The sequence below is a fragment of the Amphibalanus amphitrite genome, unplaced genomic scaffold, assembly GCF_019059575.1.
Source record: "Amphibalanus amphitrite isolate SeventyFive unplaced genomic scaffold, NRLGWU_Aamphi_draft 000147F_arrow, whole genome shotgun sequence".
NCBI lineage: Eukaryota > Metazoa > Arthropoda > Thecostraca > Balanomorpha > Balanidae > Amphibalanus > Amphibalanus amphitrite.
This window is the reverse complement of record NW_024881642.1, coordinates 8,326-151,626: the sequence shown is the minus strand read 5'-3', so window position 1 is coordinate 151,626 and position 143,301 is coordinate 8,326. Positions and strand designations below refer to the sequence as shown.

The 143,301-nt window shown below is 51.2% G+C and overlaps 4 protein-coding genes across 4 annotated transcripts; 2 read left to right on the top strand and 2 right to left on the bottom strand.

Moving 5' to 3' along the window:
• The first annotated feature begins 24,909 nt into the window (after positions 1–24,909).
• LOC122382816 (signal-induced proliferation-associated 1-like protein 3) lies at positions 24,910–106,080 on the top strand. The gene is made up of 20 exons (XM_043368634.1): positions 24,910–25,132; positions 43,384–44,275; positions 45,067–45,347; positions 58,749–58,894; positions 69,096–69,223; positions 76,148–76,229; positions 79,269–79,425; positions 81,395–81,498; positions 91,129–91,286; positions 91,938–92,044; positions 92,510–92,644; positions 92,989–93,110; positions 98,210–98,328; positions 100,496–100,619; positions 101,486–101,617; positions 102,014–102,586; positions 102,816–102,959; positions 103,508–104,688; positions 104,962–105,100; positions 105,470–106,080. The coding sequence occupies exons 2-20, from the start codon at positions 43,440–43,442 to the stop codon at positions 105,578–105,580; spliced, it is 4,779 nt and encodes a 1,592-aa protein (XP_043224569.1). The 5' UTR covers positions 24,910–25,132; positions 43,384–43,439; the 3' UTR covers positions 105,581–106,080.
• Positions 106,081–106,228: 148 nt separating this feature from the next.
• On the bottom strand, positions 106,229–111,593 carry LOC122382817. Its single transcript, XM_043368635.1, has 3 exons — positions 111,474–111,593; positions 108,724–108,991; positions 106,229–107,222 (listed from the first exon to the last, which is right to left on the bottom strand). Exons 1-3 carry the CDS (start codon positions 111,520–111,522, stop codon positions 106,421–106,423), a joined length of 1,119 nt encoding a protein of 372 aa, XP_043224570.1. The 5' UTR covers positions 111,523–111,593; the 3' UTR covers positions 106,229–106,420.
• Positions 111,594–122,384: 10,791 nt separating this feature from the next.
• Positions 122,385–126,315, bottom strand: LOC122382823. The gene is made up of 2 exons (XM_043368643.1): positions 126,048–126,315; positions 122,385–123,465 (listed from the first exon to the last, which is right to left on the bottom strand). Exons 1-2 carry the CDS (start codon positions 126,236–126,238, stop codon positions 122,568–122,570), a joined length of 1,089 nt encoding a protein of 362 aa, XP_043224578.1. The 5' UTR covers positions 126,239–126,315; the 3' UTR covers positions 122,385–122,567.
• Positions 126,316–133,969: 7,654 nt separating this feature from the next.
• On the top strand, positions 133,970–136,279 carry LOC122382822 (protein TonB-like). The gene is made up of 3 exons (XM_043368642.1): positions 133,970–134,215; positions 134,461–134,889; positions 135,130–136,279. Exons 1-3 carry the CDS (start codon positions 134,167–134,169, stop codon positions 135,441–135,443), a joined length of 792 nt encoding a protein of 263 aa, XP_043224577.1. The 5' UTR covers positions 133,970–134,166; the 3' UTR covers positions 135,444–136,279.
• Positions 136,280–143,301: the final 7,022 nt, after the last annotated feature.

Sequence of the window (143,301 nt, the reverse complement as noted above, 5' to 3'; positions counted from 1 at the left end):
TCACCAAAACTACTTCGTAAATGTTCAAATGGTTGCTAAATTCGAATTCAGCTCCAAAAACTAGCCTAGAAACATGTAAAACTCGAAAAAGTGACCCGAGGTCACCCGAGGTCACCAAAGGTCAATGACCTGACCTGACCTTCAGGTGACCTTGACACACACGGGAGTTACATCAAATCACATGTTTGAACGTTTGAAACCACGAAAAGCTTGCAAACACGCGGCTAGTGCCAGCCGACATACGCGAAATCGCGATTCCGGCCAAACATGGTCTCGGAAAAGAGGTCACAGGTCAAAGGTCATTTGGGTCAGGGTCATGAAATTTTCAGGGTAGGTGTAAAATTGATCAATGCGAGGGTACTGAAAGTTTCGTCGCGATCGGCCGCTTTTTACGCGAGTTATTCGCGAAAAACCATGGGGGGGGGTCCATCCGACCCCCCCCCCTACACATGCGAGGGTTAAGGACTACATATAGCCGGTACAATTGTGTTACCAGCGACCAAATGTCAAAGTGGACACTGGTCAGGTCACTCGGTAACTGGTGACTGGTGAGCCAGTTTGCTTTCTGTCGTATATTACGACTAATTCACCATCATCCTTGCTTGCACTTCTCCGTGTTCCGGATTAACGGTCCGCCTAGCAGACAACTGATGGAAGTCAGCTTCGGAGTGACCATTTCAACAAATGTATGCTCTAGTCTGTCCCGTTGTGACTTGCCGTCAAAACAGTATGTCCCGGCGCTGAAATGCCGTCCCAGCGGTACAGCGGACTAGTCGTCAGTGGTTGATTGAACCGATTGAGCCTTGGTTGATTGAACATTACATTGCCCTCTCCCTCTCGTGTTTTATCATCCCAGCATAGCCTGACTCAGAGCATTGCAGCCATTATGGTGTCTTTTGACTGAGACGCTGCGGCACACAGCCGGTGCCCGATGGTCGACTTTATTCTGATATTGCCCTCTCCCCGCTAATTCATTTATTCATCATACCACGGCCCTAAAATGTTCTCGAATAGACTAACCTATAGGCTCTAACCAAGCATAACGAACAAACCCACTTAGCAGTCTCCGAACGTCTGCTGTTAAAATTAGTAGCCAGTAGGTGAAACCGAAACCGACGAGTGGCCACGTCAAGCGGTCCCTCAGTGCCCCAAAGGTGGTCACTTTCGGGGTAGAACTTGTCACAACTCAGCCTATCCTACCGGACTGCCGTGGGCTCCTCTCTTACCGCGCGGCGAAGACGGTGAATATTGTGCGTTGGTAGTATTACATACAGCTCGCATCCCAAATAAATAGTTACTGCCGGCGAAGGCCCAACCATTCACCGTACTATGGTGCAGGTCCGGTGACTTTCCCGCCGCCCGTGTCACCGCGACCAACGGCGGCGACAGTGCCGTCACCGGTCCCCTCGAGACCCGGCGATGCCGTCTGTATTTGTTTGTCTGTTTGTTTTGTTGGGTTAGGCTCTTTCGGTCCGACAAGACCATTTCAGAGCCGGAAGGATGATAGGAATTAGGGGGTGACATTGGTCTGGGCAGGCACCCTAGTGAGTCGCCGGGGCTGAGCCCGTCCAGAGGACAGGCCACCCATCCCCAAAGTACTCACTGCACCCGGCTACGGGGTGCGCTCCCTCGGGAGCCGCGGTGCCGCTCCAAGGGAGCAGCCCGCATGAGATAAAGTTGCCTGTCCAGCCCGGAGGGGGTTTCGGCGTGGAGGAGAAGGATTTCAGTATCCTGAGGATGGAAGCACGGAACGGGTGCCGTCTGTACCGGAACAGCGCACTATCTGTACCCGAACAGGTGCGTCTATGTAGGTGGAATAGGCATACTACCAAACTGAACTGCCGCATGCGAGAGACGGCTACAGTCAACCAGGACTCGTGAGTCTGCGGTGTTTTAATACAGGATCACATGCAAGAGCCCGGTCACCGGCACAGATTGACTGTCAACCAGTCCGTGATATGACCCCTGCTGTAGCTAGCTCACGTTCGGGCCCTGCTCGGCGCACTTGCCGAGGCCAATGACGAGACCGACTTTTACGTCGGTCCTTCTCCGCCGCGCCAACCGAGTTAATAAAATACCTTTCACCATTGCTTTCATACATAATCCAGAATCCTATTATTTGACTCATGTGCCGAAGCAATGGCCATTTGTGACCCAGACAAACATACAGTGATCATAGAACAGGAGACATGAGAACAGCACGAAAACATAGCGTAGGAGAAAAGTGCATAGATGCGGTTTGATACTGTTAATGATAATGATACAGATATGGGCATTCAAAGTCCATTCAAGCCTTCCAACGCATGTAACGCTCTCCTATACACACCAAGGTATAAGATAGGTTTCGATCTGCCCCAGACAGAACAGGGCCTAGGCCGAGAGCCGAGAGCAAAACTAGGGCAAAATAGGCACATGTGTAGCTAAAACTCCACACTCCCTGTATGTTTTGTTATTTTATACTATGAAATATGTCAAAGGAACCTCTAACTGTCATTTGAAGTTGTTAAACTAGACGTCTGAAACAAATTATTATGGGCAATTAAGGAAAACAAACGCTATTAAGTGAGTAAGATCAGCATCAGACACCACAAACTGTGTTAAAACGCCATGCCGACGCTAGCGCCACCTACAATTCTAGATGTCGCTAGTAGGTTATCCCATAGGAGCCCGTGTTACGGCGAGATGGTCTTAAAGAAGTGGGCGCGGACCAGAGAATACTGACCGCAGGACACCGATTTTGTGTTTTTCTTACTTACAAATGTATAGCGCCACTTTATCTGACAGTTTCCTCTCAATCTGGAATAAAAACCCTCAAATCGATACACTCTACTGTGCATACGTAAAGTGCACAAGACACAATCACATACATAAGTACATGGCGCACCGTATTTCTGGTCATTCGATACCAACAACTCCCTGAATAAGGAAGCCTAACGCATTTTTTCCTGCCCTGCAAATTCGACGTCACACTTCCATAGCTTTATGAACTCGACTTCTTTGTCTTTTTTCTTTCGTCTATTTTAACAACCGTCGAAGAGCTAATACTTCTCTGTAGCCTCACCCAGCGTTCAAGAGCTCTTATGATAAAATACAGCACGGCTGACAATGAAAAACGCGCATCAAGTGCTCACCGATCAGGCGTTGGTTGTCCCCGCAGACCTGTCACCGACAGTCGCGTCCCGGTCTGTGCTCCCCACTCCCCACATTTACATAGACAGCGACCGCTCCGCCGGCTCCCGATCACCCTCAGCGGGCTCCGCAGGCCGCGCCGCAGCACCGAGCTCCAATGATCCTCCAGTTCACACTGATTCACACCCGCCCCCACCCTATCCGTCAGCGCCGTCACCGACCCCGTCACCGGCGGCGTCACCGCCGTCATCGCGCCGGGGTTCAGCCGGCAGATGATCGCACGGGATGAACATTCAATTTTTACGCCGCTTCAGCGCACTGGCGCCGGTGGGATGTCGTATGCAAATCATTGATTTATGCTAATGTGGCGGCAGAGCGGATCCGATTTCGGCGCTGGTAAAAATGGTTAGAATTATGTGGCGGTATGGTGATAGACGTGTTTGAGCACGGAACGTATTAGTGGAAACGGGACGATAAACGCAGAGGCTGAGCGGAGATTGTAACTGAATTGTGACAAAGTTTCTGTCAGGCAAAGGGGTGATTGTGCGTTTGAAGCCGCGATGAATAAATGTAGAAAGGTGGTGTTGATAAGGGTTGATCAGGATTGAATGTGTCTGCGCCCTCAGATAGCGAGTTTTTTGCATTTTGATATTTTATGTATACCATACGGGATTTTCGTTGTTGGATAATAATGGGAGATTTATAAATGATTCATTGTTTTCAATGATTCATTTACGTCATCAGGCGCTTAGATAAATTGATAGCAATAAGTTTACGGAAACTTTGAAGGAACATACAAATATCAACATTCATGAAATATATTCGCTTCGGTCAAGTAGCCTCACATCCCAATACTTGATTGAGGTAACATCTCTTGGGGCTTGTAGGTTACCAGACTCGCTGATTTTTTTCCTCCAAACTGTCTTGCAGCAATTCTTAGCGTTAGGCGCGTCCGAAACGGGCGGTTAAACCTTTATGGGGCAATCACATCTTGCATCGGCCCGGGTTACGAGGCCGTTTTTAATATTTTCACCGGGGAGTCGTGTTTATAGCCGGGGGCTCGGTTTTGTTACCCAACCAGGTGACGCTTGCCCCACACTATTTTGCTCGGTATTTTCTTTATCACTGATTTTTATACGTTTTGCCGGAGAAGACCTTCATTAGAGAGCAGAATCCCGTTGTGATTATTGATCGTAAAGTTGAATGTTCATCAGAAGCATGAAAATCAGCACAACTTCTCTATTGGATTTTTCATAAAGTGGTCTCGCTCCGTTGGGGTAGGTCCGGTGGCTCGGAAGGGTCCGCGGCCCGTGATCAGTTTCATTACCAATCTCTGATTCGGGGCGGTGGTGAGTGTCAATTCGCCGGGGTGTACCATTGTGCTCCGCCCGGACGGAGTGGGTCGGATCCGGGAGGGCGCGGCGACAACTGAAACCGCAACCGCACGCAGAGAATGATCGCGAATCAGACTTCATCCGATTATTCTCCAATTGAACCCGCAATTGGAGAAGTTTAAGCAGACATCACTGCCGAATTATTGCGCTTTTATTCATTGGAAATCAGCAACGGAAAATGAAAAGGCTTCCCTTGCGTCAATCAAAACCACAGATACTCGTATTTTTCCAAGAGGCAGTCGATGCCGCATTACCAAAACACGAAAAGAAGGAAGCAAAAATTAATTGAATCGGCACATCAAAAGTCAGCAAAGTAGCACTGTTTATTCAAGCCCAAATTTCATTAGCAGTTGTAATTACAATTTTTCGCTTGGGGTATGAAAGGACCTCGCACACGTCCGTGAGTTGCGAGTCCCGGGGCTGAGATTCATAGTCGGCCTGTATGGTTTCATCACCGTAGCTGGTTCGTTTATCTTGACGGCCTCTGGCAGCGGCCCGGCCAGATTCGGGCACCGTTTGTTCCGCAGATAACGCCCGTGTAAAATTGGTCGGCCGCCAGGGCCCGGCCGTCTTACCGCCACGACGGCTGTCATAAAGCTATACAGACAGACATAATGCTTCTCATTCATTAGCGATAAGCAAACAAGTGCGCTCTGGGGTGTCGCACATAAGCCTTAATTTCTGTCGGAGAATATGGCGGCGGTCTTCCGTCGTCCGGCAGGAGCCCGTTGCTGATTAGTTCCGGCCCTAAGTGTCGCTGCCGTCGAGGGGAGCGGCCGGTTTCGGTCCTTCCCCGGCCCGCCGACCGGCCAGATTTACACAAACGGCCCGCCGACCCGGCAAACGGCCGGCGCCGCCAATTCATCGGGGAAAACAAGACGCGTCGTGTCGGATGATTACCGCAGGTTCGATACGACGTTAATCGTGATGGATTTGGCGGGCTTTTTGTGGCGCTACGGCGGCGAATTTTGGCGCCGGCATTGTCCACCGCACGGCCAGCGCGCCGTCCCTGGACGCATAAAAATTCAAATATTCGGTCGGCCGGCTGATCCGCGGCGTTTGATTGTCGAAATCCGGACGGCGCCAGTATAAACCCGTCAATTTAAAATTGGAAAACGCAATATGGAGCCTCGGGAGACGGCGGAGACAAAGCGCGTCTGATTGGGTGGACAGACTGTGGACGCGCGGTGCGGGGGGGGGGGGGGGGTCAGTGCGGACCGGCCGCCCGCGGAGGGACACGTCCCAGGGGAGGTTCGGGAACCGCCGCGGGCACTGATATGGTACCGACAGTGTCACTTTACCGGTGGGTGAGACACGCGGACTGCGGAGAGAGGATCTCATATCGAGATGAGATGTCAGTGGAAGGCCTCGTGTGGGAGCGCTGACGTTTTGTCATACTTTGTCATACTGTTGCGGGCGCTGGTTCGTTGAGAAAAAAAAAAAACAGAAAAAAACGATACAGGAAAGCTTACGGATTACATGAGGACCAGCCGGCACAACACTGTCTTCGTTACATCATAGAATAGACCTCTGTAGTGTATATACAGACACGTTGGCATTGTTGGCGTCGAACGGTGAGGGCGCTTCTTTTAAATGCATTCCTTTTATAAGTTTTTTTGCTTTTCTACCAAACCTTCGGTCCCGCGATGCAATAGCATTACCAATCCGCATATACAGAGGTACACGAGGAGTGGTAATGCATATGTTGTATATGTTATATCAAACACAACCACAAGCACAACCAGTCCACAACTACGGCATTGCGACAAAAAAGGTATATTATAGGGGAGAGTGGCCATATTGCGCCACGTTAAGCGAAACTGGCTTCAGCTTGGAATACAAAGACAGCACAGGTTAGATATTTTCACATTATATTTAGAAACCTTTTTGCTACCTTTTTTAGACACTTATTTATCGCATACTTCAACTCATTAGCCAGACACAGTCTTTTTAGAAAGTGTTGCAAAGGGCGCAATTGTCGAATACCTTCGATAAATGCGCCCACACCATGGCGCAATTGAATTCAAATGCACGCAAATGCATGCATTAGTTATGGGCTGTAAAGGTAAGAGTGATAAGCAGTAAGGCGTTTTATGATGCGTCATTATTTCAATAATTTACCATCTGTTTTTTTAGAAATTTTATTAGAAGTGCACAGTGACCTCAAATTGCTTGTGGTTTTGTCCTTTCGAATATTAGCCATCATTATTAATGTTACCCATTTCATTAACATTACCCCGGGACCGGGTGTGGCGTATTTACCCCGGTCGCATTTGAAAAAAAACGTAGTGGTGCAACAGAACATGGCCTCCCTATTCACACTGAAAAAAACTTACACCTAGAGAGTTATTTTTGGAGTTTTTCCACTCCAGTTTGGCGAATAATCACGCACCAATGGCATATAATGATTATGTTTTGTAGCGTATTCTTACTCTCTGCATTGCATTAAGGGCGTTTTTGAAAGTTATTCTTAAACCTGGTACTATAATCATCTCTTTTGTGTTTTAGCAAGTGGTAATTTTATCTTCTAATTTTATCACGTGTCCTTTTTATTCTTTCGGGTTATAAATTTATATCAGTCTCAAAGAGGCATGGGGTAATTTTAGCTTATTTCACAGTGATAAACAAGGTCATTGGAATATATTTGTGCTGAACTCCCATTAGATGGTAATAAAATTGACAGCTAGAGTACTTTTATCAAAACTGCATAAAAATAAACCGCTGTGGAGTAATTAGGGTAATTTTTATACTCCATTACGGCTGATAAATTGACGCGACAGAATAAAACTATTCTCATGTAGGTGTAAAAATTACTTCCTTCGTGATAAAACTATCATGTCCGGACAATAATTTTATAACCATGGAGTAATATTATGTGGTAGCATTACTAACATTATTCTTCGGGAGTATTCGGGAGCGTATTTCAAGCAATACTGTATCACTTTCTTGATAATCTTATTCCGTTGTGACATAACTAATCTAAAAGTGATTAATCTATTCGTCCAGCACAGTATTATTCCAAGAATAATATTTTCGGAATGTCTCTTCAGTTCGCGACCATTCGCGACCGCCATTGTGCTCAAGTCGTCAGAACCAAGGCCTTCTGTCAGAGAACCGAGCAAGCGTTCCAGTCCTCGAAGGTAAGCTGAAATTACTGTATACTTTGTGTTTTGTTAGTATGACTTTACAGTAATCCGTAGTATGACATACAATCCAAGAAAAGCGTTGACGTAGATTTGCGGACGAAGATTTCCGCGATGATGAAATTCTGGAAGACAAATTTTCAAAACAAATTGACAAATTGTTGTTACAAACAAACAAAACAAATTGTTAAAACGGTCATATCCGGACATCTACTTTTTGTTGTTTCTATCCTCCCAATATCACAATAGAAGAAAACACGTTTAATGAACGTATTTATATCTTGTTCAGTGTTCACTGCCTGATAAAGCTGTCCATGAAATTAAAAAAAAAACGGTTCTTTTCTTTCTCAAAGGTGACTCTGCGGAAGAACAGCTTCCGACAGAAACTTCGGAACAGATTCAAGAACTGTCGAAAGCCACTGAGCATTGAACAACGCCGTCATCGACACGGAAAGACGAGCCAGGGGCATCGTTGTGAAAAAGCGTGCGGCAGCTGAAGAGGGGATGCCGGGGATGTTTCCCAAAACGAAGAAGTCGAAGCTAGACATCTGCACCGAAACCGCCAAGTTCAGTGCCAAGCTAAAGCACGCCGATGTCACTCACAAGACATCCGTTCTCAAATATCCTTCGAGGTTCGGCGGATACATGCCTCACGAGCAACCGAAACCGGAAGACTGGCGAGGAGATGAAGGAGATATTCCCGGATATGTACAGCGAAGCTGCCGTAAGTGTTGCTTTATTCGGTATTTAAAAGTCTTGTCTAATGTTATATTGTGTGATTGAACTCGAGATTCCTTTACTAACAGGGTAGTTCAGTTCAGTATGAAAATTTGACCGCCACGTATATGTATATTGTGAATGCGTGGGAACTTTTTTTCCCGCCAGCGCGGCAGCGTGATGTAACGGTAAAGGAATTTTGAAACTCGTTAACGGGGGATGGTTGAACTGAACTAACTATAATTAGTGGCACCATTTTATATCCGCGCTATCAGGGAACAACATTGGATAGGAAAACATCTGGAAAATTTGTATAATTTTTAACCCACTCCCTCTGGTTTTTCTACCGCCTGCTGGGAAGTCACCCCCCCCCCCTCTCCCATCTAACTTGGCGGGTCCTAAGCAACGTAACCGTAACGAAACGCTCAAGGCGGAGTTGGGAATCTTGTCACAAACCATGACGAAAGCATTCCAGTCATTTTTATCAGGTAAAAGATCACCAGAGGTTGACACTTGACGTGGCGCGCTTTAAAACTTTTTATGAGCTGGAGTAACTTACCTGACCTGACCTTCCACAATGATATAATGTTCACTTGATGTTGCTTGATGTTAATTCCATTCATTAATGTGATTTTGCGATGTTTCCAGGTGTGGACTGACTTGGGAATGATCATGGGGCTCGAGGAGGACGTGAAGGAGCATGTCCTGCACAAAATCAGACATACCGCGAAGAAGTATGCCCAGACGATGATAAACGTGGAGCCGGCCGACAAAGACGGTGAGTTTTGAACGGGCACAAGCACACCTTTTCGGATGAGGTGTTCCGCTAGCAACAATCGTGCCGGGGGGGGGGGATACTCTTCTTCTATATAACTGGGCTCGAGCCGATCATCGTAGACAATATATTCCTGGCCAGGGCTGGAATAATGTTTAGATCTGAGGCCTCTTGCACCAAAATTCTCTTGCACCAAAGCTTGGATTATTTTGCATCGCATACCCAAATGTAACAATTAGCGTGCAAAATTTAGCAAGCACATGTAGGATTATGTATTGGGCTATTGCAAACAAATTTACCACTGTTAGATTAGCTTATTCTGAAACCGGTTTTTCGATTTTACCTAGCTAGGTAGTTTGGTGCAAGAGGCCTCTGGCTGATTTTTTTTTAGCGAATGTAAAGTTAGGCCCGAGGTATTTTCGATAAATACGAGGTCAGGCCAAAACATTAGCCAAGACCAAGTGTAGGAAGGTATTTCCCACGCATGCTTCTTCCTGCACGAATGGAGAAATGACGTTTCACATATCCCAATGGCGTAATACATTAATAGCAGAGGGCAGGACAACTGTTTATTTTCTTGATGATTTTTTTTTTTTGCTTAAAGGAAGACTGCCACCTTTTTTACACAAAACGGTTGTCACTAGACCTAACCCACCTATGACCTACCCTGAAGTCTGTTTCCCGAAATTCGGCCTAGTTTTCAAGATATCCACAATTGGACTTCAGATTAAAGCCATCACAAATGTGTGGAATATGGGAATGTAACATTACCATGTTAAAATCCCATCTCCCACACTTTTTGTGATGGCATCAATGTGAAGTTTGAATGCGGATATCTCGAAAACTAGGACGAATTTCGGGAAACGGACTTCAGGGTACCTAGGTCATAGGTGGGTCAGGTCTACTGAAAACCGTTTTAAACCGAAAACCGTAAAAAGGTGGCACTTAAACGACGGGCGGGACAACATGTTGTACCTCACCTTTGGACAGCCAATCGTCGTGGGTTTTGCTATTAGTCAAAAAGTGTTGTTTATGTTTAATCTAGTGATATTGAAAAGTCATGGTTGTCTCCATTCAGGTTGTCTCCATTCATGATTGTCTTCATTGTCTCCAAATATACCACAGTTACATGCAGTTTGATACCTACTTGCACTCCATACTTAACCATGACAGCGGATCATCGGGTACTAATTTCTTATTTCACTGAAATATTTTAACGACGTATAATTATTTTGTAATTATGCACCACGTTTAGTTGTAAGAGTGTATCGTACTACGCAAACGTACTACGCATCGTACTACGATTTTCAGAGTGAAAAGAAATAAGGAAGAAGCGAAGAATCGTCTCCAGATACTGTGGATGGCATAGCCAGCCTGTACGAACGCGGTTCCTTGTTTCTCTTCTAGGTTTCCTTTACGTTTATTTGTACGATATGCATTGATGCCAACTGACTGCAATATTCTTTTTCACGGCAGACGACGAGCTGCTAGCTCTACTTGCCTATGGTTGTGGAACAACCATTGGTACCTTGGCGGATCCGAGAAACGGGGTTCGTCAGGCAGGTGAGGAACTATCGGTGGACGGTGTGGTGGTCTGCCAACTGCCGGCCACCAGGTTGGAGACCGTGGCCCTAATGACGGCTGCCCACGCTGTCTTCTACACAAAGTTCACGGGGCCCTGTAGGGCCCTGTCCGAGATTCTTTACCGGAGTGTGGGATTCGATGTAAACCTATCTGGCTTATCACAGAAGGTGTGGGAGGTTACCCAGGTAGTGTAGAACCAGCATCGGAGATGCCCACTTCGAATGACTGGCGACCTGTGGCTCACCTGTGGTTCAAGTGACTCGTGACTTGTGGCTCACCTGTTGCTCAAGTGACTCGCAACGTGTGGCTCACACTACTGGAGCCTCTGTATTATGACTAATTCAGCTGCGGCGGTCTCAGTACGCCAATGAGTCTCAGTACGTCTTTCATAGCCCAGATCACGCTCGTTTTATATGCCATCCGTGGCGGTGGTTCTGTGCGCAGATGTTATTCGTTAGCCTCAGTGTTAACCATACACGCTCGTTTTATCTGCCATCCGTGGCGGTGGTTCTGTGCGCAGATGTTATTCGTTAGCCTCAGTGTTAACCATACACGCTCGTTTTATCTGCCATCCGTGGCGGTGGTTCTGTGCGCAGATGTTATTCGTTAGCCTCAGTGTTAACCATAACGCCCTTGTGAGTTGTGACCTTGAACGTCCTTCCAGTGATTTCGCATTGCGGCCGGCAGAGACGAAGTTTTGCCTCCCAGTTGAGACGCCGCTTCTCAACTAGGAAGCAAAATTACGTCCCTGTCGGCCGCAATGCGCCATCACTGGAAGTGCGTCCAAATTAAGATGTACCTGCTGATGCTCAGGTACCATTCGTTAATCAATTGTTGGTGTTTCAATACATTGTTTAAATGCATTCCTATTTTACACTTGGTCATAATATTATCACATCACCCCGCATTATCAGGGGTGGTACTTTTACACCGGGGCTTGATTTTACCGGGGAGTTACTCCGGGGTAAAATTATCGAAAAAAGGAGTGCTTTTTGGCATGGCAATATTATTCCCCGAATGGGAGTAATTTTAGTATTAAGTTAATAAAATTATCATCTGGTGTAATTTTATCCAAAGATAGCATACTTTTATCCTCCGTCATAAAATTACTCCCTAGCGCGCATAATATAAGCGTTCGGATAGTAAATAGATTCTATTTGCTAGTTTTATTCCCCAAAACTCCCCATTTTAGGCGCTTATGCCAGGTCATAAAATTATTCGATTGCAGGAGTGCTTTTTGGCATTCTAAAATTAGAAAATGGGGAGTAAGTTTTTTTCAGTGTGCATCGCAGCCACAATCTCTTGCATGGAGGTGCTCAAATCATTCAAAATTAACCATCTGTCCGAAAAATTAGCAGCACATGTGCCTAAACATTCACTAAACCTTATTCTACAGCTTTGAAGAATGCTTTTTTCGCTAAGAAACCCCAACATTTAAACAAAATCGTTACTTAAGCTCATGCTGCCTTACCTCTGCCAAGGTTCCACCGGAAAAGGAAGTATGATCGAGGTGGGCAACTTTTGCAACCACCACTAGGTACTTATGGTGTGCCAATTTTTCTGGAGCTTAGGAGGGCGCATTTATCTCGCGGGCGCAATTAGGGTACTCTCCCCTATAGTCGACTACAGAATGATGCTCCAGTTTTCACAGGCATATATTTGCCTGGAGTGGTAGGCTGTGCCGCATCACACGGGCTGAGTTCACAAATTATACTATAGCTTGTAGGCCAGGAGGCCCCCTCCGGCAGGAGATCGTTAATAGACAGGACTGGAGGCCCCTTCTGAATGGGAGACTCCCTCTGCGCAGAGGCTCTACCTTGGCATGAGCCAGGGGGTTCCATTGGCAGGAGACCCTCTGGCCTCTATATTTAAATGGGACATTTCCTCTAGCAGGAGACCGTCTCAGGATAAAAATTAACCCTCATCCGGCGGGGGGGGGGTCGATGCAGCCCCTCTAAGGTTTTTCGCAAATGACGTAAAAACGGCAGCGCGTAGCGCCACCAAATTTGGCATAGGCTCTGGGGCGGCAGCCTTTTCACACCCATCCTGAAAATTTCAAGTCTCAGTCTTTTCATCAGGTCAGGTCACTAGGTCACAAAAACCAGGACAACGTCAGAGGAAAATTGGACTAGTTTAGCGGCAACTGAATGACCGAGTTATTCGTTGATAGCGTGGGTGCTATGACACGTAGCGCTACCAAATTTTAGACACGAGTTAGGGAATCTATTTTTCACTTGACCAGGGAGTTTTAGGTTCCAGTGACCTGAGGTCAGGTCACAAGGTCACAAAAAGCGTACATTGTCAAAATGGCACTGAAAATGCACTATTTTGTTTATGGAAACTAGAGTTATACATCGATTTGATTAAAACTTGCAGGATATGCTAGGGTCACCTAGTGCCATCATATGCATCCCAGATTTTTTAAATTCGGTTGACCTGAGGTCATCTAGAGGTCATGACAACTTTAAAGGAAATTTGTCCGAATTTGTAAGGATAAGAGATTTGTGCTTTCTTTTAACGTTTTTTGTGTTATAATACCTTGATTTACACCTAATTAGTGTTTACAAGCTACAAGAACGCTTGGGTCGGGTCAACTGAGGTCAACTAAGGTTAAACTACTTTTTTGCTAAAAACTTGGCACACAATGAGGCTAAAGCTTCAGAAACGGTGTCGTTGTGTTCCTTGTGATCAGGCGGTTCGAATGATATGCGACATGATGCATTTTGATTAAGTTTAACTTAATTAATCACTTTAAAGAGACCCTCCCACCTTCAAAAAAGTTAATGAATTGGCATGAAAGTGATGTCCCTTGGTTCAGAAAGAGCGAAAACGAATATCTACCAAATTTCACCGAAAAATATTCACTGGTTTTCAAGATATTAGGCTTTTACTTTTGTTTACTTTTTGGGATCTCCCCTGTTACTAGCGACTTTATTTGGAAGCAATAGTTTGGCAGCCTTAAAGTGCGGCAGACGTTGCGCGCAAAGCAGCGTATACCACCACGTGTTAACGATGGTTTTAGTCCAAGATTTAAAAATCGTTAGACCTCCGCTGACGTCACAAATTCTAAGGGGGCATTCCAATGCATTAGCCCCTTAGAATCCGAAAACTGCAAGTTTGAAATTCCATATCTTCGAATTAAAGCATTTTTCGATGTTATGAGTGCCCAAACCGGTATTTGCAGGCCATGGCCACCAATTTGGCTATCTCAACTCAAAACTAATGTTAAGGTGGGAGTGTCCCTTTAAGTTCTCTTAATTTTTAAGAAAATTTTAAGTTCACTTAAATTGGTAACAAAGTATAACATTCGATGCGCACGGACATCCTGTGTTCACTGGTGTTTTATTTTGCTCTATCTTCACCATATAAAAAGTTATAGGTAGGCGAAAAACTTTTGACATGTCTTGGCGAAATTTTTGCTTTTATACCCCCCTCTCCCAAAATAGTTACTTAGAGACACCAAATTTTCACAGGAGCGAGATCTCCTATATGGACCCACCTACTCTGTAAATTTGCGGTTCTAATTGCCATGAGCCAATCGCCAGTGTGTGTGGGGGGGGGGTACCAACCCACCCTCGCCGTCCGTGTTATGGAAAAGGCCCTCGCCTGGCGAGGGTTAAGAGGCTTCAAATTAGGCTGATATTAGAATAATATGCTTCCCATCAAAATTCCTCCTATTCAAGAACTGCTGTGAAAATGTTTTCTGGACCTGGAAGCGTAAATGGTGTAAGCTTATTTCGATATCTTTAGAGATAAAGTCGATTGTGGGAAGGAAAACTAGTACCAGGTTCTGGCGAGTCGATTGGTGCAATTTCAGTCTTCTAGCTCCACTGGGTGGCCCACGGTCTGCTGCGCAAATTTTGGGGTCGTGACCTTTGTTGACCCAAATGGCTCGGAGTGACAGATAGCGAATTATTTGGGTCACGTATTCCACACCTTAAAGGTAGTGTGCCAGCTTTCTTGGACCGTATGGAGTTAATGGCCCAGATAAGGAGAACCGGATTTTTAGAACTTATCCATACCTTCAAAACTCATGGAAACGTCTTAAATTCTTCAAATTTTGAGTACCCCAGTGCGAAATTCGCCCCGACGGGTTGTCGGTCGTACCCCAACCACATTTCACACCACTATGAACAATAAATGCACACACTGAAATCGCTATTACCGATATGCTCATCCAATCAAGTTTCGATAAACCCGTTCATCATCATCTCCTGCGGTTTCGAACACGCCTGTTAGGTGGCTTCTGATGCTCGTCGAGGTCGGAATTTCCAAATACGCGTGGTGCGTCGGGCCGCGCGCTCTGACTTCGGCCAAGAAAAATGCGTCAGCTGAGCATTGTCATTTCTGCCACTTGCGTGTGGTGAAATGGGGTCATAACTTATAAGACGGCTTTTTCATATCAATTATTTTACATAAAATCATATTTCAAACCATAAATAATGTTCGACAGCCAAATAAAAGAAACAATACCAATACGGGCTTACAGTTTAAGGCTCGACAGTCGACATTGTGTTGTCTACGATTAGACAGCTGATAACTCATTCCCGTACGTCGTATGGTCGTAACACTATAATGACCTTTGCTTATTGTCACAAGTGCGCTGCATTCGCGATTGTTGCCCGACGCCTGTTTGCAGGTGAGCCCACTACAGTTGTTATACATATCTATAAACCGAAAAACTTTTAGGCGAAAAAGGCACTATTCCAGGCCCATTTTTTGATTTTTTTGCGATATTAGGTAAAAACAGAAGCTTCTTATCCTAGGAAAAATAAAATGGGAAATCTTTCAAAGGTGGCACACTACCTTTAACCCGTGTCCAATTGGGGTTCGCAGCCAACTTCGCCATGTGGGAGGGGAAGGGGGTACCTTGCCTCGGCAAGTAAGGCAAGTAAGAAAGCTAAAAAGACGAGAGAAAAAGCAATGTATTGCTCGCTATGAGATCTTTTAGAATCAAAAAGGTTAATGCTCGATCATCGCTGGTCATCGCTGAGGTCACTGTAGGTCACCAAAAGTAAAATCATCACAAATTTACTTCCCAGTTTTGACGTCTTTACATTTTTCGCAAATCGGCGCATAACTCCGGAACAAATTGCTACAGCGCCGCAGAAGAAAATAAAACGCTTTTGACAGCTCTTTCTGGCTGAACTTTCTGAGTTTTTTTTTACCTAGGGTCAACAGCTTATCCTCTAGAGGGCAAAAACTTTGAAGATATGACGTTTTCGGAACACATTTTCCTCCAACAATTTTAAACACTAAGCTTGCATTACCTGCTTTGATTTTGCTGGCATCACATTTATCTCGTCTAGACGCGGCAAATGATCTGTAAATTGACCTGAAAAAAAGACTTAAGAATTTGACCTCACGTCATGAGGTTATAGGCTCATGTTGCATACCTTTAGTCGACTTGTATCGTAAAGCCATGTAAAGCTAAATGCATCATAAGATGTTTGAACGAATCTAAGTTAAACTTTATGAAGTATGAACCAGTAAAACGCCTTTTGGGCGACCAACGGAGCGAGCGAGAGGATGGGCCTTGCACGTGCGAAATTGCGAGGGGTACCTCCAACTAGCTTGTGCACTGCACCCTACTAACCGGTCTTTAGCGATGTGCCAAATTTCAGCGCAATCGGCCTAGCCGTTCTCGAGATCTGGAAGCGGCACACTGCACGTGCGCACGTGCAAGCGGGGTCCAAACTGACTTGCACGGCACCCTTCTAACTGGTCCCCAGCCGTGTACCAAATTTGAGCGCAATCGGCCCAGCCGTTCTCGAGATCTGGGAGCGCCCCCTGCACGTGCGCACGTGCTGTAGCACCCCAACCTTAACCCGCGCGGGGCTGGGGTCTCCAGCCGAACGCGCGGGGCTGGGGGGGGGGGGTAAATTTTACCCCCCTGTTATCTCCCGAACTAATGGTCCGATTTGGAAAATTCAAACGCCAATCGAAAGATCTCATCACGAACAACTAAAAACATGTACTTAATTTTAAGTTTGAGGTCAAGGTCAAGGTCAGGTCAAGGGTACAAATTGCAAGTTCCTACAGTATCGGCCTTGCACCGTAGTTGCCGAAGAATGGAGTCATGGACTGAGACTGGTCGCCCAAAACGTGTTCTTAGGCTACCAAGACAATTTTCGTTACATACAATATCATTCAGAGGTCAAGGTCAAGGTCAGGTCAGGTCAGGTCAGGTCACCAAAAACAAAATATAGAAAAGGGCATGTGCGACACATGTTTTATGGGTCATTTTACCCATAGAATTCAATAGGCACACTCAATAAGTGATATGGACCACCTCTGGATGAATTTCAGGTCGAGGTCAGGTCAAGGTCAGGTCAAGTGAGGTCAAATTTTGAAGTTGGTTGTTAAGGCCTAATAAGGTGTCTATCTGATGCAGTTTTTCACGGCGAATCGAATGGTGCTACTTTTGTTTCCGTACGAGGTCTAGAACTTCCAAAAAAGTCATTTTTCAAAAATTTTGTGTGTCGTGACGTCATACAATTTTGAATAACTCCCACATTTTTGAACCGATTCTTCTAAAACTTGGTATGTAGGTGCACATAGACCACTTCTCTGACATATATTCCGGTTTTTTCGATACACTCAAAATTTTGGATTTTATAGCTATTTTCCCAAAAAAAGTCAGTTTTTTGAAAAAATTTGGGCCAAAATCCAAAATTTTCAAAAAACCGAGATAGCCATTTGATAGACAAAGTACAATTACGTATATCCTTTTTTGTTACGTCTTGATTTCTTTAGACATGAAGATGTTAGCAGCGTTTGAACTTTTGCCGTTTTTGAGGCGAAAATGGCGAACATGACGTCACTAAAACGTCAATATCTCAACAATTTTCCGACGGATTTCGCTCAAATTTTCAGGGAACGTGTCAAATTGATGTAACAAAAGGTACTGAAAGTTTGGCGGCGCTGCGCGCCGCCGTTTTTGAGATATTGCAAAAATTCGCGAGGGGGGGGGGTAAAATGTACCCCCCCCCCCAGCCCCGCGCGGGTTAACACATGCAGATGAATTATCTGATGGAGACCTAACTGTGTACCGAGTTTCAATTCAATCGGCCCAACCGTTGTGCCGTTATTGAGGTTGCAATTTTGGGGGTTCTTAAAAAATGTCCAACTTTACCGCGCGCCACGTGCGGTGGTTGGCAAGAACGCATGGTGGCCATCACACCACAGAACTTTTACGTCCAAGTGACATTCAGTAAAGAAGACCGCTTGTCAATCGGATGTCCCGTTCCTAAGATATTAGCTTTTGAAGAGCGTCCCCACGGCCGGCCGGCCGCTCATACTCAGGATTTTCCCTTTCAGTATGAGACTCCGCTCGCTTCGCTCGCTCCGTAATAACGCTAAGAACGTCACCAAACATACAGAGGCCGTCAAAAAGTAAGCTTATTGGAGGCCCCGTCGATAGAGAAAAGGCCCCAGTAGCAAACGGAATACGGAGGCCCCTTTGAGGCCGGGCCTCTCCTCCCCTGGAAAATCCTGGGTGCACCCCTGACTCACTTATTCTCGTTTACTAAAAAGATGTCTTTTCGGGGTGGCGTAGTGAAGGGTTCTCTGATAGCTCAGTGCAGCGAAAGTCTTCCAAGAGTGGTTAACTTGACTCTGAACTGAAACGCTGATAGAAACGCCTGAAAGCGCCCAAATAAAGGCTGCCGTGCGATCACCTGAGGATGATGTCGCATGTCGGTACTTTAGAGTTAAAGAGATCGCTTTATCCGGGAAGCCGTCGCCCGTCATGACCCTCCCACACGGCACACACTAATGAAGGGCCCTCAAAAAGTCAGGCGCAGTGCACCCGGAAAGCTGGTGCAGGGTCCCCAGAGGCCGAAATAGAGTCCTCGAACGTCAACTTGGGTCCATTAGACCGCTGGACTTCTGACCTCTGCGTGTAGTTCGCATAGGTAAGTAAGCCATCAGGGGACCCTCAGAGGTCCGCTCACTCAGTTCAGGCTCCCCAGACCGGCGTTGAGATATACTGGTGGCCGGTGAATGGCTCTTCAAATGCCGATAAGGATCATGCGAAACCATGGGGCCATGAAGTCGTTGCAGTCTGTCACGGACGCTATGACTACCTACTCTTGGGAGCCTGCGTGGACGGACGAGTCGGAGGCCATGGCAGCGACTCTACAGCAGTGTTCGCCACGGGCCGCAAAATCCCAGTCCAGCCCAGTCCAGGCCCATGGGTTCACAGCCCGGCCCAGCCCGAACCCATACATGGTAAAAGCGTCGAAGCCCAGCCCGGCCCAGCCCATCAAAAATGAATGGATTAAAAATTATTGACACCTCACAGGGATCCAAAGGTAGCAAAGAAACAACATTTTGCGAGCAGCATGAACAATGCATATTGCATGCGTGCTTTGTCAACTCGTTTTTTTAGTCTTGCACAGTATGTAATATTGTAATAAGCCATGTAGTTATAGTTTTTGTCTCAATCGCGAACCCCTGACTCCACTTTACAGTTCTTGGCCCAGCCCATCCACAGCCCATCAATCCTTCATATTTGAGAGCCCAGCCCAGCCCGTAGCCCAGCCCAGCCCATGGCCCATTGGGCTGGCCCGGCCCATGGCGAACACTGCTCTACAGATACTGAATGGGCCCCTCGACCGGTGCAGGCCCGGCCTCAGAAGCCGGTGTGAGTTCCCAGCCGAAACGGTGTGGATCCTCTCGGGTCCCTCACAACCGCTGCCAGTTGCACACGAGTCCTTCCACCAGGCTGTCTCACAAAAGCCTGAGCTTTAGCGGCACCTATGTAAAAGTTATGTAACCACGAGTTCGCACCGAACGCGCATCTGACCCAGAGGGCAGCACATCCGTGGATCCCTGGCTGCAGATCGTCGATATCTGCTTTTCGCTTATATGACATGCTCCCAGCAATAGCACGCCACGGTTATGATTTCAGCTTGCCGCATAATTTGCTACCTTGTCGCTTAATTGTAATTTACCCGCGCACCGACTTTGAACTGCGCCAACTTAGAACCGACGGGGGGGTGACCCCCCCCCCCGGAGATCTCGAGAACGGAGCAAGATAGCGACGAGCGGTAAACGGCATAGGGTATGTACGCACGGACATGGTCTACAATTGTTATAAAGGTAATTTTAAGGTCAGGTCAAAGATGACGTCGCCGGGGTCAAAAAAGTCAAAATGGCGACGCTAGAAATGACGAGTTTTTCTCGAATAACTTTCGAAGTAGCCAAGCTAGGAACAGACTAATGGCACCTCTCGTCAATCCGCATCGAATGATATACGTCAAGGTCAAAGGATGGCCTCAGGTCACGTGACCTCAAGGTCACCATGCATATCATTCGATGCGCCTTGACGAGCTGAACACACATGAGACCATCCGCGTGGCTGTATCTGGCTGTAGTTCCTGTAAAGTTATTAGCAAAAAAAAAAACTTTGGTGACCCTTGATGAGGTCACATATGACGTTACAGTTGCCCAAGAGCAAAAAAGGGCTCAAGGTAGTCAAAGTTGATCGTGTTTTAACCTGCGCCCGGCTGGGGGTCCTGGATTTCAAAGTCCTGCTGGGGTGGGGGGGGGGGGGTGTTTGAACACCCCCGCCCCTTCTAACTCGGCTCATGGGCCACGTAGCGATACACGGAAAGCGGCGTTCGAAAAAGCACTGAAAACAAGTTGAAAGAACGTAATGCAAAAGCATCTTAAAATATTCCACACTTAGGTTTTTTGGGTATAAGGGTAAACTGGCTTAGAGGCGAAGCAGAATGTCTGGTTCATGAAGAACACACGCAGTGTTTCACATAGACCGAAGACACGTGCTGCTTCTTCGCGTGCAGTCTTAGCGGCCCCAGGGGACTTCAACTCGACCAACACCGGTTCTTCTTCGTTCTCCGTAGTCACGTGATATTACGTCACACAAAGCGCGCGAAAGATAAACCCTTTGAAGGTTTTGCACGAACTAGCATCGGGTTTAAGAAGAAGGGGTTGTGGTTTGATCAGTGTAATGGCTTTCATCAAGACCACGCCCGCGGTACCACGTTCTAGCGTCCACCGGAAGCGATCGCCATTTTTCGATCGCGTTGGATCACGCTTTGTGCAGTGACGAGCGGCTGGTGCAAGATTGGGTGAATGGCAAGTAATCGAATATTGAAGAACTGAAATAAGGTTAATTTTTGGCTTATCAAGTGTTGTGTATTATCTATATTACTTGTGATTGACAATGATAAGCAATATCACAACGCTCTTCAAATGCATGGATGAATGCGTTGGATGAAGAAAATTCATATGCAAGACCAATCAATGCAGTAAGTATTTATATGTTGTATAAATGCCCCATAGCTTAAATTATGCAAGTGGTATTAAGACAAATCTTCCAAATGAAGATAAATCAAGACTAGAATCAGCTTGCCATTTTGGGGTCAACTGATTTAGGTATAAATTTGGCTGATTTTAATAAACACATGTTCTTGCTGATTAGTGCAATATTTTACCTAGCTGCACTTTATATGTTAAGTGCATTATTTTATTATTTTTTGTTATTTTATTATTATTTTATTTTTTATACATTATTTTTTTGGAGTAAGCTCATGGTCTCTGAAGTCAATCTAAGTTTCTTTACTCCCTGCCTGTTGAATAACTCATCCGTCCGACTCTTCATTCTAGGGGACGAGGCCATCTCCGCACTGATTGAGGCCCTGGAGTCTGAGGAGAGCGTCCTGGCGCGCGGAGACGTCGACATCGTCGAAAACGCTGGCTTGAAGCTGGTGGTGGAAGGAGAAACTGTATGTGATTTGGGAGAATGCGATATCGCCACCCGGCTGCTGACATGGGCGATAGCGCATACTGTGTTTGGGAAAACATCCACTTGCTAAAGCTAAAAATGTGTTCATATTTGTACAGAAAGCAACCCTGAGCGTGAAGCAATCAACCTGACTAATTAAACATGCCCGAAAGGCTCTGGAGTTCTTTGGCTTGGATGTGTAAGGCAAGTGACACGGCCGAGGGGAAAGTGTTCCTGCAGGCTGATTGCGGGCTGATCGCAGGCTGAATGCGGGCTGGTTGCGGGCTGATCGCATGGGCTGGTTGCGGGCTGGTTGTTCCTGACTGGAGACTTGCAGGCTGATTGCTCAGAGTAAAGAGGAAGGTAATACATTTTAAGGTGTATCAAATACTGTGTTTGCGCAGCAGATGTGACGGCGCAGGTCGATAGCCATGCATGGGAGGTTCAATAGGCGAATGAACGGGGATTTTGCGGTATTGCAATAGAACTGAAAGGGTTCTACAACCGATATTCAGAACACAGGGTGGTTTCCCTATAAACCTCAGGGACCTCTTCACAGACCCTTTGGGGTTCTTATCTAGGTGCTAAGAACGCTCTTATTATAAACCCTAAACCTCATAAGAGTCTTTGGAAGAATCGTGTGGATTCTTTTGATGAGAATGCAAAGCCGTCTACGTGAAGAACCATGGGGTTTCTGAAAAACGGTGGCATAACATTTTACCCCACAGGGTTCTAAATACCGCTGTACGTTCTTAACGTTCTTCCAAAGTGTTTTCAGTGAGCGCCAAAAAGAATGACGAAATACCCCTATCCGCAACAATTTTTAACCACCCTCCCAGGAGTACAGTTAAGGTCCCATTGCAGTGTAGTCGTCCCTGCTCTCAGCGGACTTGTTCGCTGACAGCGGTTATATCCGCTCAGAGCAAGTACGACTACACCGCAATGGGACCTAGCACTACTCCTGGGAGGGTGGTTAAAAATGGTTGCAGATAGGGGTACCCGTAAAACACCGGTTTACTCGCCAGCCTTGGGTTAAATTGTTTTCAGTGAACCAATAGAGCTACAGCGCCACGGAAAACCGCATTCGATAGCCCTATCAACTGCTGAGCAATACAGGTTCAATTACAATTACAGCAATGAGCAATTACAGGTTCTTAGCAATCTCTCAGATTTGACCTAACGTCAACGATTTTGCCTGCAGGGGATAAAAACTGCAAAATTAGCCGATTTTTCGGAAACAGTTTTTCTACAATAACTTTTATCCAAAGCCTTGTTCGAGCCTACTTTTACCGGCATCGTGGCCCTCTCGTCAAGACGCATCGCATGAACTATAACGTGACCTTGAAAGGTCAACTTGAAAATTGGACCTCAGGTCAAGGTCATGACCTGACCGGAAAGGGTCATGTTGCATATCAGTCGATCCGTGTCGTCGAGCTGAACACATCTAAGGCGTTTTCATCGCTCTAGCATGCCTCTATCAAAAGTTATTTGCAAAAAACTGTTAGATACGCCGCCTTCCGTGTATCGCTACGTTGCCCATGGGCCGAGTTAGAAGGGGCGGGGGTGTTCAAACACCCCCCCCCCCCCCCAGCAGGGCGTGGAAATCCAGGACCCCCAGCCGGGCGCAGGTTAAAACACGATCAACTTTGACTACCTTGAGTCCTTTTTTGCTCTTGGCAACTGTAAGGTCATGTGACGTCATTAAAGGTCACCAAAGTTTTTTTTTTGCTAATAACTCCTAACCGGTTCAAGATACAGCCACGCGGATGGGCTCATTGTGTTCAGCTCGTCAAGGCGCATCGAATGATATATACATATGATGACCTTGATATATATGATATATATGATGTCACGTTACCTAAGTCCAACTTTGACCTTGACCCTTGACCTTTCGAGATCAACATACGTATGTTTCGACGCGGATTGACGAGAGGATCACGATGGTGCTATTAGTTTGTTCCTAACTGAGATGCGTCGAAAGTTATTCGAGAAAAACTTCATATATATATATATATATATATATATATATATATATATATATATATATATATATATATATATATATATATATATATATATATATATATATATATATATATATATATATATATATATATATATATATATATATATATATATATATATATATATATATATATGAAGTGCCGCTATTTTCGCTTTTGTTTACCCCTGTGACGTCATCTTTGACCTGACCTGAAAATGACCTCAGAAAAATTGTAGACCTTATCTTTGTGTACCCTGTGCCGTTTACCGCTTGTCGCTAGCTTGCTTTGTTCTCGAGATTTCGCAATCGCTCCCGCTCGTAATAATGGGCAGGTCATAGAAATGACCTGACCTGAGGTCAACGCAGGCCGAAAGCCACTTTTTAATTATCGCATATGAATGACAATTGATAAGGCTTTAATCATCATCAGACAAAATTGCAACTTTTAGTGCGGAAAATATCAAGATCACTCTTCGAAAAATAGGTCAGGAGGTCACGTGATGAAAATTTTCAAAAATTAAAAATCCGAGATTGCCAAAATGTTTGTTGGTTGATTGCAAGTTGAACCATATAAAGTTTTGTCATAGGAAACCAATAGTTTCTGAGTTGTAAGCCGCCAAAAATAGGGTTGCAGCGTGACCTCCAGGAATTGCCCGAGGCTAAAGGTATCTCGGAAACCGTTGTTCGAAAAAAATCCTTGCCACAGTTGGCTTCCCCGCCCATCACAACCCCTTTGACCAGTTTTAACTTTTAAACGAAAAATAAAATATATGGGTGTCATTTTTTTTTTGTCGATCTTTCCTGGAATGCCCCAGATGTCAAATATAGCAAACAGTGCCAGGTGGTCAAGGTTGATTCATCTGTGATCATGACTGTCAGGACTCAGGACTGTCATCTATGGTAAAAGCAGGTGATTTCCTCACACTGACTTAAAATGAAAATTGGAAAGGTTAAACTATTGACCCTTAGATCATTGAAAGAAAATCCGAGATGCGTAACAAATAGGCATTCCCACTGCCGGTATTTTCAAGCAGTTTTGCGGATTAGGGAAAGTGGCCTGAACGGAAGTCAGCATGGCGACCCATTCAATAAAGAGCACCCACCTGCTGACAGCTGCTGCTCCCACGCCTGCCAACTCCGCCTCCGAATTCCGCTCTCCACATTACGTTTTCCGGTTCCACAGTCGGGTCCCCTCTCCCTGTCTCCGGTTTCAGTTCGCTTCACTATCGCCGTTGCCGGAGTCTGTTTGGGGGCACGCATACGTGAACTGCGCCGGATGCCCGCGCGGCTCGCCGCCGACTTCAAAGTTCCCGCTACCGGCTGGGCGCAGTGCGCATGCGCGACCAGCCGAGGCGGAGCGTTTACCGCCGCCGCGAGGGGAGGTTACCGCACGCGCTCAGACGGCCGGCCGCTGCCAGCGGAGAGGGTGGGTACGTCAGTGTCGTGCGTGTGTGGGTTACGTGGTGATTTTGGCAGAGACGTGAGCGTGTGCTAGAGCGTATTCGGAGGAGTGTGTAGTGTGGGCTTGAGAACTTATCACTCGGATTCACCTGTGGACTAGTGATCGTACGGTGCCGGAACCGGAAGTTTTACAAGGAATCGCCTACGATTCAAACGGAAGCACTTTTGTAGGTAAGTCACGACGTCGGTTTATAGGCTTTTCAATTGAAACTGCCACTTTGAAACAACGTTCAATGATATGCATATCATATCGTTCAGCATACACGATAGTGCAATCTACTGGTTTGGGCTCCCAAATCTGTTTCATGATCATATCTCAATCTGTTATTCATTCATTACTTGGTGCCGGCTGAGCCCTCCGAACACTCACTTCTAGTCGGTACTGCGGTACTATAACACTGCGGCTCGTTATAGTCCCGGGCCGGCAGCTCACCGGTGCCACTCAGGGCCTTATCGCACCTTCCCCAGCGGCCAAAGGCTGTCGTGGAGAACGGGCGGTGTTTGGACTCCGATAGCGGGTGTCTGCGACATAGTCCGACGCTGTCACGTGACAGGCTGCTGCTGGGCTCACCTGTCAGCCTGTCACCTGTCTCTTAAACAATTGTGATGTGTCATTCATTAGACAGTGTCAAATTCCTTAGACAGTGTCTGTCTAATAGACACGCGCCTAGTCTATCACTTATTAAACTGCAGTTAGATAGTAAATCGGTCCTATGATACCGCATGCGGTATGCACTATGCAGTGTTCGTCACAGTCAAATGCCTGGTCCGCCCTCTGGTCTCGTATCGCCTCGTTTTGTGTACCTTAGTGGCGTCAGGCGTGGTGCCACTGGCCGGTCCCCGGGGGCTCCTCAGTGTCACGGACCACTGTCAGCTCTGTTCTGTTTGATGTCCCCCTGTTAGCTGCCAGGCGTCTTTTGGATGCTAAGTGGATGTCTTTCGGTCGAATGGAGGCGTGTTACTGGGCTGCGCTTCTTCAGGACGACACATTTGCGGCTGTATTCGGTTTACAGTGGATGTTCCTCTGAGAGACGCGAAGCATATATTCTTGATGCTTTTCCTATCTGTAAGTATGGAGCTAGGTATGAAGAATCCACCTGTTGCACTTGCACCAGCGAACATGCGTATCTCTCACCCTAGTGTTTTTTTCTACATGTCCAATCACGTTCCTTCACTCGTCTGCCTTTAGCCCGCCTCTGACCCGTTAGTCGCAGAAGGCATACTGGCAGGCCCGCTCAGTGCAGCCGTTCAAGTGCAGACCGCCCCGAAATGCCGCAGACTGCCGGGCGGCCGGCAGCGTCTGGTCGAACGCTGCTCTGTGTTTACGGGCACTGACCAACGGGCTCTGACCACCGGTCAGTCATTAGCGGCTGATGTTTGGTCAGGAAACGCTGCGGCGCCTCGTCACTCGTCGGTATTTGGTGACGGGGAAGGGGTAGTGGTATTCGGTAATGGCAGTGAGCACTGATGTTCCCTGATGTGCTGGTGTGAGCGATGTGCAAGAATTGCACCAACTGCAGAACTTCTAGCCAGAGTTTCACGCCAATTAGTGGTTCCGCCAACGGTGAGCTAACGGAAACACGCTCGACTAGCGGCCAGTGCTCGCTGATTCTCAGCCGAGGTGTGAATGTTCCAGCAACATCGTAGACTATCCGAGTCTTGATCTATAGGGGCTGCGAATTGACCACCGCCCGTGCTGAGCATAAGGCCTGAGTTGGCCTGAAAGTGTGGAATCTGTGTGATGTGATCTCTTAGTTCTTAACGAAAGTATCAGTCACAACCCACTGACGCAGAGCTCTGTGCGCCGCCACTGCCTGGTGTAACCGCGGGTGGTTCCCACGCGCAGCAGTCGGGTTCCGGTGGAATTTCTGACGGATCGTTAGGCGCACCCGGCCCCGGTTCTGATCAGATCGGCCGGCTGCTTCACCGCACAGCCACCGATGAAATCTGAGCAGAGGCCGGTACGGTCACACGCCCCCGCCCCCGCCCCCGCCCCCGCCCCCGCCCCTACCCGCGTCCATGGGTGCTGCCCTGTCACCGGGCCGGACTGGTCAAAACAAGTCGGCAAGGACGACATGGCCCAGTCGACGGTGTCACATTTCTTAGTGGTGCTCACATTTCCATCAACTGCGCGACAGGTTTCCACGAAAATGCCTTTGCTGATAGGGGATACTATTACTGATACGATGCCGGCGCGTCGTTGCACAGAAACCCTTTCATTATGTAGAATGTGGTGTTCGTCGTTTCCATATTTCTTTCCTCAGCTCGCGCCGTCACCGTCAGGTTGACAGGCGTTCTGTCCTTTGTCGAATGGTGTTAGGGCGTTCGGTGGATGCATTCCGCACTCGCAGTGTTGCCGCAGCCGACCGTGTCTGCAACGAACGGTGCCTCAGCGGAGGTGAGCTGAGGTGAAGTGAGCGTGCTGAGGTGAGTCAGGTGAGGTGAGGTGAGCGGCTGGGAAGACGCCGACGTGCCGCGTTCCCACGCCGTGCCGCGCTGCAGCCGCCACATCCGGTGCCAGAGGGCCCCCGCCGCCTCCACCGCCGCCTCCGCTGCCGTCGTCACGCGCCGCTGCAGACGCCGGCAGTTGCACGTGCCCCGTGCGCCACTCTACCTTTGTTGTCGTTCCGCCAGATTCCGCTGCACGTCGTTTTGCGGTATTTTCCGCCGAAATCCGTAAAAACATCAGACGGTTAGGATTATCACCTTCTTGGCTCTCTGCACTCAATGTGCAACGTGTGTGGTCACAGCTTTGACATGGCTCGGTTTCGTCATACGATTTTCGATATTCTCTTGTCGGCTCTAATTTCACCATGGAATTTCACAAACTTCTCCGGGCGCCACTGAGATGACTGTATTCAATCTAAATTGGCCCGTTTGGACGTTTTGAAACATCGACACGTCAAGTTCGAGCCTGTCTGCTCAGGGTCATGAGCGGCTCTCGCCTCCCCTCCCCACCCCTCCTCATCACCAGCGAGGGGGCCGGAAATGCCTCTGGAATGGAAGTGCCTCAACTTCTAGACGTCCAATCGGCTCAGGCAAAACACCACGCGAATTCAAATTTTTTCGCCAACATATATATCATTTCCATGCGTAGCGATAGCGAGCAAAGATTCCCTAGCGGGCCTTCGGCCCGCGAGGGCACTTTCCATTTTTTTTTGCCCAAGGGGGCCCCCTGGGCACGTCGCCGCCAGCCATACCGCATTTGCGGTATTTGCGGTATGGGCGGTACGCCCCTGACTGAGGGTCGCAGTGACACTTTGGAATGCAACACGGGGTGTCACTCCAGGATAATGACACCCCAGAGGGGTTTCAACGGGGGTGTCTCAGCGACACTCCAATTTTTTGGCCTGCAATTTTTGGGGAGTTCGCTAGCCGAACCTCTCCAAAGGGGGTCATGTATATTTTTGGGGCGTCAAAAGGTAATGGGGCTCCCGTGTCGGGTGTCACAACACCCATGACATCCTAAAATCATGAAAACGGAGCCTAATTTAGGAGTATTTTGGAGTATGGGGTGTCAGATTGTAAGAAATGGGGTTCCCCGATTTTTTTCAGTGTGGCACCGCCCGGCTCGCTGGACAGGCGGCAGAACAGGGAGCGCGACGCGGGGTGCTTACGGACGGCGGGCGTGACAACAGGCCTGATGGTGGCAGCTATCTTCGCCGCCCTGTCCCCAGTCCATGTCGTGTCTCTCTCCCCCGTCCCCGTCCCCTTCCCCATTTCGACGGCCGACTGGCTTCTCTCGCCGGTGTTTGGTGAGCGGTGAGACAGCCCGCTGATGAATGCCTCCGCGTCCGGGCTAGTCTCCTCGCCTCGGTGCCGAGATGTTTTGACGGCGGAGACATGTCAACTGTCTGCGTGTCTCCCTTCTGAGGGTCAGGTGAAGGTCTTCGCCTCAAAGTCACCTGTCTGTGTCAGGTCACATCCCGCGGGGGTCAGGTGAAGGTATCTGTGGACTGATTGAGGTCACCTGTCGCTTTGGGTCTCAGGTGAAGGAGAGGGGGGGGGGGGCACTGCTACCTGTGAACGCCAACCGGTGGTATGTATGAAAGGGGAGGGGAGGGGGCAGTGGTATACTTGTGAACGCCATCCCATGCCACACACTTCCGGTGATTGCAGGAAGTCCGCTCTAGTACAGGATGCACCTGCGTCGGCGGCAGCAGCTGGTCGGCACTGGACTCTCCTCTGTCCCCTGTCCTCCCCTGCTCTCCCCTCTTCGCCCTCTCTCTCGGTCCTTTCCCCCGCTCCCCGTCCTCAGGTCCGCGGTTCCGTCCACATACGGAACGGTTTCCGGAGGGGAACGGACGCCGGAGAAGCCATGTGTTAGCGTGACGCTCCGAAGATCGTTCTTCCCTTCTGGATCCCTTCTGGATCCTCAGGAGGGATGGTCGAGCACACGCGGAGAAGGTTGAAGTGGTCATCAGCATCATATGACTGATCAAGGACCGATAGTTTTCATGTGACCTTCGAATTGCATCGGTCTGTATTCGGCAAGTCTGGCGGTGGTTGGACAGGATGTTCTGCGAGGTTGTCGGGCAGGCTGTGGGCTCAAGGAGTCGCCATAAGTCGTTTTGAGTTTGTGTGAGTCGATGTGCATCAGTGTGAAGCGGCATAATTCTGTGGGTCGATATGAGTCAGTGTGTGTCTTTGTCACTTGGTGTAAAACGATTTGAGTCGGTGTGAGTCGTTGAGAGTCGATGAATAAGTCGGCGTGCTCTAGTTTGAGTGGGTGTGACTCGGTGTGAGTCGCCCTGAGTCGGTGTGAGTCAGTGCGAGTTTGATCGTCACGACGGATACGTTTCGCGGTGCCGGCTGTCACGGTGTGCGCACCGAACATGCACCGGTTTCCTGCCGGTTCCATAGTGGGGTTCCTGTCGTTTTCTAGTGGGTTCTGCTGGTTTCTAGGGGCTCCCATGCTGGCTCACCAGTCGGTGTGGTTGAGAATTACGGTTTGGTTGGCAAGCCAGCACTCAGTATTGCTGACCGAAGATAGTCCATTGCATTGTTTGCCTACTGTCAATGTCTATCGAACATAGAAAGCTGATTTAGATTACAAAACATCGACGGGATTAATCGTGAATGATAGAATGTTAGGTCCTCAAACTTCACAGACAGTGAGCTTGGTGGTGATAGGAGCTGAGAGGACGTTGTTCGTAGCATAGTTTTGGTCTGTTTATAAACTGAAGAGCCGAGTGTTCAGTGTTCAGTGATCAAAAAGGCCCTCTGTTGACACTACCGCCAGAGGTCAAGTGCCGGGGACACGGGTTCGGAAATTGGAGAGGATATCGGATCGCTATCGCTGCCACAATGACCGCAGTGAGCTGGGTCAGGTGTCACTGCTGATGCTTTGTTTGACGTACTGCATTCGATAGGCTTGAGGGCATCATTCCCAGCTGCTTCGACTGTGTTTTGGAGGCGAATGGAAGGAAGACATGGCAGCTTGTAAACTAGAAGCTTGTCGCTTTCTTGCGTACTGCGAGATATAGACTTTGAATTTCTACTTGTGCCGTTAAAAGCTGTTAATTAGCGTTTCTCCGTTCACCTGTCCGCCGTCTCTCTGGTCTGTCTCCTCCAGCGACCAGCAGCGAAGGAACCTCTCCTTTCACCGTCAGTGCACCACCACCGACCACTTCCGTGTACCACCGCGTCTGTCACCGCTTCTGCCTGACCATATGTCACCGCCGGATGTCAGGTGTCATCTCTCCCGGCGGGTGTCAGCCGTGGGGGGGGGGGGGCGCCCTTCCCCGCCAGAAGGTGTGCCATCTGGCGGGCGGGACCCGAGCACGCGCGTCCCTCTGTCCCTCTCTCGGCGTCCCCGGGAGGCCGGGAAACCTCACACGCCAGGTGGGCCTGCTGTGATTAGCCGCGTTTTATGGCGGTCGGCCCGGTGTTGGGAGGACGGCCAATGGTGTTTGTTGGCCGTGTGAGAGAGGTAAGGACGTGACGTTGGCTAGTGCCCCGGGCCGTGTCGAAATCCACGCCCGGTTATCCCACGGATCTCTACTGCTGGGGCGGCGGCTCGGCGGGGCCTGAAGGGCCTCTGCCGCATTCCACGGCCGTCGTGCGTCAGTTGGATGGGATCGGTACTGACGCGGGCCGGGGGTGGGCGGCGCGGAGTGCAGCGGGGTCGGCCGGGTCAGCCGGGTCAGCCGGGTCACCTGCAGCCAAGGTCAGCGCTCCGCCGCACCTGTCATTGTCTGCTGCAGCTATGGACGCTCGGAGGTGCCGGCTCCAGCCGGTGTGGAGGTCACCCCGGCTTCTCGCCGCCTCTGAGACCGTAACGGCCGGTGCAGCGCGCCGGAACGACAGCTGCGGAGCGGCCCGGCCTGGAACGCGCCGCCGGCCGGACCCCGGAGCGCAGCGACCACCACCTGCCCGGCGGGGGAGGGCGCCGGTGTCCCTTCCCACTGCCACACCTGTCCAAATGACCGGTATTTCGGGCCGTTTTCCTTTGTCCCGCAGGTGCTCCAGCTAAATGTCTCCGATTCCTGTCTCTGAGCGGGTTCCTTTTTTCTTCGGAAATTATCGACAAGGGAAGTGGGGACTTGTCGAAAGCATTTAATCTCAGGTCCCGATAGCTGGCCTTGCAATGCATTAGGTCTACCAGCGAGATATTTCAGAACATCGTGTTCCTAAGTTTTGCTCGTAAACCCTGAGCGGTAAGTGTTAGTGGCTTGCGGAAGAGGCACGCTCGTTTGAAACACATTTTGAACGTTCTGTTGAGGTATTCTGGGCGTATGACGCGCAAGCGTTAGCGTTATACGGTTTGCGGTGGACGACTCACGACTGGGTCTTTTTTGGAACCTGTTGAAAGCCATTTGGTGCTGGCCTGCACGCCATCCGAGCGATCTTTGCGTGACGCAGCCATATCTAACCGCGCTGCATACCGCGGCTTTTTGCGGCCTTTTTACCTTGTTTTGATTTGGGCTGTTTACCGCTGGATATCTGTGCGATATGCTAATTGGACGACTCCTATCTATTCGTTGACATGCTATCGTGTAGGGTTTCCCTCTCGTTCGATCTGATTGTGTAAATAGATCTCACCGGCGATCTAGCTGCTCATTCGCGGCAGCAGAGGCGGGCACGGTGGATACTGCATCGTCCCATGCATTACATCATTTTTATTAAATGTCTCTGAACTCTGATAGTAGTCCTGTTGCAAAAAGCAGCGAACCTGCGATGCATTCATTCTCAATCTGCCGGACAAAGGCTTATCCCATTTGTCCTGACCTCGGGGAATGTTAGATCGATAATCGATATGCTGGAATTTTGTTATCCTTTTTGTCTCCTCTAATAGATTTGGTTACTTCCACTGGTAAGCATGCGACAGCTGTCAGATCAAACGGACCGCCCATAGATCTTTAATCCCGACTTCCGTATCCGGTGCTGGTCAATGTGGCAGGGCCACATGGCAGCCGGGGCGGCACATATGGCAGCAGGCGATGGAAGGCGCTAATGGGTAGGCTCGGCGTCGGGTCCGGTGTCACTCGGACTGTCAGGAAGGGGTGGGGGGGGGGGGCGTGTTGACCTTGGCGCGGAGACAGACAGGGACAAGGTCGGTTATTTCTGCCTCATATTCCATACTTTCTTGGCTCCCAGGGAAATGCCAGCTTCCGGGCAGTAAGCTGAAGTCGGTGGAGCCATGTCATGTGACGTTTAAAGAACCTGGCAATTGTTTGAGGTTTGTTCCTTTGAATAACATTAGTGCAGCTGTATTTTCAGAATTGCCACTATCTGCACCTGTTTACACAATGCCTTCCGATTTCATTTTGAAGCTTAGAGACTAAATTACTCCATTTCCCACGATCTCCCCGTGCGATTTTCTAATTTTGGTGTCGTAAAAATGCAGTGCTTGCAATTGTTAATCATGTTTGGAAACCTTCGCGAACTTCCCAATGTTGCCCTAACAGGCTAGAACCTGCGATAAATGTGGCGACAACATCGGCTTATGACCAGTCCGTGAGAACGTCAAGATTGCCTACATGTTTGCTGCCAGCCATGGAAAGTAAGCGTGGTCATTGGAGAAACTGAAACCATTTTGTTCAGCAAAATCCGGCTACTATCGGCTTTGGGTGTGTGTCATGTCACACAAAAATTGCTGGTCTTGTTCCAAGAACGCTGGTCTTTGATTTGAACAGCGCTCGTTAAAAGATGTCAGGTCTTGTGTCAAAGATTCCAAGAAGCTTGCTCCTTATTTCCACACAGTGGAACACTGGTATGTTTGCGAACGGCGCGGCTTCGCCCTGTGTTACTGTGAACACGTCCTCTGGCCTGTGTTCTGTTGTTGGACATTCTTCCATCTGTCAGCCCATGACCAGTGGCATTCGCGGTATGTCTGGCTAGACGTCCCGCCGATGGTACGCAGAATCGGCAGCTCTTTGAGGGCAGGCGAGTTCGGCTGACTTGAACGAGTCAGCGCTACACGTCAGCTTCCATTTTACCTACCTCTTTTGGAGTAGCCATTTTACCCTTTGACGTTGCAGAGCACTTGACCTTTAGCATGACTCGCCTTTTGGTCATTTGTGGCTGTTGTCTATAGCCGTGCCATACGCACATGTCTCTGCGCCTCAGTGGCCGGCCCCGGACCGATGAAGTTACTGGTGTACCTTTGTCGACGTCGGTGGCCATTGTCTGTGAGACGGGTCGGGCGTGCTGAACCTGATGTATTAGGGACGCGAACGCACCTCCTGATGGATGGGGAGGTGGGCGCGTCAGGATGGATCGCTGTCCAGCTAGAACTACCCGGCGACGGAGACGAGGTACACCAGTGGCAGGCGCTTTGCACGGGCCTACATTTAGATATTGAATAAGTCTCGGGGTAAGTTACTTGCCTCTAGATTCGACCATCCGGGTTCGATTCCCGGGCAATGCACGTGGCATTGCCGCTACCTGACAGCTTGGAACAGCGTGAGAGTTCCGGTTAGCGCCTTGATCCACTGGATGTGGTGCTTAACCCAAACCAACCAACCAACATCGACTTATACAGCCTCCTTGCTAAATTAATCTACACTTATTCCTCGGAGTCCTTCGGGTGCCAAGGTAGCGGCTACCAGTTTCCCATCGCTTCTTTTCGTACCAAATCCAAGGCCGTTTTTAGACTTAAATCCACCGCAGAGTGGTATTACTTGGCATGTTTCATCTGGCTCAGCCGCTGCTAACCAGATCGCACCTTGATTGCTCTCTCAGATGTAGTGGTGCGGTGATTATGCGTTACCTGCTCTGCAAGATAATCCCCACGCTGCACGCTCAGATAATCCGCCGGTAATTTGAAGTTCAGCAGATTTCATTGCATTGCAAAAGATAACGCACGCTCGCGGTAGCTTTCTGGTTGGCGACTTACAATGATTGTTTTGATGGATCGGTATGTGCTTAAATAGGTGTTTCGCTGATTTTCTCGGTAGTTTCTTCGCAACGCCGTGGCAACAGCGCGGGTGAAAGCGTGCGAGTGATGCTCGAAGTTGGCTGTCACGGCGCCGGGCAATTAGCGAAGCTACCGGGACCACAGCCCTGCCTACCCGGTGTGAATGCGCGACCTCTTCTCGAACGTAACTGCCCGACAATGAGTGAAGAAATGCATCCGCAACGCCTCTTCGCCCATCGCTGTTGCGTCGTCATGTGCTATGCAGCTGGCGAGTACAGGTTGTGCCTATAATGAATGGCTTATTGCTGGGACAGGCATGTCTTCCACTGACCAGGATACCTACAATCATTCTTCAGTCGGTCGGTTTCAGCCTGGAACCCACCTCGGCTACATACCCGCACCTTCAGCCAGCCGTTCCCTCGGCGTTTCTAAGCTCTGGCGGTGGATCAGGTTCGACTAAAGCCGAAGCGCCGGCTCCCTTCATGGACGAACTTCCGACCTCTTTGTCGGGATGAGCCGTCGACTGTTGCCGCCCTGACCCCTGCTCCGGGGCTGGCTCGTGGTTATTCGTGACCCCCGGACCTCCGGTCAGCACCCGATCCATTCCCGCTGTCTCCAGTGTTGAACGTGGCGCTGTAATAACAGGTGAGAGGTGTCGGATTTTGAAACAATAGAGTCATTAGATCGAGAGGCATACGTAATCAGCTGTTCCGTCAAGGCCCTCGGCCAGCATTGGTGAGAGATGGCCGGTATGCGTGAATGGTAAAAGGCAACACTCGATTGTTCTGTAGATTCTTATCGGTTTAGGTGTTGACGAGCCTAAGCTGTTACTTTTACCCGGGTCATACTGAGACTCCTTTTGAATAGTCGGCTAGTTGCCTAATTTGGTCCGTTTTTTCCTTCTCACTTCCGTTGCTGCAGGCAGGTCGCTTTCAGCCGCTTATTATTGCATTCGATATATCTGATTCATTCATTCGCCTTTGGTCTATGTATGTCTGCCATCGAGCGGGTATTGCCACGAGGAAAAGGAAAGAGCGCTGCTTTTGAACGAATGCTTTGGCTACATGCTGTGAATGCTTTACATGAGCCGCACAAGGCACATAACGGCCTCGCCGCGACCTCTCGCCACGCCAAGTATAGCGCCGTGCCATGTAATGTCGTGCCTTGCCGTGCCGTGCGGTTCAGTGTTGTTCCATGCTGTTCCGTGCCGTGCCGTGCCTAGTCGTGCTGTGCCGTTAGAAGCCGCATGGAGCACTTCAGCGACGCCGGGGCTGGCCATCTGTGCTCTGCCTGTGTCTGCAGAGTTGAGTGTGCCAGGATAAGTATTACAGGGTGTCTCAAAAGTTCGCTTACAGGTACCAGCCATGCTTTTTTGTCAATAATTCTGAATCAACATGAAATTAACAGTCAAAATTTTGCATGGGCATTGGTAACAACCTTCCTCAAGCAGCTTCATTGTTTTCAAGCGCATTCGACCCTTCATGAGCTCACAAAAAGGGTTCACCTCTGACCATGGATCAGGCATGAAAATAGAGGTCGCATACTCGGGTCGGCTGAGAAACTCTCTGCTTCACGAGTAATGGGAATGGTTAGGTCGGAAATGACACATGGCAAAGTATCGGCGAGGATGAGTACAACATCATGGTCATCTAATAAAAACGGTGGCTAAAATTTTTGAAGGACAAAACCATGCGAGACTAACAGCGCTTTGAACGACCCTTGTACCGCAGCAGACTCGTGCTCCGGAAAGCAGCTGAAAATGCAGTCCTAACTATTGAAAACTGACTAGAAGCTCACAGACAGAGGTTACCCAGTTTAAAAAATTGCAGGTCATCATAAAATAAAGACAAAATATCATTTAAAATTGTTTATAATATCTATATCGCTAAATTTTGAGGGAAAATAATGCGAAAATCGTCAATGCCGAGGACAAGTGACCCTCCAAAAGTGTCAATTAATGTAAAGTTTTATCTAACGAAGTTTCAAGAGGCAGATCTGGAGCAAATAGCTTTCTTTTACACACAAAATCCGGACAAAACCGCACGATGGACAGGTTTTGGCCGTTTACAAAGCAGAACCTCTCCTGAGGAAAACACTCCGGAACCCAGCGAAGGTCTTGGCATTGGGAATGACGAGCGTTCGGGATTTGCAAATTTTGCAAAATGTGTCTAAGAAACAGATGGCCGACACATTCTGCTACGATATGCTGCGAAAAATTTGCCCCTGGCACTTCCCATTTGTTCAGGAATGGGGTTGTCTTGAAAAGGAAAATGGTGCTTGGGAGGTCGGCGCCAGTCATTCATGAAGGAGTTAGCGCCAGAGAAGACCTACAAAATACTCACGGATGGTGTCGATGCAAGCTATCGGCTTTCAGGGAGAAGCGGATGTTGCCGGGGAGCTCGTCAAACCTAAATCCGACGCAGAAACTGCGGGGGATTCCCCTACAAGAGCTTGAAAGCTGGTAACCTTTTATCAGCCTCCGGCAGCTGACGGAGTGACGAAAATCGGTATGGGCAAATATTTTTGGAGATACAGCAAAGGGTTTGGTTTCCAACCTTCCGAATCAGTTGTCAAAGCATGCATATTTGTCTAGTGTACACACGGACACCAAAACCTTAGATTTTTGGCCGGTTCTTATATGCTTTATTGACATGGGAAATGTGTAAACGAACTTTTGAGACACCCTGTACATCCATGCTAGCTGCTACTGCAGCTGTGGAGTGTTTGCTGGATGTGCGTCGGAAGCGGCGCTGGATTACCGCCAAGTGCCGCTGCTTACTGCCGCTGCCACTGAGACTGCGGCTGCGGTTGCGGCCGCTACCGCTGCTGCTGCGGCTGCGGCTAGATGTTCGCTGTTGGCTGGCCGTGTAATGCTACTGAGCCGCGTGTTCTGGTCCCCGGGGATTTGTCACCTGCCCAGCCGGGCTACCGGTGCAGGGATCGTATGGGTTGCAGGGGTTGCACGGTCTCTCCATGCGGCCAGCCATGTCGAGTGCACTCGACAGGCAAGTGATGCCTAGCCGAAGTCAGCACATGGGCTGGACGCTAGGCTTCCTATACCTACTGGACATTTAGTACATTGCGTTACATCCTCTCTATATATTCCAACCCTTCTTCATTACTATCTCTAAGCGGTGCCCACGTGCATTTTCTGGTTTTCATTTGTGATCCCTGCGGTGGACATTGTGCTCCTTCGCCTATGCCTCACTGCGAAGGTGGTCGGTAGCTGGGCAATTGAAACTGACCTCACGCTGAGGGTCACCAGATTATACATTGACCAGTTATTGTCTGTCTGGGCGCCTCTGATAAATAACAATTGCTCTGTCCCCGAGTGATTCTGCCCTCACTTCAGCGGCTGACACATAATTGTTCCACAGCGGCCACGCCATTTAGAACGGTCTGTTGTATATCATCAGTGTAGGTCAGCCCCAGAGGCTGGAGCTGACCTACACTGTCTACAATGTCTCCACGGACCAGGGTGGAGACTCGTCTGACCATGGACGGCGGCTCTCAGCCGCCCATCCTGCTCTGTACCGCGGGCCGGGCGCTGCGGCCCCTCGTTCCTGGGGTATTCTGCACAGCTGGGCCGCGTTGGAAAACACGGTAATGGCGGTCGCTGGGCTGGTAAACATACAGAGTCGTGCTGTACAGACCGCTGGGCGGATCAGTGGGACGCGCCGCCCAACATCGCCTGCCGCCCACCGCCTGCCGCCCACCGCCGCCCATTGCCTGCCGCCCACCGCCCACAGCCACTAAGTGAAGTGTGAGTGTGTGCTGTGTTACAAGCTGCCTCGATCCGGCTATGATGAGTGTTTGTTGCTAGTCTGTTGCACTCGCGTGCCTGTCTTTGTACGAGGTTTGGGTGGGGTAACGGGGCTAGGGGTAGGGCGAAGGAAGGGCACAAGTAATCTGCACGCCTTTCAAGGTGCGCCTGCACGGAGCTGTGCCGTCCTCTGTTCACCAGGTGCGGAGCCGCGCGGGGCGCCGTATCAAACTGCGGCGCTCGCGGCGCGGGGGCGGCGGTGGCGCGGCACTGTTTACTGCGCCGGATCTGCCGCGCCGCGGCGCGCCATCAATATTTATACGCGGCGGAAATAGCACGCCGTCGTTCGGTGGGGCGCGCGGGATGAGTGATAGGACCAGCGGCCATCCTTCGACGGGCCGGCGGACCGGGACCCGACGGAGACGGAACGGCTGAGGACAGCCCCCGCCCCCGCCCCCGCCCGCTGTTCAGCCTTGCTCCCGCCCCTTGGAGACAGCGGGACGGTAATGGGGAACGACAGGGCGCCAGTTGTGGTGTGGCAAGCTGGAGCTGCTCGACGTGTTTGGTTTTCTGCAAACATCCGGGTCCTGGTCCAACAATGAAGCACTGATTGCCCTCAAACATTAGCCACCCGTGCAACAGGCTTTACGTCTACATTTGATAGCTCTGAGTTCACCTAACTGCCGAATTGGCCCTGAGCTCCTCAAATCTCTCCTCGCTCGCGGAGGGTGGTTGCCGTCCGTCGTGGTTCCCACAGAGACAGGTGTCCGCTGTCGCACCTGCCTCCTCGAGGCGCTCGATTGGTATAGGACAGCGAGTCGAGCACTCACGACTGAACTTGACAGAGACCACAGCTGCGCCACTGATCGCCACACCTGCGCCATCGCCGCGCCGGTGCGCTTTTCTTATTGCCCCGGCTTGAATAATGGCACACGATGCCGTCAACTCGGCCTCACGACTCACGAGTCGGGGACTGAATGCCGCTGCCTGCCCGCGGTTCGAGTGCGGTATGATACCGCTTTACCCGTGGGATGCCGTCCGCTGTTTCACCATATCGGTGAAGTTTATTACGTACCTACCCGAACGGTACGACATTTGTCAGGCTGCCAGTTCGCCCGGCTGTGGATGTTTTATGATGGAAACGCTTCTCGGCCAGGATGGAGATGCATGGTGCGTGTCGGTAGGCTGAGTCGAGAAGCCGGTGCGTGACGGTTGGAGCGGTAAATACGTCTGCACGGCCTGGCCTTCCCGTCAAGGTTGGAGGGCTTACTGAGACTACCGTGTCGGGGTGATAAGTCGCTAATTTTACCGTGTTTGGCTGGGTAGAATTGTAATACCTCACGCATCGGTGTTTGGATTTCGTTAGCTTTGTTCGTTTTGGACCGAGCGATGCCACCGTTTTCTGCTACCTCCCCCGGCAGCGCTCGGGCCGTCCGACGTCGTGCTTGGTCCGAAGTCGTATCAGTGCAGCCGAGCCAATATGCGTGCCCTCTGACGTCACACTCGGTCCAGAAGGCGGACGGTGCGTCACTGTTGTGGTCGCCAATCCGCCTCTGACCGCTCTATGCCGCCGTGGGCTCGCGATTGGCCGCCTAATCCCCACTCTGCGGTCTCGGAGACACAAAGCGCCCTGTGGTCCGTGACGTGCGGCTTCTACCTGGCTTCGGTGGGCAGCCGTCCCACCGCGCCGATCTGAGTCAGACCCAGTGACGTCACGGTACTGTTCGGCCCACCGTGACGTCACTGATGTGAACACTGTCGTCATTGGTGTAATGATCTATCGTCACAACTCGTAAGCTGCCTAGTACTCGACCTGCGACGCAAAGGTAGCTGGCTCATGCGTCATGCTCTGATTTCTTCGCCCCGATTTTATGCTTCGTGAACTTTGCACCGTGCTCTGTTGGCCGTGCATTGTCAAGGCTAAATGTGTCAGTACTGCCGGTTTATTCCGGCTGTTGTGCTGCTGTCTGCGCTCTGCCGACCTGGCCTAGCCTCTCAGACGGAGCGTTATCGTGATCTGTGTCACGATAACCTCTCCTCGTCTCGTGTGTCGCTCTGTCGTGACCTCCTGATGAGGGCGATACATGGCGTGACCCTGGCACCAGAGCCCTCGACCGCCATTGCTGGACGCTGGTGCGTGTCGTCATCTGACCTCTCCCCGCCCCCTCCCCTCAGGGAGAGGGGTGTGGCTATAACTAACCTAGCTCTAGTGAGTGCAACGTTAGGTCGTGCACGGCTCTGCCCTAACCCAATGATGCTTGGTCTGGACCTTCACGAGTTCAGGCGGCGTGGAGCTAATCTTCTCCCCCCCCCCTCTCGTGACCCTCCCTGTCCGCGTGGGTGCCGCCCATGTCCATCCTGTTTATGCTAATTGGTGTGTAATTTTGTTGGTCGAGTGCACCGACCGCGGGTGCGGGCTGTTCGGGCTGGGGGCGAGTGGACTATAGACCGTCGGACATGGGCGCTGGGTGTGGGGTGTGGATTGCTGTGGATTGCTGTGTTCATGGGACACGAGTCTGCAGGTGTTTGGTGTTCGAGTACGGTGTGGTGTGCGGAGCATTGAGTGCCAAACGCCGCATTGCGCTCCGCTGGTCATTGTGAGCTTTTAATTCGTCATGGATGCTAGCTGCTTCATGCGGACTGCAGAGTACCAGACTCCGCGGGTGCGGATGCTGGATGCGGGGCCAGGTTGGTTACTACCCAGTTCGTTCTTACGGACGCTGAGTTCTGCTGTATTCTGTGTGCCGGACCTGGAGGAGTATGCTCCCGTCCGGCCGGGAAGGTAATGAGCGCCCGGTGACTGAGTTCGTTCTGCCGGAGCCTTGTGTGCTGTGAGCTGAGCCCAGTGGATGCTCCGTCCGGCCGGGAAAGTAATGAGCGCTCGGTGACGGCTGATGGTGGCCCGTCACGCACCGAGACGCCCTGACCTTGACGTCGGACGGGTCCTCCTTGGCGTGACGCCGTAATGCGACCGGACGGCTCACCGGCTCTGCCCAGCGCTTCCCGGCTCTGCCCGGCGCTCCCCTCTCTCCCCTCCGCGCGCGTCTCTGCCCTCTCTGCTCTTATCGCGGCATCTGCTGACCACTTGTGACAGAGGGGCACGACACTTGGTCACCCAAACACTGTCTCTGGTGTCCAATGGCCGCTATTTTCTTGGTCGTCTGCTCTTGAAGTGATGCATTCATAGCTCCTCAGATTCCATGGATTTGTTAGTGTTCATAAGCGTATATTGTTTTGCTGAATGTAGGCATTGTTCTGCGGTCTTTTTACCACATTGTCAAAAATGAATGTGGCTGTTATGCGTAGGGGAGAGTGGGGTAAGATGCCCAGGGTGGGAAAGACGCCCCACCCCCTCTAGCGGTGAAACAAAGAATCGAACCTGGAAATTAATGTTCTTAGCGTAAAGCGGAAGCCTGCCTTGTTAACTGCTCAAAAATTTGCGAAGCTCAGTTGAGCAACGGCTGGCTGGTGATTGCATGTTTTTTATTTGCTGCTTAAAAAAAATATTCTGGTGTCAAAACATTGTAAATATCAAAGACGGTAGATAATTTTTGTGTCCCTTGCTATAGTCGTGATACATTAACATACGTGTACCGTGTCCCAAACAGTTTGTTTCAGGGTGTAGTTTTATGGCTAACAAATTGTACTGATTTAATGTTACTTCGGCACCTTGGGGTAAGATGCCCCCTGTCCTGATGGGGAAAGACGCCCCCCTAAATCCGTAGGCTGTCCTTCAAGCAGCCCGTCAAATCATTTATTACATACGTGTGATGAGAGACAAAAGCCGATCTGGGACTATTGAGAGTCCAGTACGGTCGGGTGCTCCCCATGCCAGTCTCTCGGCCCACACAGCGACTTTTTGGACGGCATCTGACTCTGAGAGCCCTCACGACGGCCTCTGTGGGCCCCATTATATTGGCTCCAGGGCCCCTGACGACATCCTTTGAGGGCTCCTACGTTGGCTCCACGGGCCGCGCCGGCATCTGAGGTCCCCACGATGGGCTCGAGGGCCCTCAAGCATCATGAAGACCTATAAGGGCCACACAGTGGTCTCCGAACGCCACCACGGAGGCTTGTTTGGCAGCGCTGGACTATGATGGCCCTAACGATGACCTCTGAAGCCCCTTACGACTACTTTTGAGGGCCCTTACGATGACGTTTGGTGTCTACTGCAGGCTCGAAGGGACTACTGACTCGTTCAGGCGATTCACGTGCCCATTTAGGTCGCTTACAGTGCAGGGGGGCATCTTCCCCAACGCCAGGGGGCGTCTTTCCCACCCTGTGGGGTAAGAAGCCCCCTTTCACTTCTTCAGGAAAATGCTTAATAGCAAAAAAAGTTATCATATTTCAGGCACGAAAGTGTGATATTTTTGGAGAAAAATGATGTCGGCTTCCGTTGAAACTCCAAGTTTTTGCTTTCTGATCGTCATTTTCGAATAATATATGACATAGCAAAACCCTGGGCATCTTTCCCCACTCTCCCCTATGTAACTCTCTTATCGATATCATACAGGAAAGTATATCTCATGCCAGTGACTGGAATGTATTATTTTGAGCTCGGAAACTCGGAAATTTCACACGGATATCTCAACTGCTCGTAGGTAATGCCGTTCATATCTTGATTGAAATATCATTTTCCGCAAGCCACTGGTCTCTTTTCCTTCATGTCTGGCGATCCGCCAGTAACGCCGTGTCTGGGCCCGTTCCGGACGGGCGCGGCTGTATGGAAGGCTTGTTAGCGTCTGCCGCTGTCTGAGGGAGTGGGTGGTCCCGTGGTGTCGCGTGCCGATACGTCATGGCCCCGTTATCAGATGGCAGCCCACCGCTCGGATAGACTGCGGCTCTGATAGACTCTGACGCTGAGCGCGCCGCCGCCCGCTGGTTCCGACTCGCCGTATCGCCGCGCTCATCGATGTCGGCGTTACGCGTCATCGCGCATTGATTCAGCGGACCTGCGCCTGGCTGATAACAAATAACCTGGTGGAAGTGATGAAATGGAGGCCTAGAATTACACCTAATTGCCGCCCGCGGCGGCGTTTGCGTCTTTAAATTGGCCGTGAGCTGTGCGATGCTCACGCATGACTGATCGCTGAGTTGTGGTTCAGTGGCTATTTTAGTGATTATCGTGTATCGGACGTTGTATGCCTGAGTTGGATGGGTAATATCCACCTGTTGGGTCACTGACACCGTGGCTATGGCTCGTCGACACGCGTTCAATGTCAGTCACCGTCAGTGTTGAAGCGTGTCCCCCGGACCAGGGTTCCTGCCCGGCTAACTCCCTCGTCCCTGCTGTTTCAGGTCGGCGTCTGATGGCTCACTCGGCTCCTGTGCGACTTCAGTGACCTCCTGCCGCCATGGAGGGTGCTGTGATGCCCCCTCCGGCGCCGGTGCCGGCCGCCGGGCGGCTCCACACGACCCGGGAGAGGGCCTACGTCCAGACCCGCCTACAAAGCTACACCAACGGTGCTAGCGCTGCTCGCCCGCCCGCCTTCGGTCCGTCCAGTCTCCGCTCCAGCTACAACGAGCGCCTGTACCCGCGCCACCGCGAGCGGGTGCTAGCGCAGCACGGCGGTCCGCGCAGTCTCCGCGAGGGCTCCGGCGCGCCGCCGGCCGCTGTCTCCACGGTCGGCATGGGCCCGCTCTATCGGAGCAGCTCGTCGCTCGAGCTGGAAACGTCGCCTGGCGGCGGACTGCGGCGCGAGTTTGGCTCTCACGGTTCCATTGACGTGATGGCCGGCGGCGGCGACGCGCCGGGCCTGGGCGCGCCGCGAGCCGGCTCCGCCACCGGCTCAGACGCCAGCCCGCGGCTCAAGTCGCGTCTGCAGCGGCTCTGGGATCGAGACCGGCGCGGCAGCCGAAAGACGGCCGAGCCGTCGCTATTCAGGAAGCTGCGCGGCGGCGGCGCGCGCGCTGAGCCGGAGACCAGTCGCTCGTCGGACTCTTTGGACGGTGAGGCGCGGCTGGAAGAACGGCGAAGACGGCGCGCGCTGGTCCACTATGACTGCCAGAGCCTGCAGGCCAGCCTGTCGGCGGCACAGCAGCAGCGCTCACAGCTGGCCAAAAGGAGGAACACGGCCACTGGCGCCAGCGCGGCGGCCGCTGCCGGCGAGGCTGCCGCCGCCGCCGCCGCCGAGTCGAGCGCCGATGACCTGGAGACGGGCGATGGACGCAGCAACGACCTGGTGCTCAGGTGAGGACGGGGGCTTGTTGCGGATGCGGGACGAATACAGTCGACAGTCACTGGCAGGAGGAATGAATGCAGTGGTAAATTTGAAGTTGAGCTTCGATTTATATTTTTTTTTGTCTTTATGCTTACGCTATGTCATTTTTCTTAAGATGCATCTTCTTCGCCTGATGAGGAACACGAATTTAATCAACTTTGCGAAAACGTGCATTTGTTTTGCTCTCTATGCTGCTTCAATATGCCGCCACAATTCCGCGATAATCTACATCAGTTGCAACATACCTACGAGTAAGAAATACCTGTAAACCGCAGCTCAGAGACGATGATTCATCTCCGTCTACTTTGTGGCTGCAGGCTTATCCCGTAGAGCCCACGCCTACAGAGCTCGCTCTGCACGTTTTTGCACCTGTAATCGTGGCTCGGTGTGACTTGTATGGCATTCTCGCGCAGTGGCGCCGCCATTTTTGGCGTCTGCAGCGTTTTATCAGAGCAGTAATTACCCCAAGAACGGCAGGTGCTGCCTTGAGGGTGTGGCGCGGGTACATAGTAGCACCGCAGAACAAAGGCTAATATCTTGATGGGGCTGGAAGGCTTAGCTTCTGGAAAATTGTTATAATGCCGACATCACACCATTTATTCGGCGGAAATGTTGGATTTACCTCGCGCTGTTTTGTTCTAGATATGCTAAGCTACCATTGTGTATGTGTGTGCTTACACCTTAGCCGTCCCATTTCACGGGGTGGCGTTTGTCTTTGCTCCTCGACCGTGACTGACCCGTGAACCCCCCCTGCCCACAGTTGTCCGTTTTTCCGTAATGAGACCGGCGGCGAGCTAGACCGCGCGGTGAACGTGGGCGGCAGCTGGGCGGGGGCGGGGGCGGCGCGGACCCGCCGGCCGCCCGCCGGCGCCGAGCCCCTGCTCCACCGTCCGGCGGCCGCCTGTGGGCTCTCGGTGCTCGAGAAGCCGCGCGGTATGAGCCACTGGCCAGCGCACGTCTGTCCATTTCGCCGGGCCGCTGCCAGTCCCGAGAGCTGCTCACTCGGCAGCTACTACTACAAAGACTTCTTCTACGGCAAAGGTGGGTGAAAGATGCAGGCGGGATGGGTGGTGTGATGGCGGATGACGCCGTGTCTTCGATTCCCTGCCAATAGCCCCACCGTGCGTGAGCCGCTCACAGTGCGTGCTCACGTCTGTTTGGTCCATTGTTTCCTCACTGTCTCACCGTCTCGCCTCCTTGCGTGCGCCGCTGCTGCGTGCGGCGTGCTCTGAAGGCGTTCGTGAGAACCGTGCACCCCTGCACTGGGGCGTACCGTGCACCCAGGGTGCTGTTATCCCCCTCCCGCCGGATATGGGGCGTGCGCGCAGACACCGGGAGAGAATGAGATGCTGGAGGCGATCGAGGAAAGTTCCGCTAGTGACTGGTCTGACGTGGTCCGAGTCGGCTTTCCCCGAGGGTGTACGGGAGTTGTGACTCAAACTGCAGCAACAGCCAACAGCTATGACAGTCGGAGGGAGCCCGGAGGGCACACACCGCTGCAGATAAGGATAATTCTAGTTGCAGATATTCCAGATGGTGCAAAGTGCCAATGTGCCCTGTCAGTCAGTCCGTGACTCGTGATTGCCCGCCGGTGTAACGAGCGGCCTGAAAGCTGGCCAGCTGGTAGCCGGTGGTGGCAGTCAGACGGACGATTTATGACGGCTGATTGCAGGCGATGCACGTCGCCCTGTTTTCCTGGGCGTTTTTCTGGTTCGTGCGAACTCTCCCATAGACGGTTTCCGGCGGGCGGCAGTGAAAGGGACGCCGGTGGTGGTGCAACAGTCGACTGCCTTCCGGTCGATTGAATGGGGAATAATGCAGACAACCGCAGCTTTGTGGCTGGCGTTGAAGATGGGCACACAGCTATCGCTCGGTATTTTCCGTTGTTGTAATTGTTTTTGTTTGTTTCTCAGTTTCCCTGAGAAACTGCTTGCCTGGTTGAACTTTGGTGTATGAATGCGGATTTCGATTCACAACTTCAGTAGCAATCAAGGAAGTGATGTGGTAAACAACGCTGAAGCTTATATGTAAGAATAATCAAGAACCAAAGCCTTCAACCCGCTTATGTAACAGTAATGATTGTGCAATTGGAGGTGAATGAATATGTCCATTTTCCATGTACGAGTAGCAGCAAGGATGACAATTTCATCCTTTGCGAACGGCGCCCGAGTCCAGTACAGCCACTAAATCCTCTCAGCAATCAGTCGATGAATGGTTCAGGGCCATCCGGTGCTGCTGTGATCGCTCGCCGGCTGCGTGAGAGACCGCCGCGCCGGTCAGCTCGTGATCTCGGTATTACCCCGTCCCCTCCCCTCCACGAGAGCAGACCACCGGGTTAAAAAGACCGGCTAGCTACCTGGCCGGCGCACCAGCCTGGAGCGCCGCGCGCAGCAGCAGCACAAAGCGGATCGTTTTTTGACCGGGTCGTGCCGGGTGTGTGAGAACCTCGGCGACTGCACGACGGCTGAGAGGCCTGCCATCCGCCGCCGGGACGGGAGGGGGCGTTTTTGCGCCCATCGGCCCGCCGCCGGCCGTCATCAGGCGAGCGTCATCAGCGCCGTCATCGAGGCGGCTGTGGGCCGGCATCTGTCATCGTGCCGCGGGTGGTGCTGCGTGGAGGGATGTGCGCCTGGGGACACCTCACCAGCGTGGCCGCCGGAGACAGGGGAGGGCAGGGCTGCGACGACAGGGGCGGTCTCTGAACAGAGGTCAGGAGTGATTACCATCTCATTATCCAACCAGAACGACAGCTGGAGTGTTGACCTGCGGAGAAAAAGCGTCGGCCTTCGCTGCTGTATGCTCAGTCGCCGGCTGGTGTGTGTGCCTTGTCAGTCTGTCAGTCAGCCGTCCACCCAGCCCCCTAGACAGACAGACAGTGAGTCCGACTGGCACACACAGGTCGGGGTGCCGCGGGCCGTGCGTCAGTTCCACGCCCGCCGGCGTCTGCGAGAGTCGTGTAGGGGCGATGTGTCGGCGGGCGAGGGTCTGTAATGGTTCGTTTTTGGGGAGGGAACAGGCAGGACTACTGCACACTGCACAGTGCACACGGAACCATCGGTGACTGTCCGTCACTACAGACATCACTTGACGGGTGCATGCAACTAACGGGGATCGAGAGTCGTTCGCTGCCTCGCTCAAAGCGAGCCGCGAGCAGACGGGCCTTCGCACCTGTCTCTGGGGCTCTGAGCTGCCGCCGTTTGCCCGTCTGCTTCTTACATGTACCCGCCAACTACCCACCTCCGTCGCTTCCTCCCGCCTAACACTCGCCTCCTCTCGTCTGCCCCGCCTTCTCCTCCCGCTTCCCCACCCCTCCTCCCGCCTGTCTTTGGCAGCGCTCTCCAGGGACACGCGGCCGACGGAAAGGGTGAGGAAGTAGTGGGATGGGTAGGGGAGGATGGATAGAGGTCTGATGGACGGCCGAGAGCACGGCACCTGCTCTCGCCACTCTGCCGAGCACGTCCTGCCGCCGCCGCTGATGGTGATGGTGGTGGTGGTGGCGAGGAATTCAGGTTGTCTTATGGTGAAAATGATGACAGTGTTATGGCAACTTCCACACCAGTGGACGTCAGCGTGTTCCTTGTATTGGAGGAGCAACGAACCACGAACCATTTCGCACTATGCTCGTTTTCCTATTGATGCTTCGCTAAAAGCTCGTCCCTGTTCTTGGTCGTTCTTTTGTTGTTCACACAAGTATCTTTAGTATCCTAACAAATGGTATTGTTTTCGGGATTCCTCATCTTCTTTTTAGCCGCCTTCGCTCTTTGTGTGCCGTTTCCTGTCACTTACGGCGGCGCCAGGAAGTCGCATGTTCCCCGGCTCCCCACCGTCATTGACTCGGGAACACGTGGGAACTCCGGGGCCAGGGTCACCGCCAGTGGTGTGAGAGCATCATTACCGCTGACATTTCACGGACCCAGTCGGCTTTGAAGTGGCCAGAGCTCGTCGCTTCTCGGAAGCGCATCTTCACGACTTTCTGGCAAAACTTCACAGAGTTGCGCTTAGCTCCTCTGCTGGGAGCGGTTGTCTCCGTTCGCTGGATACCTACATGCAGTCCGGTCTGTCAGCTGTTCCCCATACCTCTCTCCTGGCTGCCAGCCCCACCACGTGCTCAGCTATATTTCGGTCGCGGCCAGCCGGTACCGCGGTGCGGGCGGCTGAATGCGGGCGCCATGCCGCATTCCTGATCCTCGTGCCCGCCTGCCGTCTCCCGCGCACCCAGCCGGCGCGCCTTTTTCACCCGCGCCCGCCCGGCTGTCGACAGGAGCGCGCGCCCCAGGAACGGCGCGAGATAGACGCGCGCGCGCCGTGGGGGACGTTTTTGTCCGTCGGTGAGTGTCGCACTCGCGCTCTCCTGCAGGGTCGCTGCTGCCGACTCTTCCAGCTCTGCCTCTTCCTCGGCTTATTTACCTACCGGTTGGCTGCGGCTGCTCCTGCCTTTGTATTTATGCGTCTGCGGTCGCATTAGAGGCGTTGGCGGCGGCTGTGGGCCCCCATGATTGCCCTCCGGTCCCAGTGTGTCTGTATTTCGGCTGATCACCAGCTGTTGAGGCGGTGGCACGTGCCGTGTGCGCAGCGCCACCGTTCGCCGGCCATGTCGGACTGTGCCAAACGTGACGGCCCATCGGGGCCCCGGATCAGCGCTGGGGCTCGGCACCACACCGCCGGCCTTTGTGTGACGGCACTGCCAGCCATCGACCGGGTATAATGCTAGATCGTAATGCTAGGCGGGGCTGCCGGTCCCCCTCTCGCTGCCAGTCACCCGGTCCATCACCCCGTCCGTCACCCCCCCCCCCCCCAGTGTGCCACTTCCGGGGTGTGCCCCCGGGTGCCAAGCCACGCCCAGTTATTCTGCGGTAGCAATGGAGTCGATGAGTTGGAGCGTTGGCAGCGCGCAGCACACACGCTGCAAATTGGGATGCAGTGACTACCTTACGCGGTGGATCGTTGTGCCGCGCTGGGCTCAGCCGGGTGAACTTTTCACTACAGTGAGCTCATTCATTACGAGCCACCCCACATCCGAGGACAATGTGACACACGCTGTTGCGCTCCTTTTATAACATCTGACCCGGCATCGTGACGCCGGTTTTAATGTGTGAGAGCCCGTTTCATTTCGAGGACACGGCTAAGTCGGTCGTTGGCGACGTTTCTATGTTAATCGCGCCGCCTTCCGTGGCGCATTAGCTGCTCTGAGCGGCGCCAACCCGTTCTTTGTGGCCGTTTCCGGCGGCTGTGGCGGGCCGCTTCCTGCGCCGCCGAGGAAGGACGCGGTGGGCGCGCGCGCAGGACGTCCGTTGGTGACCCCGGGGTCAGCCCGCGGCGCTTTGGACGACCGCCGGCAAACGAGCTGCCTCCTGTGCCGGCGGGCGCCGCTGCGGCCGGCTGACCTGACCTCGGTGACCTGCGCTGCGCCGGCCGGCCGCCGACCCAGATTGTCGACCTGCCCCGTGTCGTGATTTATCCTGACGCCACTTCCCCGTCGGCGGGCTGGCTTCATTAGTCGGTCGTAACCGCCAGCCGTGGGTCGGCCATAACCGGTGACCTGGCCCGACCCCCGGGCCGGCCGCCACGCCGCTCCGCCGTTCCGCCGAGCTGTTGACAACATGTGCCGCCGGCCCCGCGGCTGTCGTCGACACACTCGGCCTCACCCGGCAGCGAGATCACAGGGACCGCCGCCGCTCGGAGCGGGTTAGACGGCGCGCAGGAATTCCTCGGGATAATCGTCTGAACGAGTCCCAGGGCGGCGGGCGCTCTGACTCGCTCAATCCCCGCGCCGGCCTGCGGGACAGAGTCCGTCGCTCGCTGTCCGACGGGCGAACAGATTCGAATTCAGAGGCGGAGCTGTGGGTTGTGAATTCATCCCACTGGGTTCTGGACCGCTCCGAGTTCCGACCCTCCGCTCTCAGCTCCGCCAGTCATTTGTCGTCGGCATGGAGATGAACTCTGATCTGAATAACGGCCTTCAGCGAGGGCCGGGCGACCCAGATCGACTAGGACCCGGCGGCCAGAACCACTCGGCCAGGGCTCGGTGGGTTCGGTTTCCTCTGCGCACCAGGCGTCAGGGTGGACCGTACTTCCGGCTGGAGCAGCTGATCTCTGAGACAGGACGTCTCCAGTCGGTCCGCCCCATTACCGGCGGACGGGCCCGGTCGGGTAAACATTGAGCTGCGGGCCAGGACAGCACGGAGCTGCAGGGTTTCGGACCAGCTGCCACGTATAGCTGAAGGTTTGATCGTCACAAGCCACAAGAGTTCGGCGGCTATACCTACACGTAAGCCGCAACTTCTGGAAGCCATTGCGGGCTATGCAGCCGCATAGCTGCATGTAGCAGCCACCCTGTGGGTACGACTTGCGGCGTCGAGACTGGGAGGTGCCAGTACCGCCGCACGCACCGCCAACACGGAACGGGACCGGTCAGGGTCGAAAAACCAGTTGCGGGCATGGTATTTGGGCAAACCCGCCCGCAAAATGCATGCTAATCCTTGGTATGGCATATGCCGATGTCTATCAAAAGTAAAATATATGCGGGTATATTGCGCGGCTTGTGTGTGGGATGTTATGTGAATAGTTTGCATTCTCTTCATTAGATTTGGTTTCATGCCCAGTGTTCGCTATTGAACGGAAGAATTTCGTAACTAACCCGACTCCTGACAAGCTATATTTGTTATAGGCTATAGCGTTAAACGTGCTCATACGTTACATTATTCGTTGATACTTTCTGCATCCATTGCTTATCAGTGTATGCCCCAGCGATGCATGCTATATTCAGTTCCGTTTTCCAGTACCTCACCACCCTCCGTCTCTAGCGACCGCCTACCGCCACGACCGCCCCGAGGCCCGCACTGAAAACAATTCAACCCGCGGATTGCGAGTTGGCCCGCGTATCGCGGGTATTTTGAAGAAATTACCCGCTCTGCGCGAGTTTTTGCTGCCGGGTAGGCTGACTACCCGTTTAGCTTCCCGCGTTTCGCAGAGCATCCCGTTATCATCGTAGCTTTCACCCGCTTCACGGGTGTCAACGCCCGCTATACTCGGGTAAAACAGCAACCCGTCATGCGCGGATACATGAAACCTCCTCTGGCGGGGTCAATCACTCGTCCGCAGCGGGTTGTGGCCGCAGGCGTTACTCGCGCCCACGGAGTAAGCGCATCACGCAGGTTTTGCATCGTGTAACTCGCTGCGCCAAGGTAGGTGACATGCTATACGCAGGTTGCCTTGATCACGCATGTGTCATGACTGATGACTACGTGGACTTTCTGGATTTTTCTGCGGAACCTGCAGCAGCCTGCATACGCCGGTCCAAGGCCATGCATGCGCCGGCCTGCTTCAGCCCGCGCAACCGTGTTGATGATTTGTGGCGCGTTGTGTGGGCGCCTTCTCTTGTGTGACAAGTTGGTGGTAAGTGTTTCCTGAAGCTGGCTTTGTCGGCTGCTATATCTAGGTTCCTATGATATACCAATAGATATCCCACTGATGCACGGCATTGGTTTTGAAATTAATACTTTTGACTTCGACGCTCAAACGAGTGTTGAAATAAGACGCGCCACAATAGTCGCTTTTCGGCTCGGCTGCGTGCTTGTGCAGGCCTTGTGCAGGGGTAGAGATGTGCAAGGCAATTGTAATCGTAACTGTAACAGCTGTGGGGCTGCGTTCTGTGAGTTAGGAGGGTACTTAACGGGCTTGGGACATTTGAATCATTGTTTGGATGACGTCACTTCTTGGCCGGCAGAATATTATTTTCGCTGGAACGCTCAGCAGAATATTCTGCAGTCTGCGAATCTGGCGCATTGTGGTGAAGTTTGCAGACCGTTCTTAGCACATTTTATTGGTAAAAATAAGCCTGGATAAATAAATCTTTCCCGATGTAAATGAAATATTTGTCCAAACTATTCCTTAATATTTAAAACACTATAGGCGGATTCATGTCAATTGTGTAAGATAAGCCTTTTTACTTTCTGTATTGAGTTCGCCGTCAGTTCTTCATTTTAATCTGATATACACCGACATTTCAGTCGCTTTGCGTCAGGTCGCCTGTGGCGCAGGTGGTAGCGCATCGGTTTGCAATATCAAAGATGTCGGGTTCGAATCTCGGCGGGTTGGCGGCGTTTTCCTCCTTGAACGCCGCCACTGGAGGGTACTTTACCCTCCAGCTGATTTGGACACCCTACCAGCGGATATTTGTACTCGCAGAAAGCGAGTTCCCAACCCACGCAGCGCAGGTAATACGCCATGTGCGGATTGTGTACCCGCTGCGAACGGGTAGGTTGCCTTCTGTGTGTGGGTTGAGTCCCCATCCTATGCGGGTTAGGTACAGTCACCAGCACTTGCTACTAATCACCTCGTTTTTGCTCAGTGGTTTGAAGGCCGATCAATTCTCAGTCGTGCAAGATACGTCAAACGATCCGTTTGGTCCTCCGATTTTCTAATATCTAACTTGTTTTTGTATATTCGAAGCACTTTGGGATGGGGAGCCAAAAAACCTCTTTTCTGCCCTAAAGTGTGCCCCAAGAAGTCGTAGAACCTAGCCCCGCCTCTGATCCACAGACCACTAGTGCCATCTCTTGTCAGCCGAACAAACCGCAGAAGTAAATAATGTCACGTGACCTTTGCACACGCTACAATTACTACGCAGCTGTAGTGGGGGAAGCGGGGCGGAGGCGTGGAGAGGGACGCGATCGGTCGGCTGGGGTCAGGTCGCCGAGGTCAGAGGTCATCCGCCGGAGGGTGTTTGGGCGGTTGAGCCGTGTGGGCTGGGGCCTGCGGAGTGGGGAGCGCCTGGACCTGTCTGGAAGCAAGGCCTACAACGCTGTGACAGTCGAGAATATTGTGAGGAGAGAGAGAGAAAGAGAGAGAGAGAGAGAGAGAGAGAGAGAGAGAGAGAGAGAGAGAGAGAGAGAGAGAGAGAGAGAGAGAGAGAGAGAGAGAGAGAGAGAGAGAGAGAGAGAGAGAGAGAGAGAGAGAGAGAGAGAGAGAGAGAGAGAGAGAGAGAGAGAGAGAGAGAGAGAGAGAGAGAGAGAGAGAGAGAGAGAGAGAGAGAGAGAGAGAGAGAGCTAAGAAAGACTGGAGGGAAGGGATAAGGACGGGAGAAGAGAACAGAGAGACAGAAAAGGAAAACCAGAGAGGGTAAAAGTTTCACATGTAAAATGTAAATTTGCTTTTCATCGTTACAGCTTCGGATTGGAAATTAAATCTTAGCAACCTTATGATAAACCCACGTTGACGGGATGCAGTACCGGCGGAACACCTTCAATTAAGGGGGGGGGGGCACTGCCGACTTTTGGTCCTATTCTTTCCATGCAACGCTCATAGGGCTAATGTTGAAATGCCAAAATCAAAGGGGGGCACGGTGCCCCGGTGTCCTCCCCGTTCCGCCGCTTATGACGGGATGGGGACGTTTTTATGGTCGTCGTTGGGAGCTCGGCACTAATGGGTTCTGGGGATGATGTTGAAGGTTTCGCAAATGTTTCATAAAAGAGATGCTATTTTTTTGCACAACCTATTAAACATTTTTTACGTTTGCTATTAAAATGTTAGGCCCAGTTCCTTCAAGATCAGGTCCACGACTCCACACTCCACAGCTTACAGCAGGAGCTACCTAACATAACAATTAACCCGCGCCGTGTTGATGGCATGAACTTTCCGTCGAGTGCTGGGGGGGGGGGGGGGGCGTTTCACGCCCCTCCGTCTAACTCGGCTCCTGGGCCACGTAGCGACACGCGGTAAGCGTCAATCGAAAGAGCGCCAAAAATTAGGAGGAAAACACTCGGTCATTTTAAGGTCAGGGCAAAGGTCAGGTCACCAGGGTTCATCAAAGGTCAAATTTTGTTGATTTCAAACGATTTTTAACACCCGACGGCTAACTCGGGAACCAGTAGAGCTACAGTGCCGCGGAAAAGCGCATTCGATAGCTCTTTTAACGCTCTTTCGCCAACATGTCCTCAAATTTGGCCGCAGATCGACGGCTTAGCCCCCAGAGGGCACCGCTCTGATTGAGCTCAAATTTGACCTCAGATCAACGATGTTTTCACCGCTCTAGCACGTCTCTGTCAAAAGAAAAAAAAAACTGCTGAAGACCTTTTATGTCCTAAAATGACCTCAGGGGCACACACAGGGGTCACAGGTGCAATTTTCCGATTCAGTGTGTCATGTTTACTTATGGACCGATGTTTGAGAGGGTGTAGAACGAAATTCGTCCAAAAGAGGCGCATTTCAATTTTCTCCCATTGACTTATACCTAATGCAGCTCTCGCAAAATTGACCTGACCTTAGGTCACAGACATAAAAAAATCCGAGGTATCCATTTTATACATACTGCTACCCTACGCAATTACTGAAAGATTTAAAGTGATCGCTCAGTCGGTTTGTTTAGCTACAGCGAGCTTTCGATTTTTTTTCTGAGGTAAGGTCACTTGACGTTACCTGGTGACCTGACCTTGAATGACGCTACGCGTCGCGTTGCCGTTTTTGAGATATTCGCGATAAACCTGAGGGGGGAAGGGCATAAAAACGCCCCCCCCCCGGCCCCCAGCACGGCGCGGGTGGTCGACATAGCGACTCGGACTGAACAAATGCCTTTAACGTTCCAACGGTTGAATAAGGTGAGAGGATTGAGGTAGGCTTGTATCGGATTTTCTTCTGCTTGTCGGTAGTTTATGGTTGAAGTTAATTTCGCGAGCTGTCCATAATCATTCAAGAGGGAAAATTCAGCTGCACATCGTTCGGGTCAAAGTAATACCAAACATTCTCAAATTTTGTAGTAAAGAGCCAGTAGTCTACGAATATATTTTAAAAAAAAAACAATTAGAAAAAGAATAAGCGGACCGGTTTCGTCTATCAAAGACTTCTTCAGCGCTTTTTCAAAAACGTAAAATAATGAAACCAGCACAGTGACAATTGTTTGAAATAAAATTGGATTCAGTAAGAACTAAGAACTTTATTGTCCGAAAACCGGTGGGAGTTGATAGCTCAATGACACTTAGAGCCGTGCATAAGGAGGCGTGAAAACACTCTCCTCATCTCGTTCTATTACGGGAGGACCATGTCATGGCGTGAGAAAGGTGTTCTCAAAATAAATGACACTGTATGAGTGAATAAATAATCCGCGCCCCCTTGGGTTATTGGCAGACCCTATACCACCTGATCGGGTGGTGCAGCCGTTTCGCCTTCCACCTGAGATCTCGGAAAGTTACCGACCGATTTTGAACATTCAAAGAGCGTTCGATAGCCCCACCAGGGAACTACCTTGTTACCAGGTTTCGTTGACCTGGGTGCAACCCATGACGTCACAAGTCAGGTCAAAGGTCGCATTTTTCACCGATTAATAAGAGTTAGCAGTTTGGTAGCGCTGTTTATTTGACATCTTTTTTATCTTGAATATTTTTCGTTATCTTCAAAACTGTAAGCGTGACAGCTCTTCCCGCTAAACCTTTTATTGGGTCGAAAGTGACAGAACATGACATCCCTCTGACGTCATTTGTGACTAACCTTTATAAGAGCTCTGGAAAAATTTGGTTACAAGGTGTAAAAATGATGCCCGGAGGGGTCTTGAAAGTTTGGTGGCGACATTTGCTATACTTTAGGAGATATCGACTGAAAAGGAGAGAGGGGGCCGTTTCGCGCCGCCCTCCCCCCTCTCAGCGCCGGGGCTTTCAGTTGCTGCTCTCACAGAAATATTGGTTATATTACAACGTAGTGGAATTGCAAGTGGCAATATAAGCTTCCTGCCAGCGCCGGACCAGAGTTTAAACATGCAGGCTGAAGTTTAACAATTAACTAACTTTTGAATTTTAAAATCGTTGAGCTTTTTAGAAGTTGTATGAACTGTTCAGCTCCTTTTTTGGTCCATCACAGCGGGCTTGTATGTCATTTGTCAACCAAAATCGAATTAAAAACTTTTTATTTGGTCTGGCTAACTCACCAACTTCTTAACTGGATCGTTTAGTAGCTTTTGATAGGGCACTGCCCACGTTGTCTGTCTAGCTTTTCGTGTCATAGACACTGTCTATGACACGAGAAGAGGTTGCTGACATCGTTTGTCGCGGTTGGATAATACCAATCCACGTCCCAGTGGCTGCTCGATCGCACTTTCCCTGGCCCACCTCTCCCACCAGGCTAGATTTTGTCCGGCACAGCCGTCGCCTCAGTGCCTCGGGCGGTGACCCGTTCAAAGGCGCTCACAATTCGTATGGTGCCGTGGCTCTCAAACCAATACAGAACAGTGAAACGCAAAGGCTCACTTTCCATATGAGGCGAACGGCTGATTCTGGCGCCGGGGCTTCATTCATGCTAAGGCGCTCCATCACAGCGCCGCATTTCAGTTAGTGTCGGGCGCAAAAGCTACTATGCTCCGCCCCTCCATCACGTGACCCTGCCCTCACGTGGCCTCAGTCACGTGGTGTTTCCACTTCTTGGCGCATGGCGGCGCTAGTCTCGCAGGGGCGGTGGTAGCTTGCTCCCCCGCCGTCCGGGGGTGATGGGTAGCAACTGCTGGTGACTGTACACAATATACTCGGGTTGACAGCCTGCGATATGCGGGTAAACGCACCCGCTGGTAGGGTGTCAAATTAGGTGGTGGGTAGGTGTACCCGCCAGCAGCGGGTTTTACTCGCTGTACGCGGGTTGAATTGTTTTCAGTGCGATCCCGAGCCGTGACCTTGTGACCCCGGCCGCGCGGGGTCAGCGGCCGGCCTGACCCGGTGCCTGGCAGCAGCGCGGCGCGCTGAGACAGAACAGGCGTGTTTTGAGAGCGCTGCCGCCAGTGCCATGTCCGTGTCAGAATGAGAGCGGCTCCACGGTCAGACTGGCGCCGCCGTGTCGACGCCGATGACGACAACATCGATGACGTCGGCTCAACCGACGCGGCTGGAAGTCAGCGATGTTGATTTGAGTAATGACCCGGCCCATTTTGTGACTCTGTGGGTCGATGACGATTCTGGCCGGCGCTCAACAGTGGCGATGGCGAGCGCGCTGACTCAGTCCCACTAATGTGGCGTTGCATGACAGGGGTGGCGCCGGCGACGTGTCACGCTGCCGGCCGGCCGGGCCGGGCTGTGAGCCCACCACGTGCATGTCAGCTGGCAGCCGGGCCCGGCGTGCAAACAAGGACAAATAAGCACACAGGGCACACGGAACAGCGTACAGGACAGTCGGGAATGAACGGCTAACGGTTCCGCGGCGTACAACTGCAGAGTGCAAACGAGGCGAACGGGACGACGGTTGTAGCGAAAGGCAGTGGGACCAGATGTTCCAACTTGAGAGAGGAAGGAATTATTTCCAGAAAGGAATGCTCGTCGGGGTAGTATGTGCCGTTATTGAGGAAAAATGAGCTGAGTGACTCACTTAGCGTCGGTATGAAATTCGTTTCATGGTAGTGTTGTGACCTGTTTGAAATCAGTTTGTCATTGAACTGATGTGTGATAACTGATAACCTGTGTGAAATTTATGTTTGGTCCAATCATTATAAACAATTCAGAGTGCGGTCGCATAGTTTGGTACTTTCGCCGCACCTGCCCAGTTTATCAAGATGCTGCAAATGCTGACGTTTGTTTACGGTGAGCCGCTTGCGAGCCGTCAATCTCACCGATCAAGCTGGGAGTGTTTTGACGGTTCAATTCAGCTTTCAATCGAGCATCCATTTCAACAGGGTACCGTTCACCAGCCACGCACGAACCACCCAGTCCCGCGCGCCCCCACGCAACGTCTTGAGACCGCACGATGTCAATAGCTATCACCTCCCTGCCGCACAAGCCGAAGGCTGACGTGTTGGTGGTCCAAAGCTGCTTTGTTTGAAGTTTTAGCGGGGATCGATCGGGCTGCCTCAGCCGTCGGGTGACACCCAGCCTGGGACTGGGGCGGGCGTTGTGGAAACTGCTCGCGGGGCGGGGGAGGGAGGGGCCTCCCTCCCGGCTGGGCGTCGTTCCTGGGGCTGCGGATCCCTGCTCCAGTGTGGTCTCGTTGGAGCGGTGGCTGGCTGGCTGGGTCATGTCGGCTGGCTGGCCCGGGCAGCTATCGATCGCCTTGCTCGCTCGGGTCACCGAACTGTCCTAGTTTCCGGCAGCTCGGGGTGGGCGTGTAAATCCTTTATCACCCTACTCCAACCTCGATCATCCCACTCCTCTCTAATCACCATCCCACAGTTCTCCCCCTTGATCCTAAATCATGTGTCGCGGTGTTTCGTAGTTGTTCCCGAGTGGTCTGATAACGCCACGTGCAGCTCCCAGATAGCACGCGCGGAGCTGATTGGATAATGCCGTATACAGACGGAGCCAATTCGTTTCACAGCTGCCCAAATAAGCTAGTATTTGTTCGAGTGGTTATCGGTGTGTGGTATCTGTGTGCGGCTCTGGACGCCGCAGCTGTCTGTGTGTCTGCGTCTGTTCTCTGACTGTTACCAGTGTATGTAGTATTTGTTCTGACTGGTGTGTGTGTGTGTCTGTGTTTCCACAGAACATGAGAACTGGGTGGGCACGGATGACGTTCTCGGCCCGGTGGCCGTTAGCGTCAGAAGAGACCAGCTGGAGGGACGGCCCGCGGAGAGGGGCGCCCAGCCGGCCGTCTACCCGTGCTACAGGATCATCATCCGGTCCAGCGAGGTCAGTCACAGGCCACACTACTCTTCCCTTCTCCTCGTCAGCTTTTAGTGTCAAAGCCCACGCCGTTGTTTGTACTCCAAGCCTCACGTTGACATGGTTGATAAACCTGTGGTGGTATTTTTATTGTTCGAGTGGCCATGGATGATGCAGATTAGTTCATGCCTCCACCGAAGATGTGGAAACATTCATTATTCTGTTGAGGGTAGCATCTGTTGCCTTTTCCGTGGGAAATCACCTTGTAGCCTAGTGTCCCTGGCCGCATTGTGTTACCGCAATCGTCATGTGCGCTGCCCCAGGCCAGTTCAGTAGTTAGTATGCCTTCAGAAGACTGCTTAGTAGTCTAGGTAGGTGAACTCTGTGGTTACCATGGCCTGCTGAAACAGTTCCATCATGTTGACGGCGACAGCAGAGGATTGCGGTGAAACAGAGCCACAGACACTGATATCGATTCGTCTTATCTGACGGCATGCGTCTGGATTGAAACAGGGACGGATGTCTAAAGCTGGGATTTCGAATTCATACTCAGACTCAAGCCTAATCGATTTCATCAAGCTTCCCGCATTCCATGACCAGCAGATCCCACAGCAATCCCGTATCAGGTATTCGTTAAAATTCAGAGTGTCTTCTGATCGTCAGCCGGTAGTCGGTCACTCTCAGTAACGCGCACGCAGTGTTCGCGTTCCACTATCCTCTGCAGGATCCGGTTGAAGGTCACGCCGCAGGTCACGAATGTAGCTCGCGCGCCGCGCACGTCAGCCACGTCTGCGGCGTTCTTTGGTTCCTGTGCGTGACGACTCGACAGGTCGGCGCGCGGTCCCGACCCGACCCGACCCGACCACATACCTGCCTGCTGGAGCGGGGCCAGCGGAAACGCGATATCCGCCCTGTTCCAACCGGCGCTGGATTGTGGGGAAGCGGTGGAGGGTGTGGTGGCGGCGGTGGAGGTGGCACGCTAAAACATGCCGTGATGGAGGGCAGATTATCGGCGTCCCATCTCGCCCCTGACACTCGGACAGCGCGCCTTTTCGACCCCTACCCCTCCGTCACACGGCACAATGGACGGGCTTAATGGAGGCTGTCGACGAATGTGGCGCGGGTGGCGGAATAAAACGACGGAGTGGCTGCGGAGATGCCGGCGGTCGGCGGCGGCATGATGCTCCCGGCGGTAACGTTTCTGGTGGCGGTGGCGGCGTCTGAAACGGTGACGTTTGAAGCTGCGGCGCGATGCCCCCGGCAGTGGCGTTTGAAGCGGTGGCGGCGGCCGCGGTGACGGTCTGAGGCGGCGGCGGCGGTGGGCCGCGGTTGACGGTCGGTTTGTTTGTATTCGGTCCTATCCGTCAGCCGCAGACTGGCTCGGGGCTGGGCAGTGACCGGATAGTGGCAGACGGGGACGGCCCTCTTTCGTCGGTGGGATGACCCATCGCCTGCCCGTGTCCCGAACACTGCAAATGAACGGTACCACCAAAATAAAACCGCCGCGCGGCTCAGATACCGGTGCTGGCCTGAACACAACCCGTGCCGAAAACCTGTCGGGGCGCGGCCGATTTTCCCGTTGTCAATGGCATTCCGGTTCCATTAATTCAGTTTGTATCGGGTGCCTCGTTGGTTCACGCTGCTATAGCGGCTGAGGCGGATGGAATGCGCCCACAGTTGGCGCCGGTTATCAACTCGTTCCTCCTCCTGGCAGCTACCATGATAAATATTCAATTTTCCATTGTCTGCGCTCGGGCCACTCCTCCCGGCGGCCGTTCCCGCGCCACTTTCTGGCGCGAAGGAATGCCGGCTCCGCTGGACTGAGAGTCCTCAGAGGGTCCTCAGAGGGTTCTATGAGGGTCCTCCAGTGGATGGTCCTCGGCGGGTCCTCCAGTGGAGAGCCCTCGCCATTGTCGACCGGCGGGAGCGGGCGGCGGTGTTCGTTCCTGGCAGTCTCGTCGGTGTGGGGAACCGCACAAAGGGGTGCCGCTGGGGAAAGGAAGGTGACCGCGGTGGGGCGGAACGCACCAGAAGGCCGCATTCTTGGCCTGGCGTTCGGTCGTAAGAACCGGGATAGTGACGTAACTATGCACGGGGAGCAGACAAACTCGCGGTCAGAAAAGGGAGAGACGCTTGTCGTAGTACAGGGTAATCCTGCTGCACAGAGGACCGGTACCTATGTTGCCAAAGGTTGCAGAGTTAACGCGCCATGGGTGTTGTGGTATGCAAATTGAGCCATGAAGGCGCCATGACAATGCAAAAACGACTGGTATGACGTCAGTCGGATGCCTGAGTGACGTCACAGAGGTGCTCACAGAACACGGACTATGGTATGTCCGCCGTCACCAGAAGACACTCAATGCTGTAGCTGTAGATTGTAGGTGTAGACACCAGTGCTTTGTCCCGTCGCCCGGCCCTGTCCGGCCAGGTAGCGGGCAGGACTATTGTTCCCCTCCTGGGACACACGGGTGCCGGGACAGAGGCCGGTGTCGTGACCGCGTAATGACCCTCTCTGGGGGCGGATGCTCGCCGCGTGGGAGCGGCCCGGCCTCCGGCGTGACCTCTGACCCGCCCCGTGACCTCGGGCCGCTGACCTGTCCCCTGAGCCGGCGGCTGGTCGGCGGTGGGGAGCGGTGATTATGCGGTAGTTATTATTTTGTCGTCATGATTAGCCTGTCTCCATTAGCTTGTCGTTATGATGTTGTATGGTGGCGTTCTGTAGGTGACCAGACTGAACATTTGGGGGAGCCTGCGGCCGGCCATCCTCGCTCGAACTGAATTTCTCACGACTGTTTGCGTGGTGATGGTGGCGTTCGGACAGTTTCCAACGAAAATATCGCTTTCATGACTCGAGTAATGGTCTCGGTATTGTCTGCGTGGGGTCCACTCCCTGCGAACTGGCTGGGTGGAGGCGGCTGGCGGTGGCGAGTGTGACCAATCTGGGTTCGTTACGCTCTCCCCACCTTTACGCCGCACCCCAGTCGGGTGGTCCTGCGCCGCCCTCGTCCGGTTTCGGGTGTCGTCTTCGAAGGCCCCCCGCCGACTGGCGAGCCGACGGTGGGAGCTGCACACACGCACAAACACACAAACAGCCTCCCGGCGGTGTCCCGCAGCGGCAAGTGTTTGTTAATCGGCCGCTGCGCGCGGTCCCATCCGGCCCAGTCCCGGTTCATACCCCGGCGTGCCGCGGTGCCGGTGGGCGGGCGACGCCGCATTCCTCTGCCCTCAGCGCGCGGCGATTCAAACTGGCCTCCGGCGGGGCTGTAGATGCTTTGGGAAGGGGCTGGGGTGAACGGCGGACTTGCTCGGGGCCAAACGAGGGCACAGCGAGGGCCCATGGCGGTCCAGGGCGGTCTGCTACCGCCGGGGATGTAATTTACCGGCCCCGGGCGTCATTAGGGACGGTGGAAAAAGCGGTGGCCACCGGGCGGCCCCCCGCCGCCGGCCTGGGCGGCTACCGGAGGCGGCGCCGCCCGGCCGGAGAGGGGCCTTTCTCTTTCCGCCGACACCCGTCGAGCGGTGGCCGGCAAAGAATGCGCTGCGTCGCGCCGACGACCTTGGATCGACGGCCCGCCCGGGTCGGCGCGGGCGGGGGCGGGGGCGGACGGTCCCAATCCGGCGGCTAAGCTGCTGTCGCTGGCCAGGGGTGTACCGGCTCGGCGACATGCTGAGGGGGGCAGCGACGGCCGTGAGGTACTGGATAGTACCGCGGAGCATAGCGGTCCAGGACGTGTCCCGTACCGCTCGGCCCGTAACGCCTTTTCCGTATCGCCGCCCCGCCCTGCGCTGATCCACGGACCGTATACTTTCTCCTCGAGCGGGTTCCGTGCCGTTCGCCGTGCGTTTTTCCGGCGGTCACGGCACGACCGGCGCGGTGTTTTTGGGGGCGTCTCAGTGGGCCAGGCGAGGTCAGGCGGGTCGGGGCGGCACCGGCACGACCGGCTGTCACGTTATTCACCCACTCATACCCGCTGTTGATGCAGATCAATTCTGCTTCAATCACGGCAGGCGCACGGGGATATGTGAGTGACTTGTTATGCTGTTCATCAAACAGTACACAGAGCAGCGCGTGTATAATTTCGACGCCGTCGTATATCAACCGCCCGGCGGAAACACCGTGAGAAAATCTCCATATCATGAATACCGGAGCGGCGTGAATTTCGATTCATGGATTGGTGTTTACCTTTTTCCCTCGCGGTTCATTTCATAGCCGAGCTGTTTCGAAAATCATCCCGTTCGCCGGTGTGTTCGGTGGTGCGTGTCGGCGTGGTTCCGCTGCGCTCCTCCGATCGTGACGGCTCGTGAGTCGTGACATCCGGTCGTGAGCGGCGGCCACTGACACTGCTGGCCTCCCGAGAGCACATCTCGGCGGGCGAACTGTTCACGGTCGACCGAATCGGTTCGTGTTGCTGCATGGCGGTCATTCAGCCATTAACCAGCGGCTGAGATAGCGGGCAACCGTCTTGGGTTATGTGTGGACTCAAGGTTGAGGGCCTGGAATTCAAGGTTATGTAGGTGTGTGAGGAATGTGCGCCGGACAGCGATGTGAATCAGTGGCTACCTGCGCGGCCCCGGGTCGGGACTGACCTCCCCTGGAACTGCGCTGGGCTGGGCGCCGGTCACTGGGGCTGTGTCACCTCGCGGCGGCTGTGGGAGCTATTTCCAGCGGCTCGCTGTGAGTCACTGATGCGCAGTATATGCGCAGTGTGGTCTGTGGTGAGTCATTGACTCAGACACCTTGCCAGTTCGGACCGCCGCGGTCTGACCCATGGTCCACCTGATATCATGCTGCCCCATCTCTACAGGCACGTCTGCACACTATATCGGGCACAGTTTGCCCCATGTCGTCCCTAGGAATCGTGGTCTTTCCGGTATACGGCACACATCTTGAATGTGTTACCAACCGGCTACCGTGGTAACCGACGGTCAACTCGTCCGTGATGTTCCAAACACGACCAGGGACAGCAGAGAGAAACTCCGTGTTGTGACGTGCCTGTTTTCGCAGTCGTTTGATCGTGTGTTTCTGTGGGAACTCACGCGGCGAAAGTGCGCCCAGCGCCGGCATTATGTCTCATTTTGTGACATTATGCAGCGTTTTGTAGGGGCCATTGCTTGATTGCTGTCAAATTGTGCGCGTTCACTGGTAGATAAACGACGGGAATTCTGATGGGCGGCGGCGTTTGTCGTGTGACAGGGAAACTATCCCCAGGCGGTCGTTGCAGCGTGTTTCTCCACAGAGCGCCCTAACTCACTTCTCGGCTCGTGTGGACGGACCAGACTGCCTCCCGGTCGGCCCGTCCTATAGAGTGACGACAGTCTCCCACACAGCACCAGTCTGGCACATTTTGTGCCGTCAGGGACGGAAGTTTTAACGACGTCACTGTCGCTTTTGAAGGAGCCGCAGTGCCAGACCCATCAGCGGCGGCCGGCCAGTATTTATTAGCCCGAGCCGCTGGTCCCGAGTCGCCAAGGCCAGCCGAATGCGACCGGCTGACGCGCCGAGGACCTCATCTCTACAGCCGTGTCCATTCTCTACCGTCCCACCGTCTCCAGAGCTCTATATTAATATACATCCAACCGTGTCCACTGTCCGGCCTTGTCCAGTCATCCCTTCAGCCGTATCCAGCTATCCAAGTAACGCTGCCGCTCGGTCATCCGGTCTTCCAGCCGCATCCAAACGCCCTACTGCTCTTACTGAACCATTCAGCCTTTTTCAGTCAACCTTTATCAACAGTCTAGCCGCCGTCCGTCTCTACAATCGTTCATTCAGGTTCACGTTTGTTCCTCCTTCAACGCAGCAACTGCTGTGTCGACGCATAAGTAAAAATTAAACGGAAAATAGAAAAGTGTTCTGCTGTATCGAAAAACAGCTTTGTTACTACTTTGAAGCTGTAAAAACATGTTTGTGCTTTATTGTCAAATTCTACTACTTTTGATAAAAAAGTCTTACATTCTTGCTAATGGTTCCTAGTGATTCCTTATTTTCTGACCTATGCTATGTCAGGGTCGCAGAAATGTGGGACGGTGCTCTGGCCTTAGGTAATGAGAAGAGTTGTTGTAACCACTATATTCCCGGTGTATGCAGTGGGTGACACGGCCCTGCTGTGCAGCAATCCCCCCCCCCCCCCTGCAGAGGTCAACTCTGTCACCGCCGGCTGCGCCCGACCCGTCAGCCCTTGTTCCGTTTACCAGCCGTGTGATGTCAGCGCTCGTTACGGCTGGTGTGGAGTCCCGTTTGGCACGGGGTGGCTCCGGGTGTATGGGGTCTCTGCCCGCACCTCAGCTGTTACCCGGTCGGGCACGTGGCCGTAGGGTCACGTCAGTCACCGGCACCCGGGCTGTCGGTCGGAGGTTTTTATTACCGGTACCGTTTGTTCAGGTGTTCAGAGCGCGGGTGGTAGCGGTCGGAGATGATAAAAACCCGACCCGCATGAACGGTAGGCTATCGGGACGGGTTAGTGTGTCTGTGGATGAATGAGGGCTGTCGGCTTCTCAGGGGACCTGCCCTGATGTGACGTGGTCCTAAATATCGCGGTTTTTGGGACGATGAACCTTAATCTGATGCATATACGGCCTCATTGCGTATGCGCGACCCGCGGCATTGCAACACAAATTTGGCGGCTGCGAATTTAGCACATTGTGTTGGCATATTGATGTGCTTTTCTACGCAGTATAACAGGAACGGGAGCACTGGCTGCTCTGGTATCGCCAGCAATCAATTTCGCTGACATTCAACAACGCTGATAAATTAAACAGTGCCCACTGTACTGTGCTGCGGCTCACGCTTAAAATACGCCAGCTCATACCAGGAAGTGGTGTAGAATTGTAACATTACACTGCTGGAAGGCATTGCAGAAACTACCGGTTCATATGAAAAGAGCGTGAAAAGGTCAAGTTGTCAGTTAACAACAGTATTAACCGAGCCTGTCGGAAAATACGACAGCTAACGTTTCCCTTACATTACACGACAGGCTATCAATGCAGGCGTTTCGGGGGGAGTGGGGGATTAAGTACAGGCGTGCTGTATGCTATACGGCGAGACGGACTGCATGGTGACGGCGGAGCACGGCTCTGATGAGTCGGAACAGTGACCGCGCTGTGCTGTCGTGCTCCGTCCTTCATCACTAGCCCGTGGCAAAGTGGTGCACGCCGCCACTAACTGGTGTGACAGAGTGGTGCACGCTGTCACTGCTGGTGCAGTGAGTGGTGCACGCTGTCACTGCGCGTGTGGCGCTGCATCGACCCTTCTCCTGACACTGGAAGAGAAGAGGATGAGGTTTACGGGCGCACCGAATGACCGATTGGTGACGGTCGCCACGACAGACCGGGCACGGTCAGCACGGCGGCGTGCTGTGATCGGAGCACAACTCGGCACAGTTTCATTTCTCAAAATACAGCACGGCGCCGTACTCTGTTCAGAGAGCACGGCTCGGCGCTCTTGCCATGGTCGGCGAGGTCGCTGACCCTGTCCCGTCTCGCCTGGGGGCGGGGCGGGCTGCAGCGTGCTGGGCAGGGAGATGAAGTGCTGTGGCTCCGCCGGCCGAGTCTGCACGTCTGTGCTGACCTTGGCTCGATGGTCGGGCGGACGACGGATGGGTGTTCCCTGACGAGGAGATATATCCCTCGCCGGCCGAGGGGGGGGCGGGTGCCGCCCCCCCCATAGGGTTTTTTCGCGATAGCTCCGAACACGCTGGCGATAGAGAGCTGAAACTTGGCATACCTGACCTTTGATCCAAGCCGCATCTTTTGACACCAACCGCATTTTTTGGTCAGGTCAGGTCACTGACCTATGACGTCATAAGTGAACCTCTGCACGGTCTTCAGATGTCGCAACTTCGCAACGCCCTCACTGCCAGAGGAGATGTCACAGGGAAATGAAACTTGCAGGATCTAGCATCCATTATGAGTCCCACAACTTGTATATCTCGGATTTTTCCTAAAGGTCATATGAGGTCAGGTCATTTTCGTGACCTCACCATTATAAGTCAATGGGGAAAAATGAAAACTGCTATTCTGGCGCCGGGAACGATCTCCAACTATCTCAAGCACACAGAATCGTGATTTTATGCACTCCTTGCAAGGTTAGATGCGTCACTTTTGCAATGTTGACCTTCCGTGACGTCATTTATGACGTCATCAAGGTCATATTAGTTTTTCGTCAATAACTCTTGATCAAATTGCGCTAGCGAGTCGGGAAAGCCACCAATGGACTCAGGAAGACCTGCCGAATCGAATGATATGCGACATGACCCCTTTCGACCAACTTCGTGACCTGGGGGTGCTGACCTGACCTTGACCTGAGGTCAACACCCCAAGTTGACCTGACCCGGACAAAAAGCATATCATTCGACGCGCCTGAGCGAGACGAACACGATGCTGCCAAAATCGGCGCTCTGCGGCCGTTTTTTGCGAAGTTATTCACCAAAAACTGAACCGTACCTTGGGGCACTTGACCTGACCTCAGAGGTCACCGGTTGACCTAGGGTCTTAAAATCGGGTACCAATCTCTGCGTCTCGTAACGGCGCACACGCTCGTTTTTTCCGCGACGCGCTAGCTCCACCAGGGGCGAAACGGCGAGGGGGGGGTCGTACCCGCCCCCCCCCTCGGCCGGCGCGTATGTAGAAAACCAATAGGTCCGGCGAGGGATATAAATACATACAGATGTAATAACTTTAAAGCAAGCGTATCTCTATGCATATAAAATCTCCATGCAGTGGGCTGTTGTCGATTGCAGAGGACGGCCTACTGTCGAGGCCGGGTCACCTACCGGTCAGCTGTTCCCTGCCTGCTCAGTCAGCTGCCGCTGCTGCTGCTGCTGAGCCGACATCATCGCTGTATATTTATGGATGCCTTGCCGCCGCTCTCCGGCCGTTCGGTGGCAAGTTTGCGGTACCGAGCGTAATTTCCGCGCTCTGTTGCATGCCCAATGCGCAACACCTGCATTATTTTGGTGTTCGCTGAACTCGATCTAGGTCGGCGATTCAGCGGTTTCTCGGTACGTAACGATCGGTTTGGGTTGTGTTGTGGCACGTAACGATCGGTTTGTGTTGTGTTACGTAGTTGATGTCAGGTTTCGTGACGTGTCAGAGGCTTATTGCAGAAAGTGACGTGTTACGCTCGCCATTGTATTGTGTCACGTGGGTGATTCATTTATTACGTCTACGACAACCCATGCTGACGCTACGGTGAGCTGTCCACGATGACGGATGTCTGCAGGTTTGTTTAGTGGTTGGCTGGGCTGACAAGCCAGTTTCTTATTTGGAGGTAATCTGATATTTTGTGGTCATTCTTCAATGGCTCGAACATGTTTGATGAATGGTGTTGGCTTTTGGACTGACTACGTCGTATATTGCGGTGAATCATTTTCATTCTTCACTGGCGGTTGTAAGAACGGAAATGAAATCCATCAATGCCGATTCTGAGCCGTCTCTCATCAGCTCACACGAAACTTCGCTCCATGACTTTAATGCATTTTGAGTACTTGATTTCAAATCTTTGTTTGACTGACCGTCCAGTTTTCTTCGCCGCCTCTGCCCACCCTTCCACCAAATCTGTGCTACTTCTGCTTCCATTCATCCGTCCTCTGTAAGGAATATCTGAGATGATATCAAGGGGACCGCCCTCCCCGGCGCTCTTGTAAGAACTGATGTGCTCTGTTGAGCCTGACGCGCGCCATTAGTTCGGGTCGGCCGAGGGTTTCCTTCTCTGCCGGCCGCGCCTCCGATCACTTCTGCGCTGTAGTGTGTCCGAAATTCAGTGATACCGGTCCAAAGCTCAACGGACTTTTTTGAAGGATTTGAAACAATTCCTTGTCCACGTGCAGTTTCATCAGGTTTTCCTGTGCGTGTTTTAGCGACTGAAAATATCACAAATGGCTGGCCAGGGCAGGCAAACAAGTTACAACCTATACCTCTTGGCGACTTGCGAAGTGCACAAACCTTCCTGAGCTGGTCATGTTGCTGTTTCACTCATGCCAGTTGATTTCATGTCACAATTTCCCTATGTGTCCCAAGCAAACTGTTCGCGTGCCGACACCCAGTAATTTCACTTAGATATCTATCACGAATGATGGCGGTGACCCATGCCTTCCTGGCATCCAAAGCTGAATCATTACCATCGTGACTCTTTAACCGTCTGACTTCGTTCTATCCGTCTGTCTGACGCCCATCAGATCTGTCTGCATTGTGACGCCTTTCTGACCGTCTGCGCGCTCTTCTCCGCCCCCAGCTGCCGACGGTGCGTGCGCTGATCCTGGATGAGGCGCTCTGTCAGCTGGCCAAGCCGGCCGAGAAGCTGAAGAGGCTGCCGGTGCGGGAGATCCTGGACCACGTGGCGCCCGAGCTGCAGGCCAGCTGGTGAGTACACGATGGAGGTGGAGAGGCAGCTGCCCTGTTCGGGGGCTAGTAAGGTGGTGGAGGGGTAGCTGATTTTGCTCATGGTTAGTTAGGAGGTGGAGAGGTGCTTCTAAGTGAGAAGATACGGGAACGCTGAGAGAATGGCCGGGTGAGAGAGCACAGTGCGAGTTGAGGAGTCGCGGAACGCTACTGGCTTATCATCGGTACAGACCGCGGAAGTGCATCACGCTCTCACGATTGAAACTGGTCCGTTAGAACTTAGAACACATGGAGTGCACGGTTATATAAGAAATCGCTTGCATTGATCACAAGCATTTCCTAGAAAGTGTCGTGCTGCTTGACACGCAGTTACACTGATCATGGCAAGATGTGTCGACTGCGTTCTTATCTCTCGTAAATTCCTGAAACAATGGACATGCTGCTGAGCAGGTGGCACAGATCCAGGAAGTCGTTACGCTCACTGCAAACTGTGGTGGACAGTGGACACAACAGGCGCCACTTTCCAGCCCCGTGACACTGCGCTCTGACCGACAGTGGCTTGTCGGCTCCGTGACAGCCCCTGTGACAGCTCCGCGACAGCTGCGTGCCGGCCGATACCGGAAGCCGGGTCTCCGGCAGACAGACGGGTCATTACGCGGGGAGTCTCTCCGTCAGCCAATCGGCGCCACCCGGTACTCCTCTGGGCTCATTATTGGTATTGGTCTAGGACAGACGGCAATACCCGGCTCCCGTAGCTATTTACCATTGCTCGTTACCTGATGTGATTTCCACTGCAGCTTTGTTGCGTTACGCAGCCCTTGCCGCCCACCGCGTGGCGTTACGGGTGATGTAGGGGTGGGTGGTGCTGCCCGGGGCAGTCTTGGCTCACAGGTCGTTAGGGCCCGCCGTGCTGGGCGGTATAGCTCGGACCGACCACGCCGTGGGGTGCAGCGGAGCGTTCGCTGCTCATGACTGGCCGGCCCCTGCGGGACGCACGCCGGCGAGTGCGTGTTCCGCCGTCATTGTTTACCAGCGGCGTGCTCGGACATTCATTAGCTGGTCTCTTTGTTTGGTGATTACGTCTACGGCGCACCGTCACGAGTGGTGCTGGTGACGGCGGTGGTGACTGTGGCGGCGCCCGGTCCCAGGGGTGGTGATGGATGCTCAGCGGTCGGCCCTGCAGTCTCTCATCTGCACGTGCTGGACAGTGGCGGCGGCGACTGTGTTGATGGATCGCTGCGGTGGAGAACGGTGACAGCGCTGGAACACCTGACAGTGGCAGTGACGGCGATGGTGGCGGTGGAGACAGCGCTCGAGGGTCTGACAGTTGCGGTGGCGGCGTTGTTGCCAGCGGTGGGGTGTCGTGGCAGTGGCAGCGGTGGCGATGGTGGCGGTGGCAGCGCTGGAGGTCTGTCAGTGGCGGCTGGATGTGAAAGCGATATCAGCAGTGGCAGTGGCGGTATATGACAGGGTATAAGCCAGGATTGTCTCGCTAATGTGGAATGAAAATAAGGTTGACTTTGCCGTAATATCGTCTGCAACAGTCTGATGTCAGACGTTGACTAGCATGTTTGAAACCTGTCCGTGCAGTATCACGACTGTTTCGGCGTGACGGGAACGTTGCGCCATGTTCGAGCGCGATGTTATTAGGTCTGTTTGTTCCGGACTATCGCTGATTAGCACTCCATTCTCATCGGGAAAAGGAAGATGAATGTGTGCGCGGGTCCCGTGACGTCCATAAATCCTGAGCTGTGATTGGCTGAGCGGGCGGGGAAAGAGAGCGTCATCAGCGCCATCAGACAGATATGGAGGCGTCAGGGCCCCGAAATTGTTCCCCGGACATTGGTTACAGCAAACCATAATTTATTTACGGCGCTTGTTAGTGAGAGTAGCACCTACAGTTTCTCCTGTCATTTCCAGAGCGACCTGGTTTCATCAGCTCCCAACTTGCAAGGTCGCTGTTGCCTGTTCGTTTATAACTGGTGATCTGTTTATGAGGTGCTATGTCTGGTATTTGTGTTGGCAGCTGCTGAGTGTTGTTCCTATGTGTGTGGAGTGTGGACGTGCCGTTGATGGTATGGCGACTGATAGCCCACAGTCGAATCATGTTTGCGGCGCTTTATTCCGCCTCCTTGTCTGCGATCCATTGGTGTGTGAAAACAAGGAGTGACGAGGAATTCCCAGAGACAGAGGACGTCCCACAGCCCAAACACGAAGACCTTGTTGACAGGTGTGGCACCGTCCCGTTTAGGGCGCGTACGAGAGGGGCGTGACGGCCTGTGAGACGGACCCACCTGCCAAAACAAACACCGCTGCCGGGGTCGGGGCGTGAGCAACCGAGCTGACCCCTGACCCTGACCGGGGCGGGCCGGGCGGTCATGGGCGGGCTCCTACCCCGCGGCCGGCCGCCGGCGACCACCCGCCGCACCGCGGCGAGGAGCGGCGCGCCGGCGGCGGTGGTGGCGCGGCGACGGCGAGGAGTGACGCAGAGGTCGTGACGGCTCCCCCGGTCCGTTGCCATTGAACTCTGCCACGGTGACATGGGATGCCGGGTCCAACTGTCGTCGCTATCAGACTCTCCGACACGATGGGACAAATCATCCCGCCGTCCGAAGGTCGGATGTGACAAATCGAACGCTGGCTCGAAGGTCGGACGGTAAAAATGGACGGTGGACAGCGGGACATATCGGGATGTGAGCCGAAATAACGGGAGGGCAGGCACGATCGCCGGAAATGGTCGTGTTCGCGGAGGCGTTTCGTGAGGGTTGGATGTAAAAACTTCAGATGATTGACTGGAACACGATGAGTCATTCAGTTCACGGATTCGATGTTGCTTCATGCCCGACTACTCTTTGTATTGATAATTTTTATTTCGCCTTTTTGAGTCACAAATTAGTATGTGCTGGATCTCGGCGGCTTCCACGAAGTGGCACTTTGCTTGACAGATGACAATGTATTGGAACACTACATGCTGCAGACCAAGTTTCTGACAAGGATGTTCGGCTCGGCTCAAGTTTGACTCAACAGCGACCTAATGAATTTTGAGCCAATGCGATCCACCTGCGCGTCCCTTCACTATCACGAATCGCGTTAGACTGATTACACACCCGGCCCATATTACCCCCACCCCTCCGTCCCCCTGGAATGCAGACCGGTCCTGGGAAGGGAGGGGTACCAGGAGGGGCCTCCCCGGGACAGCTGCGCGGGTGGTCCACCGCCCAGGTCGGGCGCGGGCGGGGGCGGCCGGACCGCGCCGGACCAGCCCTAATGGGCAGGTATGGTCCGCGCCGGGCGGGCAATGAGCAGGCCCTGTGGTAAAGACGTTAAGCGGTGATGATTGAGACAACTAGGGAGGGTGCGGTGCGAACTGGTGGGTGAGAATCCGGACGCCGCTGCCTTCAGCTCAGCGGCGTCCGGATCTGATAATTTTGCCCATAGATGGCGCCAGTGGTAAACGCCCGAAGGGTATGCTGCACCGCATTACAAACTATCTGAAACAACAACAGCAACGGCTGGCCATTTGTGTGGTGAACAAACTGTGAGGGGATGGTGATGACGACCAAGCCCTTCTTTGATCTTTACCTACCATCCATGAGATCATTACCTGCCCTCCCGTCTCCCTCTTTTGTCATGGTGGGCACTGATGACCACCGCAGTCCCGGCGCCCTAGACCCCCAAATTATCATCATCATCCTGTCCTCCCGCCTAACCCCCTGGTCCCCACTCTGCCGACCTCCTCCCGCCCAGTCTCGACTCGCGCGGGGTCACCTGTGACGACTCCATCTCGGCCCGCCCCAGCGGCAGCGGCGGCGGCACCGGCCGCTGGAATCCATCCGCTGTCCCCGGCGGCGGCCTCCCGGATTCCATTGACCGGCAACTACTCGATGAATGGCCGCAGCCGCCGCCGGCGCCGGCGCCGCCCGGCGTCACCCGATAATCGGGACGCCAGCGTACGGCGGACTCGATAATCGGACACCCGGTCTGCCTCGCCTCGCCCCGGTGCCGGGCGCGGCGCGACGGCTCCGACGCAGCGGCCGACGGGTCGTCGGTGGCGACGTTTCGACACAGAGGCTGAGAAATTGACCGTCGCCGTGACGGCGGCGTGGTGACGGTGAATGATGTCTCTGACGGTTGGCCGAGTGAGTCAGACTGGGGTCGATGACGGCGCCGGTTGTCCTGTGATGACTGATGTTGCCGACAGTAGCCGGCGGCGGCTCGGGCGTCACTCGCGCTGCCGCTCCAGCTGGCGGCAGCCTCACACAATGACGCCCCCAGCTGGCCCGGCGGCGGCCGCCAGAGAGGCGCCACAGATTGGTGGACCTCCCTCTGTTCGGACTGAGAGCAGCGCGCCCCAGGGCAGGGAGAGAGGGGAGGGACCATGAAGCGCCGCCCCGGGGTCCAGTGGCCTTTTGTGACCGAGTTCGATGCCGCAAAATCGATCGAGTGGTGAGAAACTCGAGTGTGATCAAATGCGCACGTGCTTTGTATGGCGTGCGCCAATCAGGGTGTGTTTAGAAAGGAGGACGGAGAAATGAAAGAAGAGACGCGTCGGTTTGTGACAGCTCGGATCCTTTCCACGCGGAGCGCTGTTCCCAGGCTTTCCCTGAGCCCATTTAGTCGCTCTGTGTTATCATTGTCACACACGCCGGGTCCTTTGTGCGCTGAAGTGACCGAGTTGACACGGACGGTGAACACTGAACAGGGGGGCCAGCAGAGCCGGGGTCGCCACTCCCGCCGCACGCACTGTGCGGAACGGTCACCCCGCGGCGACCCGTCTATTGTGATATGTCACACAGCGTGACGACACGGACGCTGTCCCCTGACGGGTGGTCATGTGTCGCTGGGTGATTGTGGGCCACGTTACGCACACGTCCCCAAGCTGGGTGTTTGCCTCCCGCGAACGTCCCTATACGGGTGCAGCCACAGTCCACACACATTTCGCGAGCAGAGGATATCCGGAAGCCGAGCAGGCACGCAGGCATCCTGTCCTGTCCCGGTTTATAGTATACGAGTAATTAAAACTGTTCATCTGTCTTGTCCACAAGCTACTCTGGACCGGTCCCTCTGACTGGATGCCTGGATACTGGAAAGGCATTTGGCTAATAGTTTGTTGGACCGAGGTCTGCCGTTGTCTGTGCTCACTCGCTCGCTCAAGTGTCATTTCGCATCATTCCGTGTAGCCCGGGCCGCGGCGGCTCAGGAGCCGCGCTGTCACTCGCCCGGTGGCGATGTCATCCGTCGTACTGGTGCCGTTAGGGACGTCGGTCGACCTCGCACCTCTGACCCCGTGACCCGCCGCCGCCGCCGCTGCCCGGGAGGTTTGATCTAGCCGTGTCGTGTCCGTGTCAGTGGAAGGTATTAGCCGCAGGGGACGGGCTGCGGCCGCCCGGCGTGGCGGGAGAGTGACCCTGGATCGGCAGGGGAGTGATGTTGTGCTGTGATGTGATACTGACCGTGATGGTACGTCACGGTGATGTCACGGTACTAACGTCAGTGACGCGAGTTGTGACTGAGCGAGGCTGTCGCTATAACCTCTGTCTGTAAGAGACGCATATCATTATACAGAGGAGGGAGGGAGGGAGGGTCACGTTCCAAAGGTCACGACAGACTGCGAGGGGGCGGGGCGGGCGCGGCGAGCAGGATGTTTGTTATGGCAGCGTCGGGCCGTCGCAGATCCCACACACACACACATCGTCCTCCTCTCCTCTCCCTCCTCCCGTCCTCTTCCTCTCCTCTCATCCTCTGTCCCTCCTCCAGTCCTCTGCCACCGCTCTGTGGTCGGCGCCCCTACTCTGGTGGCCCTCCCACCGCCCTGCGGCTTAGCTTTGTGTAATGTGTTCCATCATACGATGCCCTCTGGGTGATGTGAATTTCGGCACTGTTTGTGCCAACCAAAGCACAGACGATCCGCATGTGTCTATGCATCGTTTGTCATAGTTGTGGCTATGATTCCGTGTGAGAATGTTATGGCTCGTATCATATGTCTCAAATGATTGATGCACTGATTCGTATAATGCGAAAAGAATCGCTATTTAGCATGTTGGCGTGACAGTGATTGCGGATTAGGGCGTAATGTGCTGGGATCTTTTTCTGGAAGGACGCCCCTGACAAATCGCTTCTGTTGGCTTCTGGGCGTTGGGCGCCTCGTTAGATAAAGCACGCTTACGTGTTCATTATTCAGCTGTTACGTCATGGTCAGCGGTCCCCGATCAGCGTTGCTCCACTGATCAACGAACTTGTTCGTTGTGGGACACTCGGAGAGCCTCTCGGCATTCCAACTCATGCAATGGGTGTAAGAGCTATCAGCAGATTTCTCGGCAGGTTCCTCGGTTTCTTCTGCCGGCTCGGCTGGTTCCTGGCCGTTCCCCGGCGGTTCCCCGGTTCCCCTGTAGAGTGTTCCCGGCGGTTCCCGGTTCCCGGTTCCCCTCTAGGTCCGTCCGCCCCTCCCGGGCCCTTCCCACGCAGCCGGTCACGCAGCCGCCAGCGGCGCGGGAACAGGAAGAAGTTAATCGCGCCGCGCCGGAGTGGAGCCGCCCGGGCGCGACACCGCCCTGCGCGGCCTGCTTTGTGCTCTTTGTACCTCACCAGCCGCCCGCCCGCGACGGATTACGCTCACGGCTCGACCACAATGGCACATGCATTAAGATAATTGTCGTAGGTAGGGAGGAAATGTGGCCGTGACACGACACGCGGCAGCCGCGGGTGGTATGTCCTGTGTAGTGTGTAGTGTACTTGACCTGCGCCCTGTCAAACTGACGGTCCTGGTGGTCTGTGGACTGCAGGAATCGGTGACCGATGAATGACCGTCACGACAGCTTACCGTCACGACAGCTTCACGTGACCTGTGTGACTCGTACCGATCCGTACGGGACGAATGACCGTCACGGCAAAGTCACGTGACCTCTGTGACCCGTGTTGACCCCGTGACCCCGCTCTCTGTTGCAGTTTGCGGCTGGCGATTCCCGAGCAGCGTACGGAAGATTACCTGATGAAGCTCGATGAGCAGAATATCTTCACCCGGTATAAGGTAGGTGTTGCTACCGAGCTGGACAGCTGCGATGTCCTCTTTTAGAAACCTAGAACTTCTTCCTGAATATTTCAGCCGAAAATTAATCATGTAGATTGTAGTCCGCGAATCTCATCCAAATTCCATAATATACTCACGTGCATCTGTCACGTTCCATAGCACGTGGATCTCGTGCCACTGTTGCTATCCTCAAACATACCATCGATCCACGCCCATCCCTCCCGGGCCCGTCGCCTCGCCCCTCCCCGCCGCGCCCCATACCGCACCCTGTTGCCCCAGGCTGTGGTGAACTATGTCGGAGCCGCGTGTTCCGCCCACATTACCAACTTTAGAACGCCTGGAACCCCGTGGAGCGGTGAATCGCTGAACTGGTGCCGCAGAAAGCTGTCGGCGCCGACGATAGACGACGGCCGACGGCGCCGGTCGACGGGCTTTGTCCGACGGCGCCCGGCGCGGCGGGCTCGACGGTGGAGCGTGACGCCGCCCCCGTCGTTATACCCCTCACCCCGCCCCGCGTCTGGCCCTGTGTACCGACGGGGTGCGGGGACCGGACTGAGGCCAACAGAGGTTCCATTCAGACCAGCCCGCCGTGCGCCGCGCCGTGTGGCGTGAGGCGTTCTGTGGGTGCGCACGGCCGTGCACCGTATGGGCGTGGAACGCGCTGAGTACGGCCGGCCGTACGCCGTAGGGCGTGCTGTTAGTACGGCCGGCCGTGCAGCGTGTGTGGTGCGAGCACGACCGCCCCCGGCGGGGTATTTCGGGAACAGGCCGCCCCACGCCGACAGCTCTTGTAAATGGCTGGTGTCGGGAGAGCTGAGGCTGGCGGCTGCCAGGGGCGGACAGGTGCGGTCGACTCGGCCCTGTCTGCTGTCTGTCTGTCAGCTCCAAACTCAACTGGACTTCTTGGACCTAATGAGGTGCATTTCATTCCAAGAAGCGTTTATTTTCGGCCATTTCAACTGCCACGGGAATGTTGCATGGTATGTTGGCACGAAAACTGAAGTTGTGTGAGCGATTGTCTACCCCCCCCCCCCCTCCGCTCTCTTCCCCTGGCATCATGCACGTTGTCAGTGGTGGCGCGCCGTCTCACGTCCGTCCTCCCACGTGACCGGAGAAATGGTGTGCGTTCGGCGTTGCAGGAATGTGAGTGCGTTCGTGTCGTGCCTGCGGCATCGTTGTGTCACGTTCGCTCTGTCACCGGCAGACGTTGGTTGAAGGACGCACGTTGGTCGATGTAGGCTAGTCAACAGTGGAAAATGCGAGATGGGGTGTAAACCGCTAGTTGTGTGCAGTTCTTACAAAATGTAGTTTTGTATGCATCTGTATAGGGTAGCCAATGGGGAGATTCATTCAATGATATAACCTGTACCGTTTTTCCTCCTTTTTGTTGTTGCCTCCTTTGCACCGAATTTGCCGCTCTTAGGTAACTGTGGGGAAAACGCACCCCTGGGTTAAACGCCTCCCCTAAAAAAAAATCGTATTTCTTATCGACGGATAGGTGTTTCATCCTGTCTTTCAGAACAGTCAGCTGCTTGTTTACCGTATAGGTCTCTATTTCCGGTTCTGCGCCTTGAGGAGCAGCGTGGATAGGTGCTGATGTTGGTTTGGGGTGTTGTTTTTGTTGTTTTTACAGAAGATTCCTAATATTTTGATGCCCTCTTTATATCACAGAACTTGCTATTGTGCATATCACTAAAAACTGCGTTTTATTGTCATTCTGTTGGATTTATTATGCTGCGGCGTTAGTGGCGCGTTTTTTGTCAATATTTTGTTGACCGGAAATGGAGCGGATGGGGAAAGACGCCTACTCGATGCATGGGGCAAGACGCCCCCAGTTTTCTAAAAGGGGGGCGTTTTGCACGGTGGTGAGAGTGCAGGGTAGCGCCTTGTAGGTGGGTGCCGAAAAGGCCTCTCCCTGTCCTTTTTTGCTGATATATCCTAAACGACTGCAGATATCGTCACCAAACTTTCAGGACTCCTCCGGGCATCCATTTTACACATTGCAACAAAATTTTATTCCAAAGGCTATGATAGGTTGACCACAAATGACGTCAGAATGACGTCAAGTTCGGCCATGTTCATCATGTTCTGTTGCTGGATGGGGTGGGGGCGTTTTGCACATGGGTGTGGGCGTATTACCCAGGGTGTGGGGCAAAACGCCCTTTTGTAAGGGTATGCGAAAAGCTTTTTGAGGGGTTAAATACCACACGCAGGTGTCTTTTCTTGGTCTCAAAGCGTAGTAAAAAGAATGAGCTACATGATGGTGCCCAAAGGTTTGAGTAATCTGTGTTGGGTTGAGTGTCAGAAGGTTTCGCGCTTAATGGGGGCGTTTTTTGACCTATTCACCCTATTCATTTGTGACCCGTGACGCCCCCTCCCTTACTCAGTCCCCCTGCGCCCATCCACCCCCTTCAGGATCGCCCGCTGACCTGAATCCTCAGAGCAGCTGTCATGAGCCGTGTTATCCCTCCGAGGCCTCTGCTCGTCTCCGATCATGACACGCCATATCGGACGATGTCGTTATGAAGTAACGGACCGTGAGTTAGACGGTGCTGCGCCAAAGAACGGCCTTGTCGAGTCATGAGATGACCGAAGTTTTAACTGACCCTGAGAGCAGGGATGTGACAGCGTGTGGAGGACTTTGTATGTGTTGTGATGCTCAAAGAATGTCCCTGGTGTTTGAGAAATGACCAAACGAAGTGTGAAAATGGCGAGAGCATGTTCGAAATTCGTGTGCGTCGTCACCCTCGTTTGACAGTGTCATCCATCTATTGGCAATTTTTCACTCCTTGAATGTATGGGCGCTCTGCTGTGACCCAGTCAGATATTCCTCTCGAAGAGAGTGATATCGTCATAGCATCCTAGTCACACGACTGACATGACCTAGACCTAGTCTAAGTATCATCGTGTATTCATACCGTTGTAGTCCTAGGCATAGCTTCGTCCCAGAGCGCGCCGTCATCCAATCACAGGGCATGCCTCGACCCACTCGTTTTCACACGCCTTCTTCTCTTCTGACACTGCTACCCCGTGCCGCAGGTGGGCATCATGTACTGCCGAGCTGGCCAGAGCACCGAGGAAGAGATGTACAACAACGAACAGGCCGGACCGGCGTTCGACGAGTTCCTAGACATGCTCGGTCAGCGAGTCCGACTCAAGGGCTTCGACAAGTACAAGGCGGGCCTGGACAACAAGAGTGAGTTCTGGGAACAGTTAGGGTGGCTGAAAATGCTCTGCTAGCTTCAACACAGGTGTAAGCTGGAGGGTTTGGTTGCTTGATGTGTTTGTTGAGTGGTATTGTTTGTTGACGATGAATCACTGAAGGTTTATCAGCATGGGCGTAGGAACGGCTGGAACATTGTGGGTGCATGGGTGCAGAAATCCAGCCATGGCCGGTGAAGCGGGGGGGGGGGGGGCGACACCCGAGCGAAGGCTCGTTACGAACTTTGAGGGTGTACCATGTCGAAAAGGTACCAACCGATAAGTGCATTTGGAAGCATTGACCCTCGCATGTGTACAGTGTAGGGGGGTCGGATGAACCCCCCTCCCCCATGGTTGTTCGCAAATAACTCGCGCAAAAAGCGGCCGATCGCGACGAAACTTTTAGTACCCTCGAGTTGATCAGTTTTACACCTACTCTAAAAATTTCATGACCCTGACCCAAAAGACCTTTGACCTGATTCTCGAGACCATGTTCGGCCGGAATCGCGATTTGGCGTATGTCAGCTCACATTATCCGCGCGTTTCCAGTCTTTTTGTGATACTCGTAGACGTCCAAACATGTGAAATGATGTTCTTCCCATGCATCACGGTGGGTGTGAAGATAACCTGAAGGTCAGGTCAGGTCATTGACCTTTGATGATCTCGGTTCACTTTTTCGAGTTTTACATGTTTCTAGGGTAGTTTATAGGGCTGATTTCGAATTTAGCATCCATTTGAACGTTTACGAAGTAGTTTTAGTGCTTTCGTGACATGCTACGACGCCGTCAGTGGTAGTTGACACCTAGGTACTATGGATAGCCGGTAGGACGCCTAATGGTTGACCTGACCTGACCTGACCCGATCTGGCCTAAATGCATGAAGAAATCATCTGTGATCAAAACTAACAACAGATATTTGTGATCAGCATCCCGAAAAACCCGATAACAGCTTCACTTTACGCAGTTCTAGCAGGTCCCGATTTTCCCGACTTTTGGAATATTGACCTGACCTGGAAGGTCAACCAATGAAGTAGGACCTTAAAATTGGGTATCATCGGCTTCCTCTCGTCACGGGCAACACCTTCGTTTTTTCCGCGAAGCTCTAGCTCGATCAAGGGCCGAACGGCAAGGGGGGTCCAACCGACCCCCCTCCCCCTCCCCCTACACATTAGAAGCTGGAAAACGCTGCACACATTCGAGGGCTAATATTGTCAATATTGACTACCGCAAAAAGTAAAAGCGGCCAACTTAGCCATTTTCGAAGATATCGGGCTAAAAGTTTTGACAGTGGGTCATCGGTTCGGTATGTGCTCAATCACATGCTCCATTTCCCTTTTTTTCAGCACAAAAGTAAGTTTTGAAGACCATCACCGATCACAGTAGCAAATGCTTCGAAAGATGGATAGTAGGCAACATATCCTGAATTTGCCGTGCTGCATGGGAAGTAGTGTTGGTGAAAAAGGGGTTTTTGGTTCAGATTATTGTGGGTGCAGAATACATTGTCTGCACCCACTGGATAAATATTGTGGGTGCAGCTGCACCCTTGCACCCATGGTTCCTACGCTTATGTTTATCAGTAAAACTGTTGACTGGTTTGTTTGCTGGTTATAAATGACGGGTATTACGGCGCTCAATCTCTGTCTCAATTTAAGCCGCTCAGCCGCTGCGTTCCTGTTTCTTCACAAACAAACAAACTTGCCAAGCTCATCTAACGGTAATCCTCCTAATGATTGCATCATTGATCTCTCGACCGTAGTTATTTAAAGTTTTGTCATTCACACTCCGCGGATCGCAAATATTCGCATGCCTCAAGATTCGCTAAAAAAAAGTCACTACCGAGGGCTGCCAAACTAGAAACTATGTATCTACAATCTACATGTGTATGTGATGTGTGTGCTGTGTAAATTGTGTTTGTGTATGTGATGCGACCTTGCTGACCGTCTAACTCTTCCCTCTCTTCTCCAGCTGACTCCACGGGTCAGTACTCTGTGTACGCCCAGTACCGGGAGAACGAGATAATGTTCCACGTCTCCACCATGCTGCAGTTCTCACCCAACAATCGACAACAGGTGAGAACCGGGGGTATATTGGTGAGAACAGTGAGAGCGGCTGACAGTGCTACCAAATCACTGGGAGGAGGGGCTGTGCACTATAGAGGCGTGTGATGTGTTAGACATTACTCTCAGCTCTTCATGGCTGATACGTGAAACAAAAGAAAGGAATGGTAAAAGAACATTTTCACGCAACCGATTTTGGCGTAACGCCTCAATGGAGCGACCACTTGTATCTTATTCCTAAAAATATGCCTTCCGCGATTCGTGACGCTTGGATGCATGTAGCATGCATAAGCGGAGCGAATTTGTTATGGAAAGTTGGCAGGATATCTCTGCCAAGAGTGATATAAAAGCCGCATATTTTCCGTATCACTAGAATTCTATTTTTGGAACCCACACGACCTTCCGTGAACCTTCTCTTCATGAATGTGTCGTGCAAAATTGAATACCGCAATGCAGGCCTATTACGTCAAAATTGTCATGATCATCGCTCTTTAGCGAGTTAGCGAGTGATTTGTTTTCATTGATGCGCTTTCTCTCAGGAAGCGCTCTCTTCCTTGTCTCAAAGTGTGTACTGTTGTCTGCTCTGTCGCCTCTGCTATCCCTAACTGTTGTCTGCACTGTTGTCTGTTCTATTGTCTCTGCTGTCTCCAACTGTTGTCTGTTTTGTTATCTCTCCTGTCAGTAACTATCGTCTGTACTGTTCTGTAGGTATGTAGTTGTACCGCTGTCACTGTTCTAGGAGACTGTAACGCCTGTATACGCCCGTCACGGTGTCTCCAGCACTAACGACCAGTCGATGGCGGCTTGGGACATCCTGTAATTGGCCAGAGTCGTGACCGTTTCCACTGTCTCTCCGGGGGGGGAGGGGTAACGGCCGCTCTCTCACCATGCTGAGTCAGCGGAGAGTGGGGGGGGGGGGAGGGGTCCAGCGTCGGTCACGGCCGGCGCGCGTGTGCGTCGCTGAGTCGCCGTCACGCAGACTGAGTCTGAGTCACGATTACCGTGAGTTGGTGAGTCATGGACGGTGAGTCGGCGAGTCATTGGCTTCAGCTGGCTGCAGGTGATTTTTCCCCAGTTCTCATCATGGATACCGTTACCGTATTCCTCAGCTTTGCAGTTCTGAGTTTTTTCCAAAGCCCAAAACCCAAAAGCAATTAACCCATCACCTTCTCACCAAGCATCATCACCTTTGAGAAGGCTTATGGCTCAGCATTGATGCTTGAAGTGAATATCATACGAAATCATACCACGTTTCCTCAATCCTCAATCCAACTGACTAGGCTTTATAAGAGAGCTGGGGTGCGGTTGTGAAACGAACCACCTGTCATCGGTTTGACCCTGACAGACCGGATGACATCAGGATAGATTGTTGGCCGATCAGGATGTTTGCTCTAATGATTAGACGATTGGCATGGCTCCGTGCGTTCTGCGTAATCGTGCGTACAAACTTCCTGTGTGGATTCCAATGCTATGCTTTATCCGAGTGTATCAAGACGAAGATACTATTGTTTGATGAAATTTTGACGTGTCCCGGACGCGTCGTCAAAATTTCATCAAAGGCGCCGTCCGCCCTTTTCATAATTTCCGCCGGGATCCACTTCACGCTCATATGTAGAGGTGGCAAAATGTGGACCCGAGGACCCGGTTCAAAGAACCATTCTGGACCCATATGGGTCCAGACCGGTTCCTGGAAATTTTCTGACGAGTCCAACCGGGTCCTACCATAAACTGTACATCTTGCACACTACAAATTATTGCAAAATATGAAGTGAATGAAGTGAATGTTTCTTGGCACACAGTAGCTCATGAGTATTCCCAGTGGGAAATAGGCTGCTTTACATGATGCAATGATACCTACAAGTAGTTTATATTAATCGACTTTTGGGGAACCGGGTCCAACTGGTTCCGATTCCAACTAAGGCCGGGTCCGACTGGTTCCAGAAATGTCCAGCCGGGTCTGGTTCGAGTCTGGTTCCCAAAATTTTCATCTTTTGCCACCTCTACTCATATGTCCAGGCCACATCCATGGATCACTCTCAATACTGATCGAAAAGATATAGGTGCTTAAGGATCCTTAAAATCGCGAAAGTTTATCTCTCCCGCAGTTTTTAATAAATTCCCATGCCATTCCTTGTCATAGCCAGCTTTTAATGGGACAGCATTAGAACGAATGATGATGAATCGGCACAACCAAGGCGGGAGCCAGCCATTTGTCTGCTTAGTAATTCTACCAGATCTTATCTCGTGGGCTCATATCCTGGTGACGTCCGATATATCGATCACAGTACACTTTTTCCTTAGAAATCTTCTAAATTCTGACTCGTCTTTTTGTTGTCCCGACCAAAACGGGACAAGTCTCAAATTGGTCTCTAATTCCGAAGGGAATGGTGCGATCGAACGAATTTACTGCCCCCTCTGTTCAGTTCAGCTGAGCGCGCCAGTTCAGCTGAGCGCGCCGCGTCGAGCGGTCGCGAGCGCTGCTCGCTCCTCCCCGTTTACCCCCTCTAGCCTTTTCCCTCGCGTGCAAGCGTGTGAGTGTGATTGTGGTCCGACTACCGTGCCAACCCGCGAATTTTGGTGAATCAAGTTCTTTTCTGCGTACATCGCTTCTTCATCATGCATCGCGACATTGCCCGCCTTTTGGCCCTGCTGGCGGTTGTGCGGGTCGTTACTATCGTGGCCTGCCCAGCCCCTGCGCCGCTACCTAGACCAGCAAATGGAGGAGCCGACGGAAAGCTAAGACACCATGTCAGCAGCCGAAAACCAGTGCTCCCTCGTGATACTCGTTACCTATCACCGAGCACCACCCGCGACCAGAATTCAGCCTCCGATCCGGCCACCAAACGGACGCCAGATTTCAAATCTTCCCGAGCCCCCAGGACGACCGCGCGCGTCTCCGCCGAGTCCCCTGAATCGTCCGCCGGCGCGACGCCCGCCCCTTCTCAAGGTCGAAGGGGTGTGCTCAGCTCGCCGCCCGGCCGGTCCCCGGCGGCCGGCCGGCCGCCGGCCGCGGCCCGCAGCGGCGGGAGGAGACCCCAACGACGCGGAGCGCGGGGGAGAAGGGGGAGGGGCACGCGTCGTACTGAGGCGGCGACTCTACAATCTGACCGTCTGTCCAATACCGGACTGCTTATCGGCGCGCTCAACATTCAAAGCCTTAAGCCGAAGCTGCTCGAACTGACCGACGTGGTCAGCAGTCAAGACCTCGACGTTCTCCTACTCTCCGAGACCTGGCTGCGACCCAGCACGCCCAGTCGGCTGGTTGTGCTACCCGGGTACTCACTCAGCCGTGCGGATCGTCCCGACGGCAGTGGCTACGGTGGAGTCGCCATTGCTACCAAAAACTCTATCACCTCTGTAGCGCTAAAACTCACAGTTCCGCCGTGCCGTGAGAGTCAGCTGGAATCCCAGTGGATCCTCCTAAAACTGGAGAAAGATCGTCAGCTAATTGTCTGCTCGCTCTACCGACCGCCCCGCTACTCGGACACTGCCCTACGCGCTGATTTCAACGATCTCGAGTCTCAGCTGCAACGGATCCTGATCGACCACCCCAAGGTTCCGTTTGTCATCTGCGGCGACCTAAACTGCGATTTGCTGAAACACCGGAGTTTCCGCGCGCGTATTCACCTAAGTGACTTTTTATCGGACTACTCTCTCGATCAACTTGTAACTGCACCCACGTACAGCTCCGGCTCACTCCTTGACGTATGTATTGTCAAAACCCGTGAGCTCGTGCTCGACTGTCATGTAAAACACTGTCACTTTAGCCCACACAAGTTCGTAAACGTGCTAGTTAACGTACCTAAACAGCGTAAAACTGCAACTGTCATCACAACCCGCTCAATCAACCGTGTCGATGTCGCGTCCCTAAATCATGACTTGATGTCCATCGAGTGGGACGAAGTGTTCACTGCAATGACCGTGCATGACAAATGGCAAGCTTTTCTGACTCATTTCCTACCCGTCCTAGATGACCATGCCCCTTTAAAGAACCTGACCATTAGAAACCCCACCGCTCCCCCCGTCTCAGCCTCCACCCGTGATATCATGGCCCAACGCACTATGGTTGGAAACGGCCTCACGGATGGCCGTGGGCAATTTCGGAATATATGTATATTTGGGGTGTCATTCTGTTGGAAATTGATGAAATGTTTTGAATTGGGCAGAAAAAATTATTTAGTTGCGCATTTAGTCTTCATTATTGTACGTGGAATCGGGAGTTTCTGATAGTGGCTTTTTTGGTGCGCCGTCAAAGGTTTAAACAACCGCGCTGGTGATAGCATGTGGAGTACCTCCATGACGTTGTAAAACTGGATTATTATATATCAAAATAATCCTTGTTATGTTGGCTATCGAGTGGAGTGACTCTTTTTCCCATGCGTGTTCAAAATCAGGAACGGCATTGCATTCTGTTTGCAGTGTCACCACAGCAATATTTGCAAAATTACGTTTATGTTTCATTGGACATACAAAAAGTTCTCCATCGACCTCCATTGAGCTTTTTGGCAGAATAAGTCTCTGTTAAATTCTGCGTAAGGGGAACGTAAAAGCAGACTGCGCACTTGTGCGCAAAATCGTCCGTGAAGCTTCATCTCCCGAGGCGTACCTACCCGTCGCTTCGTTAGCACCAGGTCGGCTCGTCAGTCTTGCAATCGCTTATCCTTATAAATGATGGTAAGAAGCAGGGTTGCGGAGTCGTGGTGGCGCCAAATCCGACTCCGACTACGACTCCGACTCCTGATTCGTTGCCATGACTCCGGCCGACTCTGTCTCCGACTCCGGACCCCTGCCAGTGTTTCGGAGTCGTGATGGAGCTGTTCCGATTCGGACCGACTCCGACTTCCACTGCGGGCTCCTGACCGACCCCGACTCCGACTCCGACTCCTGGCTCGTTGCCACGACTCTGGGCGACTCTGACTCCGACTCCGACTCTGACTCCGACTCTGACTTCGACTCCGCACCCCTCGTAAGAAGTAACTGCTCGCCGCTGCACCTGGAGTATGGATATCGTGCAAACGTGTATGGATATCCTGGAGTATGGATATGGATATCCACCGACAGAGCAGACATACAGACATGCTGTAAACGCCATTACACTGCTAATACCATGGCAAATCAAAGGGCTATCTATGGTTTTTGATCATCGTTCTACATTTCCCAAAATCTTGAACTGAATGTTGGCAATTTCTCGTGACTACTTCACGACCATGATGCATGCATTTCTGAAATTGATCTTTTTTCAACCAGCCACGTACTCGTATGATAAAATGAATGTCACCATCGTGATCTACGCCCAAAAGTACCCATAAAACATGTGTCATGCATGGGCTGCGAATAGGTACCAGTTTTAATTTTCGGGGTTATGTGCTTACCTGATTGACCTGACTTTGACCATGGCCAGTGGCCTATGTTTGACTGACCCCTACATTGATCTGACACTCTTTTAGCACTTATATGAAGGGTTGTGACAGTTGTGACAGTTGTGACAGATTGTTTAGGACCAACTGATGACTGAATTTATTTAGGACCAACTGATGACGATATAATCGAAACGCGAAACGCGAGGCACCGATTGCGAGGTTCTAAAGTCCATGCTACTGAAAGCCCGATTTCAAGTGTTTGACCTGACTTGACCCGACCTGTGACCTCGAAATTCAACTTAAAAGTATTCATGTGAATCGTCTCGTCGCGTTCTTCTTTCGTTTGCCGCGCCTCGTGCGTTTCGATGCGCCTATTTGTTCGCGAGTTATCGGCTGGGGGCGTTGAACGCCCCCCCCCCCCCCGGCAAACGGCGGATGGGGAAATACCCCAGCAACTGCCGGGTTAATCTGACGCATGTTTTGTCATTTGATCGTCATTTATTTCTTACTTTTTTGCCCAATCTAAAAAAAAATTATAAATAATCTTTCTCCAAATTTTTGACCCTTTATGACCAATAGTAAGACACTGTGCGTCACTACGTTGATATTTCTCGCCCTAAAGCATAACAACAATATCCATTCAGTAATAGCAGTATTCAAAACATGTTCAAAATGCCTCGCGATATCGATAACATAACGAAAGACATAGGCGACTTATAACATACTTGCAATGATGACGTCACACACGCGTGACGTGACGTAACCTCGTCATTTCTGTGTTACTGTATGATGCACGAAAGACACTGGTATACCTATGCAAAGTTTCATCGCAGTCGGTCTACGCATTAACAAGTTATGGGCAAAACATTTTTTCGCGTTGACCCCCGGCCATCCGTGAGGCCGTTTCCAACCATAGTGCAACGGCGCGCCGCACTACGACTGCACGGGCGGGAATCTACAGTTTATAAAGACCTGAATCGTTCAGTTCGTTCTGCCGTTCGCCGTGACCGGCGCAACGTGATTCAGCGGGAAATTAGTGAACGTGGCCCCAACAAGGTGTGGCAGGGAATCAAATCAGTCATAGCTGGTAAAAAAGAAAATAAAACAGTTCAACCCGATGTAACCGCTGACGAACTAAACTCATTTTTCGTGTCCGTCGGCCCCCGTATTGCTACCGAGATCCGAAACCAACACACAGGTACCTATACTTACGCACGGCTCCCACGCGTCGGCGCATGCGGTTTCCAGCCCAGGCCTATCTCACTCGGTGAGCTCGAATGCACGGTTTTCAGTATGCGGAACTCAGCCGCCTGCGGAGCGGACGGTGTGTGCATCCGCATGCTAAAAACCAGTTTCTTGGCTATTGGCAGCGTCATACAGCACATCATAAACACCTGCATCTCGAAATCTGACATCCCCGAGCAATGGAAGCATTCCATAGTCCATCCCATTTTCAAATCCGGAAACCCATCTGACCCCAGCAACTTTCGACCCATTTCTCTAGTACCAGTTATCATGAAAGTTGTTGAACGAGTCATCCAGCAGCAGCTACAACACTATCTCTCTCAAAATCACCTTTTGGCACCTAGTCAGCATGGCTTTCGACCCCAACACTCAACTGAAACAGCACTTTTGTCCGTCACCGACCGCATCCTAGCTGCCACGGACAGGGGAGACATATCTTTCCTATGCCTTATCGATCTCAGCAAATGTTTCGATGTCATAGATCATAAACTCCTTCTCGACAAACTCGCACTGTACGGCATCGAAACTCCTTGGTTTAAAGCATATCTAAAAGGTCACACACAAAGCGTTTCAATGACCGATGGACTCCTGCGCAGTGTTCTGTCACGACCACTCCCTAACACTATGGGCGTGTTTCAAGGCTCGGCCCTGGGTCCTCTTTTATTCACGATCTTCTCAAACGATTTGGCGCTTCACGCCGACGACGCATGCGTTTTCCAATATGCAGATGATACCCAGCTTCTAGTGAGTGGCCCAAAAAACAATGTAAGTGGCCTTATCTCGCGCATGGAGGCCTCACTAGAAGCACTGAACAAATGGTTCCACTCTAACGCCCTGAAGGTCAACGCGAGCAAAACGCAACTCATGATATTCGGCAGCCGTCAAAATCTAAAACACTTGCCCCCAGTCGTCGTATCGTTTCGTGACACGGAGCTGGAACCATGTGCGCAGGCAGGAAACCTCGGCGTGGTGTTTGACAGCTGTCTGACCTGGGAAGCCCATGTATCTGAGCTCAGCCGGAGGTGTATGGGTCTGCTCATCGGCCTCTCCCATGTGCGGCACTGTCTTCCCGATGGGGTCATCAAAACCATTGTCACATCTCTAGTCATCTCCCGAGTAAATTACTGCCTCTCAGTTTACGGAAATGGTACAAAAAAGAACCTGAATCGACTCCAAAAGATCTTGAACTTCGCAATCGCTACTCGAGTTATTTTTGGCCGTCGCAAATTCGACCACGTCACTGACCTGCGCGAGAAACTCAACTGGATGCCGCCCGAATTTATGTACAAACTTCAAACCATGGCCACTGCACGTAAGGCGATACACTACGGCGAACCGGTAGCACTTGCCTCTATGTTTGCCAAAAACCGGGACTCCTCAACCAGGAATAGAAATACACGTCAGGATAACCTTCTCCAGCTCCAGCGTCCCAGACTAGAAACCGGTAAGCGGCGTTTCAGTTACCGTGCCGCCGAGCTTCTAAACGACCTACCTCCCGACCTCTCACAGCTGCCACCCTCTAAATTCGCACGCGCTGTCAAGTCTCTGTGGAAAAACGATAGACCTTCGTGATGGCCTGAATTAGGCACTCGTCTTGTATGTATATAAGTACCTACACGGTATGTTAGAAATCGTAGCATATAGAGTCTTCCTGTGTGTGCGTGTATGTGTGTGTGTGTGTGTTGTTGTTCGACTGGTCTCTATTCCTGCATGCTTATACCCGACTCAGACTCTGGGCAGTAATCGCCACGCCATGTGTGGATCGCCCATGATCGTAAATACAATACAATACAATACAATACAATCCATTAGCCCTGTGACCTTGGCTTCCTTTGATCCTATCCCTAATCGGTAGCTCTATCCCCCTGTTTCGTTCCCCGGGGAACAGACCACATGTTGTCCTCTCCCCTCCTCTCTGGCCGGTCCCTCCCCTCCTTTCTGACCAGTCCTCTGCTGTGACTAGCAGCGGAGATAAGCACCTCACTCCCTCTACCTTACAACGCTGACCATCCTTCCTCCCTGCCCCTGCCTGCCATCCGCGCCTCCCTGTCCCTGCCAGCCAGCCCTCTCCGGCACCGGCGGCCCGTGGGAACGCCCCGGCCGACGCGCGAGCCGGCGCCGGTGCTCGCCACACTGCGTCGCTCCTCGCCACACCGCGTCGCTCCTCGCCACACCGCGCCGCTTCTCGCCGCACGGCGCCACGCGGCCGGATATCAATGTTTATCGCCGCGCGCGGCCGGCCCTACACCCCGCCCCGGGCCCGATTACGGAGCCGGCAGAGCACGGATTACGGAAAGGATCGGCGGACGGCGGCTGTGTGAATGGAGGAGAGAGGGGCGGAGGATGGAGAGAGCTGGGAGCGCCCCGTTGTTTGTTGTGTGTCCGCCGGGATCGGATGGCGGCGGATTGACGAGATTTCAGCGGCTTGGCGGTCCTCTGAGCCTGCCTGTTGTCTTTGATCACAGCACTGGGACAATAGGGAGGCACGGGAGCTGTTGGCGACCTCAGGCCCGGGATTTGGAGTGACCCTGAATGAATGACGTGGTGTGTGAATGGCCGCACGCTTTATCAAAGAGGCTGACGGACAGGAGGCGAAAAACTGGCGATGTTGTCATTCACAATGCAGATCTTACAGCAGAAAAAGAAACGTTCACTTCGATAGTTGTTATGCTGCCAGTATTCGTCCACACCTTGGTAAATTATTATAGCTTTTTTAATCCAATATCGAATCCTTACTTTCTGGCTTCCGGCAGCGAACCATACAAGACCCATACCCCGATCTATTGCTATATAGTGAGCAGCGACCGGCAGAGGTAGTAAAAGAACTGACCACGACTCTCTGACGTCAGCTGATGTGTTATGATGTGGGGTGATGTGCCACGCCATCAATCTATGTTGTGTTGTGACTGCTGCTGACGTGTTGTTCCCCAGTGACGATGTTGTGACGGTCTGTGATTATGTTGTGACTCCCTCCCGTTCATATTATGACCTGCCGACCATGAGACCCTCTCTAACCCGCCTCCTGAACGTGTTACAGCTGCTGAGGAAGCGCTATATCGGCAACGACATCGTCACCATCGTCTTCCAAGAGCCGGGCGCGCTGCCGTTCACTCCCAAACACATCCGCTCACAGTTCCAGCATGTGTTCATCGTGGTACAGGCCGTGGAACCGTGCTCTGAGAGGACACGCTACCGGTGGGTAGAGGGGAGAGGAGAGAGAGAGAGAGAGAGAGAGAGAGAGAGAGAGAGAGAGAGAGGGAGAGAGAGAGGAGAGAGAGAGGAGAGAGAGAGGAGAGAGAGAGAGAGAGAGAGAGAGGAGAGAGAGAGAGAGAGAGAGAGAGAGAGAGAGAGAGAGAGAGAGAGAGAGAGAGAGAGAGAGAGAGAGAGAGAGAGAGAGAGAGAGGAGTGGGGGAGGATGCGGGATGTAACGCCCAAACCAGGGCACTCTGAGGTCGATGCGGGTCCCGGATTCGCGCTGTGTGTGCTGGTTGGCCGGTTAACTGGGCTTTGCTCGCTGGAGGGTGGTGAGGGGTGAGAAACTCAGTCACGGCCCCACTACTCGCTACTATAAGCGGAAGTTAGCGACAATGTGTCGGAACCATGACGACCCGGTGATGTGGGTTTTGCACGCCATAACTTGTGGCTGGCCCGGTTAACAGAGTCTAAAACGGGACTACCAGGCAACGGGATAGTTTGCGAGTTAGCCAGAGTCGAGCAGTAACAGCTTGTTGGCTGTCAACATCGCCAGAATAGTGTGGAGCGAGCTGTTGTGCTGATTTGTCACCTTACCCGTCACGTGACCCGTTATCTGACCTGTCATCTGACCTGTCACACCACTTCCTTCAGTGTGGCGGTGAACCGGTTCCGAGACGTACCGCCGTTCGGACCTCCAATACCAGAGGACGCCACGTTCCCCAAGTCGCAGTCGTTCGCCGAGTTCCTATACGCCAAAGGTGAGAAGAAACCCACCGCTCCCGGGACCACCAGCGCTGCCTATGGCCCACTGGGACCGCTGCAGCCGGGCCGGGACGTTTGTTGAGCTGGCTCGCTCATACCATGACGCGGACACGTGCCACGGTGTCAGGCCGTCGATAAATCCAGCGTGATTTATGTGCCGCCGATGTGTGGGCCGTGCAAACGTGCAAGGCAGCCGCCGAGCTGACGGCCGGCTGACGCTGTTTACATACGGGTCATCTGTATTAGTCGGCGCTGACGCTGATGGGATATACAATACATACATACACCTTGTATGCCATCATCTCGGGGGATGTTGGGTCGCTTTTAGGGAGCTGCTAAAAGTGCCGGCTTATCTGTCGGCATTATATGTTCCATGTCATGTGTCTGATAGTATGTCTCCATTGCCTCTGCCTTTATACGTGTGTTCCTACTTGGCATGACACCACATCTCCATCCTTCAGTGATCAACGCGGAGACGGCTGCTTACCAGTCAGACAAGTTTGTGACGATGGCGAGACGCACGCGCCAGGAGTACCTCCGCGACCTGGCCGCCAACTACCTCACTGAAACACCGCTCGACGCGTCGCCAAAGTTCTGTAAGTCACCTCAACGCCGCCGAGCTGGTGATGAGCCGTGGGGTGCCCGAGTTGTGAAAGATATTTTGAGCGTCGCGTAAATTGTAAATGTGCTACGTAAATCAGCGAGATGACTCCTGTGTAATGGGGTGGATGGTGACGTGTGATTCGTATCCAGCAGTTGTGTAAACATTGTTAGATGTTGATATGGGCGGTTGAGATGTCAGTTCGGGCTCGTGGAGCATAGCTCGCGTGCCATGTGTATCTCAGTTGTGATCCGTTATGCATGATTATCCACCGCATACCATCACGGCGTCGAATTTCTATCTCATTACTAACGTCGTTTCTCCTTCTATCTCTTGCAGCCATCATGTCGTTCAGCAGTCGGAAGAAGGACCGTCTGAGGCCGCGGTTTAACCCTGACGCCATCCAGCGAGGTGCCATCAGCTGGCAGGTCACCGTCGACGATCACTCGCTGGGAAAACAGGTGAGAGGAGCTAGTTAGCCAGTTAGTTAGCTACTATAGTTAGTTACTAGTCAGACGTAATCGAGGGATGTTGTCTGCTCTCTGGTGAACTGTCGGGTGTGTCTGCGATCTTTTGTCTAGCATGTGTCCGTTATATGCTCTCAGGCTGGTTGTCTTAACCCTATTCCTGGCGGGCTCCGCCGGGACAAGAAACTGGCGGGGGGGGGCCGATTCGGCCCCCCCCTGAGATCTCGAGAACGAAGCAAGATAGCGACAAGCGGTAAACGGCATCGGATACGCACGGCCAAGATCTACAATTTTTACTAAGGTCATTTTCAGGTCAGGTCAAAGATGACGTCACAGGGGTCGAAAAAGTCAAAATGGCGGCACTAGATATGGAGAGAGTTTTTCTCGAATAACTTTCGAATTAGTCAAGATAAGAACAAACTAAGGGCATCATCGTGATCCTCTCGTCAATCCGCATCGAATGATATATATGTTGACCTCGAAAGGTCAAGGTCAAAGGTTGACCTCAGGTCACGTGACCTCGAGGTCATCATGTATATCATTCGATGCGTCTTGACGAGCTGAACACAATGAGACCATCCACGCGTCTGTATCTTGTTCCTGTACGGAGTTATTGGCCAAAAACCTTTGGTGACCTTTGGTGACGTCACATGACCTCACAGCTGCCCAACAGCAAAACAGACCTCAAGGTAGTGAAGGTTGATCGTATATGAAGTCATGTATGGTATATGGGGCCATTCCGACACGTTTTAGTGGTAAAAACAGGGAGTTGATTTTTTCCCCATTGACTTATAATGGGGAGGTCGCGAAATTGACCTGACCTTAGGTCACCGATATCAAAATTCCGAGATATACAAATTGTACATACTGGTACCCTAACTAAACCCTGAAGAGAAGAAATTGATCGGTCAAAAACTCTAGCTCTGGCGTGATTGCAAACTTTTCTGAGGTAGCGTCACCAAACCGCCTCTGGTGACCTGACCTGAGGTCAGATCAACTCAAAATTTTCAGACATGTTGCGTAGAAGCCTTTTAGGAAAAGTCAGAAAATTTGAGCTTCCTAGCTCAACGCGTTTGGGAGATATAACCAAAAAACCTCAGGGGGGGCTCCTGAGGCCCCCCCCCCCCGCCAGGAATAGGGTTAAGCTGGACCTGCCAGATGCAGGGTTACTTTTACAGGAAAAGTTGAGAGGGGGAATAAAGTTCGGGGCAAAGGCGGATCCAGGGGCATCTGAAAGGGGGGTGGGCGGCAATACCATTAGGTTTTTCGTTAGGATGGAGCCCGCAGAACCTTACCTACCCCCAAATCCTATTCTTTCCTCGGGTTTCAGCCACTTTATTTTGGAAGGTTGCCAAAAAATAATTTTGCTAAAAAATATACGCACCTACCTTGGCTGTAAGGGGCGGGGGAGGTCCCAACTTGACTGCGCCCTTGCAAATGCCAATCAGTAGTATCAACCTATCAGTGGTATCAATAACTAGTAGGTATACCCCGGCCAAACATTAAGTAACGCCTTTCTAAAGAGAGAGGTTAATCCGCGCCCTGATTGGAGGTCATTTTGGCCCCCATGTGGGTTTTCTTGAAAAGCGAAAAACGGCGGCGCGCAGCGCCGCCAAATTTTTAGTACCTTACCGGGCATCAATTTGAAACCTTCGCACAAAATTTCAAGTCTTAGGTCACCTTAGGTCAGGAGTAATTGATGTCAAACTGTTCGAGCAAAAATGAGCAAAAAACATGAAATTCTTAAACGCTCACAAAAGCCACTGGCGGTCCCAGGGGGGGGGGGGGGGCCACGGGGGCCATGGCCCCCCTTTGGTGCTGAAAGGTGGGGCCATACTATCTTTTGGCCCCACCTTTCATATCGAACAAAAGTCCTAGAAAAGCTTTTCGTATGTTTCATTTTCTTTCTTGCGCCATCAAAGGACGTAAATTTCACTCATGAGTGGGCTCAGTTTCGCATTCTGTCAATTTGGCGGTCAGCGTCGCTGGCACCGGTTCACGAGTATGGCCGGATCTTATATGGAATATCAGCGTGGGTTTACTTGAGGCTCTCGTAGGCCCAGCAATGGCTGGCATGAGACCCTCTTCGGCAGTGGTGGTGGGCCCTGCTAAAGGAGATTGGCTCTAAGACACTAAAGTAAGACCTCATGCATGGGTTGGTGCTGTGCACATCAGAAGCCCGGTGGTGACGCCGTATGCCGGCTTGGTTTCTTAAGGATTAGCGTGGGAACTCCGGGGCCTGCATAGAGTTTGCATGAGCTAGTGTGTAATCTCAGAGGCCTGTGTGTAATGTGTACGCAGTGGCGGTTGCGGGGGGGGCATCAGGGCCATGCCCCCCCCCCAAAGGTCAATAAAGGGGGCCATCATATCATTTGCCCCCCCCCCCCTCAAACAACCAATGGGCCCCCATATAGGTGTATGGGGTCCTGGCAATTATTCGATCGTCACGAGGCTCAAAAAAAAACCACGCCCAGCTATTAATATAGCTCCCACACCGGTCTTTGAGCGTCCTACACTGACCTCTGAGGGAACTTCAGTGGCGGTCAAGCGCCCACGTTGACCGCTAAGAGCCTACATCAACCTCTGAGACCCCACATCTGGCCTATGAGGGCCCCTAACCGGCCTCAGGGGTCCCAACCGGCGTCTGAGGGTCTCACACCGGTCTCTGGGGGCCTTATTTCTGTCTGTGGTGTCCCAAGACGAACCTTTAGGTGCCAATGAGGGCTCCGCACTGGCTGCTGAAGACCCGATGCCGGCCTCTAAGGGCCTGCATTGGCCTCTGAGGAGGGCCCATCTTGGCCTTTGAGGGCCCTCTGCTGGCCTCTGGGGTCCAACGACGGCTCATGCCGGTCTTTTAGGGCCCCACGCTGACCTCTGAGGGCCCATGTTGGCCTGTAATGACCCACATTAGCCTCTGAGAGCCCAACTCGGTCACTGATTGTCTCAAACTACTGGCCTTTGTAGTTTGCAGGCCCTGTACTGGTCTCTGAGGGCCCTAAACTGGCCTCTACGTGAAAACATACATGGGTGGGTTTCTGAAGATCAGAGGGCTCACGCAGTCTCCGGCACAGCCTTACGTTGGTCCTGATCGAGATTACTTTACGTCCTGGTGGTCCCGCGCAGATTCCCTCATATTTCGACGTCGGGACCCCATGAGCCGGTGTGGGTCCTGGGGCTGGCAGAGACTGATGAAGTCCTTAGGGCTCAGGGCCAGTCTTTTTAGCAGTAAGACTAGGCAGGTTGAGTGAGCCCCAATAGAGCCGCTGCGAAGCCCCGCAGGAGTCGCGCGCGACCCTCAGATGCCAATTTTGAAAGCTCGGAACCTGTGGGGAGTCTCCAAAGGTCGGTGTACCTACTCTCTCCCGCCGCCACACAACTAGGTATGTTACCTATATGGGTAAATGTCATAGTCTGAAAATGCTCTCTGGGTTTCACATGCTTGTTCAAAGCAAGAGGTATCTGCAAAGTATTATCAAAGTATTATCTGCAAAGTATCAAAGCAAGAGGTACCTACTTTTCCGAATTGTTTTATAGTGGTAAGGTCATGAATCCGCGTGCCTGACCTTCCAGTATACCTATGCTACACCGATTCGTCGTCATGGTGCAGTGGGCCGACCGGTGGAAGCACCGTGGGACGGGAAATGGAACTGGTGATTTTGCCTTAAATTGAGCTTAAAGATTTCACGCTAGAATCAGATGGATGAAGCATAAGCAATGCCAACTGCGCGGCACCTCGTGGACGTAAAAAAATTAGCCGATCACCCCCCCCCCCTCCCGGTGACGGATACATGTTATGTCCCGCGAGTGTGACTTTGGCCCCCCCCCCCCTTTTGCTAGCGGCTGCGACCGCCAGTGACAAAAGCTACAGTTAACGAGCAATTCCAAAGTTTTTTGTGTGGTCGTGTATGTAGAGAAACGACGGCGCTACAAAACTGCAACCTCTACAACTACAAGGTGGGCAGTGATATCCGAACAAAAACTAATGAAGCACAAAACTTGAATTATTACTATTAGTATTAGTGAGCATTGAAAGTTCCATTGGGAAAGCCGGCTGTGATGAGGTACTTTTTTTTGCGCCCTGCTCTGCATGCAAAGCAGATGAACGTGAATGCTGCATAAAGAGAAAAGTCATTTATTACTCAAAGCTTTGATGCCTATGGGACAAAAATAACGTTGTTTTTCCTTCAATGATTCCGGTTTGGAGGATGGTTAAACACGGCCATTGTCATATTGGGACAAAAATTTTAGATGTCTGGCCTTGGCGTCGATGAAAAAGTGAAAATAATCGTGAATAAATGGGTCGTTTCTGAGAAAGAACACAGAATATAAAAGGGGGTCCAAAAGGGGGTCACCTTCTTTTTGCGTCAAAGGAGGGGCCATGGCCCATTGCCCCCCTCCCCCTGTATCCACCCTTGGTTCGGAGAGGTAATCCCGTCCCCCGCCGGTTTCTACGCCGACGCCTGTACCGATATGTCAGTGATTGCGAAAAGACGGAAGAGACGAGACAAGAGACGGTCCCACCGACTATCCGATCGGTATCGGGTCAAATCTGGAGTTCCTGCTGCACTGAACGTAAAATGGTTGGATGGAACCGAAAATTGAAAATTAATAATTATCTTAACGCCAGCAACGTTGATTGATGACGAGAATCTGATTAACGATGACTATAGAATCTGAATAGCGAATTGATTGAAAATGGGCTCCAAAATAAATTTGAAAGGGGGAAATTCCCCCTTCCCTCCCTAGCCGTTCAGACACGATTTGAAAGGGGGAGCGGAATTTTCGAAGGGGGGAAATTCCCCTCTTCCCCCCCTTTAAAAGTAACCCTGGCCAGATGTATGACATTTGTCTGTTGTCCGACCTGCGTTCGTTGTCTGTTCTGTAGTGGAATTTCCGTTGTTTAAATATGTTGACATACATTCGTCTGCTGCCCTCTCGCAATCGGCCTGTCTGTTTTGGGCGTCTGCCCTCTGACACGAGTCTCCCATCTGTTATGTATGTCTTCTGTCTGACTCGGTCTGTTATCTACCCCCAGGTCGACTGTCTGCTGTGTTTGTGTCTGTTGTCTGACTCGCTTCATTGTCTGCCCTCAGGTGGACTGTCTGCTAGGCGTGTCTGCCGACTCGCTGGTCCTAGCTGAGGAGAGCGCCGGAGCCCTGCTGTTCGCCGCCCCGGTGGCCAGTGTGCTCGGATGGACACTGCGGGGCACCAGGTAAACACACGAGACAGGACGTGGTAGGAGGTGTTGAGGGACGGACTTGTTCGATGATAGTACCCTGTTTTACGGACGCATGGTTTATGTTTTGGTGTGTTATAGGCTTCTAGTCAATATAAGGCAGTTTACCAGGGGTTCCTATACACTTTAATAGGGTATAGGAAGTTCAAATGGATAGCGATCCTACATGGGTAATGCAGAGTCCTGCAGTGGATGTTCATACTGCAGCGTATGTATGCTCCTGTGACCTGACCTGAACTTCCCTGCTCCTGGCAGTCTCTGCATCTACTACCACCAGGGAGAGTGTGTGGTCCTGTGACCTGACCTGACCTGACATTCCCTGTTCCAGGCAGTTTTTGCGTGTTCTTCCACCAGGGGGAGTGTGTGTCCTATGACCTGATCTGACCTGACCTGACCTGACCTCTGTCTCCGCAGCCTGTGCGTCTGCTACCACCAGGGGGAGTGCGTGGTCCTGTGACCTGACCTGACCTGACCTTTCCCCTGCAGTTTGTGCATCTACTACCACCAGGACCACCAGGCTCTAGGACCTCTATACCCACTGTCACGAATCCTTTCTAGGCACATTCTCAAAAACATTTATACTGTTTACATTCTCCCCATATTTGACTACTGTGACGTGATCTACGATGGACACCTGACTACTCATGACTCTCTACGACTTGAACGACTCCATAACAGAGCCGCTCGACTCATCACAGGAGCTCTTCTCAGAACACATACCAAAACTCTACTACAAGACTTGGGTTGGACTACACTCCAAGCACGAAGGGAGATCCACAAACTCACCACGCTCCATGCACTTATGAAGGACAGGCACACACTACCACCAAACACGATTGCACTTCTACCCGACACACGAGCACAAGACACAGGACGACCACTTCGCAATGCGGCATCACTCACGCTCCCTCCAAATCGAACTACATTCTATCAAAAATCCTTCATCCCATCCACCATAAGGATCTGGAATCGTCTGCTATCACACATCAGGTGTTTACATTCATCACGTTCCTTTAAGCGAGAGATACGAGAGCGCTTGGGCGAAACCCCACAACCTTTGTACTACAATTTGGGATCGAGAACGGTAAACATTTTGCTAACTAGATTGAGACTCGGAATGTCGCATCTTAACGCACATATGTTCAGAATTCAAAATCAGCTTGTAGATGGTCCGAATTGCTCCTGTGGCTATCATTGCGAGGACCAAAAACATTTTATTTTGCACTGTCCCCTTTATGCTAATGCTAGGATTAGAATGCTTTTTAAATATCACAATTAATTCCTACTTTCTCACAATTACTTGACAAAGTACAACTTGACATACGTTTGAAGGGAACTCACATAGCAAGTAATCAAGCGAAGCAAGTGGCGAATATCATTCAGGGATTCATTTTTGAAACAAAACGATTTGCTTAAAAAAAAAGATGCCATGGGCAGTGGACAGCAGATGTGGTCTACTATAGGACCAGACGGGCTCCGCCGGCCTGTGGCGAAACTCTGAGTTGCCAAGCATTGGGCCCCCGCCCCTATGACCCATCCGGGCCAACCTGGGTACCGGTCCCACTGAAAGGGACCGGTCGGCCGCCCGGGCGGGCGGGGCGCCGGCCTGTCGGGTCGGGTCGGCGCTCCCCTCGCCCGGGCGGTGGTTAGGGGGCACCCCCGGGAAAGATGATTTTCCGGGGGTGCGGGCGGGGGCTCGCGGCCCGTCTGGAGCGCCGGGGAGGTATCCACCAGATCTCCCCGGCCCGGGGAGGTATCCCACAGCTCTCCCCGGGGCCGGGACGGCATATGCCATGGAACGGCACCGTCCCGGTCTGGCCAGACGGGCCGCCGTACAAAGTTAGGGGGAAGCCGCAGGCTGGCGGAGCGCGTGTGGTCCAGCTGTAGTGGTCGGAAGGTCTGTCGGGGCGGCGGGGTTGCGCGTGGGACCTGGTGTGTGTGTGTGTGTGTGTTTATTTCGGTGATGCTCTGTTTCGTTTTGTTTTGTTGAAGAGGTGCCTCGTAATAAGTTTATGTTTTTGCACCAATTCAACTTTATTTCTGTCCATTGTCCATGCCAATAATCATAAATAAACGACAAACAAACAAACAAAGGGCGAGTGTGTGGTCCTGTGACCTGACCTGTCCTGACTTCTCTCCGCAGCCTCTGCGTCTACTATCACCAGGGAGAGTGTGTGGTCCTCCATCCGCGCACCTCTCTGGACACAGAGGAACTGGCGGAGATCGCCGCTCGCCTGGCCGCCGTCTCGGAGGGGGCCGATACTCAGGTGTGTCAGAGGGTCAGATGGGTTATGTATTTGAATGTCAGACTGATGGATGAAAGGAGTAGGCGATATAGATTCTGGACTTAAAGGAACTATCCCACCTTCTAAAATGTTGCTAAAACCAGTTAAATTGTGCCCGCTTTTATAGATTGGATGACCAGGAACACGGTTCTGGCATTTATTTTTCAACATCTTAGGCTTCCCATATTCCAAACACAAACTTTCAAATATGTGACGTCACAGCCCAAAATTACCTCCTTCCCCAGGCCACATTACTGTCATAAAGCTGATTCTTTTTACTATGTAGGCACCACAACAAAGTTCAGACCAAGTTTTAAGCGATTTTTCTACGAACAAACCCATTTAAATCAGAATAACTAAACGAGGTGACGTCACACTAACGGTCGCTCCATGTTGAAGATAGGGCCTTGCGCAAGGCCCATTTTCAAATAAAGGGAACGAATTTCTTCAACACCAAGAGGCCGCGGGGGTTGCAACCTAGATAGATAGTGGTTGCTGAACCTCGCCGCAAACTTGGCTATCTCAACTCAAACCCCATGTTAAAGGTGGGATAGTCCCTTTAAGCAAAAAAAAAAAAGTTTTGTCATGTGTGGCATCAATGGCTTGAGACGAGATAATTCGTTTGAGACACCCCTCATCGCCTCTGGCGTAGCCGTAATATGTATCGGATATTTGACGCACAGCCGGATTATTGAATAGAGTTTGAAGCTCATGACATGACGCCACCTGCTACCCGTGTTAACTCGAGGCTTTTGCCCTTTATTTGCGATATAGTTATCATATGTTTGGCGATCACGTTATGTCCTTCCTATCTCTCTAACCTCCCCGCTCTCCCCTCTCCCGACCAGGAGCTGCTGCTGCGGCGGAACGCCATGGGCCAGCTGGGCTTCCACGTCCAGCACGATGGACTGGTGACAGAGGTGGAAAACTACAGCCCCGCCTGGCAGGCCGGACTGAGGCCCAACGCCAAACTCGTGCAGGTCAGCCGGGAGGCCGGGTTATTGTGAATAAGAAGGGATTTTGGAAGGAGCCAAAGCAACACGGATATCTTAGTTTCAGCAGCTATATAAGTCTATGGTTGTTGAGTAACGTAAGCTCATTCACTGCTCAGCTTCAGAACTGCAACACTGTTTCTAGTCACTTGATTGCATCGCAGAGTACCATCGCCTTTCATTGAACCCGAACTCGTCAATATCGCTTATCGGGCCGCTGGTCTCACACTGGCCTTTTTTGACCTGCCTGGCTCATGCACGCTCCCGTTCTCTGGCCAGGTAGGTAAGTTCGGTGCCATTCTTTGACCTGTCCGGCCTAGGCTCGACCCAGTCCTCTGACCAGATCATCTCCGTTACGCTAACATCTGGTGTCCCCCTCGCCAGATTTGCCAGATGGCCGTCTGCACCATGACCCACGACCAGATGGTGGACCTGCTGAAGACCTCGGTGACCGTCTCGGTGACGGTCATCCCGCCGGCGGCCGACGGGGCGCCCCGCCGCGGCTGTCTGCTCGCCTCCTGCGGCGCCCCGCTGCTCGAGGGCGACTATGAGAACGTGCCTGCCCGCGCGGCGGCCGGCAGTGGGGGTCAGACTGCAGGGGCGGGCCGGCAGCAGTCTGCTAACCGCCCGGCGCCGGAGACGCGGCCCGCCTCGCCGCCGCCGCCCTCGGTGGTGAGCTCGGGCTACGGCACGGGCGGCAGCGGCCGCTCGTTCGGTGCACCCATCTCGCTCTCTCCCGAGGCCAGTGGCACGCTGAGCAGTTCGTCCAGCGGCTCGGCAGACCGCTGGCTGGAGCCGGACGAGGCGGAGTCGCCGCCGCCCCCGCCGCCACTGCCGACCCGACACAGGCAGCGGGTGGCGGCGACACGCAGCGCGGAGACGGCAGCGCCGCCCGGCGGACAGACGGACAACTACGGCAGGCCGCAGGAGTACCGGCGCAGCCAGCCCGCAGAACAGGTGAGGATTGTATCCTCTTCTCTCAGGGAAGGAATCTATGTCAATTATGGACCACAGTGTTATCTTCACAGCGGTGCAATTTCAGCTGTAATGCATTATCAGTGCTTTTGCAGTCGGAACGCCCTAAATTCCGAACAAACTACGACGAGCATGTAGTGTGTCAACGCCTGCTGTCATTGGCACACTACCGCTGATTGCCACCTCTCACCACATGTTTCCTTCTCCCCAGGGCCGGCGGCCGGATCTGCAGGCGCTGGATTACATCGAGCTAACCTCTCTGCCGCGGCCAGTGAAGGTGGACGGTTCAGGGCCGGTGGGTGTACGACTGCGCTCCACCTACCCGGCCGACCGTGGACCCGACCGGCCGCCGCTGGTGAGGATGGACGCGACTTCTGGCGGGTAGATCTCCTCTCCTGAGGGGCCAGTGCTGTCTTCCAACCGGCTTGCTTTTCTGATGGGCCCGGGAGGACCTTCCAACCTCTGTCAGCACAGACCGTCTCCTGAACGCCCAAGCCATAGGTCATGAAAAACCAGATCCTCTCCCCCACGTGGCAAACCTCATCTCCTGAGAGCAGCAGATCTATCGAATGTGGTTCCTAAACGGCAGTACTCTTCTGGCTAAACAAGGACGGGCTTATGTGGAGTTGTGAAGGCTTTGCTGTACTTGTTGCTTGGATTACATACTCAAGATATTTTCATCCGTACCTACCTGATGAATGCTTGAATGTGGCCCCTGTAGCTAAAGCAGTATGCTGTCGTTTATTTGGTTGTAGAACATTACAGATCCGGTAACCACAAAAGGTGGCGTACGGTATCAATGTCGGTTCATCAGTAACTGCTGCGTCAGCCAGTTCAAATGCCCATGTGTATTGTATGTGTGCGTTAAACTTTGTTTTTAACACCTTCTTTGCCTTGTTTCAGCCCCAGGACTACTACCATCTGTCTGCGCTAGTTCCGTCGTCCTCGGCGCCTGGATCCGCCTCTGGATACGCCCGACTGGGTCCCTCCACTACCTCCGCCCCTGCCGCTGACCTGGCGCCGGGTCGGACCGGGCGCACCTCGAGCAGAGAGCGACTGGGCGCGCCACAGGAGAACGGATATGGCGCGAACGGCACCGGCGCGGGCACACTGAAGGCGGGAGTCACAAATGGAGTCACTAATGGAGTCAGCAATGGAGTCACAAACGGAGTCACGAATGGAGGAGTGAATGGAATCACAAACGGAAGCATGAACGGAATGGCGAATGGTGTTGTGAATGGTGTCACGAATGGCGTCACGAACGGCATGTCTAATGGAGTCGCCAATGGAGTCGGCTCCGGTGGGTCGCACGGTCAGGGTCACGGCTCTGGCCGCCCCTGTCCGGGGCTGGGTCTGGCCGGCTCGGGCCGACTGCACGACTACAGCGGCAGCTACCACGTGGCCAGTCAGGAGTACGGCAGCGGGCCCGACCTGCTGGCCGGCTTCCCGCACCGTCACACCTCCTCCACCGGCAGCCCCAGTCTGAAGAGCGCCTCGCCGTCGTCAGTGTCCTCGGCGGGCGGACGGCGGCCGGCCGACGCCGACCCGCTGGAGCGGCCGCTCTCCTCGCGCAGTGAGGACGAGCTGAGCGCCGCCAGTGGTTCCCCGGCCACCCGGCGGCGACTGCGAGCCGCCGCGGCCACCCCGTCCACGGGCAGCGGCTCGAGCCGCACCCAGAGCCCGCGCGGCGCGGCGCCGGCCGCAGAGAGCGGCGCCGCGCGCCGGCGGCCCGGCGCCGCGGCGCGCTCCAGTGTGCACCGCGCGTCCGGCGCCGGCGCCAGCCTACAGCGCGAGCTGATGCGACTGATTGGACCTGACGAGCCGCCGCCGGCGGCGTCACCTCCCGAGCAGGGCGTCATCGTCACCACGGCGCGGCCGGCCACCGTCATCGCGTCACCGGCGGCGGCGGGCGCCGCGTGGCGCGAGGACCTGCGGCGGGTGTCTCGCCAGGAGCGGCTCTCGCCGCGTGTGACGGCCGGCCCGGCGCGAACGGACGTCCCGCTGCCGCCGGTGGGGCCTGTGGACTGGCAGGCGCTGGTCGACACGGCTACAAGGGCGGGCAAGGAGACGGCGGTGGCCACCAGGTGAGACCGAGACCGCAGAGGTGGCCGATTATGGTGCGGAGGGAGGGATGTAGGCTGGTTCAGCTGGTGGGCATATTTGCAGCTTGCTTGGCTAACTGTTTTTTTCGAGTATGTGAAATTGCGACATTGTTTTCAGTGATTGAAGTTATCACTGTTATGCTTTCCGAGATCATTTGCACTTACTGTTTGTCTTCAATTGGTATGTATTCACACTGTCTCCTAGTTATACGTGCGGATGAGAGACATCTGACCGTGCGCATTGCCTCATTTCAGGAGTACCCAGTCAAGCGGAGTGAGTCAGTACCCGCGTGAGTCGCGCCAGAGTCCGTCCGAGGAGCTGCGCAGTCGTCTGACTCTGCTCGAGCGGGAGCTGGTTACCGAACAGACCAAACGGGAGCTCCTAGAGTCTCAGGTGAGGAGGGGTGGTAGGTGGGTCGTGACACCGCGGAAAGGGAGTGTGATTTGGTGCCATGGGACGGCGGTAGGAGACGGCTGGAGACTGATGTACATGTCATGGATAGATTGAAAGAGGATGTGTGGCTCTATGGTTGTGTGGATCCTTATCACCAGATGACTCATTATACCAACTATAGTGTTTGTCTTTTTAGCTCAGCTACCCATTGTCCCATCGTAGAGTGCTTTGCGCTTTGCATCCTGTTCCGATTGTCTGACACGGGCACCGTTGACCGCTGCATTCCGGGCGCCCCATAAACTCCCAAATCATCATCATCATGTTGCCTGACGTCATGTCTAACCAGTGGCGTCATTTCGTTTTCGTCAGGTGTTCCAGCTAAGCTCCGATAACCGTCGTCTGCAGGAAGAAAGCAAGCAGGCGGCGCACCAGCTGCGAAAATTTACCGAGTGGTTTTTCAACAACATGGAGAAGCCATGACTAGACTGAGATTGAGGTACTCGTCAGTATAGGCGGCGCTAGTGAGCCGTCACGAGCTGAATTCTGGTTACGAAAATGAAGTGCAGCTATATGCTCGTCGGTTGATTGCGCCTCGTGGTGTATTGTTCTGCTCTCGTGTGCCTCGTACGTCATAATACCGGCCAAAGATGTCTGATATACGTTTGTCTACAGAGTGAATATGTGTTCGAGAAGCTTCCATTGTGAGTTATGTTATTTAAGTCGGTGAAAATGTACTTAGTATCTTGTTGTGTTCAACCGGGGGAGATTGATATGCAATGCTCCAGGGAGACCGATTTGTGTCGTATCTGGGAAGCGCTCATTTCTATGTATCTTTTGTGTGTACTGTGGGTCGTCGGAAAAAGGTGCCTGCCTTGTAGATGCGATGCCTTGATCAAAGTCTAGTCGGTGCCTGTTTTTGTATTCTGTGCTACCGTTGGCCCGATGGTCATGTTTTGTAAATATAAATCAGAGAGCTCTAACGTGATGTGTTTGGGCGACGTTTGTGTGAAAGGTTGCAAATGTTAACTGAACTAGCGGACAGACAATTAACAGTCGCCAGTGAGCTAACTAATTACTCAAGGTGTCCAGAACAAAATGATTCTGACCAATCAGAAAAATGATCACGTATCAGAATGGCATTATATTTCCCCGAAAATAAACCAGTTGAATACATGGTTGGTTACATAAGAAACGCAGGCCTCCAGCAGAAAGATATCGGCCGATGTGCGCAGATTTGCGTCACAGCACGCGAACCCTGCGGCGCCTGTTGCTGTGACCAGTTATTGTGGCCGCTGCCCGCTGTCTCGGATAGCGTATCGGTCACTGCCAGTAATTTCTGATCGGTTTTACGTTGCACCCGCCGGGGAGCCGGGTGGCCAGCGTATTGGTCAGCTGGTAGCCGCAGCTGGGGGAGCCGTACTCGGCCCAGCACTTGGCGAACTGCTCGGCAGTCTTAGCGCCGTCACAGTTGTCTGCGATCTCCAGCAGACCACAGTACTGCCATTCTTCTCCATTGTCATCCGGGTCTCCGTTCCGCTTTCCTTTTCCTTCATCCTTCCCATTCCCTTTTGCACATCCTTTTCCCTGATCTTTGGTTTGACTTATGATTGCGCCCTTCAGACTGCCAACATCCATCTGGCCTTTTCTGTTGGTGAACTTCCTCAAGAGGCAGACAAGAGTTTTGAGGTGCCCCGAATACAGCCGATGGGGGTCTCTTTCATTTTTACGCACTCTGTTACATGTTTTCAGCGAGCGTTGGGTGATTCGCTCCAGGGCTGTCCTCAGGGTGTTGGGGCTGAGAGGACAGCCGGCGGTGAGGAAGGTGGCCCGGCGCCGCGCGCCCGCCTCGTCCAGCTTACTGTGTCGCTCCTGCCGGCGGTCGCAGTTGTCGTACCACATCCACTCGAGGCACATCAGGTGGTGGACAGCCAGCTGGCCCAGCGTCAGGCTCCGGTCGGCGTTCTCGGCACAGTAGTCGATGCTCTGTCGGGTGGTGGCCACCCAGACCGGATCATCGCTCAGCTCTTCCACGAAATCCTTCAGCCCCCAGACGAGCGACGCGGCCGCCTCGCAGGAGGCTGGCTTGGAGGACGTGGCCTCTGGGTGGTTGAGCAGGCCCCGGCTGCAACATGTCCGACATTGTGTTGGTTTTTGCATGCCTGACACGCAGACAAGGACACCAAAGTAAAAACAAAAATAATCGTGAAAATGAAGGCATTATTTGCCGTACCCATGCCTATTTTAGAAGCTAATGGACTGGACCTCTCTCATTCTCTCCTTTTACTGGCTTTGAAAACGGATAAGTGCGGTTCTTGCTGTCATTTGTGTTTTCAGTGTTTTACTATTAAATAGAAGAAAAGTCTATATATTTTTGTTCCGTAATTTATTTGCTTGAGAACCAAACCAACCATTACTTGACATGTTCGGTGCATTATCGGTAACCGTAATTTAAAGCCAAATTCAAAAAAAAAAAAATACCGAGAGCACTCTTGAAATAACGGCAATAAAAACATTGCGTTATAGTTAGTGGAAAAAAAATTGATACTAAAATGAATTTGTCCCCTCATAAGCAACATAACACTCATAAACGTTTCTTCGTTTGCTTGTATCCTTCCTCCTCTCTCTCTCTCTCTCTCTCTCTCTCTCTCTCTCTCTCTCTCTCTCTCTCTCTCTCTCTCTCTCTCTCTCTCTCTCTCTCTCTCTCTCTCTCTCTCTCTCTCTCTCTCTCTCTCTCTCTCTCTCTCTCTCTCTCTCTCTCTCTCTCTCTCTCTCTCTCTCTCTCTCTCTCTCTGTCTCTGTCTCTGTCTCTGTCTCTGTCTCTGTCTCTGTCTCTGTCTCTGTCTCTGTCTCTGTCTCTGTCTCTGTCTCTGTCTCTGTCTCTGTCTCTGTCTCTGTCTCTGTCTCTGTCTCTGTCTCTGTCTCTGTCTCTGTCTCTGTCTCTGTCTCTGTCTCTGTCTCTGTCTCTGTCTCTGTCTCTGTCTCTGTCTCTGTCTCTGTCTCTGTCTCTGTCTCTCTGTCTCTGTCTCTGTCTCTGTCTCTGTCTCTGTCTCTGTCTCTGTCTCTGTCTCTGTCTCTGTCTCTGTCTCTGTCTGTCTCTGTCACTGTCTCTGTCTCTCTCTCTCTCTCTCTCTGTCTCTCTCTCTCTCTCTCTCTCTCTCTCTCTCTCTCTCTCTCTCTCTCTCTCTCTCTCTCTCTCTCTCTCTCTCTCTCTCTCTCTCTCTCTCTCTCTCTCTTTCTCTCTCTCTTTCTCTCTCTCTCTCTCTCTCTCTCTCTGTCTCTCTCTCTCTCTCACTCCCTCTCTCTCCCTCTCTCTCTCTCTCTCTCTCTCTCTCTCTCTCTCTCTCTCTCTCTCTCTCTCTCTCTCTCTCTCTCTCTCTCTCTCTCTCTCTCAGAACTTGTACATATATGCATATGTTGCACACAGTACATATATGCACACAGTACATATATGCATATGTTACAGGCAAAGTGATTTTGCAAATTGCCTAGGCATTTTGCAAAATGCCCGAGTTTTCACTTTGCCTGTAACACATAGGTATACATACATACCGGCATAGACGCCTGCCTATGAATTCATGCATGTGTACAGGCAGACAAATTTAGCTAGTCCCTCGGTATCTTGCCTGGTTGCGAGACAGTTGTAGGCGGCGGGAAGTTTCAGGTCGTCGATACACTGTGTCGCCCACGGGTGCGTTTTGACAGGGTTGGCCCTGGACTTCTTCTGACACTGGGCCGGGAGTGGGGTCCAAGACACGCGGATAAAGCACGCGTATTTCTTTAGGCTGTAGGGTAGGGTGGTAAACTGGGCAGGCAGACATCCTCGGGAATGCAGCTGGGAGAAAATCCAATCGGAACGAAAGATAAAACAATTTCCTGAAGTCTGCCCAGAACCTGTAAACACAGAAATATCACTTATCGACATGAGTGCCCGCAAAGCGAGGAGCCTTCAGTGTTCACCCTCGTTGTACAGCCCTCTGCAGAGTGCGTGGTAGGTATTCTTTTTTCGATAAAACCGATAATAACTCAAATGCTATGTTATCAGTCGGTCGGAACTCACTGCAACTATAGATGCGCCATGCTCCACTCCTTCGATTAATAGGTCTATCAATAAACAAAGTATACGCCTTGTGTGGCAACAGAACGCAAAAGTTTGTTTTGGGGGCAAATATAAACTTTTGGGTTTAGTTGCCGAACTATGTAGATGAAAAATGAATACGGTGATAATGCCAATCTAAGGGGCGGGGTCTAGCGCGTCTTGCTGTTACGATTTCCGAATGACCGATTGCATAGTATTCGCGTTATTCTCATTTTTGTCGAAAAAAAGAATACCTACCACGCAGTTTGCAGAGGGCTGTACCTATCGGCTGTCTTTTTCTGACTTCTTAGGCACCGCCAAGGTAACGCACAAACCCCACCTTCTCCCGACCGAGGCGGTGGGGCTGGAGGATCCCCCCCCTCCCCGCCGTTTCGCCCCTAATTAAGACATAGCTTGGCGAAAAAAGAGCATGTCACGACAGAACGCAGAGACTGGTACCTGAATTTAACCCTCGCTCGTATAGGGGGGGGGGGGGGTCGAACGGACCCCACTCGGTTTTTCGCGAATGACTCGCGTTGAAAGCAGTTGATCGCAACGAAACTTTCAGTACCCTCGAGTCAATCAATTTTACACCTACCCTGAAAATTTCATGACCCTGACCTAAAAAACCTTTGACCTGTGACCTACTTTTCGAGACCATGTGTGGTCGGAATCGCGATTCAGCGTATGTCGGCTCGCATTAGCCGCGCGTTTGCAGTCTTTTCGTGTTTTCAAGCGTTCTAACATGTGATATGATGTTGATCCCATATATTTGGGTGGGTGTCAAGGTCACCTGAAGGTCAGGTCAGGCCATTGACCTTTGATGACCGCGGTTCACTTTTTCGAGTGTTACATGTTCCTAGGCTTGCTTTCTTTTAGCTGAATTCGAATTTAGCAGCCATTTGAACAATTAGGTACAAAGTACACGTAGTTTTGGTGCATTCGTAACATGCCACGAAGCTGTCAGAGGCGGTTGACACCTACTACGAATACCCGGCAGGACCCCTTCTGGTTGACCTGACCTGACGTGACTCGACTTGGCCTAAATGCATGAATACATCATCTGGGATAAAAAGAAACATGATATTCGTGATCAGCACCCCGAAAAAACTTATCGCAACCACAATTTACGACGTTCTAACAGGTTCCGATTTTCCCGACTTTTGGGTCATTGACCTAACCTAAAGGTCAACCGACTGGGTATCATCATTGGGTATCATCGGCTTCCTGTCGTCACGGGCAACACGCTCGTTTTTGTCCGCGAAGTTCTAGCTCGATGAGGGTCCGAGCGGCAAAGGGGGCCCAATTGACCCCCCCCCCCCCTTCACCTATACGTTCGCGGCTGGCAAAATACCAATACGGTGAGAGTTAAGGTTGTCAACCGGACCTCTAAAGTCAGGTGAAGTGCTCAGAGGTGGGTGCTTGGTTTTTGGCGTGTTTTTTTAATCCAACAATGGCCACAGAGCCGCGAGTTTGGCACCATCGTGTATAAGGCATCGGTCTATGTCCCACTGCCGAACAGAGACGATTAATATCAATTATTGGTGATTTAAAAGAGCGGAATGGAAAACAGCAGATGTGGACTGTCAAAGGACAAAGAACATAGTCTTATCAGCGATGGTCACATCCATGCAGTAGGAGCACGCATCTCCGGGATAACTGTTTGAGCGACTAGGTCTGCCTTGCTCGTTAAATCATATAATATACAGGCATGCTGAGAAAATAAACGCAGTAAAGAAGACCTTTCATAAATATATGCTCTAAATTTTCATAAAATCGTTAATCGCTCATCGCAAATCATTAAATTGTTTTTAAGTTAAAATTAGACACGTAAATCTCCCGACGTTTTGCTGTATTAGCTGAGAAATGAGAAACAGCAATTATTTAGAAAGCTATAATACAGCGAAACGTAAGGCAATTGAGGTGTCTTATTTTATCTTAATAGCGATTCAACAAACTTGCGATTAACGACTAACGTTTTTATGGCGATTCTAGAGTAATGATTTGCGAAAGACATTTGCTACCTTTATTAGTACCTAACTTACTCAGTTGCACAAGGATGCACCCTTCCATTTTATGACCCTGAAATATTTAACATAAATATATGTATGTGTATGTAGACCAAAAAGACTTGCAAGCTGTGGTATCGACTGACAAACTACCTATAGGATACGACCTATGGGGTGCAAAGAGGCTCACTAAACTATCGACGACTTACGGCGAGGGCTTTCCAGTTTCCACAATCCACATCCCTGGCATGTGACGCAGATCCCAGGGTCAGGGGCCTCCCACACCTACCGACAACAATCAGGAGCGTGCAGACGAGGACACGGAAGATGGCGGCCATGTTGGCGGAGTGGTGGACGAACTTCCTCTACCGTTACTGTGGACTCTGAGGGCGGCTTATGTACTGCGGCGGGGTGTGGTTATCTCTCCTTATACCCTCCTCCGTGACCCCACAGCTGGGCAGTGGGCGCGAACCGCGTGCACCTGCCAATCAGACCAATTGGGCGTTAGTGCGTTAGCAAAACAGCTTGGGTAAAACACTACCTGTGCCTTGCCGGGGAGGGATGTTTGAACACCCCTTGTGGTTTTTCGCAAATGTCTATAAAAAAAAACGGCGGCGTTCTGCGCCGCCATTTTTGGCATACTTTATCATACATCTTTTCTGCATATATTGATAAAATTTCAGAATAAGGTCCTTCAAGGTCAGGTCACCAGGTCATGTCAAGTGACTACACCTCAGAAAAAGTAAAAGTTTCAATGTTTGCCATAGCTACATGGTACTTACACCGAGTGACGGATCACTTTGAATTTTTCAGCAAACGCAACATTATGTGCAAAATTCATAGACCGGAATTTTGATATCGGTGATTTTATCAGAGCATTGCTGATTTATCGGCGGCGAAAGTTATGTACCGGAATTTTGATATCGGTGACCTAAGGTCAGGTCAATTTTGCGCGCTCTACTTTATAAGTCAATGGGAGTAGTTAAATTGAAAGGCGCCTCTTTCGGACGAACGTTATTCTAAACACTGTCAAACCCCAATTTACAAGAAAAAAATGGCACACTGAACCGGAAAATGGCACCCGTAACCCCTCCTTATGTCCCTGAGGTCATCTCAGGTCACCAAAGGTGTTCGACAGTTTTTTGCTGATAACTTTTGATTGAGGCATGCCAATACTATAGAAACACATCAGATGTACTCAGGTCGACGATATGAGTCAACTGATGTGCAACACGAACTTTCCTGGTCAGGTCATGACCTTGACCTGAGATTAAATTTTCGAGTTGGCCTTTCATGGCCATACATATAGTTCATTCGACACGTCTCGATGGGAGGAACAGAGCACCGGTAAAGGAAAGCTCCTGCAAGTTCTTAGTGAAAAGTTATTGTAGAAAACCATTTCGACAAAAAACGTCTACCTATTTTGGTATTCTAGCCTCCCATGCACGCTGAGCCATCGACCTCAGGTCTTAGACCCTTATTGACAAAGAGCGTTAGCAGGACCATCAAATGCGTTTTTTTTTTTCTGCAGCGCTCTAGGCGTATTTATTATCGAATTATGCGCCGGTTTGTGGAAAATTGTCAATTTAGGCCAAGTTTGACATCCGATGACCTCTGGTGACCTAACCTTTAACCTGAGCTAAAAATAACCAATGTATTTTCGTCATAATTTTTATGCTCTTTTGAACGCCGCCTACCGCGTGTCGCCACATGGCCCAGGAACCGAGTTCGAAGAGCTGATCAAACACCTCCAGCTGGGCGTGGAAATCCAGGAGCCCTAGCGAAGCACGTGTGGAATAGGAGAGGCTGCGTGGAATTTCGCACAGCTTCGAGACGAATACAAGTATTTTGTTTAATAGAAATATGTATTTAGCACACACTTGGTAAAATGGCTGTTAGTTAGAATTGGCCAAGTTTTTCTATCATTCTTCTTTATCTAGAACTTGTCCGACTGCAAAAAAAGCATTCCGTGAGTCAGCAAAACAAGTGTTGGTCGATTTCAGCTCGGTACTATCTAAACTGGCCGGCATCCCCACCCAAGTGTTTTTTCTACATCTGGTGGCTCTTCCTATGGCCATTTCGAAGTATTTGACCTCTATAACGGTTGTAGTGAAGGTACATATGCAAAAAAAAAAAACAACACTTGCATCGAAGACAGACGCTCGTTCCGTTAAAATAGTGGATTCACCCGTTCGACCCCCAGCTTCGATGGTTCACGAAATGTTTGTTACGTAAAGCAAAAAGAACATTTCGCTTCTTACGGCCTCTGAACTATACCATTGTGATTGATTAAATATTTGTTTGCCCTAACCACATCAGTTATGTATTCTGTGTACAGAGATCGTCTCACTTTTGTGTCATTTCAATAGTTTGTATATCGGTATGTTGCGTTTACGATATTTCATAATTTTGATATTTTGATCTTTATATTTTGTGACTTACACAATACACATTTTGCAGTGCCTATACTCTGCTTCCGATATTTCGCTATAGTCGACATTTCTCGTTCAAAATTTTGTGATTAGATAAGTACTTTGTGTTTCGATATTTTTGATATTTTTGTGCTTTGATATTAATTTGAACGAACACGTCGATCAGACCCCCCCCCCCCCGGCACAGTACACACACACACACACTAGCCGTTCGGCCAGGCTTCAAGCAAGAACTCCGAGGAAAAACTGACGTATTGCTCATGATAAGAGGAAGCCACAAGCGCCTACACTGAAATATATGCAATTCGGATTTCACTGTCTTAATGTCGAGGAATAGGTTAACTTCATTTATTTGCTTAATTATATTCAATATGTTCCTCGCTAGAGCACTTAACCCGCGCATGACTGGGGGGGGGGGCTCTACAGAGCCCCCCTCCCGTTTTTCAGCATTATCTTCTAAACTGTTTGACAGATCAACACGAAACTAGCGGTACCTTCAAAGGCATCAATTTGACACCTTGTGTTAAAATTTAAAATTTCTAGCTACCATAGTTTGACCGGAAATGACGTCAGAGTGACGTCATGTCGGCCGATTTTCATGCAAAATACTGAATTACGGCAAACGCTCTCAAGAGCTCAGTTTTAAAGCTATGTCTATTTTCTTTGCATGAGTGGACTATAATTACACGTAGCTATCTAACTGCTATCTCGAATTTTCGATATTTTGAAAATTTTGAAAAATATGTATTTACAATTACAAAAAAATATGTTTTCATTTTTTTCAAAAAGTTTTTGACTTTTCGCAAAAAGCGGAATATATGTGATAGAACACACACTGATAAACTATATTTGCAATTTTTAGCTCAATCTCTTCAAAAATAGCCAAGTTATTCGCATTATTGTCAAAATTTTACAATTTTATGTTTTTCAAATCCATTTCTCAGTACGTTTTTGACGTCCTACAGCAATATAAATGGCACCACGTGTTTCTGAGCTCAAACTGCATCTGATAGGCACCTTTTTTGTTGAAAAATTTCATTTTCAAAATTTGACCTTTTCTGACCTGAAAGTGACCTGACCTCCGGTAAACTCAGCTGACAATGACCTCAAATGACACAGACGACACTATTTTCGACACCTACGAGTAAAATGGACCATAAAACATGCGTCACGTGACCGATACATGATATACAATTTTCGTGACCTAGGATGACCTGGCCTTGACCTTAAAATTCGAAGTATAAGTTCTGTACCCTCAGAGTATCTAAGGCATCCGTCAAGGAGTGCGTAAACCAAAAATGAGCCTGATCGGACCGGCCGTCCGGTGGTCAGAGCCTAAATTGTGAACTAGCAAAAATGTCGATAATTTTTACTTTGACCTGACCTGTGACGTCATCGGTGACCTCGAGGTCAATGAAAATAGGTTTCGCTCGACAGTTTTTCCAGGGCTATCAGACGCCGTTTGAATTTTGACGATCGGCCCAGTAGTTTCGGAGATAGGAGGGGGGGGGGCTCTGGAGAGTCCCCCCGTCACTCGCGTTATGGAAAATACCCCAGTCATGCGCGGGTTAACAATGTTACTAAGGCTAGGTATATTGAAATGATGTTTTACTAAAAGGAGCTTGTTGAAAGATAGCAATAATTATTTTAACCAGTATAACGCCTTTTGGGGCGACTAACGGAGCGAGCGAGAGGGTGGGCCTTGCACGTGCGAAATTGCGAGGGGGTACCTCCAACTGACTTGTGCACGGCACCCTACTAACCGGTCTCTAGCGATGTGCCAAATTTGGGCACAATCGGCCCAGCCGTTCTCGAGATCTGGAAGCGGCACCCTGCACGTGCGCACGTGCAAAATGGGTCCCAACTGACTTGTGCACGGCACCCTACTAACCGGTCCCTAACTGTGTACCAAATTTGAGCGCAATCGGTCGAGCCGTTCTCGAGATCTAGAAACGACCCCCGCACGTGCGCACGTGCAGCAGCACCCCATCTCTGGCACATGGATATGCAGTGCCTAGTGGGTGCCTACCTACATGCCAACTTTCAGCGCAATCGGCCAAGTAGTTACCGAGATATTGCAACAATTACAAAAGTGACACCTCTTCGTTTTGCACGTGGCACGTGCATAAGGGGTCACCAACATGCATCGGGAATAGTCCAATACTTGGTAGAAGGAATGAAGCTACCCTACAAAAATTACCGCATGTAAATCGGTCAAGTGGTTGCTGAGATATAAGCCTCGCAAAAGCGTGACCACGGCCGGCCGGCCGGCCGGCCGGCCGCTCATACTCAGAAATTTCCGTTAATCTAAGGAAAGACTACGCTCGCTTCGCTCGCTCCGTAACAATGCATTACTCAGATTTCAGAATTATCGTCCATGGTCACAAATTCAAATCCAATGTTCTGTCTTAATTGCGCCATGATCCATGGCATTCCAGGAATCACACTTTACCTGATTATTTACAAATAGTGCTGACTTGAGCCATCCAATCTGATTGCCGTCCAATCTGAGCCATCCAAATTCCAATCTTATCATTGAAATTAGCAGAGCCTGAGTAATCCAGCAATAGCAAAAACAAGTTGATCCTGTCAATTTTCAAAAGATAATCCTTTTACAGCGGTAGGTTCCTCGCGATCGGGGGAAAATAGCTCGCACAAAAATGGTTAACAGAAAAATGCTTACGAAAAGGCATGCCGTTTACCTCACGCTTATTTATTTGCAACAATGCATACAAAATCAGATATCCAGTAATAGGACTAAAAAAAAAAACATTTTGTGGCGTAGGAATAGCGCATACAAATTCGCATGCAGCTGCAATACAAGTACAAATGCGTATACAAATAAAAGTATGCATGAAAATGTATTTGAAAATTTACAAATACAAATACAAATATTGATAGAAAATAATAAGCATGCAAACACAAGTAACGCATGTAGCTTTGCATCAGCTGTTACCTCGCAGTTAGATCGGAAATGTCTGTGTTATTACCATTGCTTGGAAGTTGGAGGTGTGAGAAAGAATATCAAGACAGCTGCATGGCCATTATTGAGTCGAACACTTCACAGCATATCGATTCATGAAGCCGCTCGTACCCACCTATAATTGGCGATGCCTCTTATTCCATGCGTTTTGGCTATGTCTATACTGTATCCACAACATAACAAATCTACTTAAAATGCTATCGATACATAAATGGACAACACGTGTTATATTGCTTTATTCTAGTGATTATAGACATGAGCAATCACATTTTAGCAATGTACCGAGACAAATGAAAACAAAATAGGTACAACACATTGCAACAGCAGAGCAAATGTACAGGGTGTCTCAAAAGTTCGTTCACAGGTACCAGCCATGCTTTTTTGTCAATAATTCTGAATCAACAGGAAATTAACAGTCGAAATTTTGCATGGGAATTGGTGAAAACCTTCCTCAAGCAGCGATATTGTTTTCAAGTGCATTCGACCCTTCATGAGCTCACAAAAAGGGTTCACCTCAGATCATGGGTCAGGCACGAAAATGTAGGTTGCAAAGTCGGGTATGTTGTGAAACTCTCTGTTTCAGGAGTAATAGGAATTGTTAAGTCGGAAATGACACATGGCTAAGTGTCGGCGAGTATGAGTGCAACATGATGATCATCTCATAAAAACGGTGGCTAAAATTTTTGAAGGACGAAACCATGCGAGACTAACGGCGTTTTGAACGACCCTCGCACGACAGCAGACTCGTGTTTCGGAAAGCAGCTGAAAATGCGGTCATAACTATTGAAAACTGGCAAGAAGGTCACAGACAGAGGTTACCCATTTTCAAAAAGTGCAGGTCATCGTAAAATAAAGACAAATTATAATTTAAAATTGTTTATAATATCTATAACGCTAATTTTTTGGTGACAATAACACAAAAATCGTCAATGCCAAGGACACCTGACCCTCCAAAAGTGTCAGCTATTGTAAAATTTTATCTAACGAAGTTTCAAGAGGCAGATCTGTAGCGAATAATTTTCTTTTAAACACAAAATCCCGATAAAACCACACGATGGACAGGTTTGGGCCGTTTACAAAGCAGAACATCTCCCGAGGAAAACACTCCGCAACCGAGCGAAGGTCTTGGCATGGGGAATGACGAGCGCTTGGAATTTGCAAAATTTGCACAATGTGTCTGAGAAACAGACGTCCGACACATTCTGCTACCATATGATGCGAAAAATTTACTCCTGGTACTTCCCGTTTGTTCAGGACTGGGGTCGTTTTGAAAAGGAAAATGGCGCTTGGGATGTCGGCGCCAGTCATTCATGAAGGAGTTAGCGCCAGAGAATGCCTACAAAATACTCAAGAATGGTGTCGATGCAAGCTGTCGGCTTTCAGGGAAAATCAGATGTTGCCGGGGAGCTAGTCAAAACTAAATCCGACGCAGAAACTGCAGGGATTCCCCTGCAGGAGCTTGAAAGCTGGTAACCTTTTATCAGCCTCCGGCAGCTGACGGAGCAACAAAAATCGGTATGGGCAAATATTTTTGGAGATACAGCAAAGGGGTTGGTTTCCAACCTTCTTAATCAGTTGTCAAAGCATGCATATTTGTCTAGTGTACACACAGACACCAAAACCTTATACTTTTGGCCGGTTCTTATATGCTTTATTGGCATGGGAAATGTGTGAACGAACTTTTGAGACACCCTGTAGCTACTCCTGGGCCAGACACTTCTTGCTGTAGCTAAGGTGTTAAATTTATACAACATAAATTGGTGCGTGTGATCCACTCTGTCAGACAGCCTCGTAATATGGCGGCGGGTCACTGCCTCGTCCGTTCAGTGGCGTCACAGCTCCAGCTGCTGCTGGAGCGGCTGGTGACGTGGGCGTCTCCAGGTCTGGGATGAGAGGCTGAACTTGCCGCACGACGGCCTGGTAAGGGGACAGGGACGCGCTCTCCTTGTACGGAGGTGGCGGTTCGTTTTGGCGGGTGTCCAACCGTCCCGTCACTAGCGCTGAGCTAAGGCTTGCTGAAGACGAGGGTTCTGCCACAGCATGGACCTGACGGTTAACCCGCGCACCGACGGGGGTCTGCGCCAACTTAGTACCGACGGGGGGGGGGCGGATGACCGCCCCCCCCTGAGATCTCGAGAACGAAGCAAGATAGCGACAAGCGGTAAACGGCATCGGATACGCACGGTCAAGATCTACAATTTTTACTGAGGTCATTTTCAGGTCAGGTCAAAGATGACGTCACAGGGGTCGAAAAAGTCAAAATGGCGGCGCTAAATATGGAGAGAGTTTTTCTCGAATAACTTTCGAATTAGTCAAGATAGGAACAAACTAAGGGCATCATCGTGATCCTCTCGTCAATCCGCATCGAATGATATATATGTTGACCTCGAAAGGTCAAGGTCAAAGGTTGACCTCAGGTCACGTGACCTCGAGGTCATCATGTATATCATTCGATGCGTCTTGACGAGCTGAACACAATGAGACCATCCACGCGTCTGTATCTTGTTCCTGTACGGAGTTATTGGCCAAAAACCGTTGGTGACCTTTGATGACGTCACATGACCTCACAGCTGCCCAACAGCAAAACAGACCTCAAGGTAGTGAAGGTTGATCGTATATGAAGTCATGTATGGTATATGGGGCCATTCCGACCCGTTTTAGTGGTAAAAACAGGGAGTTGATTTTTCCCCCATTGACTTATAATGGGGAGGTCGCGAAATTGACCTGACCTTAGGTCACCGATATCAAAATTCCGAGATATACAAATTGTAGCTACTAATGACCTAATAACATCCTGCGACTTTCAAAGGCCTCCGACATCTACTGTAGCTCTGGCACGGTGACAAAGTTGCAAAAAAGTGACTTGAGGTTGGGTCATTCAAAGTGACCTGGTGACCTGACCTTGAAAGGTAGGAGGTTCAAACTTGCACACCATGTGTAAAATTGATAAGGGAATAGTCATACCAAATTTCGCGGCGCTACGCGCCGCGGTTTTCCCGCTATTCGCGAAAAACCTCAGGGGGGGCGGATATCCGCCCCCCCCGTCGGTGCGCGGGTTAAAGTTCCGAAAAGTGGTGGGGCGAGGCAGTGGTTGTTCCATAGCTGCCTGCCATTCAAGCTGTACCTGCTGGTCATCTGCAGACGCTGATGGGAGATGCATCTGTGGGATATTTACCATGAGCTCCTGCACGTCAGGACTGAACTGTGGGCTGCTGCTGGAGCTCCTGCACGTCAGGACTGAACTGTGGCTGCCGGTGATTGGTAGGGGCTGCTGGTAGATGCAGGGCAGATGCATATTTACCCCGTGTACCTGCCACCCAGGATGTACTGTGGCTGCTGGCTCGCTGCAGGCACTGATGGTAGACACATCCGCGGCATATATGCCGCGAACACATATATATGCGGGTGCATATATGCACCCGCAGCTCCCGCCACTCACGACTGTACTTGATGACCCGGGCATCTGTGACATAGTTGCTCTGACGTCCTCCCACTCACAAATACTATGCAAGTGCCGCAGCGACTCGGGTCGCTGCAGATTCGGAGACCTCTGACCCCGGCAGGCTAGCAGCCTTCCTCGAAAAGGTTGTAAGTGCAACTGTGTTTGTACGTTGTATACCTCACTCTGTTAGTAACCATGATTCTACTGTTGTCCCTGTTGTTGTTGTTGTTGTTAAAAATGACTGAAATACTTTCAAACGTACGCATTGAGAGCCATCGACTGCTTTTTACTGCGTCTTTCTAGCCCTCTTAGTTTTTGAGTTAGAGGTGGGTGGTAACATGTGCCCCCCCTCACTATGGCGAAGTTGGCTGAGGCCGCCACTGGGGCGCGGGTTAAACAAAAAGGTCTATCAAGTGAAGTTTGAGCTCAGAAACACCGAACGATGTGCTATTTATTTTGGTGTACGATGTCGAAATCGTGCTGAAAATGATTTGATTTTTTTTAATGTCAAAATATTGACTTCAGATCGTTATATATATTTAAGTTATTTTTGAAGATATCTTGGCTAGGGCTAAAACCTCCTTGAGTAGATCATCGGTAGGTGGGTGTTCTATCACAAATATTCCGCTTTTTTTCTTCAAAAAGTCAAAAACCTTTAGGAAAAAGCAAAAAATAGCTAATAATAAATAGACATTTAATATATCTATAATATCTATAATATATCTTTAATATATCTATAATATATCTATAATATATCTATAATATATCTATAATATATCTGTTACCGCAACAGCCGCAGAGGGCGCTGGCGAGCCATTGTAGAGGGCACCACCGTCCAGTCATGGCCTCGGTTGTGCCGTAAGATATCAGCTGATCGTTACGTGGCTAACAGCTGATCGATGCGCAGAGGTCAAACGAGTCAAGCGGCGCAATGGAGGAATGGTGTTGTAAGTGTCTTTTATTATTATTTATATTGATTTATGTGTCGTTTTGTATTCATTTAACATCTGCTTATTTTCTGGCTTCTAATATCGACTGTTTTCTTTCAGAATTACGTACGAATATACAGCTACAAACTGACTGTCTCGAACAATCGATCACTGCGCCGAATTAAGACGAGCACAGACAAAGACGCTGTAACAATATCCATAATATAGATAGACATTAATATTAGACATTATAAATAGCTATTTAGTTTTACATTGATATTTTCGAAATTTTCACAAATTTAAAAATCCGAGATAGCAGTTTGATAGCCCTAGGTATTTTGAGTCCACTTATGCAAAGACATTGGAAACAGCCTAAGAACTAAGCTCTTTAGAGCGAGTGCCGTAGTTCAATATTCTGCATCAAAATCGGCCGAGCATGACGTCAGTCTGATGTCATTTCCGGCCGACCTATGGTAGCTGCGAAGTTTTTATTTGGATACAAGGTGTGAACTTGATGCAGCTGAAGGTACATACTGCACGTGTTGTGTTGACACGTCCAGTGGTTTAGAAGATATTACAGTGAACGAGGGGGTGGGCTATGAATACTTGAATAGCCCCTCTCCCCCACTGCAGTGGCGCGCGGAAAACAAACTTTTCCTAATAAAAGTTGTTCAGTTTTCGTTTTTATCCTCGAAAACAGCAGATTTTCGTCGATTTCAGGCGCTGCGCGGGGAGGGGGCATTTCCCCTGGATCCGCCAGTGACTGTTTACGACCCTCACTGATTTAAAAGGAATACTAGGTCCGCCGATCCTATATTAATTATACGGATAGCCGCCGATTGCCGCTCGGCCACCAAAAGCTGCACTCACCGATCCGCTGGCGTCACGACCGGTCTACAAGCGCACCCCTATCCACCGACCAGGGCCGGTGTCATACAGCGCGGATAGGCTGTGCCGCTTAACACCCAAGTCAAGCGGCACAGCCTACCAGTACCAGGCGTCGGCTGCCCGTGCTGGGACATCTGGCAGCCGTGGTGCGTGATGTCCCTATAGATCAGCATGCACCCGATTGCACAATGCGCATGCCACTTCGTGGGTTAGACTACATATTTCTGGTGCAAAAAAAAAAGAAACAGTTTCCGTATTTCACCAATTGTTGAAGTAGTGAGCTCACGTGGCCAATATGACGGCATAGTGACCCTTATGTGACCTTAGGTAGGTGACCCAAGTAGAAACCCTTGGTGTTCGCACTTGCTGATGCATTGATGTTTGCAGCAATTCTTGTGTTGGTAAATATAGATATAAAATTGTCCACAATACATTGCGCGGTGGTGATTCCAGGGGGTCAGGGCTCTTCCTTTCAGCTGCCATCAGTACAGAGGTCGTCAAGTGCCAACAAGAAACAAAACACGGACAGAATATGCAGTATTATATTTCCCCGAAAATAAAACAGTCAGAAGCATAGCTGGTTACATATGCACGAGACACCTCTACGCGCCACAATATTGTGCGCGGTTAGGCAGCATAACGTGGGATCTCTCCTGAACCTGCTACTACGGAAAGGAAGCTGGGACTGGAGGCCAGACAGCGCGGCGGTTCAGTCAGCGCGTTGGTTCTGGTTGAAGGCAGGTTTCGCGTGGCACCCGTCCGGGAGCTGGGCTGCCAGCGTGTTGGTCAGCTGGTAACCGCAGCTGGGGGAGCCGTACTCGGCCCAGCACTTGGCGAACTGCTCGGCAGTCTTAGTGCCGTCACAGTTGTCCACAATCTCCAGCAGAGTACAGTACTGCGATTCTTCTCCATTGTCATCCGGGTTTCCTTTCCCCTTTCCTTTTCCCTTACCATTTCCCTTCCCTTTACCATTTCCCTTTCCTTTACCCTTTCCTTTTCCTTTACCGTTCCCCTTGCCATTGCCATCTCCTTTTCCGTTTTCATTTTTCTCCCCACATTTGTTTCTGTTCCCCTTGGCGTTGTCACGCCTGATCGCGCCCCTCAGGCGGCCCAAGTTCAGCGTGCCGTCTCTCTTGGTGAAGTCATTCAGGAGGCAGGCCAGACCGGCCACGCCAGCGTCGTACAGCCGATAGGGGCTGCTCTCGCCGAAAGGCACCCTCCAGCACTCCTTCATCGTGTGCCCAGTGACTCGCTCCAGGGCTGTCATCAGCGTGTTGGGGCTGAGAGGGCAGCTACCGGAGAGGACGGCGGCCCTGCGCCGCGCACCCTCCGCGCTCAGGGTGCCATTCTGCTCGTGCTGGCGGCCGCAGCTGCTGTACCACTGCAGCTCGAGACACATCAGCAGGTGGACGGCCAGCCGGCCCGGCGTCAGGCTCGGGTCGGCGTTCTCGGCGCAGCGGTCGATGTACTGTCGGGTGGCGGCCAGCCAGTCCTGGTCGCTGCTGATATCCACCAAAGAGTCCTTCAGACCTGAGACCAGGGACGCGGCGAACTCGCGGGTGGCCGGCTCAGAGGAACTGGCCTCTGGGCCTTTGAGCAGGCCCCAGCTGGAAAACGCAAGGTTTCGTGATGGTTTGGACTTTATTAGCTAATGTGATAGGTTACATGTTTTTTTTATAGTTGAAAGATGTTATTCCTAGGAATTGTGGGATCCGTTCATATACCGGGTGGCCAAAAAAAAAAAAAAAAAAACGTTCCGAACTTTGGAGGCCTAGGTATATCTCAAATTCGAGTGCTAATAACGAGCCAAAATTTTTATCACGGTTGCGTCACTTCTTTGCGCATTGGTATGCCAAATTATAACACTGTAACATCATTTTCAAGCCAGCAATCTTATGTTGAATGAAGAAAGACGTTTTTGCTTTTTTTGCCGATGTTGAACGGCAGTAATGATTGGCTTAGACGTACCATGTTAGAAAAAAATGGAAAAATAGAATACGTGAATGAAACCAGCACGTGTGTTGTTACTTTAAATATTTTTGTCACACGTTTGTGCCAAATATTCAAATACTGAGCCAAAATAGTGTTAATGGATGCCATTTGTTTTAATCCTCGCCCATGTAGGGGGGGGGTTGGTGCAACCCCCCCTGAGGTTTTTCGGAAATAGTGTAAAAACGGCGGCGCGCAGCGCCGCCAAATTTTGGGTACCTTATGGGGCAAACCTTGCGCATCTTTTGATAAAAAAAAAAAATTGACCGGGTCATGTCAGGTCACGGAGTTATGACGTCACAAAGGGAACAGCCTCCGGCCGGATTTTCACAAACTGAGTGCCAACGCCCGAGGTTTCCTGCCGGTGGTACGGACATCGGTTGATGGATCGTGATGAAACTTCCCATGCATGTTGGGGCAAGTATTGGCTGCTATCATATGGTATAAGAAACTTGACCGGGTCAGGTCAGGTCACGGAGCTATGACGTCACAAGAGGAACAGCGTCCGGTACTATTTTTGAATAGCGCCCGAACCACTATTTTGCTAATTCTTGTCACCTCAATGGGAATATGCAGCAATATTAGCTTCTATAGGGAGCAAATGGACCTCCCAAATCCAAAAATACAATCAGATTTCAAAAATTTAAATTTTGATTTTTCGCATTTCTGCCGCCGACTGTGACCTTGCCGACTTCCGGCGCTCCCAACGCGCCATTTTTAGAGCTAGGGAAACGAAATACATACCAAACGATAGAGAATTGATCAAGGAACACGATAGTGAAGGTTTCAAGTCGATATCTCCCACCGTTTTGCCGCAATCGCCGCGGAAAGTTGAAAAAAAGTCTATTTTTCCGAAAATTTGACCTTTGACCGGTCAAAAGTAGGTCAAATGTTGACCTAGGACCAAAAATATACCACCAATCGCGAGATCTCGGCGAGAGCAATCCGATGGTCTTTTCCGCTAAGCTCTACGACGCTCCGTTTTCAAACGCCAAGGGGGGGGGGTCGCACCAACCCCCCCTGCATGGGCGAAGGTGGCAGATCGCCGTTTACGGGCGAGGGTTAACAAGTCCTGTTTCGAGCAGGAGTGGAGTGGTACGGTGCATGGGTTACTGCTGATCGCCCTCCCTTCAAGAAGATCAAACAGTAAATCGACCGAATAAGGAAAAAAGCTAGAGGGAATGTGTCACCCTGAGGCCTGACCCATCAATGAGACTAGTTGCCAGTAGCAGTCATGACTGCAGGCCGTGTTGCCGAGATGGAAGTGGCCCGTTCACTCACATTTTTTAGTAAACATCTGAGCAAAAAAAGTAATTTTTACATGGCATGCTAGAAACACGAACCATTTAAAAAGTAATTGACCGAATAACATAAAAATCATACCATCTACTGAAAATGTATGCCGCATTGACTATTGGAAGTTGTAATGTTGTATCGTTATCGCTTTCTGAGAAATATTGATTTAAAGCTGGGAACGTTTTTTCTGGGCCACCCGGTAAATAGCATTCGAGCGATGCATGCGTAATTTGATTAGAGGCCCGTTCTACCAACTGAAACTAGCTGCAGGTTTTTTATTGCTAAGCCTTCTGCTCTCAATTTTGCCAGCCACGCGAAAAACTACTGATGTGAAAAACAATATCAGCCGGCCTGAGAAGTGATACGGACATAAATTGCCACAGCTGGAGATTTTCTGATTGTAAAACTGACCTCTATTTGATGCATGATTACCAACATGTTAGCCGTGGAAACCTTGGGTAAAAAAGCTGAGGATTTTTGCTTGACAACGGTTAGTACATCATTAAATATGCAGGGAACAACAAATACTAAAATGACATCATGAGCTCTTTTTCAACACAGTTGTGAATCTCTCCTTAACTTAAATCCACCCTAATGTTCTCTCTCTCTCTCTCTCTCTCTCTCTCTCTCTCTCTCTCTCTCTCTCTCTCTCTCTCTCTCTCTCTCTCTCTCTCTCTCTCTCTCTCTCTCTTATTTTTTCGGGTGAGAAAATTGGAGAACTGACTGGGTGACTGATCGCCATGCATCGTTACATGCCCGCACACATATATAATGCATGCATATCCTGACATACATACTTGGACTTGCAAACAGAATGACAGTGACAAGTACATAAGCTTTCAAAAACAGTCAGCAATTCTCTATAACCTTGTTAATTTATTATGACTATCGCTCGATATCTTGCCTGGAGGCAAAGCAGTTGAAGCCGACAACCAGTCTCAGGTCAGCGTCGCACCGCGGAGCCCACGATTGGGTTTTGATGGGGTCGTCCCCGAGGTTGACCAGACACTCGACCGGCACCCGGCGCAAACCGACTTGCTGGAAGCATTTGTATTTATGCCAGTTGTAGGGGGAAAAGCTGAAATTTGCCGGCATTCATCCATTCATCTTCAGCTTGTGGAGGAGATAATAAGAAACTTTAACGAAGCAGGGTATGTTATATTGTCCCGAACCTGTCAACACAGAAAGATCACTTGTTTGCAGGTATGCGCAAATGCCACGGGGGGGGGGAGAGGCTGAGGGATTGTGTTGTAAGTCGGAACGTATGGGGGCTTCAGACGCAGTTTAGATAATAACTATATAACAACCAGTATAGCGCCTTTTGGGGCGACTAACGGAGCGAGCGAGAGGGTGAGCCTTGCACGTGCGAAATTTCGAGGGGGTACCTCCAGCTGACTTGTGCACGGCACCCTACTAACCGGTCTCTAGCGATGTGCCAAATTTGAGCACAATCGGCCCAGCCGTTCTCGAGATCTGGAAGCGGCACCCTGCACGTGCGCACGTGCAAAATGGGTCCCAACTGACTTTTGCACGGCACCCTACTAACCGGTCCCTAACAATGTACCAAATTTGAGCGCCATCGGTCCAGCCGTTCTCGAGATCTGGAAACGACCCCTGCACGTGCGCACGTGCAGCAGCACCCCAACTCTGGCACATGGATATGCAGTGCCTAGTGGGTGCCTACCTACATGCCAACTTTCAGCGCAATCGGCCAAGTAGTTACCGAGATATTGCAACAATTACAAAAGTGACACCTCTTCGTTTTGCACGTGGCACGTGCATAAGGGGTCACCCACATGCATCGGGAATAGTCTAATACTTGGTAGAAGGAATGAAGCTACCCCACAAAAATTACCGCATGTAAATCGGTCAAGTGGTTGCTGAGATATAAGCCTCGCAAAAGCGTGACCACGGCCGGCCGGCCGGCCGGCCGGCCGCTCATACTCAGAAATTTCCGTTATTCTACGTAAGACTCCGCTCGCTTCGCTCGCTCCGTAATGACTGATACTCATTGGGAATTCATTAAAGCTACAGTTTCATTGATCACTTCAACAAAAAAGGGAAATCAGCCGCGCTGGCATATTTACTTTTTCTAATGCAATGTTGTGCTTGACTTACAACAAATTGTTTACAACATAGTCGTAGGAACAGGGGGCATGACCCCCTACTTTTCAGCCGTTTTTTAAAGTAGATTATTACGGAGCGAGCGAAGCGAGCGTAGTCTTTCCTTAGATTAACGGAAATTTCTAAGTATGAGCGGCCGGCCGGCCGGCCGGCCGTGCGGACGCTTTTGCGAGGCTTATATCTCAGCAACCACTTGACCGATTTACACGCGGTAATTTTTGTAGGGTAGCTTCATTCCTTCTACCAAGTATTGGACTATTCCCGATGCATGTGGGTGACCCCTTATGCACGTGCCACGTGCAAAACGAAGAGGTGTCAGTTTTGTAATTGTTGCAATATCTCGGTAACTACTTGGCCGATTGCGCTGAAAGTTGGCATGTAGGTAGGTACCCACTAGGCACTGCATATCCATGTGCCAGAGTTGGGGTGCTGCTGCACGTGCGCACGTGCAGGGGTCGTATCCAGATCTCGAGAACGGCTGGACCGATGGCGCTCAAATTTGGTACACGGTTAGGGACCAGTTAGTAGGGTGCCGTGCACAAGTCAGTTGGGACCCATTTTGCACGTGCGCACGTGCAGGGTGCCGCTCCCAGATCTCGAGAACGGCTGGGCCGATCGTGCTCAAATTTGGCACAGCGCTAGAAACCGGTCAGTAGGGTGCCGTGCACAAGTCAGTTGGAGGTACCCCCTCGAAATTTCGCACGTGCAAGGCTCACCCTCTCGCTCGCTCCGTTAGTCGCCCCAAAAGGCGTTATACTGGTTTATTTTTGATTTAAATACAAAACTAATAGCGGGAAATGGTTCAGCAAGATGAGACGAGCACAAAACTGCAAATAATTTCTTCATAGGGGTATTAGGGCTCCCACAAAGTGACAATTGAAGTTCCGCTGCCCCCCCCTTTCGTGAGGTTCCTACGCCCATGATTGTTGACTTGTTTGAAAACAAATTACCAACAATAAATTCAGACAAAATTGCTTATTACGGACATGGTTTCGTGAATATCGCGCATGTTTTAGTAGGGCTTTCCAATTGATAGTAAAAAACGCTGAGAAAAAATGGTGAAACTGGTCTGACAGTAATGCAATTGTTCTAATTTTGGATATAAATATAATTTCATACGATTACTGGAAGGATGAAGAATAACGTGTTGCTCATTTCTATCGGAAATAGAAAAATAAACCAATATATGTATATTCGGGCGTCGCGTGACCCTTCCTCAGTGGTACAAGATAACAATGAAACAAGATAAACGTAAGTGACACACATGAGGTAAAATACAATAGTTTGAATCAAATTACTTACAGATGTGTTGCATGCGCTTCCAAAAATAGGCGTCGATCTAGATTTGGGTAATAATGAATAATGCTATTAACAATGTTCATTACAACGTTCAAATACCTGAAATAATGTCATACGATTGAAATAGGGACGAGTAGAGCACACGTATCCCATACCACATTGTCGGCCTACGGCAAGGATTTTCCGCATTCTTCGCTAGGAACTGTGGCCTTTCATACCTACCGGCAACGATCAGGAGCGCACAGACGAGGGCGCGGGCGAGGGCGACCATGCTGACTGAATTCGTCGACACGGGAAGTGGACGAGCTTCCACTGTTCCCTCTGCCACTACTGTGGACTCTGAGGGCGGCTTATATGTACTGCGGCGGGGTGTGGTTATCTCTCCTTATACCCTCCTCTGTGACCCCACAGCTGGGCGCAAACCGCGTGCACCCGCCAACCCGACCAATATCCCGCGCACGGCCGGGATGGGCGAGGGGGCGTTTGGACACCACTGTCCACTAATGCAGTTTTCTGCAACTAGCTATCAGACGTTTTTTTCAGATTTTTGATGCATCTTTTTGCAAATGTGTAAATTTCGGATCCAGGTCGCCAAACTTAGGTAGTCAGATCATGTAGTGACTTAGCCTCAAGAAATCAAAGCTTGACCTCTGGTCAAAATTTCAATTGACTTTTGAAATTCAAAATATAGCTCATTTGACGTCCCGTGACGATAGAAACATGATGCCGGTAAACCAGCATAGTAAGTACAAGCTTGAGGGGCAAAAGGTATTAAAAACATGTTCTGTAACAGATTTTCCGTGAAGCTTAACCTGTGGAGCTAAGTAAAAAGTGAAATCTGAGAGTTTTATCTACTCAGAAAGGTATTAATATGAGTTGTCAAATGATTTTCTTTTCGTGGCGCTGTAGCTCCGCGTTTGTTCCCACATTTTGTGTCGATTTACCAAAAAGTATCGAAAAAGGCGAAGGTGTGATCCCTTTGATCACTTTGCTCACGTGTAGTGGAGTAGTGAACTGACCTTTCGACTGACCTAAAAATTGACCAAAATACTTTCTTCATTATTTTTCACCCTGTTTTGAACGCCCATACGTGGTCCAGGAGCCGAGTGAGACGAGATGGATGAGCTCGATCTCCCCATCCTGGCGCGGAATATATAGGCGTTTGCCAGTTCAAAGCAGTTTGAACAAAGCACTTTTAACGACGAGAAACGGAGACTTTGTGCCACGTCTGGCAGCTTCGACGATGAGTTAATGTTTCAATAGACAATTTTTTTACACATTTGGTGAACAGCCCGCAGTAGGGACGAATTAAGTTCTCTTTTGGAAATATGGAATTTTATCGACCGCGCAGAAGCATTTCACGCGTCAGCAAAACAGGTGTCTGGTGATTTTCACGTAGTGCCACCTGTAAACGGGCTATGGTCCCTATCCAAGTGTTTTTCTACACCTAGATGTACCTCCCATGGACGATTTGAATCCTTTGAACTCATATATCGGTTGTATGATACTTGTGTATGCAAACAACAACACTTGCACGTAACACACACGCTCGTTCCGTTGAAAATAGTAGATTCACCCGTGCGACCCTCAGCTTTGGTGATTCACGAAATAGGTCAGATGGGACTGAAATAGAAAATGTACTTGATAAAGGTAGTGACAAATTTATGTTTCCTATGTTATTGCATTTTAGTGATGTATCTGGAAACTAACAAGTTACCGAGATTTACAGAGTGCAACCCTTGATCGGATTATGAGAGTGTCTCACTGATAGACACCTGAGAAGAGCTCCGAGGGAAATATTAGTAACGGTGTCAGCAGAAGATATGCAACTACAAAAAAAAAATTGTCAAATGCGTTTGTCTTGAACACATATCGTTTTTTTTTTTTTTTGACAAATTGTGGTTATTGGATCAAAGGACGTTTTAGTAACGTTATGATGTGTTATATCTTCAAAAACAGAATTGACCACTGAATAGCATCATTGAAATTCAATTCAAAAATCGCATCAGATATACACCTTTCTCAGGGACACATTAAGAATGACCTCAGTTAGTTAAACCGACCCTAATTTAACCCTCGCCGGCACAGGCCATTTTGAGTCCTTCGACAGCACAAGGGGTTGGTACGACCCCCCTCTCGCATTTGGCCCCTGATGGAGCTAGAGCTTCGCGGAAAAAAGAGCGTGTTGCCCGTCAGGAGACAAAGCCAATGATACCCAATTTTAAGGTCCTAGGTCATCGGTTGACCTTCCAGGTCAGGTCAATGACCCAAAAATCGGGAATATCGGGCCCTGTTAGAAAGTCGTAAAGCGTGGCTGCTAAGGGGTTTTCCGGGGTGCTGATCACGAATATCGTGTTAGTTTTGATCACAGATGATGTCGTTAAGCGTTTAGACCAGGTCGGGTCAGGTCAGGTCAGGTCAGGTCAAGTCAACCGGTAGGGGTCGTGACGGGTATTCGTATTATCTGTCATCCGCCTCTGACAGCTTCGTAACATGTTACGAAGGCACCAAAACTACTTCGTTGAAGTTCAAATGATTGCTAAATTTGAATTCAGCTCCAAACACTAGCCTAGAAAAATCTGAATTCTGAAACTCGAAAAAGTGAACCGAGGTCACAAAAGGTCAATGACCTGACCTGACCTTCAGGTGACGTTGACACCCACCCTAATGCATGGGAGCAACATCAAATCACATGTTTGAACGTTTGAAACCACGAAAAGCTTGCAAACACGCGGCTAATGCGAGCGCCGAGCCGACATACGCCGAATCGCGATACCGGCCAAACATGGTCACGGAAAAAAGGTCACAGGTCAAAGGTCATTTGGGCCAGGGTCATGAAATTTTTAGGGTAGGTGTAAAATTAATCAATGCGATGGTACTGAAAGTAGTTTCGTCGCGATCAGCTGCTTTTTACGCGAGTGATTTGCGAAAAACCTTAGGGGGGTTGCATCAACTAACCCTCGCCCCTGTGCCGGCGAGGGTTAAACCTTAGCCTAACTCATAAAGCGTGTGTCTCGCCAACATCCTACCTATTCAATGTTTCGTTTGTGATGAACTTGATGGCCTGACGGTTAAGTTCGAGCTTTGTATCACATTTCATGTACCGCACTTTGACTTAGAAGCCTACTGTCGCATTTTGGGCAATCGGCCTTAGTCGATTTTTCGCCAACTGGGCTCCAAAGCCAATGATAGAGACTTGTGGTTTTGACATTTGACCGTGACCTTGACATAGTATGAAGCCCTCTTTAGAAAGAAGAGCGCTTAAAACTTTCGTTTTTCAATACCTTTTGATCGACATTTGCTGTCATTTTATCTTTTACGACCATCCTTTCTGCAGTAAGACAGGAGAAGGATCGAATCTGCTTCCCCCCCCCCCCCCCACACGGCCCCGCCAGGAGACACGTTAGGCTGAATAGTCCGCTGGAGTGCGGATCAGTCTTAGGCCCATTAGCCAGCAGGAATCCGGTTCATCCAACCATCAGCTGATGCTACGGGTGCGTATTATTTAGGCCAGGGTTCATAATGTCCAGGGCACAATGTGTCCAGTGCTCGAATTGGCCAGTGCCTTGAATTGGCCAGTGTTCACATTGTCCAGGGATTACATGGTCCAAAAGTGGCCAACTGGCTGCAGATAGGGTAAATTCAAAGAGGCCAGGGTTCGTAATGTCCAGGGCACGATGTGTCCAGTGTTCAAAATGGCCAGGGTTCATAGTGTCCAGGGCACGATGTGTCCAGTGTTCGAAATGGCCAGGGTTCATAATGTCCAGGGCACGATGTGTCCAGTGTTCAAAATGGCCAGTGCCTTGAATGGGCCAGAGTTCATAGTGTCCAGGGATTACATAGTCAACCCAACCCAACCAAACCAAACCTAACCTAACCTAACCTAACCTAACCTAACCTAACCTAACCTAACCTAACCTAACCTAACCTAACCCAACCTAACCTAACCTAACCTAACCTAACCTAACCTAACCTAACCTAAGGTAATGATGTTTGCCTACCAGGGATAAGGAAATAGTTTCTCGCATGAATAGATTGCAAGCAATAGTAAATCAAATATTTTTAGGTTAAGTGGTTATTACGGAGCGAGCGAAGCGAGCGGAGTCTTTACTTAGATTAACGGAAATTTCTGAGTATGAGCGGCCGGCCGGCCGGCCGTGCGGACGCTTTTGCGAGGCTTATATCTCAGCAACCACTTGACCGATTTACATGCGGTAATTTTTGTAGGGTAGCTTCATTCCTTCTACCAAGTATTGGACTATTCCCGATGCATGTGGGTGACCCCTTATGCACGTGCCACGTGCAAAACGAAGAGGTGTCAGTTTTGCAATTGTTGCAATATCTCGGTAACTACTTGGCCGATTGCGCTCAAAGTTGGCATGTAGGTAGGCACCCACTAGGCACTGCATATCCATGTGCCAGAGTTGGGGTGCTGCTGCACGTGCGCACGTGCAGGGGTCGATTTCAGATCTCGAGAACGGCTCGACCGATTGCGCTCAAATTTGGTACACAGTTAGGGATCGGTTAGTAGGGTGCCGTGCACAAGTCAGTTGGGACCCATTTTGCACGTGCGCACGTGCAGGGTGCCGCTTCCAGATCTCGAGAACGGCTGGGCCGATTGTGCCCAAATTTGACACATCGCTAGAGACCGGTTAGTAGAGTGCAGTGCACAAGTCAGTTGGAGGTATCCCCTCGAAATTCCGCACGTGCAAGGCTCACCCTCTCGCTCGCTCCGTTAGTCGCCCCAAAAGGCGTTATACTGGTGCATCAGGCTTCAGGCCTTCGGCCTGAAGCTTGAATACATAACCACTTAACCTAAAAATATTTGATTTACTATTGCCTGTAATCTCTCCTAAGGCATTGCCTTCGGCACTGCACTGCTTTGCATTGAGCTGATTCCGTGTTTTTTACATAATGACGTCACTTTCAGTGACTATGTAATCCCTGGACATTATGAACTCTGGCCCATTCAAGGCACTGGCCATTTTGAGCACTGGACACATCGTGCCCTGGACATTATGAACCCTGGCCATTTCGAATACTGGACACATCGTGCCCTGGACATTATGAACCCTGGCCATTTTGAACACTGGACACATCGTGCCCTGGACATTATGAACCCTGGCCTCTTTGAATATACCCTATCTGCAGCCAGTTGGCCACATTTGGACCATGCAATCCCTGGACATTATGAACTCTGGCCCATTCAAGGCACTGGCCATTTTGACACTGGGCATAGCGTACCCTGGACATTATGAACCCTGGCCAGAATGAATGCTCCCCGATGCTACACCCTGCCTCACGGACAATATCTGTCACCTTGCTCTGACGTCCTGGCTCTGCCAGCCTAGCGACTGTCGTGACAGACCAAGGTCCTTGCCATCACCCCTCGGAGCTTCCTAATAACCGCCCGACACCACCAGCCCAGCGGCCGCGGCGCTGGCCTTTAATAACCATGGTGTGAATGTCGCTGACATGCCGGCCGGCGTGGGCGGTATCCATCGCCGGTTTGACGGCTGAACGTTCGTAGCGGTCTGGGCCAGCGGCGGGAGAGCGTCCGTCTGTCAGTTGGCCCGTCTTGCCGTCAGAGACCGATCGCCATGCAGCTGCCAACTGTGCTCCTCGTGTGGGTGGCGGCGACTACGGCAGGTGAGACAGGATGGGGTGACGTGCAATGTGCAGCAAGGCTGATCTTGGTCTGGTTACGGGCGAGCCATACACGACCCTGTGGCACTGTGATCATTGTGGACATTCGGTACCCTTGTCTGGGAGTAGCGTGTCTGGGAACCCTGTTGACCATCTCTTTGGATGAGCCCGTTGCCCACAGCCTGGGGCTCTTAGTTCCACTCCAAAAGACGGATGAGCACCTGACTTTTACCATCACCCCGTTCCAGCGCCCTGGCCACAAGACCCTGGCACCCTCCCATTGTCACCGCCGACTGCGCGTCCGCCGATTATCATAACGCTGCCGAGACGGATGCTAAGGCCGACACCGCAGCCGACTCCGGAGCCGACACCGGAGCCGACTCCGGAGCCGACACCGGAGCCGACGCCGCAGCCGACTCCGGAGCCGGCGTCGCCTCCTGCGCTGCCTCTCTGCGGTAATCTGAAGACCGCTGCGGAGATGAAGCAGCTGGGCTTCAGCCGCGGCACGGGGGCGTTCTCCTCCTCCTCGTCCAGCCGCGGCTCGGCCAACACCAGGTGCAGGTCGCGCTCCGACACCTCCGAGAACGCCCTGGCAGCCGCCGGCAACGCGGCAGTCACCGGCGCCGGCAACTCCGTCGGCGGAGGCGCGTTCAAACAGGGCGCCCGCGCCAACACAGGTAAATGCAGGTGCATTGTGCGTGCACACGCAGAAAGACAGGGAACTTTTACGATTAGCTTTTACACGTTCAGCTTTACTCGCAGTAATAGCGCTTCTGAATTTAGAAATCAAGCATGGGGGCTGCAAAAAACAGTGATCTGTGCAGCTTTATATGTGCATTATTGGATCATTGGATTGCATCGAGTGGGCAACTGTTTCTCCCTAATTGTTGACCAATCATTCCTCCTCTCCCTCGCAGAGGTCAAGCAGACGCCCGACGGCATCAGCGTCAACACGGCGACGGGCGGCAGCGGGGTCACCGCCGGCTCCTCGGCCACCAACCAGACCACGGACGCTAATGGGGGCGTCAACGTGCGTCTGCTGCGGAACGCGCTGCGCCAGGGCTCCGACGGCGGGCTGGTCACCTTCAGCAGCATCCTGCGAGGTCGGGGCACCTCCTCCAGCGGTCACAGCGGCTCCAGCAGCGGCGACGGCGAGCTGGACGTCAGCAACGAGAGCGGCACCCAGATCATCTTCAGCCAGCTGACCACCCCCAGGCCGCGCGGCCACTGATCAGTGACCGGTGACCGCTGACCGATCCTCCCGACCGGGCAACAACTAACCAGTGACCATCCCCCAGACTGACAGTAACCATCTCCTGACCGGCCAGCTACTGACCAGAGACCACTGACCGACCCCAGACCCAGCGGCGACTGATCAGTGACCACCCAGCGCCTGACAACCGCCAGACCGACCAGCGCGGCGACTGACCAGTTGACCACCTCCAGACCGACAGTGACTGACCATTGACCAGCCCTGGACCGACCATGACCGGGGGCGAAGCATGCTTCGCCCCCGGTCATGGTCGGTGCACCTCGAGGTGCACCTCGGAGTTGGAATGAATGGAAGTAGAACGAGTGGAGAACGGGCGAAGGACGCCGAACGAGCGAAGAAGGGACAGAAGAGAGCGGAGACCGAGAGAAAAAGGGACAAAGGACCGAGAGAAAAAGGGACAAAGGCGATCGGAGAATGTGGACTGTGGAGGGTGGAGCCTCCCCAAAATAACTATGTGACCGTATTGACTGATAAAGCTTGTCTGTTCGGCAATAGGCTGCTGAGAAAGTAAGAAATGATAGCAAAGTGCATACTCCAAGGTATCTCGGCTTGAAATATGCAGCCATTTACGAACTGGCGTTTGTGTGGTGCTCACCTCACGCTGAGTACAATGCGTACCTACACAGTACACACTGAGCTAGCCTGGAATCGTGTGAGAGTCCGGTGTGTCACCGCCGGGTTACGTAAGTTGTTGATACTAAAAATATTTGTGTTGCAGGTGGTTGGTACCGTACCCTTCCGTCGATTGTACACAGACTAAGTTGTAAGAATAAATCACCTGTTTGAGACGCCCTGTGCTGTTTTAACCCGCACCCGGGCTGGGGTCCCAGCCAAGTTCGCCATGGTGAATGTTCGCTATGCGAATCACGAAGAAAGAACGAAGAAAGACACGGAAAAGCAACATATGTAGCTCGCTATTAAATCTGTCAAAATCTCTCAAGTCTTTTTCGATCAGGTCATCGCTGGGGTCACTGCAGATCACCAAAATTAGAATTATCACGAATTTTGTTTTCCGAATTTGACATGCTTCACAAGTCGGCACTAACTCAGGAAAAAAACAGAGCTACAGCGTCTCGGAAAAGAGCATTCGATGAGTCATTTAACCCGCGCCCCAGTGGCGGTCTCAGCCAACTTCGCCCTAGAGGGCTAGAAAGACGCGGTAAAAAGCAGTCGATAGCTCTCAATGCGTACGTTTGAAAGTATTTTAGTCATTTTTCATCTTAGAGCAATATTGGGGTCACCAGAGGTCATCAAAGGTCAAAATTTGCCAATTGTCATTATATTTTTCAGAAAACATGCCGTTATCTCAGGAACTATGGTAGCTAGAAAAACGCATGGAACAGCAATCGATAGCTTTTGAACTCTGCTTTTGATAAAGTCATTATCAAAATTGACCTTAGGTCAACGGTTTAGCCTCCAGAGGGCAAAAACTCCAATGTTTCAGCTCTTGTCCTAATTGTCAACACCGCAATCAAAAACAATCTGAAAATACTGTATTGCTGGTAACAAAGGTTTCGGACAGACAAGGCTGAAATTTAAGTAGGTAATACCTTATGAAACCCAACGAGGTCACGATAAATTAAGCCACGTCCAAAAGCGCACTTGACATAACTTGACAGTTCGTAGTTTCGTACGATCTTGATTTTTCGTTTCGTTTCCTTCGTTATGTTCAGTTCAGTTCGTTCGTCCGTTTCTTATCGTTTCTTATTCAACTTAAACAAAAATAAGTCTAACTAAACTTAAAATTCGAAAAACAGTAAAAAGACGTAGATAATATTGGTAACCCAAATTCAAATTTATATGGATGTCTCACGTGACAAGCCTTCTTTCGCACTAACCACTTGCAAATGACTGTTCGGCATTTACATTCTCCCTCATTGCAAGACCGAGAGGTCGCAATCAGGAGTCTTGAGTTGAGCGCCATTCTACAGGGTGTTTCACTAAAAGTGTCAAAAAGTAAAAGGCCCTTATGCACATAATAACAATGTTTTCTATGGACATTTGCACATCATTCCATCCGCGATTGTTGGACATTTGAATATATAAAAATAATATCACCGTCACTCAAACCTATTCCACATATCCGCCGCTTCTTTTGATGCACCGTTTCGGCACGTGTCCGGAGGTGCCTCACAGCCCGTTTTCATCTTCAGCGTCCAGACTGTCGGCAAAGCCTTGCATTGTGCTCTTCAGCTCCAAAAGTGATGCGACTTAAGTCTTCCTCAGCTCTGCGAGAGCTACTGACCGAAACCAGAAGGCTAGCGGTGACAGATCGGGGCCTCGCGCTGGCCAGGGGCGGGCGGTGAGGCAGCTGATTATTCGGCCCGGGAACGGAACTTCTGGTCCAGCCAGTTCTTGGTGGCTACAGCCGTTACAGTGGTTGTTTCTGATAAATTGGGGGCTTGGCTATTTCTGATGTTGAAATAAGCTTCTTGTTATCTTAAAAGGCCCTAAAAAAGACCCTGACCTTTTCAACGATTTCCGCCGAGAGGTGGGGGCGACCCGCCTTTTTTTGGACTGGAACCGGCATCAAAGGAACCCTTTTAAACCTCTCAAGAAGCCCTTTGAAACTTTTATAATCTGGGTCGTAGCGAGGTGAGAGAGTGAAACGTTTCCTGAAAAGTCGGCGTACGGTTTCAATGCTTCTGATAGCACCAAATGTAAGTGTAATCCACCGCTCCCGTTGCGGTGTAAATAACCTGTTCTTGTTCTGTATAAGGAAAAAAAAACGACTAATAACTTTGGCCTCCTGCCCTCGCTCCGTATGAGTGTAAAATATATCTTAAGTGGCCAAAGCATAAATGTCCAAAAATTTGCAACAAAGCCACGTGCGCAACCACGTGCTTTGCGTATTTTATATATTTTTAATAAGCATTTTCTTTTTGACACTTTTAGTGAAACACCCTGTACGTCAACAATCTTTACCAGCTTTGTGATGGGTCGGTCCAGGACAGAACTCTTCGTCTTGACACGTACCGAGCGCACCAGACCATCACGACTCTTTCGTACCTGTTCTACTCTTCGAAGTGGCCATTGTCCCCGGGGTACGGAGTTATCGATCAATAGCACGATGTCTCCAGGAGTCAGGTTAGGTCTCGAACGCGTCAATGGCCCGGGTCTTGTTTGAAGCAGTGGTATATATTCCCTTCGCCATCTAAGCCAGAACTGATTCGATAGGTACTGAGCTTGCTTCCACATTTTTCGACCGATCAATTCGTCGCCAGTGCATAAACAAATCTGGTCTGCTGATTTTCCCTGAAGAAGAAGGATATGATTTGGTGTCAGCGGCTCTAGATCACGGTGGTCAGCTGATACCGGGGTGAGAGGTCGATTATTCATGATGGCTTCAATTTCACACATAAGCGTTTGCAGTGTTTCGTCTGTCAGTGGTTGGAGGTCGATGAGTGCGTCCAGTATCTTTCTGACGCTTCTGATGAGCCGTTCCCACGCTCCCCCAAACCTAGATGCCCCTGGCGGATTCAGCTTCCATTGAATGCCCTTTTTTGACATATCATCCTCCAAGCGATTTCGATCGTTCAGCAATGCCTTTAGTTCCTTCCTCAGTTCTTCCTTGGCACCAACAAAGTTTCTACCTTGATCAGATATGATTGTTCGAATTTGCCCCCTGCGTGACATGAAACGCCGAAGAGCGCAGATGAACGAGTCTGTTGATAAGCTCTCTATAATTTCCAAATGAACAGCTCGAATGGACATGCACGTGAAAATTACACCGTACTTCTTTAGCTGACCTCTTCCCCGTTTTACGTAAAACGGACCGAAACAATCGACTCCCGTTACCGAAAAAGGAGCCTGACGAAATTGTAGCCTCTCGTCCGGAAGATCGGCCATTTTCTGTGACTCTGGTGGGCGGAGTCGTCGCCGACATGCAATGCAATCGTTTAAAACCCTCCTCACTTCAGCATTGGCTCTCAATACCCAAAATTTCCTCCTCAAATCGGATAGAACGTGGTGACGTCCTTCGTGACCAGCGATTTCATGTGTATGCCGTATAATTAACTCAGTAGTTCTGGTCTTGCTGGGAAGGATAATTGGATGCTTGCTTTCACGGTCAATATAATTGGAGCGAGTGAGTCTGCCTCCTACACGAATAAGCCCATTTTCCAGATATGGGCTCAATCGAGATAACTTACTTATCTTGTATACGTGTTCACCGAGTGTCGAGTGAGAGACATCGTACGTCGTGTGGGAACGCAATGAGCTGGACAGCTTTATATATCGCACTCTCTGCGTTTTGGATGTCTTGCAGAGTCAGTCTCATTGACTCTGACCGTCCGCTCGATCTGGGCTCATTTACCTTCAGTGCCGCTTTAACTTTCAGAATCCAAGCGACACCTCGCACCAGTCCCGTCCATGACGAATAATGTTCCGACAGCCGACTTACTGGATCTATATCTGGCTGCCTTTGAGTCGTTAAGGCGACTGACACCTTCTTGAATTCCAGATCCGTGGGCGGTAAGCTGTCCTCTTTAGGCTGAGCAGGCAATGAGTTCGACCATAGGAAACATGGACCGCGCCTCCACATCTCATTGTCTAGGAACGCTTCATCCTTCTGTCCACGAATTATGACGTCCGCTGGATTGTGAGCCGACGGCACGTACTTCCACTGCTGAACTGAAGATCCATCGTGTATGATAGACAGTCGATTTGCCACAAATACCTGAAACCTTGCTGTTACATTTCGGATGTATTTAAGAACAGTAGTGCTGTCCGTCCAAAAATGTACAGCCATAATCGGGACACTCAGTGCGCGTTCCAACGTAAAGTTCGTTTTGACAGCTAGCGCGGCCGCACAGAGCTCTAAGCGAGGAATACTGATACTCTTCAGGGGTGCCACGTGGGACTTGCTCATGAGCAAGGAGCAAGACATGACATCGCCATGCCTGTCCACTTGCCTTACATAAGCTGCCACACCATAACTCTTCTCGCTAGCATCCGTAAAATAATGTAATTCCAATGCAGTGTCTTCCTTAGTTGCTTTGAAACATCGGGGTACTCGGAATTTCGTTAGTATTTCTAGCTCACACAACCATAACTTCCAAGCCTTCTGAAAGTCGTATGGAATATCGCTATCCCAATCTATCTTCAAGCGTGATAACTCCTGAAGAAGCAATCGCCCTCGCATAACGAATGGCGACGCCAGCCCGAGCGGGTCATATACCCCTGAGATCACAGATAATAGTCCCCTCCTTGTCAATGGCCTGTCTTGAAACGCGCTAACGTCGACCTTGAAGCCCAGTGTGTCGGCTTCAACATCCCAATGTACGCCAAGAGCGCGCTCGGCCGGGAGTTGATCGATTCCGAGCCTGATTTCCTTCACCTTTTTCGAGCGATGATCTAGGGGAATCGTCTCCAACACCGACGAACGATTGCTCACGAACTTGGTTAAAGTAAATCCGCCCAAGTCACAAAGCTGCCGAAGATCTCGTATTAGATCAATTGCTTCTTTTTCCGATTTTACAGATTTTAAACAGTCATCAACGTAAAAGTTGTCAAAAATAGTTTGCGCTGCTTCCGTTTGGAATATGTTGCCAAAATCGTCAGCCGTTCTGCGTAAAGCGTAGTTGGCGCAGCTGGGGGAAGACGTTGCGCCAAAAATGTGCACCGTCATTCTATATACTCTTGGGGGCGTGTTTTCATCACCATTGGGCCACCACAAAAATCTCAAATAATCTCTATCGGCTTCTGGGACATTAACTTGCAAAAACATTTCAGATACGTCCGCTGTGAAGGCTATCTCTTCCTGTCTGAATCGGAGCAACACGTCCATCAAAGAGTTGGTTAATTCTGGACCCTGTGCCAGAACGTCATTCAGACATATATTGGTGTACCTTGCGGCGCAGTCGAAAACGATTCTTACTTTATCTGGCTTCTGCGAGTGATAAACCCCATGATGTGGTAGATACCAGCGAGGACCTTGTCCCATTCGATAATCAGGGTTCTTATGAACTCTCTCCGCATAGCCTTTACTTATGAGTTCTCTCATTTGTCTCTTGTAGTCTTCCGCAAAAGATGCACACTTCTTAAATTTAGTCTTCAGAGTCTCGAGCCTCTTCCGTGCTACCCCGTAATTATTTGAAAGCATCGGCTTGTCGCTACTGAATGGGAGGCCGATCTCGTATCTACCTTCACGCCGCCGGCATGTTGTAGCCACCTTTTTTAGCCAAAGCCCGTCCTCCACAGATGATGCCGTCCGAGAGTCTGCTAAATTATCTCCTATCTCTTGTCCATTCATTACGTTCCTCACCAGTATATTACTGACCCTCATCGATGCTCTCTGCTTCCGTGCTCCACCAACGATCCATCCATACCTAGTACGAATGGCGTAGGGCCCTCCATTTTTACTCGGTATAACTTCCAGAGGCTCCATGGCATACCCACAATCATTGCCGAGTAGTAAACCAACTTCAGTTTTGCCATCGTACAGTGTGATGTCACTCTGCGCCAAATAGTCCCACGAACTTAAATCATTAACTTGAACGACGTCATCTTCCGACACTGGAATATGGTCCAATGTAAACAATGGGGGGAGGTCTACAGGATAACTGCGGTCTTCATTGGTCATGCGTAATCCTTGAACTACGTATCCTTCAAGTTGGCGTTCACGATCCACGGTGGTAAGATTTAAAGCGATGCGATTCCTCCTCACAACACCCAATTGTTCGAAAAGTTTCCCCGAACAGAATGAATGTGTACTTCCCGAGTCGAGAAAGGCGCTTGTCCGTAATTCCTTATTTCCAAATTTCACCAATACAGAAACGATCGGCAATTTAGCTCCCATGTGACATAACTGATCTGCCGACAAATGACATGATGTAATAGCGCTTGGCTTTACTTCTCGGGAATCCTTTTGGATGTGTAGAACCGTAGGATGCTTTCCCTGACAAATGCGACATGTTTGGCGATTGCGACAATTTTTACTAATATGCCCTTTGCCTAGACACCCAAAGCAAAGCCCTTGTTTCAATATAAAGTTCTTCCGTTCATCTGGCTCCCAGCGCAAAAACTCCGGACACTCATGAATCGGATGTCCTTGCGCACATACCTCGCATCCACCGGCTGAAACTGTGGATTTAAGGCTATCAAGAGGTCTTGTTCCGGAGTGAGAGGGTAAAGCCGACGAAGAGGATGCTGCCAACGAAGCATACATCTGACTATCAAATTGTTGACCGTAAGATGGATTCATATTGATTCGTACTTCTCGTTCTAATAATTTTACCAGGTCGGCAAAGGTCGCGATGCGGGTTTCTTCGTATTCGATTCGGTCGACCAGACGCCGCCAACGATCCTTTATCGACGGGTTCAGTTTATCTAAAATCGTTCGTATCGTTTTCGAATCGATTTCGTTAATCCCTTGTGGCATAGCCTTCAACGCATTCCAAGTGCCTCTCAGAAATATCACAAACTTGTCTAAATCATCGGTTTCGGATCTGATAGATGGCCACAAAACAATTTTTTCGATCATATAAGCCACCGTTTGAACAACATTTCCGTAGCGCTCTTGAAGGAGTCGTCGCGCTTCAGCATAGCCTTCCCCGGGCGGCATATACAAACAGGACGAAACAATGTCCTTTGGCTTCCCAATTGTGTACTGATCTAAATAATACAATTTTTCTTCTTCATCTTCAACTCTACAAGCAATTTTGGCATCAAATCCCCGTATAAAGTTGGTGTATAGAGTAGGGTCCCCGTTAAACGGCTGGAGCTGTAATGTAGGCAGTTGCATCTTTCTGACCAGCTCGATACTTGACCTCTCTATGGATGGACCTTGTCTCGCAGTGGGGTTTTCGTGTAGATT

Bases quoted from the DNA above. Each gene is read 5' to 3' on its own strand.
- LOC122382816 (XM_043368634.1), top strand. From the start codon at position 43,440: ATGGAGGGTGCTGTGATGCCCCCTCCGGCGCCGGTGCCGGCCGCCGGG. The intron at 81,499-91,128 runs GTGAGAACCGGG...AACGTGTTACAG, and splicing joins CACCCAACAATCGACAACAG to CTGCTGAGGAAGCGCTATAT. The intron at 98,329-100,495 runs GTAAACACACGA...TTCTCTCCGCAG, and splicing joins TGGACACTGCGGGGCACCAG to CCTCTGCGTCTACTATCACC.
- LOC122382817 (XM_043368635.1), bottom strand. From the start codon at position 111,522: ATGGCCGCCATCTTCCGTGTCCTCGTCTGCACGCTCCTGATTGTTGTC. The intron at 108,992-111,473 runs GTAGGTGTGGGA...CTGTGTTTACAG, and splicing joins CACGCTCCTGATTGTTGTCG to GTTCTGGGCAGACTTCAGGA. The intron at 107,223-108,723 runs GCAAGATACCGA...GACATGTTGCAG, and splicing joins TACAACTGTCTCGCAACCAG to CCGGGGCCTGCTCAACCACC.
- LOC122382823 (XM_043368643.1), bottom strand. From the start codon at position 126,238: ATGCCGGCAAATTTCAGCTTTTCCCCCTACAACTGGCATAAATACAAA. The intron at 123,466-126,047 runs GCAAGATATCGA...TGCGTTTTCCAG, and splicing joins TTCAACTGCTTTGCCTCCAG to CTGGGGCCTGCTCAAAGGCC.
- LOC122382822 (XM_043368642.1), top strand. From the start codon at position 134,167: ATGCAGCTGCCAACTGTGCTCCTCGTGTGGGTGGCGGCGACTACGGCA. The intron at 134,216-134,460 runs GTGAGACAGGAT...ACCCCGTTCCAG, and splicing joins GGTGGCGGCGACTACGGCAG to CGCCCTGGCCACAAGACCCT. The intron at 134,890-135,129 runs GTAAATGCAGGT...TCTCCCTCGCAG, and splicing joins GGGCGCCCGCGCCAACACAG to AGGTCAAGCAGACGCCCGAC.